The sequence below is a fragment of the Akebia trifoliata genome, chromosome 3 (genome assembly GCF_017979445.1).
Source record: "Akebia trifoliata isolate Shusen 1 chromosome 3, ASM1797944v1, whole genome shotgun sequence".
In the NCBI taxonomy this organism is placed as follows: Eukaryota; Viridiplantae; Streptophyta; class Magnoliopsida; order Ranunculales; family Lardizabalaceae; genus Akebia; species Akebia trifoliata.
Window position 1 is genome coordinate 13,413,851 of NC_141377.1, and position 144,179 is coordinate 13,558,029.

The 144,179-nt window shown below is 35.9% G+C and overlaps 1 protein-coding gene across 1 annotated transcript; it reads left to right on the plus strand.

The window, feature by feature from the left end:
- The first annotated feature begins 84,434 nt into the window (after nucleotides 1-84,434).
- On the plus strand, nucleotides 84,435-86,087 carry LOC147406027 (uncharacterized). The gene is made up of 4 exons (XM_086432469.1): nucleotides 84,435-84,527; nucleotides 84,961-85,089; nucleotides 85,265-85,394; nucleotides 85,753-86,087. Exons 1-4 carry the CDS (start codon nucleotides 84,435-84,437, stop codon nucleotides 86,085-86,087), a joined length of 687 nt encoding a protein of 228 aa, XP_086288595.1.
- Nucleotides 86,088-144,179: the final 58,092 nt, after the last annotated feature.

The following is a 144,179-nucleotide window of genomic DNA, read 5'->3' on the forward strand; positions in this document are numbered from 1 at the left end:
TTCATTACTCTTTCACCTTGGGAAAGTAGAATAGGACTCCTAAAAAAATTAGTTCATTACTCTTTTACTCCGAGTAGGTAGAGTAGAACTTCCCCAAAAAATTAGTTTATTACTCTTTCACCCTAGAAAGGTAGAGTAGGATTCCCAAAAAGCTTAGTTTATTACTCTTTCACTCCGAGTAGGTAGAGCCGAACTTGCCCAAAAATTAAGTTCATTACTCTTTTTCCCTGGACAGGTAGAATAGAACTCCCAAAAAATTAGTTTATTACTCTTTCACTCCGAGTAGGTAGAGTAGAACTTCCCAAAAAAATTAGTTCATTACTCTTTCACCTTGGCCAGGTAGAGTAAGACTCCCAAGAAGCTTAGTTCATTACTTTTTCACTCCGAGTAGGTATAGTAAAACTTCCTAAAAAAAAATTAGTGCATTACTCTTTTACCCCGAGCAGGTAGGTAGGACTCTCAAAAAATTAGTTGATTAGTCTTTCACCCCGGACAGGCAGAGTAGGACTCCTAGAAAAAGAAGTTCATTACTCTTTCACCCTGAACAGGTAGAGTAGGACTCCCAAAAAAATAAGTTCATTACTTTTTCACCCAGGGTAGGTAGAGTACAACATTCAACTATTTCTCAACATTTTCTCAGAATTTTCTCAAACTTCAAATTTTTTTCAAGTTTTGTTTACAGTTAAATTCTTTCTCAGGTTTTCCTAGATTTTAAGTTTTACTCAGATTTTACTCAATTTTACACGAATTTTGCTTAGACTCTTTGAGATTTATCTTAGATTTCAAGTGCACACTTGCACATTCTAGTTAAGAAGAATTTTTTAAAATTCAAGAATCTGACACTGTCAGTGAGAGCTCTCGTTTGATGACCTAATAACCCTTTACTCGGGGAGAGCTTTACCCTCAAGGATCCAAATGTCCTGACAAATTATTAAATCAGGCTGCAAAATAAACTGTCACTAGCTTTTGCATTCAAATATCGCACTATCTACTAAAATACATTTTGATATCTAGTGTGCTTCAACCCTCTGCCAAAGAGGGACATCTGTAGACACCTAATTTTCGCACTTGCCCGATTAATCCACTCGTCAACCCGATCGCGAGGATTCCTAATGATAAATGTTTATTCCAATGCTTTATTTGTTACCAGATATATTTCAGAAATTTAGACGAGGTATCTCAAACTAACAAAACTATAAAAACCATGCTACGCTAGGAATATATAACCTCAAAAATATAGAAATCATTATCTTGCAGACAAAAATAAGCTTCACGGTAAAAATCACTAAAAAATGATCAAATTATCAAAATACTCTTAACCTCAAAACATCCTTAGAGCCTACATTATGCTTAGAAAAACTCTTTCAAATACATAAAATAACAATTTAAATCAAATAAACTATTTCGTCAATTTTCACAAAATTCAACAAAATTATGAAAATGCCCTTCATAAAGTTCACGACCATTTCGCACAAAAACTTTATAAATGACATAAATCAATATTTCCATTGAATTCCTTACGAAAAATCGATTCTAAAATATCCTGGAATATTGAAAAATGACTTCAAACGCAAAAAATCTTCTCCGAAGGCAAAACGATAATTTTACAATTTGAATAATTAAAAATTCTGAAATTAATAATTAAAAAATTAATTAATGTAAAGTGAAATCCTAATTAAAATTAAAGTCAATCAAGTCAGACTTAAGTCAAGCCTAATAGAATTGTTATTAAACTCTAAAACTATCTAATAGAATTTTAATTAAACTCTAAAACTTTCTAAAATAAACATAATTAAACTCTAAAACTTTTAAAAGAAACATAACCTAACTCTATCTAAAAAGCTCTTAAAAAAATCTATAAATAAGAGTCCATACAATCTATTTTCGTATCTAAGAGAAAACCTTAGAAAAAATAAGTCAATGAGCCTCCCCAACTTTTCCAAATCCTTAATTTTGAAGTCCTAACTCCTCACTTAACACCCAAACCCGAACTTTTTCTCAAAAATCACCTAAAAACCCTTCTAAAACACCTAAAAACCCTTCAAAAAATTAAAAAAATCACTTAGATCTAGAAAGAAGATACTTCATCTTAGAAGATCAGAAGCGGATCTAGTGATGGAAACGAAACAAGGAATCACAAGAAAGGAACTTCTCCACCAGTTCTGAGGGAACCATTGTTGTGATCATCAAGGTAAATTTTTTTATTATTTTATTTATTTATTTTAAGTCTTTTAATAATATAATCTTCTTTGGAGAAATGTAGAGACCGGTGTTTGCCGGGCGAGGTTGGTGCCTAACTCCTTCCAACTCCGTAACGTGATCCCCGGACCCATATTTTCTTTCTTAGATTAGTGTTATTTATCTTTTAGAGTCAATGTTTGATTTCTAGACTGTAATAACTAGGTGACTACTCCCAAACCTCAAAAATCAAAAGCGGATCTGCACACCCCACGGATCGAGGGCGCTTTCACATATATAAATCAGATTGCTACATTTTATTCAAATACATGAAGAAATCACGTAAATCCAATTAAAAGAAGATTATCTTCTATTTATTTATTGAAAAAAAAACTTCTGAAATCTAAAATCCTCAGATTTTCAATAAATACATTAAAAAAATAAACATGAATAACATAAAATAAATTGAAGTAAAAAATATCAATGAAAGATGAAATTATTCCTAAACATAAAGAAAACCTCTCTTAGAATGGTTACCTTAACATGAGAGAATAGAGAATTACATTTAAAAACCTAAATCGTCAATCCAAATCTGAAGATATCAGATAAAAAACCTTAATACAAATCTATTTAAAGAAAAAAGGGATTAGAGAGAGTACCAAGCCCGAAGTCGCGATGATTCCTACCTTGTTGCGTGAGGTAATGAGCGAGAGAGATGAGATTGAGAGGTCAATCGAGGGAGAAACTGTTAATGCGACTGAGAGGTCGATCGAGAGAGCGACTGAACAAGAGAGATAAGATCGAGAGGTCAATTGAGAGAGCTTCTGAGATCCTGAGATCGAGAGAGAGACTGAGAGAGTGAGTTCAATTGAGGAAGCCGCTAAGAGAGAGAGAAAGTGAGACAGGTTCATTTTCGTTCCAACAGAGTGAAATGGACCATTGAGTCATTTAAAACACGATAAAATGGTTTTCAAAAGTAAAACGGTTTAATGCTATTTTTTAATAAAAATGGTTTAATGTCGTTTTAAATGTTTGTTCTAATTTTGCAATATTTTTATAGTGACAATGCATCGATATTTGGGATTTTTCAAGTTTGATCTTCAAATTTTCCCAAGCAAAATCACCACTGAAAGCGCTATCGATTTGCGTGAGTGCGGATTCACTTTTTTAGTGTTTTGGGAGTCGTCACCTAGTTTTATGGTCTAGGAACCAAAACATTGATTCTAAATAGATAAAAATATTGATCTACGAAAAGAACGGGTCTGAAAATCATGTTACGGGATTTGAAGGTATTAGGCATTAATCCAACTCGACGAACGTCGGTCTCTACTTTTTTCAAAAATTATATATTGCAAAAATGACCTAAAAATTAAAACAAAGAAAAAAAAATACATTTTTTTTACTTAGGTGATTACAATGGTTGATTCCCTCAGAACTGGTAGAGAGTGTTCCTCGTGTGAGTCTTCCTACATTTATCACCGTCAATAGATCCACTTTCGATCTTTGAGATGAGATATTTTCCTCCTAGATCTGAATATTTTTTTACTTTTTCTGGGTGTATTGAAAGTTTCTAGGTGTTTTTTGAGTAAAAAATGAGGTTTGGGTGTTAAGTAGGGTCTTGAGACTTAAGATTTAGGGAAGACTAGGAAGAGTTTTTGACCTCTCTTTCTTAGGATTTTTCTTGATCTATGAAAATTTAAGATGTAGAGGCTCCTTTTTATAGAGCTTTTGAAAGTTTTTCAATTTGATTAGGTCTCTTTAAGTTGTTTAATTAGATTTTAAATTAAGATTTTAATTCTTACGTAGAATAAGAATATTTTTTTAATTTTTTGGAGAACCCTCCAATTATATTTTTAATTCTTTGGGACCCTACATGGAAGGGTCTTTTATAAATATCATGTGGGCCCCACTTAAATAAATGGGCTACCACTTAAAATTTTACCTATGGGCTTGATTAATTTATTTATTTGTTCAAATTTTTAATTCAATTTATTAAAATTTTACTTTATGTTAATTAATGTTTTCATTATTATTTTTTAAATTTTAAATTTTTAGGATTGAAAAATTACCATTTTGCCCTCAAAGAGGACTTTTGGGTTGAGAGGTTGTTTTATGATGTTTTGGAATGTTTGAAATCAATTTTTTGTAAGAAATTCAATGAGAGTATCGATTTGTGTCACTTACGGATTTTTGGCATGAAATGATTGTGTGCCCTATGAGGGCATTTTTGTAATTTTATCAAATTTTATGAAAATTGACGAAATAATTTATTAGGTTTTAGTTTGTTGTTTTATGTATTTGAAAAGATTTTCCTAAGCGTAATATAAGATTTAGGGATGTTTATATGTCAGGGGTATTTTGGTAATTTGGTCATTTTTTATGATTTTTCTCGTAAAACTTTCTTTTGTCTAAAAATGATGATTTCTATATTTTTAGTCATATTTTCCTAGCGTAGCGTGGTTTCTAAAGTTTTTCTTGTTTGAGATATTTTATCCGAATTTCTGAAACATATCTAGTAACTAATAAAAAATATTGGAATATTCATCCATTATTGGGAACCGTCACAATCAGATTGCCGAGTTGATTAATTAGGTGAATGCGAAAATGGTGTGTCTACATTAATATCGGCACGGAGCCGGCATCAACATGGAGTTGGGTTGCATACTTTTCAAAATAATTACAAAAACACGGAGTTAACATCAACACATAGTTGGATGGCGTATTTTTGAAAAATAAATATATCAGCACGAAGCTGTCATCAGCACGGAGTTGGCATCAGCACGGAGCTGGGTGGTACATTTTTTAAAATAAATACATCAGTACAAAGCTGGCATCAACATGGAGTCGGCATCAGCACGGAACTGGGTTGCATATTTTTAAAAAAAAATATATCAGTACGAAGTCGGCATCAGTACGAAGTCGGTATCAACACAAAATTGGCATAATTTGAAAGTAATGGATTACATCAGTGTGTGGCTAGCATCAACACGGAGTTGGAAAACATTTTGTAAAATAGATCATTGTGAACAGATCGAGTTGGAAAAACACACATTTTTTTGTTAGCCTCAAATTCAGTTATCTGAAATCAAGATCGGCTAGTTAGATTTTCAAGGAAGAGGTGGCGTACAATACTTTTGCAAGAGCACTCTTAAATCACCTCATTTTTTTGTTACTCAATTTCTTTCGTATTGTAGACACCCCATTTTTGCATTCGTCTGATTAATTAACTCGTCAACTCAATTGCAACGATTCCCAATGATGGATGATTATTTCAATGCTATACTTTGTTACTAGATATGTTTCAGAAATTCGGATGAGGTATCTCAAACTAACAAAACTATAGAAACCGCGCTACGTTAGGAAAATATAACCCAAAAGCATAGAAATCATTATTTTGTAGACAAAAAGAAGCTTTACGATAAAAATCACTAAAAAATGATTAAATTATCAAAATACCCCTAACCTCAAAACATCTGTAGAGCCAACATTACTCTTAAGAAAATCCTTTCAAACACATAAAATAACAAATCGAAACCAAATAAATCATTTTATCAATTTTCACAAAATTTGACAAAATTATAAAAATGCCCCTCATAAAGTTCACAATCATTTCGTACAAAAAATTTCATAAATGACACAAACCAATATTCCCATTGAATTCCTTAAGAAAAATCGATTCCAAAATATCTTGAAACATTGAAAAACGACTTAAAATGCAAAAAGTCCTCTCCGAGGGTAAAATGATAATTTTACAATTTTAATAATTAAAATTTTTGAAATTAATAATTAAAGCATTAACTAATGAAAAGTGAAATCCTAATTAAAATCTAGTCAATCAAGTGAGACTTAAGTTCAAATTCTAAAATTAAAGTCAATCAAGTAAGACTTAAGTCAAAATCTTAAAATCTAGTCAACCACTAAGACTTAAGTCAAAACCCTAAATTCTAGTCAATCAAGTGAGACTTAAGTCTAAATCCTAATCAATCTAATAAGATCAAAGTCAAACCCTAACCCTAATAAAATTCTAATTAAACTCTAAAATCCTAATAGAATTCTAATTAAACTCTAAAACTATCTAAAAGAAACATAATTAAACTCTAAAACTATCTAAAAGAAACATAATTTAATTCTAACTCTATCTAAAAAGTTCTTAAAAAAATCTATAAATAAGGGTCTTTACAACCTATTTTCGTATCTAAGAGAAAATCCTGGAAAAAGTAGGTCAAGGAGGCTCCCCAACCTTCCCAAAATCCTAATTTTGAAGTCCTAACCCCTTACCTATCATCCAACCCTCAACTTTTGCTCAAAAAACACCTAGAAACCCTTCAAAAACACCTAGAAATCCATCAAAAATTAAGGAAGCACTTAGATCTAAGGAGAAGATACTTCATCTTGGAGATTCGAAGTGAATCTAGTAACGTAAATGAAATAAGGAATCACAGGTAAGGAATCTCTCCACTAACTTTGAGGGAATTATCGTTGTGATCATCTAAGTATTTTTTATTCTTATTTTTTTTTATTATTTATTTAGGTCTTTTAGCAATATAGTTTTATTCGGGAAAAAGTAGAGATCAGCGTTTGCTAGGCGGGGTTGGTGCCTAACACCTTCCAACCCTGTAACATGATCTCCGGATCCGTATTTTCTTTCGTAGATTAGTGTTATTTACCTTTTAGAATCAGTGTTTGAATTCTAGACCGTAATAACTAGGTGGCGACTCCCAAACCTCAAAGTCAAAAGCGGATTCTCACACCTCGCGGATCGAAGGCGCTTTCACATATCAACAGGACAAGATCATTCTTATGCACTGAAATCGCCTTGACCTGTTTTCCACTAAATAGTGAAGGGGGTCTGATTGGTAAATTGGAGATTTTTAAAGAATAAGAAGTGGCCACCTAGTTTAGGTCTAGGAACCATAGATAGCTCCAAGATGGATCGGGTCGGCCCATGAGTAAGAGAATGGGTAAGGAGTCAGATTACGGGGTTTGAAAGGTGTTAAGCACCGAACCCACCCGATCGAGATGATCGGTCTCTACTACAATCCAAACTATCCTACGGTCAACGGGTAAAGACTAAAGTCAAGCTAAGGTCCATCATCATCAGATTATATCAAATGTGCTAAACGAATCTCAAGGCCAATATTTTCTAAATATCTCATAATTCTTGAATTTCGTAAAAAATGAAAATATTTGAAAAAAAAAGCCTTAATTTTGCTCCATGAACTAAAATCAATTAAGAAATTCATATGTGAATATTTTCCAAATCGTTCAAAGTAGAAAATCATGAAAATCCTCTAAATAGAAAGATTATTAATGGAAAACTACTAAATTGGGACTTATGAAGTTTCTAAATTATGAATTTGAGGTTTCCTAAATTAAAATTCGAAAAAGTATATGACGAGTCCCAAATTAGAAGTTTACAAACTGAATTCTCCCAAAATAGAAAGTTTCAAAAAATATCAAACTTTCGAGTTAAAAATTTCCAAATCTACGAATTTTCTAAATATGAATTTGTGAAATTTTTTAAATCAGGAGTTGCTAAAATGTGAAATTCCTAAAATAGAAATTTATAAATATATTCTTTCCCAAAATAGAAAATTATGCAATTTCCATATTAGAAAGTTTCAAATATGATTTTTAAAGAAAAATTAGGAGTAGGAGTTTCCAAATTAGAAAATTAACAAAATAGCAATGAAAAGTTTCACATCTTCATGCTTACCAAATTGGAGATCAACAAATACTGATGCATACAAAATATTGGGGATCGACAAACACCAATGCATACAAAATTTTCAAACTCAAATGATTCTTAAATCGACTCAAACCGGCAATCATATGCAACCATCAATTTTTCAAAAGCAATTATCACGCAATGACAGGTCTCAATTTTTTAACAACAATTATCATTCAATGACATGCATACTCGTCATGCTAAAAACATATCATCACAAACTCATTGTAAAAAAAAATCGTATAGGACTATTATTCTTAAATACAAGGATTATATCATCACAAGTTTATAAAAAATGCATAAAAAATAAAAATAAAAATAAAATAAAGACAAAAACAACACAAATGCTTTTCTAATCCTATCAATATACCAAAAACAATTACTGAGAGGTAAAAACGATGTATCTCCCCTAAATAAAATAAAATTATTACGTAACACCATGAACATAAAAAATCTCTATTATAATAAATTCCATAGTGACCATAACATCGAAAATTAATGTGGCATGCCAATGTAGGGGTAATTTTAACCATATGAAAACAAAGAAGAGAAAAATAGTGTCGTGAAGAACAAAGAGAAAAAGAAGATAAAAATATAAAAGAAGAAAAAAAAAGAAAAATGGATAATCTAATAATGAACTTACCTATAAACAAGAGTAGTGGACATCGATTCCTTCAGGTACGACTTAAATTCATGCAAATATTCACAACGTGTCACGAATAATGGGATGGCTGAAGACTAGTTCGTTGTGTACGGAAGAAGAGGATGGCTGAGAGGATTGTGTTACTGGTTTGTTAGAGTGATGAGGACAGAGAGAAGGCTGCAATGGGCCGTGTTAAACGGGAGAGATAGGGGGCGTGTGAAGGCTGTTGTGGTAGATTTAATGGAGATGACGGAGGGGGCAACAAGAATGATGCAGTGTTGTGATGGGGCGTGGCAGATTTAATGTGGGAATAAGAGAACGTGGCAATGAGGTTGGGGCTAGAATTTGCTATGTTGGATGTATTAATGGGAGAAGGTAAAGATGCTGCAAAATGTGGCTGCAGCAGGGACGTTTTGTTCCCTTCCCTTCTCCTTCCTTAATGATTGTTGTCCAATGGAACGTGATCAATAGAAGAGGGCAGAAGAAGCTGAGGTTGAGAGAGTAGGGCAGAGAATGAGGAAGAGAGAGAGAGAGAGAGCAGAGATTGCAGAGAGAGTAGACAAAATAGAGAGAGTCGAGAGTGCCCCCCAACCCCCTTGCGTTGGAGAAGGAGAAGTTCCTTTTTTGCTATTTTTTCTTGTTCTTCTTCCTCTTTTTCTCTTCTCTTTTTTTTTTGCAGAGTGCTATCCAAGATAAAAGAGGGAAAGTGGAGACGTGAGAGAGAGTTCGGAAGAAGAGAGCGCGAGATAGAGAAGAGAGTCTCCTCTGTATAGAAACCAAGGGCCTGTTTGGATACCAGGAGTAGAACTACTGTTCCAAATAACAGGAGCAGAACTCCTCTGTGGAGGAGCTGGAAAAGTAATTCTGTGCAGAAAGGGCGTTTGGGAAAAAGGAGGTGAGGATTCCACGCTACTCAAACAACAATAGCCCTCCATCGACAAATTATTATTGGTTAATTTAGTTTTGACTCTAGTTCGGGTTTTGTTGGTGTTTTTGTTTATGTTTTAATTTGATTATGTAATTTTATTTTAATTTTAATTGTGAATGAGTCAATTAATTAAAATTTTGATTTTAGTTTCATTGGTTGATCGATTTTTAAATTTTTTTTTTGATTAGTTGATTAATTTTTATTTTGATTTGTTGATTGACTTTAGTTGGATTTGATAAAATTTTAATTAGGATTGATAATTAGTCTTTAATTTGATTTGAAAATTTATTTTTGATTTAATTTTGAATTTTAATTAGAATTTTAAGTTGATCTTGAATTTCAAATTGTCGATTACATTTTAATGTTAGTTTAATGGTTATTTTCAATTTGAATTATTTTTTATTTGATTGTGAATTTTTATTGATTTTTTTTATTTTAATTTTAATTTAATTTTGATTTGTCGATTTTTTTTTTTGAAAATTTTTAATTCTTTGATTGTGTTTTCCTAAGCGTCAAGGTTTCTAAGAGTCAGACATCGAGGGGTATTTTGGTCATTTTATGATTTTTTTCATAAATTTATTCGATTTCATCGATTTGGGTTCCGTTGGACTCGAAATCATGTTCTGAATACAATGAAGGTACTTTCGAGATTTTCGGAGGTCCAAAACTCATGAGAGGTATTTTCGATATTTTATCAATTTTTGTCCCTTTTTGCGAATTTCTACACGAAGTTTCTTTCAGTCCTAATGTGATTATTTCTAAATCTCGAGGTCATGTTTTCCTAGCGTAGCGAGGTCTTTAAGTTATCCAAATGTGTAGCGAACTTATGCATACGTGCTTGCTAAGTTGGGTGAAAAGTGTAGCGATCCTAAGCGTGCGTAATTCTATGTCGCGTGGCCAAGAGAAAGAAAAGAATAGAATTAGAAGATAGAGGGAATTGGAATGAGGTTTCTCACAAGTTTTCGAGTTCTTCGTACTCATCATTAGGAATCCACAACAATCGGGTAATGGATCATTAAGTCAGGCGGATGCAAAAATGGGGTGTCTACAGGCACCGACTTTGATTAAGAAATGCAATTTATGTCATTAAAGCTCTTTTTTTAAAATATATTTTATTGGAAAAAGATTGAATTTATTTGGGTTAATCGGTCGATTGTCGACCTTGGCGGATCACATATGGATCATGGATTCGGTTCGGATTGAATTGGAGGATGGACCCAGCTTAGGTAATATTTGGATTGTGGATCCGGTTTGGGTTGATTGTGGATAGTAGATCTGATTCAAGATGGATATGGGTTAGGAACCATTTGAGATGGATATGGGTCGTGGACCGGTTCAAGATGGATATGGGTTATAAACCATTCGAGATGGATATGGGTTGTAGACCCGGGTCAAAATGGATATGGGTTGTGGACCCAATCTGGATTGGATAAGGGTCGTAGATACAATTTGGATTGGATACGGGTCGTGAACCCAGTTTGAAATGGATATGGGTCATAGACCCGGTTCAAGATTAACATATCACGAGATCGAATCGATTTGAGAAAATCCACACATCTTTTTTTTTATCTTTTTTTTGTGAAAGTGGTTGATGGGAGTCTCGAGGGTGTTAGATCCTACTTGTCCTCGGGTTTTGGGGTCAATTTGGTTGGTCGGATAACCCCTCATGGTTGTATGAAGCGCAATGGGCTCGCTTAAGGCCCAAAGTCTTAAACTTTTCCAATTTGGCTCATTGACGAATGAATTTTATTTTTGAAGTCATTGGTTAGAAAAATCTATTTTGTTTAATTTTCCAAAGTTTGGGATTTTTCTTGAAGGTGCTATTAATGTTCAAGCAAGGGTACAGAGAACCCACAAAAAAAATATGGCTCATGCTCATTTCATTGTGTCACATTCATACTGGTCCGTGTTTGGAGCATGAATAGAAGTAACATTACCTCATCCGTGATTTAAGCACGAATAGGCATATTTTGTTCTATCCGTGTTTCAAGCACGAATAAGGTACATTCTTGGCTATCCATTTTATGAGCATGGACCAAAAAGAAATCCAGTTTTCTAGAATTGACAGAAACTGGTTCATTGGTCTCCTTTCTGAATGTCCACCCACTAGTTGTTGTTATCTCTTATAATTCTCTATTTTTTTCTTTGAACATAATGCAACACACATTCCTCTCTTTTTACTTAAGGGAAGAGAAAAAGGAAAACAAAAATAAGCACCCTATGATCTATAAAAGTGTGCCTCATTGGGCTTACAACTTGGACTTCAAGGCCCAATAACAACTTAAGCAAATACAACTTTGTTTCGGGGGTAGATATATTATTGAGAAGTTGTGTCCTAAAGTATCTAATCTGGCACATGCATACGGCTAATAGGTGTATTTACAGTTGTCCAATCTTCAAACCTCGATGCATACCGGAATACATACATCGTTAATTGGTGATTGGATTTGATGTGTTCATCCCCTACATTTGAAATAACATTATCAAGTCGTAGAACTACTAGGCATCGGGGCTAGATATATTGAAGGTGGGGTAGTTTGTGCAATGGGCGATGCTCGCAAGTGCTTGCGTATTTTTTTCATTTTTTTCATCATCGACCCCCTTACAAGCATGTATGAAAGAAAAAAAAAATAAATAAGTATTACAACTTGTCGTATATAAATAAAAGAAATAGCACAAACAACAAGCAATGTTAGCAAACAAAATGAAATCCTTTTTTGTTCTTTTTTTTCAAAATGATCAAGTTGACATGAGGGTTGAACCCAATATCCCTCGATTTCCAAAGATCTCTTCTACGAAGGATTGGAGTTACTACCATTCATATTTGTAAAAGGGTGTGAATGGTCACCCGAAGTACATTTTTTAGAAAAATCATCATTTTGGCATTTAGTGACTCTCATACGGATAAAACACCGATTCACCTAAGATTTAGGTAAGTGGTTCGACCAGAAAAAGAGGAAGGTGTTAGGCATTTCATTCTCTCCACCAATTAGTGGTAACCTCAAAAATAAGTCGGTCATTTCGGATGCGAACATAAATAAAATAAAGTGCTACGTGTTAACGACTTGTACCTTAAGTTAGGGTTTGTTATCGGCTTAGAATATAGGGATCATCTTATCGAAGGAGATAACCCTTATAGAAATTTAGCCTTGAAACAACATGTTTTTGAAAAGTGTTGGCTAATGGTTAGGGGTCCATTCTCATGGATTGAGGATGACCCGAATATCGATTTCCTCAAAACTAGTTGAAGGATTAAATAGTTTTATTTTAAAAATGGTTACAACCCTTATATTTTCAACCGAATCGAAATCCGATCTACCAGAGATAGGGGAGAGGGACCATAGAACTTAAGTCTTTCTAAAATAAAAATTAAAGAGGTGAAGGGGATAGTACAAAATAGATATGGAGAGAGGAGAGAGAGGGGGTATGCAATGCTATCTTCAACTATACCTTGAAGCCTTGATGTCTTTTTCCCTTCCTTCTTTCTTCTTCCTCTTTGAGTCCTTAGTAGAATTAGGAGAATATTTTTAAGATTTATGTGAGAGTATGAGAGTGGAGTAGAAGAGAGTTGTGGGAAGATTTTTTTATTAGATTTGGTACCCATTTTTGAAGGTGAGGGGGGTATTTATAGGTGTTGGGGAATGTTTTTGAGGATAAGATGGGGTGAAAAGATAGAGAAGTAGAGAATGGTATGGGGTTTGAGGGTGAAGGGTATGAAATTTTAGGTAGAGATAAGGGTATTTGTGGAAGAGAGGTAAATGGATGGTTGTTTGATCCAAATGATTTGGATCATCCCGGAACAATTTGGATTGAGTGTTTGACGAGGTTAAATGATGGGGTGTTCGGTTGAAAGAATAAGATTGAGTGTTGGGTGGGATGAGAAGCTGTGTTGTTTTATTAAAATAATGGTTGTATAATGAGTTAGGTTTTGAGATTTTGGAAGGGTGAGGGAGATGGTGACAAGTGTCCATTTGGTGTGTAGATGGATGGATTAGGTATAAGAGGTGTGGGGATGGCTTGTACGAATAGGTTTGAGGGAAATGATGAGAAAAGGTGTGCGTTGTGATGTGAGTAGATGATTTTGTTAGAGAAAGGTGATGGGTTAGGTTTATAACATGGAGTGTGGGGAGTGGTATGAGTGATGATTTTGTTTGATAAAGGTGATGGGTTAGGTTTATGACATGGAGTGTGGGGAGTGGTATGAGTGATGGTTTTGTTAGAGAAAGGTGATAGGATAGGTTGGGTAGAATGACTTTTGGGAGGTGGGTTGTAGTGAGGACAAGTGTCCCATTTAATGATCAAAGGTTGATTGGTTGATTGGATAATGAGTTGTGGTTTGGTTTGTGGATTATGGATGTGGGTTTGAATTGTTGGGGACTTTAAGATGTTGGGCTTGGGGTTTTGTGAAGGTTTTAGATTATTTGGAGTTGGTTAGGGTTTCTTTCGGATGGGAGTTTGAGGGTAGGTGAGTTTTAGGGTTTGAGGTGATATAGAATTAGGTTTAGGTTAAGTTAGGTGAGGTGAGGTGATATAGAATTAGGTTTAGGTTAAGTTAGGTGAGGTTAGGTGATATAGAATTAGGTTTAGGTTAAGTTAGGTGAGGTAAGGAGTTATTTTTTGGGAATTGAGGGTTCGTAGGCTTTAAGTGGGCCTAGGGTAATTTCGGATCCAATAGGGGAGTGGTAAAAGATAGGGAAGATAGGGGGTATGCCAAGTCTTATGGTGTGTCCATTGGATCTTTTAGGGGTTTTAGGGTACCTTCGAATTAAGCAAAATGTCACATTTCGATGATTTGAGCTTTTAGGCCTGTTGGTGAATTTTATTGAAAAAATCTATTTTTTGGGTCCTTTTGAGTTGGGGCTTGTTCAAATTGGGGTATCTATACAGCTTTCAATAGATTTAAGGGGAACAAAAAGAAACTTCAAATACGGAAATGCAAAACCAAGACATTCTATATGGTTAGATTGGGTGGAGGAAGGAAAATATTTTTCATTGAAAATTATATAAGGGAGAGATTTCGAAGTTGAAGTAGCTAGGAAACCAAGAAAAATTGCAGTCCATATCAATCTCATTGATGAAAGATTAATAAATATTGCCAAGGAAGAAGTAAATGTTAGAAAACAACAAGGTATTGTAATGGAAGAAGATGAAAATGTAGAAGAAGAGGTGAAAAGGGAGAGAAAAAGAAAAGCACCAACAAAAGTTTCAATGGCAAAGCCAACTGGACTGAAAAGAAAGGAAAATGAGAAAACACCTTCGCTAGAACAATCACCAGAAAAGTTGGACAAAAGAATGCAGAAGAAACAAGATCAACTACAACTTGTGGATGAAGCAACCAATGAAAGTAAGAACACTCAAAAGAAATAGGTAACAAGATTCCTAAATTAGGTTAGGAAAGATTCTCGATTGTAAAATGGGTAAGGCTAATGATGTACTCGTCTTTGTTACCTTGGGAACTAAACTAGATAGGAAGACCACAATTCTAGTTGGTATAGATATAGGAATAGGGTGAACAAAAAAAATATATACAATGTCCCATAGTCACAATTAGTCAAAAAATTGGTAAAATCCTCTTTTTTGAAAGTAAAATAAAATGAGAAGTATAGGAACAAAGGAGGTATTTGTTCAATACTAAGAAAAAATAGAGGATTTTAATGAGGATTCGACTATTGTATCAACACTATGGAATATAAGGGTATTTAGAAAATGGTTGAAACAAGAAAATATTATAAATAAAATACACTAATGCACTCACACATAATAACGAGAAAGTATTGCGAAGAAAGCACATTGATTCACACATGCATAGTGCAATATTGAGAATCTTTTAAAAGAGGATAAATGAAAAAAAAAACGCACAAGATTCTCAATATTTCTAAGTTATGCAAAATAGAATTGCAAAACTCATATTTTACTAACTTTGGAAATAATTAACTATTTGATGATGTTGTAGAAAATGAAGATGATGCATTAGAAGATAATGAAGAAACAATATCTTAAAGTGAAGAAGAAAATGAGGAAGTTAATGCACGAAAAAACAACTCTCGAAATTGAAGGGGAAGAAGAAAAATAAAAACAAAATGGGAAAAAGAAGATCAAAAATGAAGAAGAAGAAGAAGAAGAAACAATATCAGATGAAGAGGGTGACAAGAATATTGAAGAAAGATAAAAGGAGGATGTAGAAAGCTAGGAAATGGAAGAAGTAGGAGTAACATCAAGTGAAGACAAAGAGGAAGAATAAAAAAAATGGTAAGTAGAATAAAAAAATGCAAGTTGTATGAAATAGGCATGCATGAACTTAACCAACTAAAAAAAGGTATTATTTGTGACTAGTGAAATAAAACTAATGGAGACACAAAGCTCACTGGTCACTTTGTTTTAGAAATTAATATGTTCATACACTCAACTTGTGGGCAAGTAAGGGATCGAACACAAGAGAAAGAGGGTTGTTACCAAGTTAAACAAAATGAAGTTAGTCTAAGTTATAATTTTAAAATTTATTTTTATATTTTTTGAAACAAAAGGAAAAGTAAATGTTGCTTGTAAAAATAAATAATAAAGATGGAGATTATAGTAAGAAATAAGATAATAAAGCCATTAGTGATTAGAGTAACCTAAGATTAGCAAGTAAAACTACATCTAAGTTGTATCCTTCTTTGCACTCAACCCCAAGGACTTGGTGTGGGCTTTTTCGGGTGGAAGATATAATATGAAACTTGAATAAGACAATAGTTAGGACTCCTTCACTCACTAATGTGTGAAGTCCCTTCTACCAATTATCTAAAGTAAGCATGTTTTATCTTGATCTTATCTAAGTATAAAACATCTAAGTTAAGTATAAGAGGTGTAGAGATTCATCTAAAGCTTTGATCCATTGGAGTTAGATAAAACTTTGAAGAGAACCATAAAATCATGAAGAACATGGAAGGATAAAGAACATAAACATAAAACATGCTCCTAGGCTTCCTCTTCTCACTAATGAGGGAATCGAGCCTATGGTCATTGTAAGGATACAATAATAAGTCATGAAACTAACACTTGTATTCATATAGTAACCAATGTACACTATCTCCTTCTTTGAGAAATTACAAATAATTACTGAAATAAAACCTATCTAAAAATAAAAAATTACAAAAAAATACCAAGGGCATTAGGAGGAGAGGAGAAAATGGACAAGGGCCAAGGACTCAAAAATAGCCGCAATTACTCTTGCGTATAATATCACGTGTGGAGCAAACTAGACTGATTTTAGGGCATTTTATTCAAGATTCACTGCACTACATTAATTTGGAGACACTTGGATCTTCAATTTTGCATGGTTGCTTGATTAGTCTTCTAGATTATAATGCGCACTTGAATTATTGATTTGGTAGTCCATCTTGATGATTTGATATTTGACCTGTATGATGAACACACGTAATCAGTCTTTCATTAAATGCATTAATTTTGTGCAATTAAGCCTAATTAGCATGGTAAAACATGTAATTTGATAATTTGAGACTTAACACAATTATTTACCTAATTTAATGAAATAGGGATAAAAATCGAGATAAATGCCTGGGAAAAATGCGGATAAATCAGTATTTCGAGACATAGATCTTACCCTCAAACTTATCTTTTTCTAGTCACTTAGAAAATAAATTTTGTTACTTTCACAGGCATTTCAATTGCATTTAGCGAATGAAGTAAGCCTTTAAACATCTAGGTTACCCCTACTGGACGAGTTTGACTTGTGAGGATTTTGCAGAAAATATACTCCCAAAATTCAAAATAACTTTGAAGTAAAAATGGTTAAATCAAAACTTATATATAAAGGCACAAGTTCTTTTAGGATTTGTTAGCTCGACCACTATCTTAAGGATGAATCCCAAAAGGACCCTAGAGTAGATATCCCAGCACAAAGAGGACTACGAGAAGAAATAAGGATAGTACAATCATCGTCTCCAAGCCTATTTGAAGAAGGGCAGTTAGGATCCAACAAGAGCTAGACAATTACAAAACTAGTAGGGTCACGGGGAAAACGACCATACATAAGTAGCGAGACTATAGAAATACACGTGCAAGAAATTGAGGAGTTTTGTAATAAACACCATCATATGATGTTAAATCAATCGAAGGAAAGAATAGTGGCATGTTATGAATGTGGTAAGTTGGGACACAAAGGGGTGCAATGTTCGGGTCGAAGGCAGCCAATTAAGGATGCATGGCTCAAAAAGATGTTAGGTGGGCCAATTCAAGGAACAATGAGGCCATCGAATTTTAACATGAGCGATGACATGCTTATACTATCGCAAACGAATCGAACTAGAGGTCAAAAATGAAAGGGGATGGAATTACAGATGTCCCAAGGACAGACCAGTCAACTCTTGACCTCCTTTCCTTCCAAATCAGACCCAGCCAAGAGGCCGATGTATTGGAGGCCAACTGCCCCTGGATCAGCGTATACGCAGTATAGGGCTACTACACCATCGAGTTGTTGGGTGCCCTCAGCACCGAGTCATAGAATGGTTGGAACTCCAACGAGGTTAGCAGGGCCAAGAGAATCAACGAGGGAGGCCCAGAGAGCACAGGCTCCAGTTTACCGACTGCCTACTCCACAGAAATCTATAAAGACAAAGTCATTAACATGTTATGGGTGTGGTCAAGTGGGACATATCAGGAGAGAGTGCCATCTATCACAGTCGCAGGCAGGGATTGTGACCCAAGAAGAAACAACTGTCTCCGACAATGGTTTAGAAGGTACGGTTTTTTAATGATGATGTTAGAGATTGGAGTCCTATACAATATTGATTTCCTTTAGATCATATATTGTTACTAAGATTTTTCACACTTATTGGAGCTAGAAATTTATTGAGACGGATTGAGTAATAAAACTAGTTACACCACTATCAGAAAAGTTGTTGAGAACTATGGGACAAAGAATGTTGATGAGATAGGCATTGTTAGGTAAGGTAGGATGGAGTATTATGAATAAAAATGTGTGTTGTGATATAAGTGTATTCAAGACGTGATAAGAATATGGTGCTGAGTAGGGGTGAATTAAGGCTAAAAGTAATTGTTAGAAAGTGAGGGTAGAATGATGCCTTGTAAAGGAAGAATGAGATTTTTTGGAAGACTAAGTAGGAATCTACCGAATAGAGGTGAGTAATCAAAAATTGAGATTTGGTGTGTAACAAAAAATGGACGAGTATTTGAAGGTAAACTTAATGGGTGAAAGATACGCTTCATTAGGAGAGGTAAGAAATAAATTTATGAATGAGGAAGCATGTTGAATTTGACGATTATATAAGTGAATAGTATTGTTAAAACGATTGGAATGACGGTAGGGAAAAGTTAGGTAGAAAACGTAGTTTTGAAAGCAAGGTGGATCAAAATAAGATGCGGGAAAGAATAATGTTGTGATAAGGTTACATTAATGGTGACTTAATGGAATTGTGAGAAAATAGATGAAAAAGGTAAGACAACGATACTGCTTATGAATTGGAATTCATGAGAGATAGTTGTGAGATTTGTAAAGGCTAATCATGGTGCTATTAGTATTGGATGATAAATGGAAATAAGGTATGATTTAGGCAAAATAAAAAGTTACATGAATAAGGATTAATTGATATTACAATGATATTTAAACAGTAACTGGTCAATGCTATGATTTTAGGAGTAGGGAAAGAAAGCATGTGACTTGCAGCTTATAAGACCATTGAAGTAGTCGAATAGATCTTGAGTAGGTTCACCGTGTGTTCCAAGTTTCCATATTGAAGAAGTATTTGCTAGACCTTTCACACGTGATTAGCTTATGGGATCATTTAATTTATGTAAGGGTTACCCTCTTGATTAAGGTTTGTAAATCACAAAGATTTTGACAAACGTCTTCAGCAGATATTACGGTAAGTAGAACTTGGAGTATCGTGTCTAATGAAGAGATATCGGTATATTGGGAGTAAAGGTGTTGATGAGGATTGCAAAGTTAGTATTAGTAAATACTTGCACTATAGTAGTAGCATGTTGTAGTAAGACCGCATATTGAGGAGTAATGTGCATTATGAGTACAAGTACGCATAATAGGCGATGTAGCTGGTAAGGAAAATAATGATAAGTGATAGAGGAGGTGTGAAATAATTATTGATAGAAATTGGTGGGGAATTAATATGATGTGAGTTGGTTGTATGTTATGATTATACAAATGATGAATTCAGTTGGGGCATGAGAATGATTTGGAGTGATAAATGGATGGATGTATTGGGTTGATGAAAAATGTGTGACATGCGATTACGAGTTATAAAAGAAATTGGCTTGAAAAGCTGAATGAATGATAATCGCATATAGGTATTGTTGGTTATACATATTGTGTTAGTAGGGTGGAGAAAAAGTTCGATAAGATATGATTCAAATTTCGAGGATGAAATTTTTATTAAGGGGGGGAGAATGTAACACCTCGGATTTTTAACTCATATCTCGAGGAAATTAAGTGGTGAGATTTTGAGGAAAATATCGAAGGAGAGACTTAGAGTAAAATACTCAAATATTGTTATGATTAATTTTCAGGAAAAATTGACTTCGTCATTAGATTCAAAAGGATCGGAATATATACATTAGCCTGTAAGCAAGTTCGAATTCTAGTTCGGATGAAAAAGTTATAAAATCCTCGAATTTCGCGTTAAGTGGGACCCAAAACACTGGAATTTTGTTAGAGCGAGAATCAGAAAGATTTGATGACACCATTAGATCCACAACGAAAAATTATTCGAAATGGTATACTCACTTGTCAATTTCAGAGTCCGAATAGTTAAGTTACGATCGAAACTAGAAATGATGGAAAAATTACAAGTATGCCCTCAGCTTTGTTATAAAAGAAAATTTGATTTTCTTTTATTTCATTCATTTCTCTTCTTCTCTAAGAAGCCCCAAACGACAGTCACTTTTCAACCCAAGGGTTTCGACCCATTTCTATCAAGTTCTAGCGTGAACGAAGCCGAGTTGCACCTCGACGAAGAAGGTAATATTGTCGGCATTGTCGAGCTTTACGTCCTTACCCCATCCAACCTCCATTTCCTTTTCTTTTCCCTTGGTTTCCCACAAAAATCAGCAAGTGGGTTTGTTTATAATTACTTGGAACCTCATCCAAATCGTAGAAGAGTCGTTGTTGGTCATTAGAATAGAGAAGAACACCTTCAAAGAGGGTTTCACAACCAACCATACCGTTGACACCCGAGTTCAACTACATTCAGAACTTCGAGCCGTCAACCATTGATCCATAGTGTTGATTCATCACCATTGACAACCACAAACAAGTAGGGGACTTTCGATTCCTATTGGTAACTTTAGATTTCTAAAATGTGCATTTAGGTTGTTTTAACAAAACTTATTCTTTAATTTAAATTGTAGCAATCTTTGTTCAAATTGAAATTCATGTTAGAAATAAGGATTTGATATATTTTATCTATGTTTTAAATGTTGAATTCATGGGTGGGTTGAGGGGTTTGAAGAACGAAACAAAGATTTGAAGAAGGGATCAAAAAACCCAAAAATAGCGAGGAAGTTCAGTGTTATCGGCAGGACCATCGGTTCCACCGACACCCACCGATGACCATTATGTCGGTTCCACCGACAGAATGAAGCTTCTGCCATTGATAAGTATCTTCTGTCAGAAGAAACTGTTGGTTCCACCGATAGAACAAGCTTCTACCGCAGATAGCATCTTTTTGAGTCAGAAACAGACTCTAACTCTTGGCTTGACTTCCCCATTGCCTATACTTGATTTCCCACCCTTCATTTCATTAAAAATATTTAAGTAAATGTTTCATTTACTTTAAGTTCTTTAATGAAATTAAGGTTTTACCCCCCATTTCGAAACAATGGGAATGGTTTCAAGATCCAAATCTCAAAGGATAAAAATTCAAATTTTGATTTCAAGAACAAAACGTAAATTTCGATGTTTTCGACAAGTTTTCAAAATGTAATAACTTTCGCATTACTTTGAATTAAATTACAAAAAATATATGGTGTCGAATCTTGTGATCGAACTTCTATTTTCACAAATTCATTTTCAATTTCGAGAACTTTGAAAATTTGAATTTCCGACATTTAGCCAAATTTCCATCAGTTTTCCTTGTTTTTAACAGTTTTAGTCCCGTGCATCGTTGGGACCTTGGTTTGAATAAACTTTGATGATTTTTGATGGAAAGACCAAAAAATGACTTTGACATATTGAAAATGAATGGTTTGACTTGAAGAGACGAAAAGTGAGATTGTCGAGAGAATGAAAAAGGGAATGAACGGTAAATGTCAGAATCACACCCGAGGGGTAATGTTTGTATTTTACATTGTATGTTGTATGTAGGTTGGTGAAAGGATATCCAGGTTATTAATGAAAGGGTTGCATGTTATTTATGATTATGTTAGCGCGTGCGCTGAGTACTGTTATTTATTTTTAGGTCGGGTGGCCACAATTACATGGTAGGAACTAGATATCCGTTCTCAACCTTATTTTGTTAATTTCTCTTTTGTTTAAAATGAAAAATAATATATATATGTAGCTATTTTATGAGCTATTAAAGGGTTTGTGAATGCTTGAAGGGAAAGTGCGTCACATCATCTGGAGGGGTGCACTATCCTGAGATGTACGGTAGGGACCACCTAGCTCATACGTGGTATGGGACGTGTATGAGAATGGAGTCACAACTGAAATCCGGGTCCATTCCTTTCTTATCTTTACCAGTGAACGTGTATTGTAAAGGTAGTCGTATACGAGTGGAGTGTCATTTGGGAATCACAGGCATGTTTGATAAGCATAGACGAAGATGATTGGTCAGTGATTATTAATACTCTAGTTGTAGTCGAACGTTTTGACACATCGAAAAGAGACCCATTGCCTACTGTCATCTCAAACGGCCAGCCTGAGCCGGATAAATGGTATCGCAAGCGTCGTAGACACGACCAGCCACAAAATCAGGAACTAAAAGATAGATTTACGTAGTAACATCATGTCTAGACTGGGGACGATCTAGTCGTGAATCCCAACGCTCAAATTCCATTACTCCACCAATTGTATTATGTATCTGTTGTTATATTTTGAAGTATAAATTGTAAAGCATGTCTATTATTTAAATATTCTCAACTATACTTGCATAAAAGGACAAATGTATAATGAGTATAGGTGATTGATGTTATGTGTAACTTTTAAACTATTTAGTTGCTTATCCCTGGCCGTATGTACTAGTTAATCGTAGTTTCAATTGTAAAATTTGCATATTTTGAAACGATGTAGTATGATTATTCGATTACGTTAGGCGAAGTTATTAGTAGGAATTATTTGTGGATCTACTAGGTAACTATTGTTACTCACCCTTTCTTTCCATTTTTTTTAGTTGGAGAGCCGGTGCTTGGGGAGGCGAGTGTTGAGCCATCAGTCGAGGAACATCTGGTTGGTCAGATCGACAGCCAGTATCCATTTTCCCGGTAAACATTGGGGTTTCTCCCCTTAGGAGTTTGTTCGTACTAGGAGTGTATATAGTATTTTGGGCCGAGTGCTAGGACTATGTTAGAGTGAGGATGGACTTTTGTAATCATGTATATCGCTAAACGTCCGCACTCTGATCTATTTGCATGTCAGATGTAATTAGTCTTCCACTGTTATTTCCTGTATCTACATCTTTATATACAGGTTTTGTTATAACTTAAGTTATCAGGTTCGGTGTTCCGTTGAATGTTAACATATACAAAGGAGGCCATGCCGAAATTTCAAGGTGCCATCTAATACCTTGAAATTTCGCAGTGGGTTTTGTGTTAGTGTTCGGCGGGACGTCACATACTTGGTATAGAGTCCCAACTCCTATTTTTCTATAACAAAACTTAGATTTAAATTGACCTTTAAGAAATAGTAATTCTAACTTAGAAATTTTAGAGATTCGATTTTCTAGAGTGAGTTCGAAAAAACCTTCAATCTACAAAGGAATAATTGGATTAACTTAGGGTTTAATTCTAAACTTAGCAATATGTCTTGTGTAGTGAGAAGTGTGGATGTTTACTTTAATACTTCTAGGGGGCTTTATTTGTGATACTCCAATGAATTCACATTTTTACACTTGATGGCTTTTACCTTATTGAAATTCTAAACTTTTCTACTTTGATTCTTTTGAATATTTATTTCCTTCTTTTTCGTTTTGAAGGATCTTTTTCTTTTTCTTGCTGTTTTACTTTTTCGTTTCTACTTCTTTTTCACTATTTTTTCGAGAAAAATAGATAGTCCTTTTCAAGGTACCCAGTCTAATTCAGTGGTTGTTGTTCAGGACATATTCAACCAGTTTTATTTTTCTTCTAATCAACTAAATGAACAAGGAAGTCAAAGTTCATAAAACCCAATTTTTCTTGGTAAAAAGCTCACTCAATTCAATCTAGACTCTTTGTAATCTAATTAGAAGCAACTATAAATGAAAGGTAAATTTGTTATAATTTTTTCCTGAAAGAAACACAAACGGAGACTCCAAATCAAAGCTTCCAACTAAAAATTGATTTAGTATTTTAACTAAGTGCTTAAAAATACAAGCTAAGATCTTGAACAAAATACAATAAAGTTTCCACCGAAGTATTTTTCTAAAATTTTATGATTTTAAAAATAGAAAATAAAAGAAAATAGGTGAACATTCAACCTTATACGCCCAAACTTAAACATAATATTTTCTCAATATTTAAACATGTACATGCACATAAAAAATTGGAATTAACAAACGAAAATGAAGTGGGTTGGATAGCACTTTAAAACTATCCTACAGGACAATGTTTCATAAATGAGACAATACACCATTCACCATTATTGCAGCATTTGTTGTATGAAGTTGAGGGTATTGTGCTCATAACCTAAGCGAATGGTTTCTAGGCTATGTTGGATAAACATGCAGGAAAAATAACTACTAAAAATAAAGTTAGGTTATCTCCTAATAGCGCTAAGTTTTACGTTTTCACTTAGACTTATTAGAGTCAAGGGTCTCAACTTAGATTACATGGGTTGCTTCCCAAGCAACGCGAAGTTTAATGTCTTCAGCCAAATCGATGAAAATGTATTATTAAAAGGAATTTTCGTCTCATCAAATTTAATTGACACCTTAATTGATTTTCCATCCCGTATATAACTTAGAAAAATGTCTATGGCTCAAACGGTATGAAAATTATGTTGCAAAACACCAAACATCCTACTTATGTCTTTTTATGTTAAATAATTCACTTCTTTGAGAAATTGTTCAACTACAGTGTTTCCTATGATGACGAAGATTATAGGATTGATAAGGTCTTTATAATTTTGTGAAATTATACATTGGAAGGAGCACAAGTTGTGATTGATTTCTAAAAAGATTTCCCTATTCGTGGTAATTATATTCTTAGGAGTTAGCATAAATAGAGGATCACAATTGTTCTTCATTTTTTCTAAGATAAGATTGTTTTTTGAAGATGAATTGATAGACAACTCTAAGTGCATTTCTTCTTTCTTGAGAGGTTATTCCAAATATTGGCTTTGTGGGATTGTTTTTTATAAGAACGGATCACTCTCTTCCAAAGAAATAACTTGTTGTTTTAGTTGTAATTCCATCTTCCCTATGATTGGTGTTATAACTTGTTTGACATCTATTTTGTCTTCAAAGGGTAGTGGGTTATCAACTATGGATGGATAATTATAGAGTTCCTCGTGAAATTGAAATTAGATACTATAGGTATCTTGGAAGAGTGAGGGATTTTTTAGGATTGGGATATCATTATTTTCGAATTGAATAAACTTCCCTTCTTCTTTTAAGGATAACTTTAGTTGCCTTAATTGGGTCTCCATATGGACTAAAGCTTGAACATTCTCTTGTTATTATTGAATGAGTTGTTGTTGCTGATATAACAATTCCATCATCATGGATTCTAATGCCATTGGTGATTGAAAAGTTGAAGTAGGACAATTGTACATCAGTTAAGGCTTTATGGATGGTTGAAATATTGAGTAAGAATGTTGAGAAATCTTTGAGTTGTCATGCGTATGATTGTCGAAAAAATTATCATGAGTGAATTCATTCTACTTATATGAGAAATTTGGAGGAGACCAACTTTTCGAATGATATGGTTAATTAAACAGGTTAGGGGTCGGCACCAAATAGCGAGTATACTCACAAAAGATTTGGCATTGCCTATTCCTTATGATGCATAAGTTTGGACAACATTCGGTTATGTGATCATAACTATCACATAAGATACATAAGGATCATGTTCCTTTATCTACTCCTATGACATTCTTGGACCTATGGAGCAAGTTGTGAATTGGTGGCTTTTGGAAAGCATTGATTCTATCACTTAGACTATTTACCTCGCTCAACATGTTCGACATGACATACGCATAACCATTTTCCATCGAAAGATCAAAAGATTGTATTACTGAACTCCTTAAACGTTTATAAGTACTTAAAACACATAGTCGATCAAACAATCAAAAGAAAAAAATTGGACCTAAATAGGTTGTCTAACTCTAAACAGTTCCTAATTGGGTTGAAATGACGCAACTAGCCTTCCGACTCGATTCTATGAGATCAAGTTCGGGTTATTCGGATTTCCAGATTGAAGGTGGCACATAATACATAAGCAAATGCACTCTTAACTCGTCGTTTTTCTAAAATAAACTGAGTCCATCCCATCAAAGGGCAAGATCTTTTTAGATGTCAAAAATGATCAAAAAGAGCAATCAACACAACTTGAAATGGATTTCTCCTATTGAGCTCGTGGGCTCAATAGTCAAGTCTAATTAATTTTAATTAATTTGATTGGGTTGAAATTACGGGCTTTGTACTATAGCACCCTGCCAAATGCTAACACAAATTCCAAGGTCAAATCTCAAGGTACTAGGAGGCACCTCAAAATTTTGACATGATTTCCTCAATTTATGTTAGCGTTTCACGGAACTCAAAAACCTGATAAGTCAATAACTAACAAATCATGTATACAAAATGTGCCAAAAGTTGATAAATGTCTCGAAACACTGTTTATACGCATGTTTCCCATACATTTATCTTGATTTTTGTCCCTATTTCTCCGTATTAAGGTAATAATCATGATAAGCCTTAAAACATCATGTTGCATGTTAATTAGGCTTAATTATACATAAATAAATTTATTTACTAGATAAATCTAATTACGTGTGTTTCTTGTGTAGAAAATCAACATTTTGAAATCAAAATCTCAAAGTAAAAGTATTTGGGCCCACTATAGAATGTCCTAATCCTTTACTCATGTTCTCATCTTTTGTCTTTTTATGCAAAGAAAAATGAAGGCTACTTTTGGACTCTTCTACACACAATTTTCTCTATAAATAGAGCTTAAATCTCTAGAGAAACCCTCATTCCCTCTTGGTTCTCTCATCCAAGACTCCTTTAATCTAAGGCTCTTAGCCTTTTCTATTATATTTTTGTAGTTTGATTTTCTAGTTTAGTTTTTTTTTTGACTAAATAGTCTTGTAAGAAGTAGAAAAAGAAGAATTTGTAAATCTCTCCATGAAATGAAAAAAAATTCTTTTATCTCTTATCTTCCCTCTCTAGTAATGACATTAGGCTAACCTCCCCTCCATTGGAGAGTGGAAAAGCCTAGAGCAAGTTCTTGTGTTATTTATAGTTTAATACCTTTTTTTATATCTAAAATACTCATAAGTTCTCTTTAAGATTTCTTGCACCTAATATTCTTAATTTAGATACTTTATGTTTAGATTAAATCAAGATAAAGTATACTTAAATTAGATAATTGGTAGTAGGAAGTTCAAGGATTCTACTTTGTTTATGTTCCTTCATTTGATTACATTAGCTAAACTTTCCGATTTAAGGAGCTAACACCAAGCCCTTACGATTAAGTTATAAAAAGGCTAAAGACTAGGAATGGCTAATCAACATGTTCTAGGTACATCCACCTCTAATGGTACTTTAATTTCATAAGTTACCTGCTTTTAACTTCATTTACTTTGGTTAATTTTCTAACAATTTAAAATTTTCTTGATAAGCTCAAAAATACAAAGAAAAATAGTTTAAATTCTTTTTGGTTAATTCGAATTTTATCCTCTTAGCTTAACTTTACTCCCCCTTTCTCTTAGGTTCGATCCCCTACTTGCCCCATAAGTAAGGTAAAAGTAAGATTAATATTAACTCTGATGGGAAGAACAACGATAGTCACACCAAAAGTATACAAAATGCGGAAGACGATAACTTGTGAATAGCATATAATTAGATCAGAGTTGCGTAAAAGGTAAAAATATACAGGATTACAAAAATTTATCCTCACTCTAATATAAACTTATCACTCGGCCCAAAAATTATATACACCTCTTGGATAAAATGACTCCTAGTGGAAGTAGGCCCAATGCTCACTAGGTAGTAGAATCTAATCATCAATCTGACCAACCAGATACTCCTCGACTGATGGCTTTATACTCACCTCACCAGTTGCAAGTTCTGTAACTAAAAAAATAGAAGGAAATGATGAGTAATAATGGTTACCCAGTAGGTCCACAAATAATTCCTACTAATAAGCTCACCTAATGTGATCGAGTAATCATACTAAATAATTTCAATACATGCAAAGCTTCACAAATTAAATTATGATTAACTAGTACATATAGTTAGGGATGAGAAACTAAACAGTTTAAAAGTACTCATAGCATCAGTTATCAATACTCACTATACATTTTCATTTTTATGTAAATATAATTGACAATATTGAAAGAGTAAACATGTTATTCAATTTATAATTCAAAATAAAATAACAGATACACATTACACAATGGTAGAGTAGTGAAATTAGGGAGTTGGGATTCACGACTGGTTCGCTCCCAGTCGGGACATAATGTTACAACATTATTCTGGCTTTTAGTTCTTGATTTTGTAGTCGGTCGCTGCGCTTACCACACTAGGTAACCATTTATCCAGCTCAGGTGGGCCATTTGACGTGACTGTAAATAATGGGTCTCTTTTCAATATGTCAGAACATTCGATTACTCTAGATTGTTAGTGATCATTGACTAATCATTTTCTTTTATAACTATTAAGCATGCATGTGATTTCCAAATATACAACCATAATCATTATCATTGGGTATCTATTCACCAACCTACACACAACACATCAATGTAAAATGCAGACATCACCCCTCGGGTGTGATTCTGCATTTTACCGTTTCATCCCTTTATCCATTTTTCGGTGTTTTCACTTCTTAATTTTTCAAAGTCAATCTTTCCTTTTCAAGCTTTCAAATTTATTTGGATCATTCAATAGAAAAACTATCAAATTTGAGTTAAAATGAGGTCCCAATAAGTATGTGAGTCAAACTGTCAAAATTAGGAAAATTGGTGAAAATTTGACTAAGTGTCCGAAACTCAAATTTTCAAAGTTTTTAAAATTGAAAATGGATTTTTGAAAATGAAAATCTTGAACATGAGATTCAATACCATGTAATTTTTAGTACTTAATTCAAAGTAACACAAAAGAGATTCACTTTTGAAAATTTGACGAAAATATTGAAATTTATGTTTTGTTTTTGAAACCAAAATTTGAATTTTGATCCTCTGAGATTTGGATCTTGAAACCATTCCCATTATTCCTAGATGGGGGGGTAAACCTTAATTTCATTAAAGAACATAAAGTAAATGGAAAGTAAGTCTAACGGCGGCGCCGTTAGCAAGCTCCAGCTTGCTTGAAACTTTGGATTTTTTTATCATTTTTTCGGATTTCTCTTTTGTTCTTCAAATCCATCGACCCATCCATGAATTTAGTGTTTAAACTTGATAAAAACACATGAAACCTCTAATTGTAATCATCAATTGAAAATCAAACAAAAGATTTCTACTATTTATAAATACGACATATATTCGATAAATTTCTTAAATGTATGTTTCGAAATCTACATTTACCATTAGGAAATAAAAGTCCCCTAATGAAGTTTGTAGTCTCCAAAAGTAATGAGCTAGCATGAAAATCAAGGTTAGATGGCACAAGTATCGAGGTTGGGCTAACTTGGGTGCAAAATGAATGAGGGTTTGCAAAGCTTTCGACAAAGGCATTTTCTTTTCCTTCTACAATAGACGATGAGCCTTCTACTGACGAGATAAAGCTCTGAGTTGGTAGTATCCAAACTCACGCACTGATTTTGATGAGATATGAAAAAAAAGAAGGGAAAGTAGAGATCTAGGGTGATGAGAATGTGGAGCTCGTAGATGCCGACAACTTTTGTTTCTTCTTCAACGATCAACTCGGACTCGTTTGCGATAGAGCTTGATGAGAATGGGTCGAAACCCTTGGGTTGGTATTTAGGTCTTTGGAAAAGAAGAGAAAGTAATAAAAGAAAGCCACCTTTCTTTTAAATATAAAGGGTTGAGGGTATTTCTATAATTTTCTATATGTTTTTAGTTTTGGCGGTAACTTAACTATTCAGACATGAAAAATGACACATGAGTATTCTATTTTGAATATTTTTCATTACGGACGTAGATAAGTAAATTAAAATTTATGTTTCAAAATCACCCCACGAAGTTAGATTATGTCTCGATTATGCTACGATGATGGAAATGCACAATATTAGTTTAATTTGAGTTACGACAGGACATATTACACATATTCATAAAGTAGACAATTTATCTAATGTTGGATATGCAAGTCATGGCATTCATATAAATTTAGGCTAGACTCAATGGATCGATTTACCAAAATGTTGCTTTGAGTTCTTCACGTTCTTACGAGAGACATCTTCATCTCGATGTACTCATTGCTTCAAATAGGTGCTCCAAGTTTCTTTGGATTCACCAATGTGTGCACAAGCAGGGATGTTGTTCGATGAAGAGGTTCACCATTGAAAAAGTTTGGGTTGAAAGTTATTCAACTAAGTGTAAAGCCTATTCAAGCTAGAGAAGGCATGCGATCTAAAAACTAAGTGAGGTGTGGGCTTTCTCTAGAGGAGGAACCATCAGAAAAATGAGCCAAAAATCCCTTTTTAAAATAGTTTTCTCATTTTCAATGGCTATACCAGTGGAATCGATTTTTAAAAGTCTCCAACCAGTTCTATTTGGCTGTTGCTGCAATGCCATCGGTTTTGGTGAATAGTGCCACCAGGTAAATTAAAAATATCATTGGAGGGTATTTTAGTCATAACTTTCAAATGGTAACTCTGTTTTTCGAATGATGTTCGCGGATCTGATAGATCTTAATATGTAGAACATCCTCAAATTTCCATCAAGGAGTGGATCATGGAATAAATGGGTGAAATGATCAAAATACCCTTTTTACCTTTTCGAGTCAAATCGAGTTATTAAGAAGGTTGGTGTCAAAACGATTTGAAGGTGTGCTAGATATTACCTATATAATACCACCAAAAAGATACCAAGTACAAAAAATTGTTTTAAGATGATCAAATCTTTAATATCCCCTCTGCGACCATTTCTGATTCTCGAAAAGTCGGATGAGAGAATGAGTCAAGGAAAGAGTTTCCCTAATCACTACGGGTTGACCTATCAATCGTCTAAGTGTTGGGGAATGCTCTTAGGTAGTCTCATTACCTTTTGGGCTTCTTGTAGACACATAGAAGGTTTTTTTCAAGGCACGTGTGGTTGAGCAACTTTATCGGAGTTTTCATCAATCTTCAATGGTTAATCGATTTGACACTCAACATATGTCTCAGGATTGAAAAATATATGGAATTAAAAAATTTTCCCTTTGTCAATTACGAGAAAAAATCCTAAACTAAACCAGTTAGACTAAGAAGCATTCCCAGAATGACCAACATGACTTACACCCAAATAGAATCTTACAAAAGTGTTTACAAATAAAAACCTAAGATTCTAACTATTTTGCTCCCCCTTTGGTACTACTCCTCCTGAATGTTTTACCTATAAAAGTCAATTGAGACAATACACAGGGTTGGAAACAATATTCTTCCCCTTTTTGTCAGTATTTGACAAAAGGCATAATCAACCCGATATTGATGTAGGATATATACATATAAGCACAGGGGATATAGATATATGCACGCAATTAATATGACTATCAAAACGAGATGCATAATGGAAGCAAATAGAGACATGCGAAATATAGTACGTCAAGTAAGCATGAACATGGCATGATAAATGACATAAGGAATATATAACTAAATAGAACAGTGTCAGAACATGCATATAAACATGTACAAACTAAACGATATGCAAATAATCGATCCATTGTACACGAAACATAAATCAAATATTTTACTATTAAACATATATATGTATAACTGTCTGAATTACAAAATGTGAGTCAAGGTTACATAAATAAGAATCAAACAGATAGACGAACCTACTACAACTCAAGACACATAAAGCTTAGACTCTAACATTACTAGCGTGACCTAGATGTCACGCAAGTCACCCGAGGTAGCAGGGCTCTTATCGGGAGAAGGAGCCATGAGTCCACACGACTAAATGAGGCGATGAAGATAGCATTGGATCTTCTTCATGTGGAACTCAAAATTATATTCCATTCATTTTCTATTTTGAGGCATACGATGTTGTTGCTCACCAAGTACCTGTTGCTGGCACTCAATACTAAACAAACAAACCTCTATGTTAAATTCATGTCTAAGGTCATCCAGTAGAGCCCACGAAGTATCATGGTAGGGTTGGGACTCCGTATCTGAAGGAGGTGAAGGTGGCAGAGGGTTGTTAGTAGTTGTTCTAAACAATTTGGCCAGGTTGGCATTGCCAAAAGTTTTAGCTAGAATCATATGAGAGAGACCGGCACTAAGTTGACATTTAAGGACGAGGCACAAAATAAGGTGACCAAAACCTAAACCCCGCTTGGAATTGGGTTAGAGTGTATAGACAAGATGCTGAAGGATAAGCATGGGTAAATAGACAGGAATACCTAAAGCAATGCAATACAGGTTGTCATATTGATTAGATGCCAATTAATTCAGTGAAGTTACCGACATAGGGGTAGAGGTTACGGACAAAAATTTGGTATAGGATACGTATTGGATTATGTAGACTTGTTGCGCGAATGGCACCATTAGTAAACCAACGAAGTCGACTGGTAGGACCACCAAGCACTTGTTCAAGTTGATCGTGGTCAATCGAGTAGTCGAGATCCGACGTAAGCATAGGCTCACTAGTACCAGGAATCCCTAAAATGCAACCAATGGTATGAGGAGTCACCACAGTGCGAAGGGGAGGACGAAGATGGAATGCAATGACTACAAAGAATGGAGGATTGGCCGTGGATTTCATTACACTTGCGTAGAAGTTCGTCACTCGCATTAGGTTGCTGTCACCATTGAAGTTGATCAACTCGTCCCACCCCATTCGATGAATCATATCAAGCATGCTATATTTGAGGGTAGTAGATTCTTGAACGTTAAGTTTGCATATGATGGTGTGTTTCTTGAAGGCGGCACAACGGGAGATATAACTAGCATGCTCCACAGGTAAGTCCTATTCAGAAGTCAAATCTTCGTCAAGTGTTGGAAGATGAAGATGGAGAATGACGAAAGGAGGAAGTTGCATGCTTGGCTTTCTTGGCATGTGATGAGCGTCGAGGAAGCAAATTTGGTAGATTGGTATTTTTTTTTGTCATCAAAATGACCACTAGGTGATGGGAAAAAGGCAAGTACAAACTACATGAGGAACATGATATTAGGAGATGAAAGAGACGTAAAAATGGAAGGAGATTAAAGAGAGATCAACCTAATAGGAGATAGAGATCAAAGGGAGAAATAGGAGAGGGAAAAAAAAGGAAACAATGAGAAGAAAACCCCAATTTTTCCCTATTAATGTCACTGTCAGTCCCACCGATTCATCAGATTGGTCCTATTAATTCAAAAATCGATTCCACCGGTTGAGGAAAAAAATTGTAGAATTTTTATTTTTTTTTTGTAATTTTTTTGAGTTCCCCATGGTGTTTACATAGAGAAAAATGTATGAAACTCCCCCAATGCTCTTTTGATAAGGCTCAAAGAATTTTTATAAAATGTGCCTATACGGGAGTTATTTGAAAATTGAAAGGAGAGAAGCTTGTAAAAATTGGGCAATGAAGGCAACAATGGCACGAGAACTAGCATATGATGGGTCTAGGAACCCATATCTACCAGTAGCCATAAGTTGAAGAAAGTTCAAGCAACGGTGAGATTGCTCAGCAACACAACCCAGAAACATATGTTTACATAAAGAGGTCCAAACCTTAGATGTAACTAATAGACCCCAGAATGAGTCAAAAGACTCGAATGTGCCCATAGTAGGTGAAAATCTAGAAAGTAGGATTTTCGGGAATGCTACCGAGCACTCGGCCAAAGTCTCGAACTGGGGGCTCACATGGAGTACACCCACAATGGATTTTTGAAGGTGCTCAAGCTGCATCGAATCCACAGGTTTTGTGAGAATATTGGCAAGTTGACTCTCAGTTGGAAAATATTTAAAAGAGATAACATAAGCTTTAACAAGCTCATGTATGAAGTGATGGAGAATGTCAATATGTTTTGTCCTAGAGTGTTGGATAGGGTTTTGTGAGATATCGATGATGCTAGTGCTGTCAAAAAATAAGCTCATCATGTCTTGAGATAACTCATAGTCCAAAAACATCTATTTCATCTACAAGAGTTATTCACAACAACTTCTGACTGCAATGTACTCGGCCTCAATAGTGGATAGAGAAACAGAGAAATATAATTCTTTTTCTTACTTTGCTAAGTAACGAGACAGTTTCCAATATAAAAACACCTGCCACTGGTGGATTTTCGATCATCAACGTTTTTGAACCAATTGGCGTCGGAGTTCCCAACAATAATAGAAGGTGAATCAAAGGGGTACCAGAGATCATACTAGAAGGTGCCAGCCACATAGCAAATGATCCATTTGATAGTCGTTAAATGCAATTCCTTGTGATCGACTTGAAAACAGGCACAAATTCCAATAGAACAAGAAATATCTGGCCGACTGGCTGTTAAGTAAAGGAGACTTCCAATCATACTTGTATAGAGGTGCTGATCCATACTCTTTCTAGATAGATCTTTAGAATGTTTGAGTGTGGTGTTCATTGGGGTATGGTGAGTTCGTCTAGATTGAAGACTAAATCGATCTACTAATTTCCCGCACACTTGGTCTGGAAGACAAACATACCATCCTTGAGCTGTTTAATCTACAACTCTAGGAAGAAATTGAGCTCACCTTCTATACTCATTTCAAATTTAGATTTCATCAACTGGGCAAACTTGTAAGCCATCTTTTCATTGGTGGAGCCGAACAAGATGTCATCTACATATATCTGGGCAATAAGGGTATGACCCTTGACCTCTTGAACAAATAATATTTGATCAACACTACCCCTAGTATATTTATGGTTGATCAAGAATTGAGTCAACCATTCATACCAAGAACAAGGAGCTTGTTTAAGGTTGTAGAGTGCCCTTTTAAGTCTGAAGACTTTGTGACGATGTTTAGGGTCAATGGAACCCTTGGGTTGTTCAACATATACTTCCTCATCTAAGATGTCATTCAAAAATTCACTCTTGACGTCCATTTGAAATCATTTAAATTTCATGTAGCATATTATGGACATCAAAAATTGAATCGACTTCAGTATGGCAACAGGGGTCAATGTTTCATCAAAATCAATACTCTCAATCTGAGAGTATCCCTAAGCTACAAGACGAGTTTTATTGCCTCTATTTAATTCCGATGACATTCTTATCAAATGGTCTTCGTACTAAGTACCACACCTGATTCCAAGTAAACTGAAGAAGTTCCTCTTCCATGACATGTAGCCAATATTCATCAATAAAAGCTTCATCAATATTTTTGAGTTCCATTTTGGATGTGAAGCAGAGATGACTGTTCAATGTCTCAAGTTGTTGTCGAGTTTTAACACTGGTATTAGGATCTCCAAAGATTTGATTGGTAGAATGATCCTTGATAACAGTTAGTATTTTCAGAACCTGGGACATTGATGGAGGTGTGGATGGAGGGAATATGCCCTCATCTTCAACTTTTAGGGTTAGAAGGGCCATTATCCTTGATAGATTGATCATCGAACACCACATTTATGGACTCTTGGATGGACGAAGTCCTCTAATTAAAGACTAAAAAAACATGGATGTTTGAAGAATATCCCAGAAAGACTGCTTGATCAATCTTCGAATCAAACTTTCCCAAGTGTTCGCAATCTTTTAGGATATAACATTTACTACCAAAGACCCTGAAGTGCTTGACATTGGGAGTTTTGCCGTTCCACAGTTTATAAATTATTTTATTTAAACCTGATCGAAGATATACTCGATTGACAATGTGACAGTCGGTACTTACAGCTTCGACCCACACACTTTTGAAAAGATTTTTACTATGAAGCATAATTGTGGCCATTTCTTGAAAAATGTGATTTTTTCTCTTAGTAATTCCATTCTACTGAGGGGTCTTAGGAGCTGAGAACTCTTGTTGGATTCCATTTTCATCATAGAATTGTGTGAATTGAATATCTTCAAACTCTCTACCATGATCACTTCTAATCTTACCTACGATAGATTCTTTTTCTGTTTGGATACACTCAGATTTTTCTTTAGAAAAATCATCCAGGTGAATCTAGAGTAGTTATCATCGATCATCAAGAAATGTCTCTTACCTCCTAGAGTTCTTACTTTCGTGGGATCCACAAGGTCCATGTGTAAAAGAGCTAGGGGTTTTGAGGTTGTAAGAATGGTTGTCTTTTTGTCGGTACTTCGAATTTATTTACTAATTTGATACTCTCCACAGATGCCTCTTGTTTGTTTACCTAGCTTGGGTAATCCTCTGACTAAGTCTTTTGAATCAAGGCAAAACAAATTCTTATAGTGAACATGACCGAGTCGTTGATGTCACAATTGGACTTCATCAACTTGTGCCACATTGCTCATACAGAAGATAGTGGTTTCTCCTGTGTTTTCGATAACTTAACAGTTATCAGAAGTGCAGAGACTTTTCATAATAATTTTTCCATTGGTGGTAGGGATCTCGCAGACTTCACAATTGAAACTCACCTGGTGGTCTTTGTCGCATATTTGGGATATGCTAAGAAGGTTATGTTTCAAACCATCAACACATAACACATTTTCCATCGTGGGCAATTCAGAACCACTGACAGTTCCTCGCCCAATAATCCTAGTAGTGCTGCCATCACCAAAGTCAACCATGTGACTAAACTGACTTCGATCACCCGTCATGTATTGGGAATAACCACTATCAAGGTTCCATCGTGAAAATTTTTCAGCCTTGAGAGTTGTGTAAATTACAAAGCCTTTGTTGTCCCTATTTTTGACTTTCTATTGTAGAGTTGTTTTGAGAGGTCAAGGATTATGTTTAAGGGGAAGGAATTTTCCTCCTCGACTTAATTTTCTCTTAGACTGGTGAGTCCATCTTAGGGGACCTATTCTTCTTGGGTGATCTGGAAGGTGATTTTTTTTCTTTGGATACCTTCTAGCACCTTGATTCTTCCATTTAACTCAGCAAGTTGTTTCGCTTTTAGGTTCAGGTGAATAATCTGTTCGAAGAGTTTCCCAACATTGTTGTTTTACTTGGAAGGTGATGAATTCTTCATTCCCTTCCACTTTGGAGGCTCCTCTTTCTTAGCATTTTCAACTTTGTTTTGTAGAAGATACTTCCCTTCAACATGCTTTTTCTTTTCAACCGATAAGAATTTACCAATAAGGGATTGTAGGTTATTTGGTAGATGGTCTTGAATTCGATGTACTCAAATTGCATGTGACCCATTCCACCATAGAAGTTGCATGTGAAGATTTTCTTGGAGTTTTTCTTAGTGTACGATGATTATCCATGAACAAACATAGTAAGAAATGGAGGTGATGTAGAAGTATACCTATCATAGCCCAAGCTTCCTTTCTCCCCATATGATTTTTAAACTCCTAGAAGTTTTTGTAATTCTAAATTTCCATGAGCGTAGTTATGCTCAAGTCTAGCATTTTTTTTTGTATATCACGAAGGCTTGCTAATTCTAAGTTTTGATGAGCTATAATGGAGTTTTTCATAGTAAGAAGGTTCTTGAATTGTTGAAGATTTTTGAACATTTCATCCTTCTCATTCGAGGTTGTCTTAGATACAGAGAGCATGCTAGACTGTCTATCTAGGACTATTGCGAGTTGAATTTTAATATTTTCTAAATGAAGTCCTAGGGAGCATTTTTTCTCACTGAGTCAATCATATTCAGCATACTATTGTTCCTTTTGGAGTTTCTATTGATCATATTTCTTGGTTAGTTTTACATGACTAATGAACAGTTGATCCAATGTTGACTAAAGTTCTAGTTCATCGTCATCTACATCTTTTCTTTCCTTATCATAGGAAGAGGCATCTTGAGGGTGATTTTGATTAGATTCCAATCCCTCATCAATTTCATCCTCATCATGGATGGATACTGTGGTAGAGGCTAGACGGATTCAAAGGATTTTATAGTCTTCAAAATCCGATGATGTTTTTTCCTAATATCCTAAGTCATCTGAGTTGTCATCCCACGTGACTTTTGCAGCCATAGTATTTCCCTTAGACTTAGGCCTTTGAGGACTTTTAAATTTTGGCTTGGAGGGACAAATGGAAGAATAATGACCTTTTCCTTCATAGTTAAAACAGTTAGTATCTTCCTTGGATTTGGACAAGTATTTTCCTAATGTTCGTCGTTTATCTATAATATGGTTCTTTCTATTGGTGCCATTGAATCCTTTCCTCTTAAAAAATTTATTGAATTTTGAAGCAAGTAGGGCCAAGTCCTTTTCTTCAAGGTCACTCTCGTTATCTTCCTCATAAGTGATTTTACTATTATCATGGGAGGAGGATTCGATAGAATGATGAGATGACTGTTTAGATGGAGCCTTGGATGAGGAAATTTTACGGATCAATGTCTTCCTTTTAGAGGGAGGACCTTCAAGATGGAGTTCAAAGGTTGTGAGTGAACCCATGAGTTCCTCAATAGTCATTGTCTCCACATCTTTGTATTTCTCGATTGAGGTGACTTTAGAGGTGAATCTCTTGGGTAGAGATCTAAGAATTTTTGCACAAATTCTATCACGTGAGACAGACTCTCCCACATAAAACATGGAATTACATACGTCACTTAACCGTGCATAGAATTCTTGGACAGTTTCACTCTCTTCCATCTTAATGTTTTCAAATTTAGTTCTGAGGAGTTTAAGTTTAAACTTCTTAACAATACTAGTTCCTTCGTGCATAGCCTCTAAGATTTTTCAAGCTTGTTTGACCAACATACCTGTGCATATCCTTTAATATTCATCATAAAAAATAGTACTAGTTATAGGATTAAATGCTTTGAAGTTATTACTATTGTCAATCTTATCTTGTTCGGACCAGTTCTTTGATGGTCTCGAAATAGTAGTTCAGATACCATTAACTTCTATGGTGTCAACAGGAGGTTCCCAACATTTCTTTATCATGTTCTATACATCCCTACTTAGGGAGTTGATATATATGATCATTTTATTTTTCTAAAACTCATATTTAACACCATCAAACATGGGAGGTTGAGTAGAGTTCCATTTTTCAAATTTAAATTAAGTCGATATGATCAGTTCAAGATTACTAGACCTTTATAGAGCAACTCGCTCTGATACCAATTGAAATTACGGGCTTTGTACCAAGTCTAAACCTAATGGGGGGTGAATAAGTTAATTAAAATTTATGTTTTAAAATCATCGCACAAAGTTAGATTATGGCTAGATTATGTTACAATGATGGAGATGTACAATATTAGTTTAATTTGAGTTACGACAATACATATTACACATACTCATAAAGTAGACAATTTATCTAATGTTGGATATGCATGTCATGGTATTCATGTAAATTCAGGCATAGTTTATAATCGTAAAGAAGACATGAGATTTAAAGTGGTTCAACAACTAGCTTATATCCACTACCAAGTACCCTACTCTCAGGTCTTGGTTTCCACTATCAACATAAAGGTTTATGGTTCACCTTGAAACCTTACACAAAATTTTTTAAGCCTAGGATAAATTCTAAATTTTAATATCGAGAGAATGACTTTCTCTCGAAATATAATTTTTCTATTTGTAGAATCCCCAAATCGATTTGTTCAAATGAGGTAGAACCTCATTCAAACTCTAAATTTTGTTATTTGGAAAAACTTAAAACCTTTTTTTCTTGAGTAGAGTCTTCAACTCTTCTTAAGAGCTTGATTTTGAGATGGAACCAAGAACATCCTTTTGTTAAAGAAAAACAAATTTAATAAAAGAAATACTCGCAAGGACTAGGTTCAATGGATCAATCTACCAAAATGTTACTTTGAATTCTTCACGTTTTTGAGTGAGACATCTTTATCTTGATGTACTATTTGCTTCAAATAGATGTTCCAAGCTTTTTTGGATTTACCAATGTGTGCACAAGCAGGAATGTTGTTGGATGAAGAGGTTCACTATTGAAAAGGCTTGGGTTGAAAGTTATTCAACTAAGTGTAGAGCCTTCAAACTAGAGAAGGTATGAGGAAAACGTAAGTGAGGTGTGGGTTTTCTCTAGAGGAGGAACCATCAGAGAAATGAGCCAAAAATCCCTTTTTAACGTCATTTTCTCACTTTCAACGGCTATATCGGTGGAACTAATTTTTAAAAATCTCCAGCAATTTCTATTTGGCTGTTGCTACCGGTGACACCAGTTTTGGTAAACAATGCCATCGGATAAATTACAAAAATACCATTGGATGGTATTTTGGCAATAACTTTAAAACAATAACTTCGTTTCACATGCTCTTCGAGGATCTGATAGATCTTAATATGTAGAACATCACAAACTTCCATCATAGAGTAGATCATGGAATAAATGGGTGAAGTGAACAAAATACCCTTTTTACCTTTTTGGGTCATATCGAGCTATCGGGAAGGTTTGCGTCAAAACGGTTTGAAGGTATGCAAGATATTACCTATATAATGCCACTAAAAAGACAAAGTATAGAAAATTATTTTAGGCTGGCCAAATCTCTAATGTCCCCTCTATTACCATTTTTGATTTCTGAAATATCTGATGAGAGACTAGGTCGAGGAAAGAGTTTCCTTAATCACTACAGGTCAACCTATCAATCATCTAAGTGTTGGGGAATGCTCTTAGGTGGTCTTATTACCTTTTAGTCTTCGTGTACACACATTGAAGACTTTTATCGAGGCACGTGCTGTTTTACAATTTTACTAGAGTCTTCATCAATTTTCAATGGTAAATCGATCTAACACTCAATATATGTCTTAGGATTGACAAAATATTGAATTAATATGATGACTAGTGAATTGATTATCCTAATTAGAGCAAAGAATTGGTAATCACTTTCAATCCTTATCATATTGGGTCATCCCTAGGAGAGGGGTGCTTTTTACTATCTAGTTAACTAATTCAAGTGTGTGCAAATTGAAAAATTACAAGCAAAGACAAGGAGTAACCCACTAGCAATGAGAGGCGTGGGTGAATCAAAATTATCTTCAATGTTAGATGGGGTGAAAACAAGTTGAGTATACTTAGGCTACCAACTGTTATTTTGGTGTGCAAATTTAAGGAACCATGACGGTATCGTCCAATCATCGTCCTTCCCTAGTTTATTACAATCCAAGCCTTATTCGATAATTAACTAATTAGTGAACTTTTTTACAAAGTTCCTAATATAAATGGATCTAAAACAAAAAAATAAACCTAACTAAAAATGTACAAAAACAAAAGAAAAACAACAAGATGGAATGAATCTTGAATTTAATGGATCAAACTTGATACTTCTGTCCAAAAATTCTCCAACCAACAAAAGAGGCAGAGTGTTAGAAATTGAACAAAACAGAAAAATAAAAATAGAAACTAAACCTACTATTACAATCCAAAAGCAAAATTAAGAAATGTGTCAAAAGTAAAAGACTCAAGTATCTGGAATCAATATAGCGTAGTGAATAATGACCGTGTCACATTAAAATCTAGGGATCTGTGTTTGAAATTTCTCCACAAGTCTTAAAATGCCTCATTGGTTATAATGAAAACACTGGTTTTGATTTTTTTGAAATTTTTTTTATCGACTTACAAAAATAACAAAAATAACATTTCCTTGACAACGGTGCCAAAATTCTGGTCGTTTTACTTTAAAAATTAATACTTTTATATTCACCTTAACTTGTGGGCATGTAAGGGATCGAACCCAAGATAAAAGGGGGGTTATTACCAAAGCTAAGAAAAATGAAGTTAATCTATGTTAAGCCTCAATTTATCACATTTCATGTTATACCATGTTAATTAGGCTTAATTACATAAAATAATTGTAAATATCATAAAACTTATCACGTGTGTTCACTATACAAATCAATGATCAACTCATCCAAATGAACACCAAATCATTTAAGTAAGAGTGCACTGCAATCAGGAAGTCAAATCAAGCAATCAATCACAAACTAAGATCTACATATTTCTAGATCAATGTGATGTAGTCAACTATGAATGTGGTGCAATCCACCTCGGTTGGATCGTCCTAGAATTGCTCTAGTTTGCTTCGTATGTGAGATTATAAGCAAGAGTGATGGTAACTATTTTTAGATCCTTCAAGAACACCACAAGTGTATAAATAAATCATTTTCCCAATTAGAAAAAAGTCATTAGGTTCTTACCCATTCTTTCTTCTCCCCCAATGTCCTTGACATTTTCTTTATAATTTTTATTTTGTAGTTAAGTTTTATTTTAGTAACTTTTATAATTTCTCAAGGAGATAGTTTATATTGGTTACCATGGATATAAGTGTTGCTTCTTTTAATTCTTCGTATATCCTTGCAATGATCATAGGCTAGACTCCTTCCATTAGTGAGAGAAGGAAGCCTTGGAGTAAGCTTTAATTTTGTGTTATTTTTTTATCCTTCCATGTTCTTTATGTTGTTTAGAGGATTCACTTCAAGGTTTTATCCAACTCTAATGGACCAATGCTTTAGATGAATCTTTACACCTCATATGATTAACTTAGATATTTTATGCATAGATAAGATCAAATTAGAACATGCTTAAACTAGATATTTGATGGTAGGGACTTCACGTATTAGTAAGTGAAGGAGTCCTAACTATAGTGTTTTTCTAAATTTCATACCATATCTTCCAACCCAAAGAGCTCACACCAAGCCCTTGAGGTTGAGTGCAAAGAAGGATAAACTCAAATGCAGTTTTATTTGTTAATCCTAGGTTACTCTAATCACTAATGGCTTTATCTCTTTTATTTTCTTCGTATAATTTCCTTTCTATTATTTTAATTTCCAGCAATATGTTTTACAAAAATATAAAAACAAGTTTTTAATTGTAACTTAGACAAACTTCATTGATGCTAACTTGGGAACATCTCCCTTTTCTCTTGGTTAGATTTGTTTATTTGCCCACAAACTAAGAAAGGATAAAAATATTTTCATTGGAGTATACAAATATAGTTTTCGATTAGATGTCATATGAATAGATAAAGGAATACGATCCATATATGTCTTGTACGATAGTTATGATTAACTAACCGAGTGTTGTCCAAACTTATCCATCATAAGGAATAGGCAGTCCAAAATCTTTCACGAGTACACTTGCTATTCGATGTTGACCCCTAACCCGTTTAGTCAACCACATCATTTAGAAAGTTGGTCCCCTCCAAAATTCTCATACAGGCAGAACAAGTTCACTGAGAATAGTTTTTTCGGCAACCATACTCATGTGAAAGTGCCCTTGATCCGCGGGGTACGCGGATCCATTTTTGACCTTTGAAGTTTGGGAGTCACCACGTAGTTATTATGGTCTAGGAATTAACATTGAATCGAAACGGATAAACAAACAACTAATCTACTAAAAAATACTGAGTCTGGGGATCACATTACGGGGTTGGAAGGTATTAGGCACCAACCCTGCCCGACAAACGTCGGTCTCTACTAATTTTCAAATAAGATTACATTACTAAAAAGACCTAATAGTTAAAAAAAATAAGAAATATATAATTTCTGAAGCCAACGATCTTGTTCCCTCAGATTTGGTAGAATAGTTCTTTGAAAAATACTCATCGCTTTGTTTTGTCACCGGATTTACTTCAGATCTCCAAGACAAGGAATCTTCTCCTTAGATCTGAATTTTTTGACTTTTTTTTTATAGATTTCTAGGTGTTTTTGAAAGATTTCTAGGTGTTTTTTGAGTTAAAGTTGAGGTATGAGTGTTAGGTATGGAGTTAGGACTTCAAAATTAAGGTTTATGGGAGGCTAGGGAAGTTTTTTGACTTACATTTTCTAGGATTTATTTTTTTATACGAAAACAGGTTGTAGGGACTCCTATTTATAGATTTTTTTAAATACTTGTTTTGATAGAGTTGGTGTTTGTTTAATTAGAATTGTTTAATTAGTGTTTTATTAGAATAGAGTTATAGTTTAATTAAAATTATTTTAAATAAAGTTATTGTTTAATTAAATTTATTTTAAATAGAGTTATTGTTTAATTAGAATTCTATTAGGTTTTTGACCTTTAGTCTCACTTGATTTAATTTAAGATTTTGACTTTAGTCTTACTTGATTGACTTTAAGATTTTGAATTTAGTCTTAGTTGATTGACTTTAAGATTTTGACTTTAGTCTTACTTGATTGACTTTAAGATTTTGACTTTAGTCTTACTTGATTGACTTTAATTTTAATTAGGATTTAACTTTAATATTTTAATTATTAATTTTAAAATTTTTAATTATTAAAATTGTAAAATTATCGATTTGCCCTCGGAGAGGACTTTTTACGTTTTAAGTCATTTTTCAGTGTTCTAGGATGTTTTGGAATTGATTTTTCGTAAGGAATTCAATGAAAATATTGGTTTGTGTAATTTATTAAATTTTGTGTGCGAAATGGTCGTAAACTTTATGAGGGGTATTTTTGTAATTTTATGAAATTTTGTGAAAATTGGCGAAATGATTTATTTTGTTTAGATTTGTTATTTTATATGTTTGAAAGGGTTTTCCTAAGCATACTGTGGACTATAGGGATGTTTTGAGATTAGGGGTATTTTGGTAATTTAATCATTTTTTAGTGATTTTTATCGTGAAGCTTCTTTTTGTCTGAAAAATGATGATTTCTAAGTTTTTGGGGTTATATTTTCCTAGCGCAGTATGGTTTCTATAGTTCTGTTAGTTTGAGATACCTCGTCTGAATTTCTGAAACATATCTGATAACAAAATAAAGTATTTGAATAAAATCCATCATTGGGAACCATTGCAATCGGGTTGACGAGTTGATTAATCAGGCGAATGCAAAAATGCGGTGTCTACATATGCCTCTCTTTGACAAAGGGTTGAAGTAAACTAGATAACAAATCTATGTTGGTAGATAGTGCGATATCCAAATGCCAAAGCTAGTGACAGTTCATTTTGCAGCTTGATTTAGCAATTCATCAGGATGTTCAGATCCTTGAGGGTAAAACTCTCCCCGAACAAAAAGGTTGTCAGGTCCTTGAGTGAGAGCTCTCACTGACAGTGTCAGATCTTTCAATTTTAGAAAATTCTCCTTGACTAAAATGTGCAATATGCACATGTGCACATGTGTGCACTTAAAATCTGAGATAAATTTCAAATAGTTTACGTGAGAACTGAGTAAAATTTGAGCGTAAACTGAGCATAATTCCGAGAAACCCTCGGCGGCATCTGAGCATAATTTCGAGAAACCCTCGGTGGTATCTGACTATAATTTTGAGAAGCCCTCGGTGATATCTAAGCATAATTCTGAGAAACCCTCGACGGTATCTGAACATAATTCTGAGAAACCCTTGGCGGTATTTGAGCGGTGGCATCTGAGCATAATTTCAAGAAACCATCAGCGGTATCTGAGCATAATTCCGAGAAACCTTCGGTGGTATCTGAGCATAATTTTGAGAAACCCTTGGCAATATCTGAGCATAATTCCTAGAAACCTTCAGCGGTATCTGAGTATAATTTCGAGAAATCCTCGACGGTATCCGAGCCTAATTCTGTGAAAACCCTTGGCGGTGTAGACACCCCATTTTTGCATCCGCCTAATTAATCAAGTCGTCAACCCGATCGCAAAGGTTCCAAATGATAGATGTCTATTCCAATGCTTTATTTTGTTACCAGATATATTTCAGAAATCTGGATGAGGTATCTCGAACTAACAAAACTTAAAAACCACGTTATACTAGGAAAATACGACCCCAGAAACATAGAAATCATCATCTTGCAAATCAAAAAGAAGCTTCACGATAAAAATCACTAAAAATGACTAAATTACCAAAATACCCTTAACATCAAAACAACCTTAGAGCCTGCATTACGCTTAGGAAAATCCACTCAAACACATAAAACAACAAATCGAAACCAAGTAAACCGCTTCGCCAATTTTCACAAAATTTGACAAAATTATGAAAATACCCCTCATCAAGTTCACGACCATTTCATACAAAAAACTTCATAAATGACAAAAACCAACATTCCCATTGAATTCCTTATGAAAAACTGATTCCAAAACATCCTGAAACATGGAAAAACGACTTAAAACGTAAAAAATCCTCTCCGAGGGTAAAATGGTAATTTCACAATTTTAATAATTAAAAATTTTAAAATTAATAAATAAATCATTAAATAATGTAAAGTGAAATATTAATAAAATTAATTTTAAAATGTGAACAAAAAAAATCGATCAATCAGGCTTTCAGGCAAAATTGTTGAGGGTTCGCAAGATATTTCTTTAAGGACCCCTCCATTTAGGAGTCCAAAGAATTAAAGATATAATAGAGAGGGGTTCTCCAAAAATTTAAAATCAATTAAGCAAGACTAAAGTCAAGATATTAAAGTCAATCAAATAAGACTAAAGTCAAAATTAAAGTCAATTAAGTAAGACTAAAGTCAAGTATTAAAGTCAATCTCATAAGACTAAAGTCAAAACCCTAATCTAAACTAATCAAGTCAATCTCATAAGAATAAAGTCAAAACCCTAAGTCAAAACCCTAAAGACTAAGTCCATCTCATGAGACCAAAGTCTAAACCCTAATTAAAACTCTAAAAGAAACCTTAATCAAACCCTAATGCTTCTAAAAACTTTATAAATAGGAGCCTCCACACCCTATTTTCCTATCAAAGAAAAAACCCTAGGAAAAGTAGGTGAAGAAGCCTCCACAACCTCTCCAAAACCCTAATTTTGGAGCCTCAACTCCTTACCTAACACCCCTGCTTTGATTTTAGCCTAGAAAACACCCAAAAACCTCTCAAAAACATCCCAAAAATTCATAACAAATTCGAAGCACCCAGATCCAAGAAGGAGATACCTTACCTCGGAGATCAGAAATCAGATCCGGAGATAGAACGAAGTAAAGAATACGGTACACCAGATCTGAGGGAATAGCACTTTTGCAGATCGAAGGTAAGCTTTTTTATTATTTTTTAATCTAGGTTTGTCATTAGCGATGTAGACTTATTTGGGATAAGTAGAAACCGACAATGGCCGGACGGGGTTGGTGCCTAACACCTTCCAACCCCGTAACATGATCCTCGGATTCAGATTTTCTGTAGTAGATTAATTTTTTATCCATTTTAGAGTCAGTTTGGTTCCTAGACCACAATAACTAGGTGGCGACTCCCAAACCTCAAGGGTCAAAAGCGGATCCGCGCACCCCGCGGATCGAGGGCGCTGTCAGGAGGCATCTAGCTGAGTAAAACTGGGAATGAAGGAATGAATCTGGGAAAAAAAGAATGCCCTATCTCCTATTATCGGTGAAAGGATTATGAGTTAATCTCTGAACACAACCAAATATGAGATCCGAAGTACTTTTGTTTGAACCTCAATGTTTTATCCAAAAGTTTTATGAATTTAAAACTTGAGTTTTTATTTCTTTTGAACCTTAAGGGTTTCCGAAAATTATTATCAAGAGGATAACCTAAAGTTTGGGATTCCTTTTATCTTTTAGGATTAACATTGCTCAACCTTAAAAATAAAATGCCCCTAGTTTGACAGGAAACATGGTATTGAAAATAATTGAACACATCATGTAAAAACTAAAAAAAAATGCCCCTAGTATAAGCGGCAAAAGCTACATATTAGAGAAGAAAGAAAATGCCCCTTGTATGAAGGTTTGAAATATTTGATTACCACAAGCACAATAAAGATCCAACTTTTAATTTTGATTAATTTTATTTAAGGTTTTGAGCGAGGCTCAAGAAAATAAAATATTTTCTTTTGAGATTCATCATAAAATTCACCCTTCTCTCTCGTGTTCACTTGGGGAAGTAAAATTTTTTAGATCAATCATAGACAAGATACTTGTGACTTTTGAGTCTATGCCTGGTTTAAGCTAAGTATTGAACTTGACTATTCGGACTTCGAATATCTCAACTTGAACTTCCTGAGATTTTCTACTATTTTTCTTTGTTGCTCTAACTTTTACCTAGATCGCCTTTTCAGGTTTTCGATATAGCGAGCTTGCTCTAATTTTTGCCTAGATCTCCTTTTCAAGTTTTTGATTTAATAAGCTTTTTTTTTTGCTCTGATTGTTGCCAAGACCGTCCTTTTGGATTTTCAACCTTGAGAGCTTGCCTTAATTTTTGTCTAAGTCGCCCTTTCGGGTTTTCAACTTAGCAGGCTTTTTTTTCTTTCTTTTTCTTCCCTTCTGAACTTCTAGAGTCGTTGTCTGATCATGCTTTCCTACCTTCGTTGACTTTTTGATACGGTACTTAGGAGGACTTTTATAGGTAGGCATAGGACTGGGCATAAAAAAAAGAAGTTCGAGGCTCGAAAACCCAAATGCCCCTTGTGTGGTATTTTTTTATTTTTCTTTGAATTTTTTTTTTTCCATTTTAAAGATATTTCCTTTTTTTCTTTTTTTTCTTTCTGGACTTCTTTTTTTTATGAGAAAATCAATTTTTTTATTTTGATGTGGTCGGGCCTGAAGTAACTTCTCAAGTTGCCTACGTACCCTAGAATTTTGGGATCAGACCAAAATGTAGTTCGAATTTTTCCTTCCCTTAAGTTGGGTAATCAGATTGAGAAAAAAAAACTTTTTTTTTTTTGAAAAAAGGCTGCAAAGGACTGAGAAAGGATATATTGAACTGGGTAATAGGAGAATTGATTCGATCAAAGATAGCCTCCTTAGATGTAGTACAGTTTGATTTGGTCAAGATTGGTTAGTTCTGATAATTCAATTCCATCAGGGTCTTGAAGTCTGACAACTTTTCCCGGTAATACTTCCTTGATGATGAATAGACCACACCAATTTGGTTTGAACTTTCCTCTAGGGTGAAAGATAGCTATCCGATTTTCTTTGAGTACCAAATCCCTGATTTGTAAGTAATGGGCCTTGATCTTTTGTCAAATGCACGGACAACTCTTCTTTGCTAAGCCTGCATGTGGTACAAAACTCTTAGTCTTTTTTCTTCAATCAAATTTAATTCTTCGTACCGTTGACGAACCCAATCTGCTTCTGACAACTGACTTTCCAACAAAGCCCTACGAGATGGGATTTCCATTTCTACTGGCAAGACTGCTTCCATGCCATACTATAAGAGAGTAAGGAGTAGCTCCAGTAGAGGATCGAATTGAAGTTCGATATGCCCATAGTGCAAATGGTAATTTTTTTGATCAATCTCAATGTGATTGACACATTTTCCTGATGATTGTCTTTAGATTCTTATTAGTTGCTTCAACTGCTCCATTGGTCTGAGGATGGTAAAGAGATGATTTGTGGTGTGAGATTTTGAACTTTGAACACAGTGTAATAACTTCGGCTTTGAAGTGTGATCTATTATCAGAAATCAGTTCCGAAGGTATTCTGTATTGACTGATGATGTTCGTTTGGATAAACTTTACAACTCTAGATGCAGTAAAGACAGCCTAAGAGGCAGCTTCGACCCACTTAGTAAAATAATCGATAGCAACTAGAATGTATTCATGCCCATTCGATGCTTTAGGCGATATTTTACCAATAATGTCAATTCTCCAAACTGAGAATGGCCATGGTGAAGTCAAACCAACTAATTGAGAAGGTGGCACATGTATGAGGTTTGCATGTATTTGGCATTTGTGACAGGTTTTGACCATGTGGTGACAATCTGTTTCCATCATGGGCCAGTAGTACCCTTGTCTCATAATTTTCTTAGCTAACATTTTTTCAATATAGTTCAACCATTATTTGTTCAGCTTGATCTTCATCAACACATGACAAATGAATTCCATCATAAGACCTTTTGTATAAACTTCCTGCGCACATGATGAATTGAGATGCTAATCTTAACAGGGTTTGTTGTTCCTTCCTCGATGATTCTTCTGGGAATTCTTATTTTTTCAATACTCTTTTAATGTCTGTGTACCATGACTTTCCATCAGTTAGTCGAGTAGTAATGTTGATCTGATGGCAATATGCAGGTTTATCTTTGACTTCGATAATGATCGACCTCAATTCCATGCTAGGGGACAAATGGATCATTGAAGATAGAGTGGCTAAAGAGTCAGCAAATCTATTATCTTCCCTTGACAAGTGTTGGAACATGATAGCTTTAAACTTACTCACTAAGTTTAACAGATACTCATGATAAGGCTTCAACTTTTCATCCATAGTCTTCCATTCTTCCAATGACTAATGTATGACCAAAGGTTGAATCCCCAAAAACCTCAATTTCTGTAATGTCCAGGTTCAAAGTAGCTTCGAGCCCAGCGATACACGCTTCATATTCTGTTGTATTATTGGTGTTAGAAAAAGCTAACTTAATGGCGATCGAAATGTGGCATCCTTCCAGAGAAAACATGACTGCCTCTATTCTATACCCATTCTGATTGGCGGCTCCATCAAAGTACAACTGCCATTTTCGGTTCTGCTGTTCTTCTTCAACATGCAAGATATTTTTATCTGAAAACTGATCAATAGGCCTTATTCCTTCTACTACTGGGTGATCTGTCAAGTAATCTACCATAGCTTTCCCCTTGATAGATTTTTGCATAAGATACGTGATGTCAAACTCTGATAACAACAATAATCATCGCTCGGTTCTCCCTATTAGTGTCGATTTCTCGAAGAGATACTTGAGAGGATTCATCCGAGATAACAAGATAATTGAATGAGATAGCATATAATGCTGGAGTCTCTGAGTAGCCCATACAAGTGCTAAGCAAGTTTTTTTTAGGGCCGAATATTTTTGTTCATACTCTAACATCTTTTTGCTAATGTAGTAGATAGCCCTTTCTTTGCGAGTATCTTTGTCATACTATGCAAGCATGCATCCCATAGCTTCTTCTATGACTGACAGATAAAGAAGAAGTGGTTTCCTCGATATAGGTAGAATCAAATTAGGCAGGTTCAAGAGATACTCCTTGACTTGGTTGAAAGCCTTTTGACATTGCTTATTCCAAACTATTGGCTTATTCTTCTTGAGAAGCTTGAAAATAGGTTCATAGACATTGGTTAGTTGAGCGATGAATTTGCTGACATACTGGATTCTGTCCAAAAAAATTTCGAATCTACTTTTCAGTCTTAGGCGATGGCATCTCTTGGATAACTTTAATCTTCATAGGATCCACTTCGATCCCTCTTTGACTGACCACGAATCCTAATAATTTTTCAAAAATTACTCCAAATACACATTTCTACTGGTTGAGTCGGAGTTGGTACTTTCGAATCCTTGTAAGAAACTTCTCTAATGCAGTAATGTGTCCCAGTCATTCCTTAGATTTGACTATCATATCATCTACATAGACTTTGACTTCCTTATGTATCATGTCGTGTAGCAAAGTCGTAGTTGCTCTTTGATAGGTGGCTCCAGCGTTCTTCAAACAAAAAGGCATAACCTTGTAGCAAAAGCTTCCCCACTGTGTGATGAACGACGTTTTTTGCATATCTCAAAAATCTATTTTATTTGATTGTTCCCCGGAAAACCATCCATGAAGGACAACAAAGGGTGCCCTGTCGTACTGTCTACTAGAACATCTATGTGTGGTAAAGGAAAACTATCTTTGGGCTTTCTTTGTTTAGGTCTCTGAAGTCCACACACATTCTGACTTTTCCATCTTTTTTAGGCACTAGGACGACATTAGCAATCTACTAAGGATATTCTACTACTTCCAAAATTATGGCGTTAATTTGTTTCGTAACTTCTTCTTTAATCTTCAGAGTCCATTTCGACTTCATACGTTGAAGTTTCTGTTTGATTGGTCGAGCATCAGATGTTGAATAATATCTGTGCTTACTCTTGGTATATCCTCGTAAGACCACGCGAACATGTCTTTGAACTTTCTGAGCAAGTCTACTATCCCTTTGTGTTCATTGGGAGATAAGATGACCCCAATCCGAATCTCTTGAGGACTCTTTTTTGTTCCGAGTTTGATAACCTCTACTTTCTATATTAAAGGTTGAGTCCGACGTTCATTTTCTTGTTCAATTAATTTGATTATTTCAGGAGGAAGTTCTTCGTTAGAAGACTCTCCCTCCGAAGCCAGATTATTAGTTAAATTATTATTACGCTCAGGGTAGTAAAAAATTTCTTTCATTTCATTAAAAAGAGATGGGGTGACAGGACTCATTGCAGACTTAACAGACTCACTTGACTCAGTAGAAACAACTAACTTACTTGACTCAACAGAAATAAATGACTTATCAGACACGTCAGACTAAACAGGACTAAAAGGACTGACAGACCTAGTCTTGACGTGTAGCACAAGACTAATTACATGATAATTAGAAAGAAACCCGACCGTGGGTTTGATTACAGACTAAGGATTTGGGATCCCCTTCTCTACTGACAATACTAAGATACTATGATCTTCAATGAATAACTGATCAATATTGAGGAAGTCCAGATTGAGCTACAAGTCTTCAATTTATTTTTCTTCAATTTCTATGCTTGCTTCCTTCTCAGGCCATTGCATACCAAAGAAGATTTCAATCCCCAGCAGACGAGTACCTGTGATGTAATCAATGAACGGCTCTAGGAACCCACAATAACGAAAATCTTATCCTTCTTTCACGAAATAGCCATTGAGGGTCTTATGATAAGGCTTCATTTTAATGAGATCATGGTGCATTTTTCCTTTTTGCAATTGCCTTGTCTCACTTTATTTTCCAGTATTGAGCCCAATTTTCCTTAGTAAGCTTATATCCTAACCCGAATGTGCCAATGACTTCTTTAATTATTGGTGCTTCTTTGATACCTTGTTGCTTGCGACCTAGGCCCATACCCGGAAAAAATCTCATTTTCTTGAACATGTTAGCCATACAAAAATTAGACTTATTCTCAATAAAAAAATGTTCTTTCATGGAGTGATCCCATTAAACTGAGCAGATCTTCTCAAATTCAAACCCGCTAAGCGTTATCCCCTATTGTTCTGGCTGAATCTCAAGTAATGGTTCATTCTTAGCTTCAGTACTATTTACAATTCCTACAATTTTAGTATATCCATGGAGAGTAATCACTAGCCCATCCTTGATAAACTTGACCTTCTGATACAGTGTGGAAGGGATAGCTTTGATCTGGTGTAACCATGGTCTCCCTAATAGTAAATTGAAAGAAGATTGGATATCGATAACTTGAAATTCCACAAGAAATTCAGCTATGCCTGTGGACAACCGAAGGTGTAAAATTCCTAGTACATCCCTCTTGGTGTTATCATAGGGCCTAACATCTTGATTAGTGGGTTTAAGATCTTCAACTTTAAACCCAAGGCAAGTAGCAGTCTTCAAAGGGCAAACATTCAGTGCACTCTCATTATCAATCAATACCAGAGGTACCCTCATCCCATTACAATCAACTGTGATGTGCAACAGCTTAGTGTGGCTTGCTTCTTTTTTTGGGAGATCTGAGTTCGAGAAGGATAGGATATTTTCTACGTAAGTTGCCCCTACTATACTGGCCAGCTGATTTGGAGAAGTATCAAGGGAGACTTGGACTATGTTTAGTGCTTTGAGAAGAGCCTCCCTATGAGCAGTGGAAGCCATGAGTAAACCCCAAACTGAGATATTGACTCCTGATTTTTTCAATTGCTTGATCACAGATTTATCTTTTCGATATTTTCTTTAATGGGATCTTCTCTTTCTTTTCTTGCCAAGGCTGCAAGATTATCAACACAGAGTTCTTGTGGCTTAAACACTCTTCTCCCTCGAGTCATATGTCTTACTTCTTCACAAGAGAGGGAGAAAGGCTCATCTTCTTCAATTAATAAGTATAGATCTTCATCTGTCAAAGATACAGGGTTTTTTGGGTTCATTTGAGTCACTAGGTAACTAGTGAATACGAGACTACTGTAGCGAGGTGGGGATAAACAATATTTATTATTCGATGTTAGATCAAATCATTCATAGTTCATGGTGAAAACCTCATCAGTGAAAGCTATCCCGGCAAGGGAGTAACTAGGCGATTTGACTTAGATTGGATAGATAAGAGAGATGGGATCGAATAGCAATGGGGTATGCAAAATCATGTTCAGGATTGGTGGAGGTTGATAGGTAAGTAGTGGATTAGTAGTGACATTTGGTAGGCTAGGGATTGTGACCTTTTGTTGTCAATAAGGTTTTGAATGGCATGGCGTAAGGTAATACATCAATCCGTGTGATGGCCAGAGTTTTGATGGAACTCGCAGAACAAGTTAGAGTTGTGTCCAACTGGCAAGGGATTTGGTAAGGTCGAGGTTGGATAGGGATAAAAAGTCCTTTTTTCATCAATTTGTGAAGAGCTACAGTGAGACTCATCCCTATATTGGTAAACTAACGTAGAGTTCGAGGTTGACTTTGGTGAACTTGGTTATTAGTCCAGGCTGGGGGTTGAGCTGGGGTAGCTGATGTGTTGGTCATATAAACATAGTTTGTACTAGGTTTGAGAGTATAGGATTTCTTAGATTTGTTATCCGAGGGGTTAGAAAGAACCCCAAAAGCAAATGCATCCTCGAGTTGGCCTCCGGCTTGTAGTAGGGATTCAAAGGTAGGAAGATATTGGGCAACCAAGTGCTGAGCATATCCTTATGTAAGGTTTTGTAGGATGATTGCCACTTGTTCCTTTTCTGAAGGTCTATCCCACATTTGGGCAGCTTTGACTTTCCATCGGCCAATGAAATCAATAAAAGTTTTCCCATTTTTCTACTTAGTTGACTCCAAATCCCTTATTGAAATCTCAGTCTTTGTACTGTACTTATACTGATACCAGAAAGCCCTTGACTTGTTCTCCCAGGTACCCACAGTAACTGGATCTTGAGACATAAGCCAACGTAATACTGATCCAGATAGAGTTCTCTGAAATAATAACGTCATCTGTTCCTCACTGAGTCCCATAGTGCACATGTTAGTAACATTAAGATGTATTTTTGCACACCCTGTCCTACTGAACTTGTCAATTTCAGGCATCACAAACTTCTCTAGCAAATGGATTCTAGGGACACGATTCAAAGCTTCAATACCTACTGTAATTTTATCGATACCCTTTATACTCTTTATAGTTGACTCTAATTGAGACATCCTATCGGCTAATATCGGATTTTCATCGAAATGTTCTTCATCTCTGTCAAGTTCAAAAACTTCATGTGCACATCTTGTTACATTTTTTTCTACCCTTTTGCCTTTCAGATCGTCAAGGAGATTGCCCGTTAATTCTGAAATTTGTTCTAAAACTTCCATTTTGCCTTTTATACTGTTGATATCATTGGCAAAGGTTGCCAAAATCTTACGGATCTCTGTAAGCTCGGAACCTGAGGCCATTTCTTCTTATTGACTTGGTGATATTGTTCCGTTTAACCGATTGGACTTACGACTCTAACTAGGAGGTGGACGCTTGAGTTTGGGTACAATGATAATCCTATATGACCCCATCAAAGATTTAATTAATTTCAATATTACCCTCTCGATAACGTTTTAATGAGTCATGTTATTGAAGTTCGTGTACCAATCCATTAATTAATCCATTCACGTAATGATTATTCAAAAGAGAAATAAATGTTTAAAAAGAAAAATAACTTTATTGAAATTATTGATAGAGAAATGTTCTCATTATAACATCTTTTAACAAATCTGATTTAAACTATTCTTTACATGGACACTTGGCTTTATCTTGGTAGTCATCAGGATTGCTATTAGGCTTGATCCTTTTGGCTCTAACAACTGGCTCCTTGAATTCTGATGGTCCGTCTGAATACCCTAAGGTGCGTTTGTTCCAAGTCTTCTCAATGAGATGCATTAACTTTTCAGTTAATGGCTCGGGAGGGAAAAAACTTTGTGCTGAGGTAAAGATAACTCTATGGGTACGTCGTACTGCTCTGAGATCAATGCAGGTTGGTAGAAAAATGTTTCTCCTAGATCGATCAGACGGACATTATAGGATCCTTCGATTTCTAGAACAGGGGGATCAGTCATCCACTAAGGACATCTTAAACCGATACGACGGACAAGACGAGAGTCTAACCATTTGCTCTAAGCCTTGACTAAGTTCTGACGCACTAACAGGTTTCTTTTGGAAAAATGTTTTGGCCTATATTCTAGGGTTGAAAGAACGTCTACAATTCTAAGACGGTCACAAAGTCATATAAAAAGTAGGTGGGGGATTCCTTTGAAGTTTTCCCTCTTACCATTCTTCATGGCATTTAAACTGAAGAAGGTTTCAGCTAGGATAAGAGGTACAGGGTTAGCTTTCTATGAGAGTTGAGAGGCTATATCTATGAAGGACTCAGGGATAGTTTGGCCATCGCTTTTGGAGGTCAGCATGTATTGGACTAGGATTCCTAGGCACAATCGATAGTCTCTAGTAGCTCGCCAGGCTTCGGGTTTTACATTGACGAGATGACTGTGGGAGTGATACGGTCCCAATAAAGGTATTAAGTCTAATTTCTTGTTATGAACTAGGGCCTTGGCTTCTTGTTTTGAAATGTTCAGTCCTGTGGCGAGGTGACAAGAATATCCGGTGTTCTATAAGGGCCAGACTAGAGGTCCTAAAGTGGATATCCCCATAATGCCACAATAATCGTCATGAGTGGGGAAAAGGTGTAGACACCCCATTTTTGCACTCGCCTGATTAATCAACTCGTCAACCCGATCGCAATGATTCCGAATGATGGATGTGTATTTCATTGCTTTATTTTGTTACCAGAAATGTTTCAGAAATCCGGATGAGGTATCTCGAACTGACAAAACCTTAGAAACCATGCTACGCTAGCAAAATACGATCCCAGAAACATAAAAATCATCATCTTTCAGACAAAAAGAAGTTTCACGATAAAAATCACTAAAAAACTATCAAATTACCAAAATACCCCTAATTTCAAAACGACCTTAGACCTTACGTTACGCTTAGAAAAACTCTCTCAAAAACATAAAACAACAAATCGAAATCAAATAAATCATTTAGCCAATGTTCACAGAATTTGACAAAATTATGAAAATGCCCCTCATAAAGTTCATGATCATTTCACACACAAAATTTCATAAATGATAAAAACTAATATTTCCATTAAATTTCTTACGAAAAATCTATTCTAAAACATCCTAGAATATTAAAAACTGACATAAAACGTGAAAAGTCCTCTCCGGGGGCAAAACGATAATTTCACAATTTTCATAATTAAAATTTTGAAATTAATAAATAATTAAAGCAAAACATTAATGAAATTAATTTAAAATTTTGAACCAAAGAAATCGATCAATCGGGCTCTCATGGAAAATTGTTGAGGGTTCGTGAGATATTTCTTTAAGAACCCCTCCATTTGGGGGTCCAAAGAATTAAAGAAATAATGGAGGAGGCTTCTCCAAAAATTTAAAGCCAATCAAGTAAGACTAAGGTCAAGGTATTAAAGTAAATCAAGTGAGACTAAAGTCAAAATTAAAGTCAATTAAGCAAGACTGAAGTCAAGATATTAAAAGTCAATCAATTAAGACTAAAGTCAAAATATTAAAAGTCAATCAAATAAGACCAAAAGTCAAAATCCTAATAGATTTCTAATTAAATAATAACTCTATCTAATAGAGTTCTAACTAAAACACAACTCCACCTAAAATAATTCTAATTAAAACACAACTCTACCTAAAACAATTCTAACTAAAACACAACTCTAACTAAAATAACTCTAATTAAATACTAACTCTATCCAAATCAACCCTAAAAAAAATCTATAAATAGGGATGCTCACACCCTATTTTCGTATCAAATCATAAACCCTAATAGAAGTAGGTCTAAAAGCCCCCCTAGCCTCCCATAAATCCTAGTTTTGGAGCCCCAACTCCTTACCTAACATCCCTCCTTCGATTTTAGCCTAAAGAACACCTAAAAACCCTCCAAAAATACCCCAAAATCCATAACAAACTCAAAGAATTCAGATCCAAAAAAGAATAGATACCTTGTATCGGAGATCGGAAATCAAATCCGGAGACAGAACGAAGTAAAAAGTACGGTACAAGGAGTAATTTTTATCAGATCTGAGGGAATAAAGTCTTTGCTATCGGAAAGGTATAACTTCTTATTTTTTATTTTATTATTATCTAGGTTTTTTTTAGCAATGTAACCTATTTGGGAAGTTAGTAGAGACCGACTTTGGACGGGCGGGGTTGGTGCCTAACACCTTCCAACCCCGTAACATGATCCTCGAATTCAATTTTTTCTGTTCTAGATTAGTCCTTTATCTATTTAGAGTCATTGATCGGTTCCTAGACCGTAATAACTAGGTGACGACTCCCAAACCTCAAGGGTCAAAAGCGGATCCGTGCATCCCGCGGATCGAGGGCGCTTTCAGTGGTGACTCCACTGGGGACTATTGAGGATCAGATTTGAAAAGCCCCATGTATAGGAAACATTGCCAGTAGGACCTAGTTTTTTAATTATTTTATTTTATTTTTAGTTATTTATTTATTTGATTATTTTATTTTATTTATTTATTTTTTATCATCCTTTTTGGAACAATTATTGAGTACTGGTTTGGATGTTGAATATTTTGTTTTGGCATTCTTTTTATGGATCATAAAGGGTCATTCGGAATGACCTTAAAATCATGCATGATTTCTAGAAGGTAATGGTCTAAAATAATGGGTGTTGATTCATTTTTGTTTGGATTATTTTTTGTTTGTATTATCCTTTATTAGTACCCTTTGGTACAATTTTGGATATTTCGGATTTGGCATACAATTTTCTTTTTGGTTCAATCTAGGGTCATTTTGGGATGACCCTAAATAATGAAAGATTTAAATTGACATAAATTGATGTTGGAATGATGGTGGTTGAAATGTGAGTTATGGATTTTTTTTTCTAAAAAAAATTTTGGATGAATTTTTTTTTAGCACGTTACTAGGCATAGGCGGTGAGTTGTGAAAATAAATTATTTGTGAGTGATGTGGTAAGAAATAAAAAATTTCCCTTTTTTAATGTTGTTCATTATGAGGAGAGGATTTCAAAAAAAAAAAAAAAGCAAAAAAAAAATCAGAAAAAAAATTATGTTTACGTACGGTGTGCCGTTAGCAGAAATCTATTTATGCTGTTTTTATCTTCTTCTCCAATGAGAAGAGGACGAAAAAACAGCAAAGAAAAAAATGCCCTCCCCCTCTGTTTTCATCTCTCTCTCCTCTCTCTCTCTCTCTCTCTCTCTCTCTCTCTCTCTCTCTCTCTCTCATTGTATTGGGTATTTGGGGTTGGATAGATAGATATAGATATATAGAAGAACGGCAGCAAGAAAGAATGGCAGAAGGACGTGTTATGGAGAGTGCCCCCAACCATAAAACCAGTCCCCAAAATTCACTACTCCTCTCCACCATTTTTTCTCCTACTTTTCAAACGTTGTTGGATTCTTGGAAACCATCTCACGTAAGATCGATTTCAACTTTTCACCCTCTTTCGAATCAACTAAATCTGTCTGATCTGTTATGTTTCTTTTGCAACCTGATCTTTGTTTTGGAGCTTAGAGGGGATTCAATAATGTTTCTAATGAACCACTTGTGTTCTTGACTAGAGAGATCGAGTCCTCTTTTTCACTAATCTGAGACACTTCAAGCCAAAAAGGGCTGGTAGCCATGGAACTTGTGCTCGATTCGATGAGTCGTTCTGTTGAGAGGAGGAAGAAAAACGTTTTTGTTTTGATTTTTTAAAATATTTACTGTTGTTATCGTATTCGGCCTTATTAGAAATTTGGGATTATAATGTTCTTCTTGTGGGATTTTGGATGCTTGAGAGATTGGATCTCAGTTTGTGAGATTTCTTTATTTCTTTATTTTTTTATTTTTAAGTAAAAAAAGAGGGGTTGTGGATTGAGGAACATTATTATTTCTCATTGTGATTTTTCTTTACTGGCTTGTTAGTTTATGCTGATACTGTTAGATGGTACTTCACTTACCTTCTTTAATGTCAGTAGTTGGAACTAGTTGAACATAGATGCTGGTTTTTTTGCCTAAGTTTATGAATCACGTAAGAACTTTTTGATTATGAAAAACTTGTATATTTTCATTGGCCTCTTTATGAGCCGTGCTTTCATGACTCGCATAGCAAGATTAAAATCTTACTAAGTGCCATTAGATCCACTTGGATTATCAAATTAAAAATCCCATTGTTTTTTGTATTTAATGGAAAATCTCCATTTTAAAAGACAAATTCAGAAACAAAAAATGCTTTTAATTTTGATCATGGGTGTCAAAAATGGATGGTTATGATCCCCCAAATTTAAAATTGAAATTCAACAATGAAAATTGACTTTTATACTTCTAAAATCTCAGAATTTTGTGCGTTGTAAGCATGTGCCGTTAGATCATGTTTTGAACTTTAGCATGCATCTCCATTCTATACTTTCGACAACATTAATTTTTTGATATCTATAAGAAAAGGATAGTCTTATTTAGTACGATTCCTTTCTTGCTAAGAGTCATTGATCTCACCACGTGGCACTCAAAAAGATGATCAAACGCCACGTGCTTGTAGCGGATGAAATTCTGAAAAATTTTAAAGGAAAATTTTCAAGAATTTTTTTTTTAATTTTCCTTTCAAACTTTGATTTTTAGATTTGAAATTTTGAATTTTCAAAACCTTGGACATAAATTTCTCACTTTTTAAAATTGATTTTTTCTCTTTTGATCCAAGTCATTTCCATCAAATCTATAAGGCCATGACATTGGATTATTAATCACGAGGGCCCAATGATTTTTTGTAGAATTTGGAATCTTGTAGTGGTAATCAAAGTAACCTAACTTCTCATTGAGAAGTTTTGTTGAGTAACATTTAAAAAAAAAAAAGGTCATCGTGCTCTATCTCAACAACTATCGTGCCATCCTCGATTCAATATTAGTTAAAATCTCAATTTATTTTGGGTCACCCAAAGCGATCCTCAATTGGATCATAAAAAAAAATTGCCTATCTTAATGTTGTGTGTGTCATCTTGATTGATCACTTTCGTTATTTTACACCATGATCTTTGTTGATTGATTATTTGAAATGTCATGATCTAAATTGATATACACCTGAGATGTGCATGCTTTGATCTTGAATTGAATGATATGAATAATTTTTGTATCTCATGATCAATATCTGTTCTTGCTTGTATGGTTTGATCAGGCCTACGAGCCCATTTGTTTGAAAAGGCCCCGGGCACACCCCATCCTGCTTTGCACACATCACATGCACGTTTACTGTTTTGCACACTTACACGTCCCACATAGCCAACGTGGCACTAATGCTTGGTCCGGTCTCTTCGGAGATGCGAAGTCATTCATGAAAACCACAACTCCAATCATGTACCTTAGGGTATATCAAACTGGGGGCACCAATACTGTCTGATCAGGTGATTCTGAGAGGTATATTGATGCATCCAGGCTGGAGCGACCTGAGCCTTTGACCTATTGTGAGCCACACAGTCACATGTCCCGATTGCCAACGTAGTACTAGTACGTGGTCGGTCCCCTCGTTGGATGCCAAACCATTTATGAAAGCTACAACTCTTGACTCGTACCCATAGGTATGTAAAAGATAATCTAAGTATATCAATTGCACTTCTTGGTCAAAATCGGTGCCTAAGCGAGATCTTGCCCCACTGTACCCTACTGTACGAGGGGGATAGACTATATCTATTCTAGACGAGAGGTATTTAAGTGGGCCCTTGCTCAGCATTGTGCACCACCTCTCAACTGGAGATCAAACTGGCTATTTTTGACTTCAGAGAAGTGAGTTGAGATTTTAGATTATCACCTATACGGTATATCAAACCAAGTCACCACGTATCGAGAGGTATATAGGTGTATTTAGGCAAGGGTGGCCAGATAAAATGCATTGCACGTAGTAAGCTTAGAGTCTAGAAACCTTCCTTGTAGGTCACGACTCGAACTTATCGTGGGTATTCCCTGGTTGTTTATTGAATGGAACTTTGTGAATGATGAATGTATGTGAATGATAAGATCAGAATGCATGTGAATGATGAGATCAGAGTGTATGATTGTCCTCAAGGATCAAAAATGTTATTTTTGAAAATTAAAATGGGTGCATCGACCCAATAAAGAATCCATTCTTTTACAATAATGACCTAGTCCATCCCGATCTAATAATCATGGCGGGCTGGGCCATTTAATCGAACTAGAAATCAAATTTTCAAAGAAGAAAAATGGTTTACGAAGGGAAAGTATTTTCTAGAAAAAGTATTTTCCAGAAAATGTTTTCTATAAGAACAAGATTTTCCAAGAGAAAATATTTTCCAAATAACAAACTATTTTTCAGAGAAAAAATATTTTCCAGAAGAAAATATTTTTCGAAAGAAAAGAAAATGAAGGAAAAATGTTACAAAAGATCTATTTTTGCATGGAAAATTTTTGAAATATGTTTTTTAACAAAAATCTATTTTTTGCATGGACCTTGTAAAATTATCAAAATATGTTTTCCTAAAAAGAAAATGATTGAAAAAAATAATCAGAATTGTGAAAATTGTTATTCAATAAAAACTTTTTTTTCAAGAGTGCAATAAAATTATTTTCCTTCTGAATAATCATTGAATGGATGAATTGTTTAATGGATTGGTGCACAAAATTCAATAAAATCTCAGGATTCATTTAAAATGTTATCAAGGGGGTGACACTGAAATTGGTTAAATTCACCTTCAAAGAAGTTTTAAGGGTTATCATTGTATCTAAGCTTAATCGTCCATCGTCTAGCTAGGGTTGTAAATTCGGTCAGTTAGAGTAAACGTCAATATCAAGTCGACAGTCAGAAATGACCTCAAAATTTATTAACATCATCCAGTTATTCTTTGAAGATCATAGTGTTTCAATCCTACCGGTTATAAGCAGTATCTCAGTCCTCAATCCTAATCAAACTCGTGTGGGTACTTGTCTTGAGTTTTCATGAGTTATTTGGGTTAGCTCGAGTCCTTTTTTCCAGTAAGGTCATGTCTTCCTTAGATTGAGTCTACTCTTTCCTATTGAGTCAAGTTAGTTCATCGAGTCTATAGAGGTGTCTATCGCCCCTTCTGAATTGGTCGGATAAAGAAAATTTTTGAATACCTCGAGCGCATTAACGAATTAACTAATAATTTGATAGATTTCTTTTCTGAACAAGAAGATAAGAGTTGGGCTCAACCTTTAATCGAGAAAGGAAAAGTCTTTGACCTCGAAACAGAAAATAATTCTTGAAGAGATTCAAATAGAAACCATCTTATCCCTAGAGGAATACGAGGGGATAATGCATTTACTCAGAAATTTCAAAAGACTTGTTCGCGTGGGCCTATGAGGATATATTAGGTGCAAGCTTGGGTGTTGTCTTACACGGATTAGATATTGAATTGATAAAATGATATCAAAGAAGATCTTACAAAATGTATCAGTGCTAGACTTTTCAACATGGTAGAGCTCCCAGAATAGATTATCATTATTAGATTAATGAAACAGCTGAAGCGGTATTGATCTCTAATAACGGGTCACACTTCAAAGCTGAGGTTATCAAATTATTTTCAAAGTTCAAAATCTCACACCATAAGTCATTTCCTTACCATCCTCAGATTAATGGAACGATTGAAGCAACTTGTAAGAGTTTCAAGATAATCATCAAGAAAATGTGTTAATCACACCAGGATTAGTTAGAGAAGTTACCATTCACACTAGGGACACATCATACTTCAATGCAGTCATCTACTAGAGCTATTCCCTACTTTCTAGTGAATGATATGGAAGCAATCTTACCAGTTGAAATGTAAATCCCGTATCTCAAGGCCTTCAAGGAAAGTCAATTGTTAGAAGTAGATTGGGTTTGTCAATGGCATGAAGAATTAAGTTTGATCGAAAAAAAAATGACTAAGAGCTTTGTATCACATGCAAGTTTATCAAAGAAGAGTTGTCCGTGCGTTTGACAAAAAGATCAAGGCCCGTCACTTACAAGTCAGAGATTTAGCACTCAAAGAGAATCGAGTACTTATCTTTGACCTTAGAGGGAAGTTCAAACCAAATTGGGGGGATCTGTTCATCGTCAATGAAATATTATCCGAAAAAAACTGTCAGACTTCAAGATCATGATGAAATCGAATTACCAGAACCAATCAACCTTGACCAGATCAAACGGTACTACATTTAAGGAGGCCATCTTTGGCTGAATTAATCCTTATATTACCCTGCTACCCAGTTCAATATCTCATTTCTCAACCCTTTGCAGTTTTTTCAAAAAAAAAAAATGATGCCTTTTTTCTTTCTCAGCCCATTCACCTAACCTAGGGGAGGGAAAAATTCGAACTACGTTTTGGTCTGATCCTAAAATTCTGGGGTACGTAAGCAACCTGAGAAATTACTTCAGGCCCGACCACATCAAAATAAAATAAAAATAAAAATAGATTCCCTGACAAAGAAAAAATTCAAAAGAAAAAAATTGTCAAAGTGGAAAAGAAAATTCAAGGAAAAAGAAAATAATTTAAAAGAAAATGCCACACAAGGGGCATTTGGGTTTTTGAGCCTCAAGATTCCTTTCTTTTTATACCCAGTCCTAAGCTTACCCATTAAAGTCCTCCTAAGTACCGTGCAAAAAGTCAAGGAAGATAGCAAAGCATGATCAACAGCAACTCCAGAAGAAAAAAAAGAGAGCCTGCTAGGTTGAAAACTCAAAAGGGCAACTTAGGCAAAAATTAAGGCAAGCTCGCGTGGTTAAAAATCTGAAAGGATGACCTTGACAACAATCAAAGTAAAGAAAAAAGAAAAAAATGTAAGCTCGCTAGATCTAAAACCTAAAAAGGCTATCTAGGCAAAAGCTAGAGCATGCTCGCTAGATTGAAAACCTGAATAGGGAATCTAGGCAAAACTTAGAGCTATCAAAAAATAAAAGAAAATCCCCGTTGAGTTGAGAAGCTGAAAAAGTAGCCCGTGCCGAAATATCAGAAGTTCGAATGATCAAGTTTCAAAATCCAGTTTGAACCAAATATAGACTCAGTGGATACAAGTATCTCATCTATGATTGATCTGAAGAGTTTCATGTCCCTAAGCGAACCGACGGGGAGAAAGAACAAATTCTATGATGAATTTCAGAAAGAAATATTTTGTTCCAATGTCTTCGAGCCTGACTCAAAATCTTCAATATAAAAAGTCAAAATTAAAAGTTAAACTTTTATTGCGCTTGCGGTAATCAAGGATTTCAAACTTTCATAACAAGGGCACTTCCTTTTTCTAAAGAGTATAGTTTCCCCCCTTACACTAGGGGCATGTATTTTCAAATTATGTTCAATTATCCCCAGTGCAATGTTCCTTGTCAAACTAGGGGCATTTTTGTTCTGATGCCTGGTCAATTTCAATCCCAAAGGATAAGGTTAACTTTGAATTAAAGGTTACCCTCTTGATAGCAATTTTCAAAACTCCTCAGATTCAAAGAGAGTTAAAATGTTTACCGGACATTCGTAAAATCCAACTTTTTATTAAAAAAAAAAAAATCAAATGCGAGGTTAATCCCCGGTTTGTTCCCTCAAAGCTTAGTTCATTATTCTTGCACCCTGGACAGGTAGAATAGAACTTCCTGAAAAAGAAAAAATTAGTTCATAACTTTTTTACTCCGAGTAGGTAGAATAGAACTTTCCAAAAAAATTAGTTCATTACTCTTTCACTTTGAGTAGGTAGAGTAGAACTTCAAAAAAAAAAATTAGTTCATTACTCTTTCACCCTGGATAGGTAGAGTAGGACTCCCAAAAAAATTAGTTCATTACTCTTTCACTCCGAGTAGGTAGAGCAGAACTTGCAAAAAAAAAATTAGTTCATTACTCTTTCACCCTGGGCAGGTAAAGTAGGACTCCCAAAAAAAATTATTTCATTACTCTTTCACTCTGAGTAGGTAGAGTAGAACTTCCCAAAATAATTAAGTCATTACTCTTTCACCCTGGGCAGGTAGAATAGGACTCCCAAAAAAAATTGGTTCATTACTCTTTCACTCCGAGTAGGTAGAGTAGAACTTCCCAAAATAATTAGTTCATTACTCTTTCACCCTGGGCAGGTAGAGTAGGACTCTAAAAAAGCTTAGTTCATTACTTTTTCACTCCGAGTAGGTAGAGTAGAACTTTCCAAAAAAAAAATAGTTCATTACTCTTTCACCCTGGGCAGGTAGAGTAGGACTCCTAAAAAATTAGTTCATTACTCTTTCACTTTGAGTAGGTAGAGTAGAACTTCCAAAAAAAATTAATTCATTACTCTTTCACCCTGGGCAGGTAGAGTAGGATTTCTAAAGAGCTTAGTTCATTACTCTTTCACTCCGAGTAGGTAGAGTAGAACTTCCAAAAAAAAAAAGTTCATTACTCTTTCACTCCAGGTAGGTAGAGTAGAACTTCCAAAAAAAATTTCGTTCATTACTCTTTCACTCCGAGTAGGTAGAGTAGAACTTCCAAAAAAAAAAAAAACAAAAATAGTTCATTACTGTTTCACTCTGGGTAGGTAGAGTAGAACTTCCCAAAAAAATTAATTCATTACTCTTTCACCCTGGGCAGGTAGAGTAGGATTTCTAAAGAGCTTATTCATTACTCTTTCACTCCGAGTAGGTAGAGTAGAACTTTCCAAAAAAAAAATAGTTCATTACTCTTTCACTCCTCACTCCAGGTAGGTAGAGTAGAACTTCCAAAAAAAATTTCGTTCATTACTCTTTCACTCCGAGTAGGTAGAGTAGAACTTCCAAAAAAAAAAAAAAAAAAATAGTTCATTACTGTTTCACTCTGGGTAGGTAGAGTAGAACTTCCCAAAAAAATTTAGTGCATTACTCTTTCACTCTGAGTAGGTAGAATAAGGCTCTCAAAAAAATATAAATTCATTACTCTTTCACCTAGAGTAGGTAGAGTAAGACATTTAACTTTCTCCCAACTTTTGCTCAGATTTGTCTCAAATATCATTCAAATTTTCTCGAGTTTTGTTTTACTCAGATTTTACTCAATTTCACACAGTGCACACACTTGCACATTTGTTCTTTTAGTCACGGAGAATTCTCTAAAATTCAAGGATTTGACACTGTCAGTAAGAGCTCATGCTCAAGGACCTGACAACCTTTTAATTCGGGGAGAGCTTTACCCTCAAGGATCCGAACACCTCGACGAATTGCTAAATCAGGTTGCAAAATGAACTGTCACTAGCTTTGGCATTCGGATATCACACTATCTACAAAAATAGATTTGCTATCTAGTTTGCTTCAACCCTCTGTCAAAGAGGGACATCTGTAGACACCCCATTTTTACACTCGCCTGATTAATCAACTCGTCAACCCGATCGCAATGATTCCCAATGATGGATGTGTATTCCATTGCTTTATTTTGTTACCAGAAATGTTTCAGAAATCCGGATGAGGTATCTCGAACTGACAAAACCTTAGAAACCATGCTACGCTAGCAAAATACAATCCTAGAAACATAGAAATCATCATCTTTCAGACAAAAAGAAGCTTCACGATAAAAATCACTAAAAAACTATCAAATTACCAAAATACCCCTAATTTCAAAATGACCCTAGAGCGTACGTTACATTTAGAAAAACTCTCTCAAACACACAAAACAACAAATCAAAATCAAATAAATCATTTAGCCAATGTTCACAAAATTTGACAAAATTACGAAAATGCCCCTCATAAAGTTCATTATCATTTCACACACAAAATTTAATAAATGACAAAAACTAATATTTTCATTAAATTCCTTACGAAAAATCTAGTCTAAAAAATCCTAGAATATTAAAAACCGACATAAAACGTGAAAAGTCCTCTCCGGGGGCAAAACGATAATTTCACAATTTTCATAATTAAATTTTTTGAAATTAATAAATAAAACATTAAATAATTAAAGTGATACATTAATGAAATTAATTTAAAATTTTGAACCAAAGAAATCGATCAATCGGGCTCTCATGAAAAATTGTTGAGGGTTCGTGAGATATTTCTTTAAGGACCCTTCCATTTGGGGGTCCAAAGAATTAAAGAAATAATGGAGGAGGCTTCTCCAAAAATTTAAAGTCAATCAAGCAAGACTAAGGTCAAGGTATTAAAGTCAATCAAGTGAAATTAAAGTCAATTAAGCAAGACTGAAGTCAAGATATTAAAAGTCAATCAATTAAGACTAAAGTCAAAATATTAAAAGTCAATCAAATAAGATCAAAAGTCAAAATCCTAATAGATTTCTAATTAAATAATAACTCTATCTAATAGAGTTCTAACTAAAACGCAACTCCACCTAAAACAATTCTAATTAAAACACAACTCTACCTAAAACAATTCTAACTAAAACACAACTCTAACTAAAAGAACACTAATTAAATACTAACTCTATCCAAATCAACCCTAAAAAAATCTATAAATAGGGTGCTCACACCCTATTTTCGTATCAAATCATAAACCCTAAGAGAAGTAGGTCTAAAAGTCCCCCTAGCCTCCCATAAACCCTAGTTTTGGAGCCCCAACTCCTTACCTAACATCCCTCCTTTGATTTTAGCCTAAAGAACACCTAAAAATCCTCCAAAAACACCTCAAAATCCATAACAAACTCGAAGAATTCAGATCCAAAAAAGAATAGATACCTTGTATCGGAGATCGAAAATCAAATCCGGAGACAGAACGAAGTAAAAAGTACGGTACAAGGAGTAATTTTTGTCGGATCTGAGGGAACAAAGTCTTTGCTATCGGAAAGGTATAACTTCTTATTTTTTATTTTATTATTATCTAGGTTTTTTTAGCAATATAACCTATTTGGGAAGTTAGTAGAGACCGGCTTTGGTCGGGCGGGGTTGGTGCCTAACACCTTCCAATCCCGTAACATGATCCCCGAATTCAATTTTTTCTGTTCTAGATTAGTCCTTTATCTATTTAAAGTCAGTGATCGGTTCCTAGACCGTAATAACTAGGTGGCGACTCCCAAACCTTAAGAGTCAAAAGCGGATCCGCGCACCCAGCGGATCGAGGGCACTTTCAACAAGTGCATGTGTCTTATATGGAATATGTGTAGGTAAGGGTTCCAACGCTTAGCCATAGCGCGTAAGAGGTTTCAGTCTATCTCAAACTCGTGGAAGTAGAGAGTACTCCTCAACATGAATCTCTCAAAATTGATCTTCTCTATAGGATGCAACCCTATAATGGTTGTTTTGACTAACTTATCAATCGGGTTATTGCCTATGGCTAGCATCTTGGTTTGACACAAAAGGGTATTTTAGTACACTTCCAAGGTCAATGTAAAATATCAATTACTTTTTCTTTTGGAAAATCTTGTTCTTATAGAAAACATTTTCTGAAAAACACATTTTCTTGGAAAATATTTATTTCTTAGAGAACATTGCCTTTGGAAAATAATTTTTCTAGAAAATACTTTCCTTTCGTAAATCATTTTTTTCTTTAAAAATGGGTCGAAACCTGAATTTAGAAAAGAATTTGATTTTCATTTTGATCTAAATGGCCCGACCCGTCATGATTGTTGGATCTAGATGGACTGGGTCATTACAAAAGATGGATTCTTTATTGGGTCGGTGCACCCATTTTAAATAAAAAACCTTAATCCTTGACGATAACCATACATTTTGATCTCATCATTCACATCATCACATACATTCATAAATCACAAGGTCCGATTTTATAAACAACCCGGGAAAACCCAAGATAAGTTTGAATCGTGACCTATAGGAGAGGTTTCCAGATTCTAAGCTTACTATGTGCAATGTATTTTTATCTGGCCACCCTTGCCCAAGTACACCTATATACTTCTCGAGCGTACTCAATCAGACGGTACGTGGTGACTTGGTTTGACATATCATATAGGCGATAATCTAAAATTCCAATCCACTTCTCTAAAGTCAAAAGCAGTCAGTTTAATCCCCAGATCAAAGGTGGCGCGCGATGCTTGAGCAAAAGTACTCTTAAATCACCTCTTTTCTAGAATAGACGTAGTCTATCCTCTTAGTACCGTAGTACATCGGAGCAGGATCTTGCTTAGGTACTGGTTTTGACCAAGATGTGCAATTGATGTACTTGGATCATCTTTAATATACTATGGGTACGAGTCAAGAGTTGTAGCTTTCATAAATGGTTTGGCATCCCACGAGGGAACGACCATGTACTAGTACTACGTTAGCAATCGGGACATGTGATTGTGTGGTTCACAATAGGTCAAAGGTTCAGGTCGCTCCAGCCTGAGTGCATCGATATACCTTTCAGAGTAACTTGATTAGAAGGTACTGATGTCCCAGTTTGATATAACCTAAAGTACATGACTAGAGTTGTGGTTTTCATGAATGACGTCGCATCTCTGAAGAGACCGGGCCACATACTAGTGCCACGTTGGCTATATGGGACGTGCAAGCGTGCAAAGCAGTAAACGTGCATGTGGTGTGTGCAAAACAGGACGGGATGTGCCCGGAGCCTTTTCCAAATTCAAGGGCCCATAGGTCCAATTAAACCATACAACATTAATATCATAGAGATAATAATCAAGATAATGCACAAACCCATCATATTAGGACCAAAAATAAACCCATCAAACATATGCTCTAATTGAGATCACAGCACGTTAAATAGGAAATTAACATGAAGACTGGTAATCGGATTCGATCGTTGAAGCAAACATGCAATTTAGTCTGAATATATATATATATATATATATATATATATATATATTATATATATATATATATATATTTATTTATTTATTTATTATTATTTTTTATACAGTCCAATCAAGGGTTATTTTGGGTGACCATAAACATGTTGATATTCAAAGAATATTAGATTAAGAATGGAACGACAATCGTTGGAATAAGAGGTTATGATATTCTTTAAAAAAATTAAAAGAGAGAAAAAAAAATAATAAAACATTTTAGAAAACAAATCGACTTTTCTCAAGTAATAAAAAATTCGTTATATATATATATATATATATATATATATATATTTTTTTTTTTTTAAACTCAAAAGAACACATTTTTCTTTTATAAAAAAAACTATTAAAAAAATTTAAAACAAGACCAACAATATATTTTGCCATGCCAAACCATTGGCTATGAAATTTTTTTTTTTGTACTTTTTTTTTATTCTGATTTTTTTCGAACATGCATTCGAATCAGCACCAATAATGGAATAGAGAAACTCATACTTTCAATGACATTCAGAGTTTGCATGTCAAGAACCCAGCGAAATATATTCTTGAATATCTTATTGGAATCGAATTTGAGTAAAAACAAACCAAAACAGAAAATTACCATTTATGGGAGACTGTAGAAGCGTCCCAAAATTTTAATTATGTTATTTACAAATGCATCCTGATCGGATAATTCAAGTTTCGTAAACAGCACTTCTGAAGTTCAAAAACCGCTTAACCAATGAGATACTAATCCTAGAAATCCCAAGAGCAACAACGACCAGTCTGAAACATAGAAGAAATTCCAACAAATTCATATTAGGGAAGACAGATTCCCAAAAAAAAAACACAAATCGATGCATTGATCACTGACTTCAAATCAAACGATCCTATAATTTCCATGACTCAATCGAATAAACAATACAAAGCAGTCGGTAAAACAAAGATTATTAGTGTTCAAACGTCTCTAAGGGACAAATAAAAACTAATCCAAAACCTCTTTCGTTTGATATTTTAATCCCTATTCCTTTTCAACTCTCCAACAAAAGGAAATCGGCCTTACTATTCTTAAAAATTGGGTTTCAAACGAACCCAAAATAAAAAATTTCGATCGAAGATTCAAACAATTTCAAAACAAATTAACAGGGATTTAATTTAAAAAAAAAATTCGACTCCGAACAAGATCTATTATTTCACCTTGAATCAAATGTCTCCTGCTGATCTAAACCAGCAACTCTGAATATCTTTTCGACCGAAGGAAGAGAGATCGATTTATTCTTAATGAAATCACTTAATTGGAGTCGACTTCAAAAGGAACTATTGGTTCTAAACTTAAAATCAAGAAAAAACAGTGATTCCGATCACAAGTTATGAACCGAATGGGCTGAGATTTCAACCGATCGAACAGAGAGACGAATTCGGTCTCTTGTTGAAGACGATGAACCCAAGTTATTTAAAAAGATGGTGTGAGAAAAGAAGATAAATAAATAATTAATTTTACTTACGACACACCACTTATATCAATACGTGGTTGCTGTTAAGGGGGTGTGAAAAAATTAAAAAAAAATTTATTCGTGGCACCCCAATTATACCAGCACATTGTTGTTGTTGGCAATGTTGAAAAAACTTGTATTTGCTTGGTTGTTTGGTTGTTGTCCACGGACAGCACGACTAAAAAAAAACTCTTTAAAGAAAACATATCCATCAACAAATCAAACACTTAAAAGTGTTGTCCAAAGATAGATCGCACCCACCTAAAAATTTTATTTTTTTATTATTAAAAAAAAAAAAACCTATTTGAAGATAGAACGACATACATCCTAACTTTTTTTATTTTTTTTTTAAAAATGGCCAAAGAGAAAATTGACACACCCTTACAAACAAATAAAATAATAATAAAACTAACATTAAAAAAACTATAAAAAAAAAAAACAACCAAAGAGAAAAAAAACTTCTCGATTCAACGATTATCATTCCATCTTTAATTAACTTATTGAAATCTTGCATTATTCACAGTCATTCCAAATGACCCTTGATTGAACCATATAAAATAACATCTCAAAGTAATATTCAAAGTCTAACCCGATGAGCAATAATTGAGCCAACAAAAAAATGAACTGATAAACGAACAATTAAAAATAACAAAACTAGGTTGTTTTAGCAATACTTCCATACTTGGGGTTTTTTAAGTTTGATCATCAAAAGTCCCCAGTGGAGTTGTTACTAAAAGTGCCCTCGATCCGTAGGGTGCGCGGATCCACTTTTGACCTTTGAGGTTTGGGAGTCACCACCTAATTATTACGGTCTAGAAACCAACATTGACTCGAAACGGATAAACAAACAGCTAATCTACTAAAAAATATTGAGTCCAGGGATCACATTATGGGGTTGGAAGGTGTTAGGCACCAATCCCACTCGGCAAACGTCGGTCTCTACTAATTCCCAAACAAGACTACATTGTTAAAAAAGCCCTAACAATTAAAAAAAAAGAAATATATACCTTTCTGAAGACAACGATCTTATTCCCTTAGATCTAGTAGAATAGTTCTTCGAACAATACTCCTCGCTTTGTTCTATCATCGAATTTACTTCAGATCTCCAAGATGAGGTATCTTTTCCATAGATCTGAATTTTCTAATTTTTTTATGAATTTCTAGGTATTTTTAAAAGGTTTCTAGGTGTCTTTTGAGCTAAAGTTGAGGTATGGGTGTTAGGTATGAAGCTAGGACTTCAAAATTAGGGTTTATGGGAGGCTAGGGAAGCTTTTTGACCTATTTTTTCTAGGATTTATTTTTTGATACGAAAATAGGCTGTAGGAACCCCTATTTATAGATTTTTTAAGTGCTTGTTTTGATAGAGTTAGTGTTTAATTAGAATTATTTTAGGTAGAGTTATAGTTTAATTAGAATTATTTTAAATGGAGTTATTATTTAATTAAAATTATTTTAAGTAGAGTTATTATTTAATTAGAATTCTATTAGGATTTTGACTTTTAGTCTCACTTGATTGACTTTAAGATTTTGACTTTAGTCTTACTTGATTGACTTTAAGATTTTGACTTGTCTTGCTTGATTGACTTTAAGATTTTGACTTTAGTCTTACTTGATTGACTTTAATTTTAATTAGGATTTCACTTTAATGTTTTAATTATTAATTTCAGAATTTTTAATTATTAAAATTGTAAAATTACTGTTTTACCCTCGGAGAGGACTTTTTGCATTTTAAGTCGTTTTTCAATATACTAGGATATTTTGGAATCGATTTTTTTTAAGAAATTTAATGGGAATATTGGTTTGTGTCATTTATAAAATTTTTTGTGTGAAATGATCGTGAACTTTATGTAGGGCATTTTCGTAATTTTTTTGAATTTTGTGAAAATTGACGAAATGATTTATTTGGTTTTGATTTGTTGTTTTATGTGTTTGAAAGGATTTTCCTAAGCGTACTGTGGGCTCTAGGGATGTTTTGAGATTAGAGATATTTTGGTAATTTAGTCATTTTTTAGTGATTTTTATCGTGAAAGTTGTTTTTGTCTGAAAAATGATGATTTCTAGACTTCTGGGGTTATATTTTCCTAGCATAATATGGTTTCTATAGTTCTGTTAGTTTGAGATACCTCATCTAAATTTCTAAAACATATCTGGTAACAAAATAAAACATTGGAATAAACATCCATTATTGGGAACCATTGCAATCGGGTTGACGAGTTGATTAATCAGGCGAATGCAAAAATGGGGTGTATATAGCATGACAAATCAATGATTCCTCCACAATCTCACTCAAATTTTCAACCATTCATAGATCTTCAATCGATATACAATTGTCCTACTTTAACTTTTCAACTACTAATCGCATTAGAATCCATGATGATGGAATTGGTAAATCAACAACAACAACTCATTCAACAATAGCTACTTGTCCAATGACAACAAAAGAATGCTCAAGCTTTAGCCCATATAGAGATCCAATTACGGCACCTAAAGCTATCTTTAGAACAAGACGAGAAGTTTGATCAATTTGAAAATGAGGATATCCTAATCCGAGATAATCTCCTACTCTTCTAAGATACCTTTAGTGACCCATTTCAATTTCTTGAGAAACTCCATAATTGTCCATCCATAGTTGACAGCTTACTTCTTTTCGAAAAAAATATAAATTAATTAGGTTACAACATAGACCATAGGGAATATGGAATTACAACTAGAATAACAAGCTATATTTTCAGAAAAGAGTGATTCATTCCTAGGAGAAACAATTTCGCAAAATCAATCTTTGGAATAACCTCTCAAGGAAGAAGAAATTTATTACAGTTGTTTATCAATCCATTATTAAAAGACAATCTTATTTTAGAGGAAATGAGGATCAAGTTTGATCCTCTATTTAAACCAGCTCCTAAGAGTCTATTCACTACCAATATTGAAACCTCTTTAAAAATCAGTCAAAACATGTACTCCTTTCAACCTATAATTTCACAGAATTATCGGTCCTATAATCTTCATCATCATAGGGAACACAGTAGTTGAACAATTTCTCAAAAGGGTAAATTGTTTAAAAGGATATAAGTAGGGTATTGGGTGTTTTGCAACATAATTTATACATCGTTCGAGCCATAGAAAATTTTTTAAGTTACTAAAGGGATGGAAAATCAATTAAAGTGTCAATCAAATTTGATAGGAAAATTCATTTCAATAACACCTTTTCATAGGTTCGACTGAACACGTTAAACTTAGCGGTGCTTGGGAGGCAACCCATGTGATTCGAGTTGGGATTCTCAACTCCAATAAGTTTAGCTAAAGATGTTAAACTTAGCTCTTCTAGGAGACAACCAATTCTTTTTATTTTAATTCCTTTTTTTAGTAATTTAGGATTTTAGATTTTCTTCAGGGTATTTTAGGATTTTTCTCATCATTTTTCTTCAAGGAAATCCTAATCTCTTCTCATAAGGGTAATTTTGGAATTTCTTATCTTTTAGATCCCTAAAACCCAAAAAACCAAAGAATCCCGAATCTCTAAATCACTTCTTCTCCATTTCCCTATTCACCCAAAACCATAGTCGTCAAAGAGACAATATTCAAATCTCCCTCCTCAAGTCTTTCTGTGCAAATCAAGGGTAAGCAGTACATTTAGCACCAAATTGCAATCGACTTATCATCACTGCATCGTAGTCTTTTGATTATAGTACTACCCACGATTTCGTCAAAATGAATAATTTTTTAGGAATCTATTTTCAGCAATCACTTTCAAAGCATCAACGGATCATAGTTTTGCGAGACCATCGTTAAGCTAGGGGTAGAGAAATTTGCTCTACACCAGGTTTGAAACCTATTACAAAGAGATAGTGAGAGAATTTTACGCATTCGTCATTTTAAGCAACCCCATTATTGCTTTCCTCACCATGGAGTTTCGTGGCACCACGTTTAGTGTTGATTTCGAGGATACCACCGTCATCTTAGGTATTGTAGAGATTGCGGATGAGAATTGTTGTACTCATCAATCATTTGAGTTCTTCATCACTCAATTAGGTCTCGATTCTTAACAGATTAGCAAGCGGAATAGAAGATTACTATCCAAGAGTTTTATAGACAATCAGTACCTTTGTTGGCGATGGGTGTGTTGACTATCTTGAGGACGCAGAACAATACCTTGCTCTATGAAAAACACATGCACATCATGCATGCGATCCAGACTAGGGATCCCACCTTTTGCATGTCATTTCTCATTTTAGAGACTATGATCATAGCCTATATCCTACCCAAGAAGGGGTGCCCATTGATTTTCCCATACCTAGTTTGTCAGATTCTTGAGAGGAAGATAGGTATGCCAATGGCAATTCTAGTACCCCATGGAGAGATGATCTAGTAGTCCGACTTCAAGGGAACATTGTTCTTTGCAAAGTGTGTACTGGGTTTGTAGTTGCTGACACCTGAGCATTTTGAGGAGCATAGAATCCCTAAGAGCTATGCATGCCCATGATCGGATTTTTATGAGATAAGAGTGAACGAGATTACGTCTTCTAGCCGAGATTTTGATGACACATCCTTCTTAGATGATGTCAAACCTCATTCCCTCTAAAAAGCCTTTATAAAACTTTTTAAGTGGATAGGTAAGTTATATAAGGGGTAGAAGGCCCTAGAGCGATGACTTGATGTTGTTGAGCAACGTGAGAGGGTGTAAGAGTTTGAGACAACTACTCCTAGAGACAGGGCTCATAGAGATTAGGAAGTTTATTAGGTGTTTTGTTTCATTTTATTAAGTATTGTATTAGGATAGTATTAGGATTTACTTTGTTGTTTTTGTATGTTTCTGAATTCTGTACTACTCTTATTTTTTATAACAACAATTTATTTTGGCATTATTTAGAAATTATTTTTCATAGTTATTCCATGTTGTGCTAATTACATAATGTAGGTTGAAAATACTGGTATGTGTTTTTCTAACATAACTTAGGAACCAATTTCTTAGACTATGATCATAGTATCTTTTGTGGTTCTTCTAGCATCATACAATATGATCTCAATCAATACAATAGATACAATCGACATTGTAACAGTGGTGAGTGGTGTGTTTTCTCATTTTAGGAGACATTATGCTGGTATCATAAGACTGAAAGATTGTTTTTAGGTGCTACCCAACCCACTACATTTCCTTTTGTCAATTTTAGTTTTGCATTTGCATGTGCATGCTAACATATTGAAGAAAATATTATGTTTAAGTTTGGGGGTATAAGGTCAGATTTCTACCTTTTTTTTTGTTTTCTTCTTTATTTTATTCCGAAAATCATAAAAATTTTAAAAAAATAATAATGTTGTTGTATTTTGTTCAAGATCTTAGCTAGTATCTTTAAAGTAGAACCATTTGATCTTGAGATCCAGCATACTATCAATAGAATTCGTAAGAACCTTCATTGAATATGATGGGTGATCGAGAGCGAACTCTTAATGAGTTCTTCACTCTTGGTTCTGTTACCCCACTTACGTTTATTGTGTTACCACTAAATAATGTACCTCAAATTGAAATTAGGGTAGTCACCATAAACATGCTTCCTAAGTTTCATGATTTAGAGTATGAACAGCTGTACACCCACCTCAATCAAATCTTGACCTTATGTCAAACCTTTAGAAACTAGAATTTAGATGAAAAAAGTATTAAACTCATGTTATTTCCATTATCCTTGGAGAATCACGCAGTTGCGTGGTTGAACTTCCTAGCACCCAATTCCATAAATTCATGAGATGCTCTATCCAAGAGATTCATGGTCAAATTTTGCGCAATGGCCAAAACCAAGGGAATGAAGGACGTAATTAGGAATTTTAGAGGGTGTCCGGATGAAGAATTTTCTCAAACTTGGAAACGATAAAATGATTTATTAGTCAAATGCCCACACCATGGCATTGACAAATCACAATTAATGCAATACTTCTATTGAGGATTAACAAAGAATCAACATACCTTAGTTGAATCTATGCATAAAGGCCTATTCATGAACCAAATTCTCAATCAAGTGTACGCTTTTTTAGTTGAGCTAGCCGAGAGTTCTCAAAACTGGAGTACTAATAACAAAGAGTTTAATAGAGAAGATCCATTTAAGAAGATAAGAATGTACGAGATGAAGGTAAACCTTGATCTCAAAAATATTTTATCTAATCTAGTGAATGGTATGCACAATCTGAGAAAGAATCTAGATACTTTCAGTCGAGCAAACTTCTTTATGTTTCTTGTGCGACAATAACAACCATTTGGTTGAATACTGCCCCAACTTTTCAAATATTAAGGCGGAATAGGCCAATGTTGTTAATGGCTATTGTGCTTTTAGGAATCCCACTCAAAATTTTTATAACTAAATGTATTATCTAGATAATAGGTACCATCCGAACTTTTTATCAAACAAAACGAACCTATTCAATCTAGTGGTCCATTAGGTTACAATAGAAGTTATCCTAAACAAGCCGATCATTCCATGAACCAAGCTATTACTCCACAAGTCCCGTAACAATCTTGGCAATCTATTGAATGTAGAGCCAGAATTCTAGATTCCTTGCCTAATTACAGTTTACCTAGTCAACAATAGTCATCTTTAGAATCTATAATGACAAAGTTGATGAGACAGCAACAACAACTCATCCAAACTCAACAGCAGACTAAGCAAAATCAACCTCAAATTAATCAGGTTACTACTCAATCCATAACTAAGATGCAAATTCAATTGGGTCAGTTAACTATTTTTCTTGGAGGGAAAGAGAAAGGACAATTTCCCAATCAAACTATTCCAAATCCTAGAGGTCAACCTAGGGTTTCCAACAGATCAAAAGGTCAATACAAGGTAAGAAGTCATTCAGGAGATCGATAAGATTTTGTCCAAGAGATCTACACCTTAAGGTCAGGAAAGAAAGTGAACAACAATGTCCAACTAATTGACGAGGAAGATGATATCTTAGAAAAGGACAAAGTTCAAATAAAAGAAGTCGTAGAATCTCCTAAAGAAAAGGAGAAAGATTTGGAGAAATTTTTTCATCATTCCACCAATTCCTAAAGCTCAATTTTCGCATTGCCTTAGAGACAATAAGAAGAGTAAGCTGTAATGACCTGAAAATCTTAAAATGTATCTCGAGGAAAGAATTTTAGATCCGTGCATAGATTTAAAAGTATGGATTCTTATTTTTAATATTTGAGAAAAATTAACTTCACCAATTGATTTAAAAGAATCGAGAAACATATTTTAGCCTGTAAGTACGCTTAAATCTGAAGTCGATTGAAAAAGTTATCAAATCCTTGAGTTTTATATTAGATATTTTTTCAAAAGGTAAACGACACTTTAGAGACGTAATTTGAGAAAACAGATCATACCATTAGATTCGTGCCGAAAAATCATCAGAAATAGAGTATAAGTTTGTCCAATTCAGCATTCAAAAAAAATATTTCCTAAAATGACAAGTATATCCCAACTTAAGTTATATAAATATTTGAATTCTATTAGAAAAATCAAAATTTTCTTATCCTCCTCTCCAAACAAATCTCAACCCTTTTTCCTCGATATTTGAGACTCAGATCTATGCTAAACGAGAACGATCTGAGCTTAGCTGCAAGAAGGAAAGGTGTTCCTCTCGCCGAGGGTTATGCGTGGACTCAAAGAAATCTGATTTTCACAGGAAGAAAATTTTAAAGATTGGTCGGAAGTAATTTTAAACTCCGTTCAACCATTGAATATAGTTTGAGGTAGGTTGCATTCCCTTTCACCTTCTAGTTATGTGATAATTTCATAGAAAATCCATGCGATCGTCGATAAATCGATCGTTTCATTAAGTTTATACATATTTGAACGATTTGAATCATGTTTGCATGCTAATTTATGATTGGTTTTAGGTCATTTAATGTAATATAAGCATTTTATAGTTAGTATAATATTTGGATTAATTTTAGTAAAGTTTCGACGAAAAATTAATAATTCGAAAAGTATCCGAATGTTAAGCTTGGTTCTAATTTTTTTTGTGTTGCTTCCATGTAGTATGTATACCTATTTCCTACCTTTATTTCATTAAAAATATTTAAGTAATTTTCAATTACTATAAGTTCTTTAATGAAATTAAGATTTTACCCCCCTTTTTCGAAACCTTGGGAATAGTTTTAAGATCCCAATATCATCGTATCAAAATGTGAATTTTGGTTTCAAAAAATGAAACATAAAATTCAACGTTTTCGATTGATTCTTAAAATACGATATCTTTAGCGTTATTTTGAAAAATCACAGTTTTTCAATTTTTATGCCATATGGTTTCAAAGTGTTTTTCGAGTCTTTCTACTCAATTAAAACCATGAAATGGAATTGATTGATATTCGATGGATCTCGAATCAATTTAAAAGTGAAAAATATTTTGATAGATATGTAAGAAATTAGATGATAGATTGATCGATTTGAATGATGGATGGATAGAGAGAACGTATGTTCTCGACTGATTGATGGGACAGTACCTCTAATTTTACGTAGTGGCCATGTCACGTAAAACGTGATAGATAGATAGATGGATGAGATGATTGATGGATGAAAATGACAGATGATTGTCACTAGAGGGCACTACCAGACTTTGTTTGTATTTTCGATTAAAAAAATATATATAATGTATATAAAATAAACTATTTTGTTTATTAGAAAAGGTTCGTAGAAAACCCATAAAGAGCGACGCGTAACTGTGTATCTGGAAGCGGCGAGTCAATCTAAGATAGCACTAGATATCATATGCACTTCGGTAGTATGGGATACCTTATAGCATATTACAGCTTATGAGATTCGGGAATTTCTCCTACTTAGTTCCTGGGGAACGTTGTGTATAAAGGTGGTCTCTGTATAATGTGCAGGTAGACTGAGTTCACATGCATTGCCTCTTGATAGGCTTCGACGTGAGGGGTCTCCGGGCTAGTTAGTGATCACTTTTAGTCTGTAGTTGTCAAACGATCGACCTCACCATTAGTTAAACTCAGTATTGGGTTTTTGATCAACGGCCAATCTGAACCGATTAATGGTCATCCAACCATGATATGCTAGACCAGCCACAAAATCAGATTATAACGATGGGATTTTACATCATAGGTTAAGTTCGGAATATCATATTACCATAATCGAGACAACTATATCGGCGTGTTCCTCTACTTTCTTATCGATTACACCGTCGTGTTCTTATTATGTATCTTTTCCTTATTTTGTAATGATTGATAGATGTTTTCATTTAAAATATTCATATGTTACTTTAAATGATTGAAAATGATATATTAAGGTTATTATAACTGTTTACTGAGTATGCTTAGATATTTATCGTATGTTACATTATGAAAACTTGCATCATTTACTTGTTCTGATGATAACTCGTGCATGTATGACTTGTTGTTAGAATGACGTTCATCCTACTGAGTAACATTCTCTTGTTACTCATCCTATCCTTCACATTTCAGATTATTCAGCTCTTGAGAAGCCGTTATTTGAGGAATCTTTTGAAGAGGTCCCCGAGGAGGATTAGACTGATGTCTTGCTGCCACCATGTCTTTGAGGACTAGTAGAGGATCCTAGCGATTTTTGATTGTAGATAAGAAACATGGTAGTCTTAGAAATTTTTATAATTCAATATATTATGAGACTGAGGACTTGGATGATATCAGTGTTTGATGATTGTTTCCACTTACTCTAGACTCTCGTATAAATGTTAGTTAAATATTTATTCTGCTATGTATAATTTTTTTCATAAGTATTATTACTTGTGAATGTTCTAACAGGTTGTGTGATTGATTAGCTCACACCTCGAGATTCTAACAAATGAATCATAGGGATTCGTGTTGGGATTTTGGGGCGTGACAGCGTGGTATCAGCTCAATATTAGTTCTAAATGGGACGAGAGCTCTTCTGTGTCTAGAGGTCTGTTAGAATCTAGATTTGGAGATAGGATACGGAATAATAGGAAATTTCTTAAGGGTATTAAGTACGAGAAAATAGTTATTTGAGGAATTAATGGATGGAGTTGTATAAGTGAAATATGTTTGAATGCATATATGTTTGATATGTAATTAGTACCCTGCCTGAAATTTGATGAAATGTATTTTGGATTTGGAGAAATTATAAAGATTGTTTAATTACAGATTTGATTAGATGGCAGGCAGAGTTAAGCCAGGCAAGAGGCCTCAACCCATAGAAGCAGGGGCAACTGAGGCTAGACAACCAATAGAGATGGAATTGGTGATGTAAGCCATAACTTCGATATCCTAGAACTAGGAAAGAATACAAGAAAGGCCAGATGAACTCATTCATGAGTAGAGTATTGGGATGAGGACGGTACCCCCACCGACTAAGAGGCAGGTGATTTACAGGCCTAGTAGTTCACGGCAGTAATGGGTCAGTCAACCATAGGATCAGAGTAGTTTTTGACCCCTAGTATATACAGGCGAGTACTCACAGAGGATAGCAGTACCAGTGCAGGGTAAGGGTTAGGCTACTCGTTCGTAAAGTCAGATGACTAGAGGCCAGGGACAGACTTCAAAGCCTCAGGCTCAGACTGCTAGACCTCCACTACTACCACAGAGGGCACGTACAGGTCAGGCTCGTAGGGAGCCGGTTAGATATTATGAGTGTGAAGAGTTGGGACATCTGAGGAGATAGTTATCTAAGATTCCCTAGTAGACCCGTGATTCGATGACCCATACAAGGGCCTATGCTATGACGCAGGCCGGTGCTACAGCTTCTGAAAGATGTCGTGGAAGGTATAATTATGTTATAGAACTGTTTAGCACATGTATTGATGGATTCGGGTTCCACACATTCATTTGTATCGTCTGGCATGGTAGATAAGTTAGAACTCTCTACAATAGACACCAATATGACACTTTCACTGATGACTCCCTTGGGAAACAAAACAATACCACATCAGATGTGTAACTCGTGCATTCTCAATATAGGAGATAGTTCATTTGAACTGAACTTGATAGTCTTAGAACTTCGAGATTTCGACATCATCCTAGGCATGGACTGGCTAGCTGCATACCATGTAGTTATAGATTGTTATACGAAGACAGTTAAGTTTGATGTGCTGGGACAGCCAGAGTTCAAGTTCAAGTTTATGGGAATTCAGAATCATGTAATCCAAGTGATAGAACAATTTAAGAATGGGACTGATTGGGATAGATTGTATAATATGAATGCTACCGTTAGTAAGTGGAACGAAGAGTCACTAAAGGTCGAGGCAATCTGAATAGTATACGACTATCCCGATGTCTTTCCTACAGAGTTACTTGGGTTACCCCCAATCAGGAATATTGACTTCTCAATCCAACTGATTCCAGGAACTAGACCCATATCGATTCCACCTTATCGAATCGCCCCAACAAAAATAAAGGAGCTAAAGAGTCAATTGAAAGAGTTGACAGGTTTTGATTTTATTCATCCGAGTAGCTCACCTTGGGGTGCTCCAGTTTTATTCGTAAAGAAGAAGGATGGGTCAATGAGATTATGCATTGACTATCGAAAACTGAACCAAGTGACGATAAAGAACAAGTATCCGCTCCCTAGGATTGATGATCTGTTTGATCAACTAAGAGGTGTCAAGTACTTTTCAAAAATTGATTTAAGATCGGGATACCACTAGTTGAGGATCAATGAGGTGGATATTTTGAAGATAGCATTCCGAACTCAGTTAGGACACTTTGAGTACCTAGTAATACTGTTCGGTTTGACTAATGCACCTACGGTGTTTATGGAACTTATGTAGCGAGTGTTTTGGGATTTCTTGAATGTCTTCATTATCGTCTTCATTGACGATATCTTGATCTATTCGAAGATGAAATTTGAGCATAAAGATCAATTGAATATCACACTACACAGGTTGCCCCAGGAGAAATTGTATGCTAAATTCTTCAAGTACGAATTCTGGTTAAATGAAGTGAAGTTCTTGGGCCATGTGATTTCTAAGAATGGGATATTGGTGGACCCATTGAAGATTGAAGCGGTTATGAACTGGCAGAGACCTACTACACTTACTAAGATTAAGAGTTTTCTTGGACTTGCGGGATACTACTGTAGGTTTGTAGAAGGCTTTTCGAAGATAGCTTCATCATTAACGAAGTTAACTCAGAAATGAGTCAAGTTTGAATGGATCGATAGCTACGAAACAACATTCTAGGAGTTGAAGACTCGATTAATCACGGCACCCATTTTGATAGTCCCTAAGTCAGGAGAGAAATATGTCATTTATACTGATGCTTCTCATATGGGACTTGGGTGTTTATTAATGTAGGATGGTCAAGTAATTGCTTAAACATCGAGACAGTTGAAGATCCATGAGAAGAACTATCCGACCCATGATTTAAAGTTGACGGCTATAGTGCACGCACTCAAGGTTTGGAGACACTATTTGTATGAGGAGACCTTCGAAGTATATTCAGATCACAAGAGTCTCAAGTATTTATTCTCACAGAAGGAATTGAATATGAGGCAGAGACGATAGATGGAGTACCTGAAACACTATGACTTTACATTGTATTACCATCCTGGTAAGACTAATGTAGTAGCAGATGCATTGAGTCGTAAGAAAGATGGGGTATTTGCTCATATAAGGATTGAGGAATGAAAAATGTTAGAAACTACAACTGCTTACGCAATTCAACATTCCCTTAGAAATAGATGAGCAAAAATCCTATGAAGCTCACATGAGAGTATAACCCCAGATCGTTGAGAGAGCTATTGAAATGCAGAACATGGATATAGAATTAGAAGGATACCAGGAGAAAGTAGAGGACTTTAGTGAGCAGAGTTGGAGAATTCATGATGATGGTAGTATACGATTCAATAGTAAACTTTGGGTTCCTCACGACGCCTTGTTGAGGAAGGACATAATGGATGAAGCCCATAAGTCGTATTTTTCTATTCATCCACGGAGTACCAAGATGTATTAGGACATGAAAAGAAATTTTTAGTATCTAGGAATGAAAAAACACATTGCCTAGTATGTGAGTTGTTGTATGATATGTCAGCAAGTAAAGGCTAAGCATAGGAGACCTGCAGGGTTATTGCAACCACTTCCTATTCTGGAATGGAAATGGGAGCATGTGACTATGGATTTTATCAGTGGGTTATTAAAGGGCAGTGATGGGATTGATGTTGTATGGGTGGTTATAAATAGGCTTACTAAATTCGCTTATTTTTGTACCTATCAAGATGACCTACACTGTGGATAAGCTGAGCAGGATTTATGTCTCAAAGATTGTGAAGTTACATGGAGTCCCAGTTTCAATTGTATCTAATAGGTATCCACGTTTTACATATCAATTCTAACAGAGTTTTCAAGTTGCTTTTGGTATGAAGTTGAAGATGAGTACAACATCCCACTCACAGACTGATGGACAGTCAGAACATGTTATTCAGATATTAGAAGACATGTTGAGGGCTTGTATACTAGATTTTGGAGGTAATTGGAAGAATCACTTGGCAATAGCTAAATTTTCCTATAACAATAGTTACCAATCCAGTATAGGTATGGCATCATTTGAGGCATTGTATGGCAAGCCCTGTAGATCACCGAATTGTTGGGCAGAAGTCGGGGACAGTATTCTATTGGGACCTAATATTGTCTTAGAGACTACTAAGAAGATTAAAACTATTCGAGAGAAGTTGCGAGTCACACAGAGTCAACAGAAAAGTTATGCACATCATCGTCGACGACCATTAAAGTTTGTGGTGGGCTACTTCTTATTTTTGAAAGTTTCTCCTAGGAGAGGAACTTGCATGTTTGGGATTTAAAGGTAAACTAAAGTCGATATATGTAGGACCGTTTGAGATTATAGACAAAGTCGGCACGGTTGCATACAAGTTGGCTTTACCCACTCAATTAGAAAAGGTTCATAATGTATTTCATATATCAATGTTGAAAAAGTATGATTCGGACCCATCCCACGTTATTGATTGGCAGTCCTTGAATCTAGAGGAAGACATATCATATGAGGAAGGGCCAGTACAGATTCTTTACCATAAGGAGAAAATGTTGACGTCACGAGCTATTCCGTTAGTTAAGGCACTTTGGAGACATCATAATGTCGAAGAAGCGACTTGGGAGAAAGAAACAGAGATACGTGGTCAATTTCCAGAATTATTCTTCGATTGAGGTATGTTTAATTTCGAGGACGAAATTCTTATTAAGGAGAGAAAGATGTAATGACCTGAAAATCCTAAAATGTATCTCGAGGAATGAATTTTAAACCCGTGCATTGATTTAAAAGTATGAATTCTTAACTTTTAATATTTGAGAAAAATTAACTTCACCAATAGATTTAGAAGGATCAAGAAACATATTTTAGCCTGTAAGTACGCCTAAATCTGAAGTCGATTGAAAAAATTATCAAATCCTCAGGTTTTGCATTAGATATTTTTCAACAGGTAAACGACACTTTAGAGACATAATTTGAGGAAACCGATTATACCATTAGATTCGTGTCGAAAAGTCACCCAAAATAGAGTATAAGTTTGTGTAATTCGGTATTCAGGAAAAATAATTCTTAAAATAACAAGTATGTCCCAACTTAAATTATATAAATATCTGAATTCTATTAGAAAAATCAGATTTTTCTTATTCTCCTCTCCAAACAAATCTCAACCCTTTTCCCTCGATATTTAAAATTCAGATCTACGCCAAACAAGAATTGTCCGAGCTTAACCACAGAAAGGAAAGTTGTTCCTCTCATCGAGGGTTATGCCTAAACGCAAAGAAATTCGATTTTCGTCGGAGTAAAAATTTGGAAATTGGTAGGAGGCGATTTTAAACTCCATTCAACCGTTGAATATAGCATGAGGTAGGTTGCCTTCCTTTTCACCTTCTAGTTATGTGATAATTTCATAGAAAATCCATGCGATCATCGAAAAATCGATCATTTCATTAAGTTTATACATATTTGAACGATTTGAATTATGTTTGCATGCTTATTTATGATTGGTTTTGGTTCATTTGATGTAATATAAGTATTTAATAGTTGGTACAATATTTAGATCAATTTTGATCAAGTTTCGACGAAAAATCAACAATTCCAAAAGTATCCGAATGTTGAGTTTGATTCTAATTTTTTTTGTGTTCCTTCCATATAGTATGCATATCTATTTCCTACCTTTATTTCATTAAAAATATTTAAGTAATTTTCAATTACTATAAGTTCTTTAATGAAATTAAGATTTTACCCCCCATTTCGAAACGTTGGGAATTGTTTTAAGATCCCAATCTCATCGTATCAAAATGTGAATTTTGATTTCAAAAAATAAAATGTAAAATTCGACGTTTTCGCCCAATTTTGAAAATGTGATATCTTTAGCGTTATTTTGAAAAATCACAGTTTTTCAATTTTTATGCCTTATGGTTTTAAAGTGTTTTTTGAATCTTTCTACTCAATCAAAACCATGGAAGGAAATTGGTTGATGTTCGATGGATCTTAAATCAATTTAAAAGTAAAAATACTTTGATAGATATGTAGGAAATTAGATAATAGATTGATCGATTGGATTGGTGGATAGATAGAGAGAACGTATGTTTTCGACTGATTGATAGGACAGTGCCTCTAGTTCTACATAGTGGCCATGCAACGTAAAATGTAATAGATAGATAGATGGATGAGATGGTTGATGGATGAAAATGACAGATGATTGTCACTAGAGGGCACTACCAGACTTTGTTTGTAATTTTTATTAAAAGAAAAGATATAATATATGCAAAATAAACTATTTTGTTTACCAGAAAAGGTTCATTGAAAACCCATAAAGAGTGACGCGTTGCCGTGTATCTGAAAGTGGAGAGTCAATCTAGGATTGCGTTCAATGTCATATGCTCTTCGGTAGTATGGGATACCTTAGAGCATATTACAGCTTATGAGATTCGAGAATTTATCCTACTTATTTTCTAGGGAATTTTGTGTGTAAAGGCGGTCTTTGTATAGTGTAGAGGTAGGCAGGATTTACATGCATTGCCTCTTGATAGGCTTCGACGCAAGGGATCTCCTGGTTAGTTAGTATCACTTTTAGTCTGTAGTGGTCAAACGATCGACTTCACCGTTAGTTGAACTCAGTATTGGGTTCTTGGTCAACGGTCAGTCTGTGCTGGATAAATGGTCATCCAACTGTGGTATGCTAGATCGACCACAAAATCAAATTATAACGATGAGATTCCACATCGGAGGTTAAGTTTGGAATATCATATTACCATAATTGAGACAGTTATATCGGTATATTCCGCTGCTCTCTTATCGATTACATCGTTGTGTTCTTATTATGTATCTTTTCCTTATTTTGTAATGATTGATAGATGCTTTCATTTAAAAGATGCATATGTTACTTTAAATGATTGAAAATGATATATTAAAGTTATTATAACTATTTACTGAGTATGCTTAGGCATTTATCATATGTTACATTATGAAAACTTGCATCATTTAATTGTTCTGATGATTACTCGTGCATGTATGACTCGCTGTTATAATGGCATTTATTCTGCTGAGTAACATTCCCTTGTTACTCACCCTATCCTTCACATTTCAGATTATTCAGCTCTTGAGGAACCGTTATTTGAGGAGTCTTTTGAGGTGGGCCCCGAGAATGATCAGATTGATGTCTTGCTGCCGCCATGCCTTTGAGTACTAGTAGAGGATCCTAGCGGTTTTTTATTGTAGATAAGAAACATGTTAGTCTTAAAAATTTTTGTAATTCCATATATTATAATACTGAGGACTTGGATGATATCAGTATTTGATGATTGTTTTCACTTATTCTAGACTCTCATATAGATGTTAATTAAATATTTATTCTGCTGCATATAATTTTTTTTCATAAGTATTATTACTTGTGAATGTTCTAGCAGGTTGTGTGATTGATTACCTCATACCTCAAGATTCTAACTGATGAATTATAGGAATTCGTGTTGGGATTTTGAGGCATGACAAAACAATTCGAGGGTGTCCTCAAAGTTTTCTAAAATGTACACAATAATATTTCATTCTTAGATGCCATTAAGAAAATACCTTCTTATGCAAAAATTTTGAAAGATTTGACCATAGCTAAAGGAAACCAGCATTTCCTTAGGAAGCCATCATGGCAGCCCAAGTTTCGTCTCTCATTTAGCAAATGGTTACACTAAAATTTAAAGATCCTGAATATCCAACTATTTCCATTCACATTGGAGATTAAGTAGTTGAAAAATGTTTCTTAAATTAAAGTGCGAGTGTGAATCTTTTACCTTACTTTGTTTATAAACAAATCTTTTACTAAGTTTGGGGATTTTGAAACCCACCGATATCACATTGAGCTTAACCGATAGGTCTATCAAGGTTTTCAAAGGTATAATTGAAGATGTGATAGTAAAAGTCAAAGATTTTTATTTTCAGGTTGACTTTATTGTTATCAATTTGCATAATCATGTTCGTATAATTTTAGGACATCCATTTTTAGCAACCACAGTCATTTATTGTAGAAATGAAATAATGACATTAATATTTGAGGATATGAAAGTCAAATTAAACATCTGTGATAATTTCCAAGGAATTGATGTAGATGATGATGTGGAGGAAATAAACATGTTAGATATGCTAGTCAATCAAATATGTCAAGATTTAGGGTATTTTGATCCCTTAAAAAGATGTTTGACCCATTTTGGTCAAGATTTTGATATAGAAGAGTCCATAAGTGAAGTCAATGCTTTAAGTGAATTTGTTCCTTACATAGACTCTACGAGTTGGCATGGCAAAGTAAAAAAGCTTTCTATTTGTACTTTCACTCTCATTCTTTCCCAAATTGAGTTTCCTACATTAGAACTCAAAATGCTTCGAGTGACTTTGAGATACGCATTTTTTGGTAAAAATCAAAATTTTCTTGAAAAAAAGTTCTTTCACCTTAGTATAGTTCAGGAAGAAAAGTTATTAAATATTTTTAGAAAACATCATGAAAGTATTGGTTGGACCATAGCTAATATTAAGGGAATTAGTCCATATATGGTAATGCACCACATTCATTTAGAAGATTTTGCTATGCCTTCTTTCGAACATCAGAGATGGCTAAATCCTATCATGAAGAATGTAGTCTGGAAATAAACATGATAGTCATTGGGTGAATCCCATTCAGGTTGTTCATAAGAAGTTTGGTATCACTATGGTAGAAAACCAAGATAGCGAGTTAATCCCTACTCGAGTCTAAATCGGAGGGAGAATGTATATTGATTATATGAAACTCAACTCAATGACTCCCAAATATCACTTTTCAATACCTTTCATTAATCAAATGTTAGAGCGTTTAACATAACATTCTCACTATTGCTTCTTGGATGGTTACTTCGGACACAACCAAATACCTATTGTTCTTACTAATCAAGAGAAAATAACTTTTACTTGTTCCTTCAAAATTTTCGCGTATCATCATATACCCTTTGGATTGTGTAATGTACCAACTACTTTTCAGTGGTGTATGATGAGTATATTTTCAAACATGATAGAAAGATATCTCGAAGTGTTCACAGATGATTTTTCAGTATTTAGATCAAGTTTTGAGGAATGTCTCAATTATTTGACTTTGGTCCTTGTATGCTATAAAGAAGTCAACGTAATACTTAATTGGGAAAAAATCCATTTTATGATAACATCCGAAATTGTGCTAGGGCACATTGTGTTTGCAAAAGGGATTGAAGTAGATAAAGCAAAGATTGGTTTAATTAAAAAGTTACCACCTCTTAAGATTGTCAAAAAAATGGTCATTCCTAGGTCATGCAGATTTCTATCATAGATTCATTAAAGATTTTGAAAAGATTTTTAAGCCGTTATGTGAACTCTTAGGCAAATATATTCTTTTCAACTTCTCGATGTCACATCTTTTTGCGTTTAACAAGATTAAATCCGAGTTAACCTTAGCACCCATCATTCAACCTCCAAATTATAATATTTCATTTGAGGTAATGTGCGATACTTCAAATTATGTGAGGGACGCTATTTTGGATCAACGAATCGATAAACATCTTCATATTATCTAGTATGCAAGTAAAATCCTTAGTGATGCTCAACTTAACTATTCTACAACAGAGAAGGAAATGTTAGCAGTAGTCTATTCGGTTGATAAATTGTAGTCTACATAGAACATGATGTTTTGAAGGTCCTTCTGTCTAAAAAGAATGCTAAAGTAAGATTAATCCGTTGGATTCTATTCTTGTAAGAGTTTGATATCAAAATTTGAGAGAAAAATGTTGCAGAAAATGTTGTAGCTGATCACTTATCTAGGATTTTTACTAAGTAGTTTGAAGAATCTTTACTTATTTCTAAATCCTTTCCTGATGAGCAACTTATGAAAATCTTCATTTTCAACATTTTGTGGTATGCTGATATTTTCAACTACTTAGTTACAGGTCAATTGCTAGTCTCAATGACTAAGTAAGAGAAACTTTATCTCCTTTCTAAAGTCAAATGATATTTTTGGGTTGAACCAAACTTATTCAAGTACGGTCCTGACAAGATTATTAGACGTTGTGTTCCAACCTGTGAGCAAGCCAATAACTTAGAGTTTTGTCATAATCATGCCTGTAGAGGACACTTCAGTGATAAGAAGACCGTTGGAAAATTCTTACAGTGTGGTTTACTCTGGCCAACCATTTTTAAAGATGCCCACGAGTTTAGCAAATGTTGTACTCGATGTTAGAAAGTAGGAAAATTTTCCAAGAGAAATGAAATACCTCAAAATCATATTCTAATTATCTAGATTTTTTACATTTGGGGCATAGATTTTATGGGACCCTTTCTTATCTCCCAGGATTTCTAATATATACTCATTTCAGTTGATTACGTATCCAAATGGGTTGAAGCTATGGCATGTAAAACAAATGATCACAAGGTGGTGATCAACTTTGTCAAGGAGACCATCTTAGCAAGATTCAGTACTTTGTGAGCTGTCATAAGTGATGGTGGCTCGCATTTCTTCAATAAAATCTTTCCATCATTGATGAGGATATACTTTGTAGTTCATAAAATTTTAAAACCTTACCATCCACAAACATGTGAGCAGGTAGAGATTTATAACAAGAAAATCATGACCATTCTAGATAAACAATCAATCCTTCATAGAAATATTGGTCTTTGAGATTAAATGACGCATTATAGGCTTATTGAACTACTTTCAAAACACTAATAAGGATGTCTCCCTACCGGTTACTTTTTGGCAAGGCTTGTCATCTCCCTGTAGAACTTGAGTATTAAGAATATTGGGTGATCAAGCACCTCAACTTTGATCTCGATAAAGTCGATGAACATCGCAAGTTACAATTTGATGCATTAGAAGAGATTATAAAAGCCTCTTATGATTGTTCTAAATGCTACAAAGAGCATACAAAATTGTATCATAACAAACACATTCTTCGGCGAAATTTCAAATTTTGTCAAAGAGTTTTATTGTCAACAACAGACTCCACCTTTTTTTAGGAAATCTCAAATCTCGTTGGACTAATTCTATTTTCTATTATCATCCAATTAGTTTATCACCATGGTGATGTTGACGTCCTTAATCCAAAAGATAGATCTACTTTCAAAGTGAATGGCCAGTGTCTAAAATCGTATCTCTAGTGTTTACCCCTAGAAAAAGTTCTTCTCCTCGATGAATCGATTTTTCAGGATTAATAGAGTTTTTGTCTGGCTAAAGACATTAAACTTAGTGCTTCTAAGAGGCAACCCATTCTTTTTATTTTTTTCTTTAGTAAATTTAAAAGTTTTTGATGAGTATTATCATTTTTTGCTTTGGTTAGGCCTAGAACTTGGCCATTTTCCTCATCGAGAATAATTATCAGCTTGGAACCAAAATAGTAGGTTCTGAAAGAAAAAATATAATTAGTCTCATATGTTTAAGGTTGTACAAAACTTAGTAGAAAGGAATAGTCTACTTGTTGATTGGTTTTCCCCTTGTTAGCCTTTTTCAAATAGTTACCGATGAATCGGGACGACATATCCGATGGACCCAAGTTCTACGTGCTAAAAAGTGATGAGCTAATCCCTTATCATGCTAAGCGATATTTTCTTCAGTAGTTTTTTTTCTTAGATTTTCTTTGTAGCTAATTAGTGGTTATTTCATTTTAGGATTTTCCTTTGACTCAAGGGTATTTTGGGAGTTTCCCATCAAACCTAACATCAAAAACAAGTTGTAATCTCTAACTCATCTTCTCTATTTTTCATTTTCAAATTGGTCCAAATTAATATCCATCAAAGATCCAATTTACAGATCTTCATTCTCAACTTTGTTTGTGCAAATCTAAAGTGACCAACGCAGTCAGCATCAAATTTTGATCAGATTGCAGCCACTACATTTGCAGATTTGTAACCTTTATTGTGTTGCAATCATCCTATCACCAATCATCTTTATGTTTTAGACAGTCGATTGTGTTTTTCCTCCTGATTATAGTAGTACCTATGGCTTCATCAAAACAAACTATTTTTGAGGAGTCTATTTTTAGTCCCTACTTTCAAGGCATCAACAGATTGTGGTTTCACGAGATCATTACCAAGAAAGATTGAAACAATTTGCTTTACACTGGTTTCGAAGTTTATTACAAGAAATTGGTAAGAGAATTTTATGCTTCCAAAGGCGAGATCCATTTTAGTGCTAAATTACTCCTGACAGAGTAAGGCCCCGGCTAGCTCCATACACTAGCAATTAAGGCAGGGCAGAAGTACGTAGGCCTAGACCTAGTGTAGACACCCCATTTTTGTACTCGCTTGATTAATCAACTCGTCAACCCGATCGCAACGGTTCCCAATGATGGATGTTTATTCCAATACTTTATTTTGCCAATTTTCACAGAATTCGACAAAATTATGAAAATGCCCCTCATAAAATTCATGACCATTTCATACGAAAAACTTCATAAATGACAAAAACAATCATTCCCATTGAATTCCTTATGAAAAACTGATTCCAAAACATCTTAGAACATTGAAAAACGACTTAAAACGTAAAAAATCCTCTCCGAGGGCAAAACGATAATTTCACAAATTTAATAATTAAAATTTTGAAATTAATAAATAAAACATTAAATAATGTAAAGTCAAGCATTAATAAAATTAATTTAAAATTTTAAACTAAAAAATCGATCAATCAGGTTTTCAAGCAAAATTGTTGAGGGTTGCAAGGATATTTATTCAAGGACCCCTCCATCTGAGGGCCCAAAGAATTAAAGATATAATAAAAGGGGGTTCTCCAAAAATCAAAGTCAATCAAGTAAGACTAAAGTCAAGATATTAAAAGTCAACCAAGAAAGACTAAAGTCAAAGTATTAAAGTCAATCTCATAAGACTAAAGTCAAAACCCTAAATCAAAACCCTAATCTAAACTAATCAAGTCAATCTCATAAGACTAAAGTCAAAATCGTAAATCAAAACCCTAATTTAAACTAATCAAGTCAATCTCATAAGATTAAAGTCAAAACCCTAAATTAAAACCTTAAAGACTAAGTCAATCTCATAAGACCAAAGTCAAAAATCCTAATTAAAACTCTAAAAGAAATCCTAATCAAACCCTAATGCTTCTAAAAAACTTTATAAATAGGAGCCTCCACACCCTATTTTCATATCAAAGAAAAAATCATAAAAAAAGTAGGTGAAAAAGCCTCCACAACCTCTCCAAAACCCTAATTTCGGAGCCCCAACTCCTTACCTAACACCCATACTTCGATTTTAGCCTGAAAAACACCTAGAAATCTTTCAAAAATACCCCCAAAATCCATAACAAATCCAAAGCATCCAGATCCAAGAAGGAGATACCTTACCTCAGAGATCAGAAATTAAATTTGGAGACAGAACGAAGTAAGGAGTACGGTACAAGGAGCAGTGTCACCATATCTAAGGGAATAGAACCTTTGTGTATCGAAGATAACATTTCAGTTATTTTTTATCTAGGTTTTTCCATTAGCAATGTAGTCTTATTTGGAATAAGTAGAGACCGGCATTGGCCGGGCGGGGTTGGGGCCTAACACCTTCCAACCCCGTAATGTGATCTCCGAATTTAGTTTTTTTTCTAGTAGATTAGTTTTTTATCTGTTTTAGAGTCAGTTTGGTTCCTAGACCATAATAACTAGGTGGCGACTCCCAAACCTCAAGGGTCAAAAGCTGATCCGCACACCCCGCGGATCGAGGGCGCTTTCAGTGGTGACTTCGCTGGGGATCTTCGAAGATCATACTTGAAAAGCCCCAAGTATGGGATACATCGCTAATAGGACCTTTTTATTTGATTTTTAGTTAGTTGATTATTTGTTTATTGTGTTTTATTTATTTATGCTTTTTTTTTTATTCTTTTGGCTTAATCATAGATCATGTGATTCAATCTTGAATATCCTAATCTGGTATATCATCTGTATGGTTCAATCTGGGATCATTCGGAATGGCCCCAAATAATGCGAGATTTCAAAGGAATGATTTTATTAGCGATGGTATGATGATTATGGATCATGTGTCTTTTTTTTAGATTTAAAAAAAAAATTAATTAAATATGTTCTCGGATCTTTGTTCAATCGATTATTTAACAATGTTTTTTTTTAATATGTGATTGTGCTGTCCATTGGCAGCAAGCAAGAGAAGTTAAAAAAAAATGATGAATAAAAAAATCGATGTGCTGTGTGTAACAACGATGGGTAAAACGATAAGATGGGGTGTATTGAAAAAAAATTTCTTTTATTTTAAACCCCATTGTTTTAAATAATTTTTTTTTCTTTTCTTTCTCTCTTGTTAATGTCATCGTTTTCAACCAAACCAGATCAGATATCGATCGGCTTTGGTCTCTCAATCCGGTCGATATTGACCAATTCGATCGATTTACGATCTATGGAAACGACCATTTTCCTCCAATGGAGAGGCATGGAGCTGCAAATCATCACCCATATCGAAAACTAAGCGGTTTTGAAGGATTTCCCATGAAAATCGACGTTGTTCTCGGCTGATGCGTGTAGAGTCTGTTCTAATTCAGATTGCCATGAAATCTTAAGGGCTTGAACGGATTTTGCAAGATCGAGACATAAATCATTCCGTTCTGATCGAATCAAACCCGATATGGATCGGTTTTCTCTTTAAAAGGGGTTTCTTGACAGATTTTTTTTTTAGTTTTTTTTCTTCTCTTCTCTGATCAAGTCATTAGAGGTTGTTCATGAGAATCCCGATCACTTTTGGTTACATCATCTTTAAAATCTTTCGATTTTTTTCTTCTTCGTGAGAATCTCGATTTTTTCTTTCAATTTGGAAATGGGTAGAAACCAGGATCTTGGTCCATCGATTTTACTAGGATCATAATTTTGGAGTTCATAGATTTTTCTCTTGGCTCTTTTCTTGATTAGTTTTGTTAACATTATTGGTTCTAGTTTTATTTGCTGCTCTTTGTTTTGGATAGTTAAGAATGTTAAAAGTTGAAAACAAATTGGATTGAGATGACAGAACGGAATAGATGATCATGGGGAGCACGAAGTGGGGTTTTTCGTTGTAACCCATGTCAATTGGATCGACTGTGAATCATCACTGGTTCTAAGGACCAATTACTCAATGTGGTTTCAATATTTCATCCCAATCCTATAGTGCAAATTTATATTGGTTGGAAAGCATTGATCAACAGTTTCGAATTAAAAATCGGATTTCGCAAGTGTTCTACAATTTTCAGATAATTTTTCGATAATTAAAAGAGATTAATTTACATCGAACTAATAAAGGAATTTTTTTATAAAAAAAAAAAAAATAAATAATAACAATAATAAATCCAGATTTATGTGTTGCCAACAACAACATATATTTTCTTTCATAAAACACTTTTGATTTTTAAATCAATTTGATTTCTAAAAAAAAAAGAAAATCAAAACATCGCTCTTGATCTCATCAATCACCGTTCCATTTTTAATTCAATATTCCTTGAAGTTTCATATTATTTTGGGTCGCCCCAAAATAACCTTGATTGGACCATATAATTTTTTTTTTGAGACTTGGAACTAGGGGCTTATTTCAATGATTCGATCCAATTATTAATTTTTGTGTTAATCGCCTTTGCAATATGCTACACTCTTGTTTAAAATACATGCTTGATATTGATCATAATGTTGATGTGATGGAATGTGATCGGATTGGTATTTACTATTCATGTGATATCAATGTTGTAGTGATATGATCTAGCCCATGGGCCCATTTGTTTGAAAAAGGCTCGGGGCACACCCCACCCTATTTTGCACAAACCACATGCACATTTACTATTTTGCACACTTACACGTCCTATATAGCCAACATGGCACTAGTATGTGGCCCGGTCTCTTCGAAGATGCGACGTCATTCATGAAAATCACAACTCCAGTCACGTACCTTAGGGTATATCAAATTGGGGCATCAATACCGTCTGATCAGGTAATTCTGAGAGGTACATTGATACACCCAGGCTGGAGCGACCTGAGCCTTTGACCTATTGTGAGCCACACAGTCTCATGTCCCGATTGCCAACGTAGTACTAGTACATGGTCGGTCCCCTCGTGGGATGCTAAACCATTTATCAAAGCTATAATTCTTGACTCGTACCCGTAGGTATAAAATATAATCTAAGTATATCAATTGCACTTCTTGGTCAAAATCAGTGCCTAAGCGAGATCTTGCCCCGCTGTACCCTATTGTACGAGGGGGATAGACTATGTCTATACTAGACGAGAGGTATTTCAGTGGGCCCTTGCTCAGCATTATGTGCCACCTCTCAATTGGAGATCAAACTGGCTATTTTTGACTTCAAAGAAGTGAGTTGAGGTTTTAGATTATCACCTGTACAGTATATCAAACCAAGTCACCACGTATCGAGAGGTATATAGGTGTGCTTGGGCAAGGGTGTCTAGATAAAAATGCATTGCACGTAGTAAACTTAGAGTCTAGAAACCTTACCTGTAGGTCACGACTCGAACTTATCGTGGGTGTTCCCGGGTTGTTCATTGAATGAAATCTTTTGAAACTTTGTGATTGATGTGAATGATGTGGATGATGAGATCAAAATGTATGACTGCCCTCAAGGGTTAAAGTTTTTCTTTTAACTGATTAAAATGGGTGCACCGACCCCATAAACAATCCATTCTTTTATAATAATGACCCAGACCATCACGATCCAACAATCATGATGGACCAGGCCATTCAAATCCAAATGGAAATCAAATTTTCCAAGAAAAAATAGTTTATAGAAAGAAAATATTTTTCAGAGAAGAATGTTTCCCAACAGAAGCGTTCTTTAGAAAAAAATGTTTTCCAAGAAAAAAATATTTTCTGAAAAAATATTTTCCATAAGAACAAGGTTTTTCGAAAGGAAAATGTTTTCTAAAAGAAAATAAAGAGAAAATTGATATTTTACATGGACCTTGGAAGAGTACTAAAATACTCTTTTGTGTCAAACTAGGATGCTAGTCGCACGCGATAACTCAATCGATCAGTTAGTCAAAACAACCGTCATAGGGATGCACCCTGTAGAGAAGATCAATTTTGGGAGATTCATGTTGAGGAGTGCTCTCTACTTCCATGAATTTGAGATAGACTGGAAACTCTTACGCGCTATGGCTAAGCGATGGAACCCCCATCTTCATATATTCCATATGGGATATATGCATTTGTGCCCCACTCATGAGGATTATTGTGGCATCATGGGGATATCCACTTCCAGACCTCTAGTCAGGCCCTCATTGAAGATCGAATATTCTGGTGACCTCGCCACAGGACTAAACATTTCCAAAGAAGAAGCCAAAGCCTTAGTCCATAACGGAAGATTGGACTTAGTACCTTTACTGGGCCCGTATCGCTTCCGTAGTCACCCCATCAATGTAAAACCCGAAGCCTGGCGAGCTACTAGAGATTATTGATTGTGCCTTGGAATCCTAGCCCAATACATACTCACTTCTAATAGTGATAGCCAAACTATCCCTGAGTCCTTCACAGATATAGCCTCTCAACTCTCAAGGAAAGCCAACCCAGTGCCTCTCATCCTAGTTGAAACTTTCTCAGGTTTAGTTGCCATAAAAATGGTGAGCGGGAAAGCTTCAAAGGAAGCCCCTACTTACTCTATATGTGATTTTGTGATTGTCTCAAAATCGTAGATATTCCCTCAAACCTCGAATATGGGCCAGAACACTTTTCCAAGAGAAACCTGTTAGTGCGTCACAACCCAGTCAAATCTTGGAGCAAATGGTTAGACTCTCGCCTTGCCTGTCATAACGGTTTTAGGTGCCCTTGATAGATGACTGATCCCTCTGTTCTAGGAACCAAAGGATTCTACTATGTCCGTCTGATTGGTTTAGAACAAACATTTTTTTACCATCCTAATCTGATCCCAGAACAGTACGACGTACCTATAGAGTTATCTTTACCTCAGCACAAAGCTTTCTTTGACAGAAAAGTTAGTACACCTCATTGAGAAAGCTTGGAACAAGCGCACCTTAGGGTATCCAGACGGACCAGCAGAATTCAAAGAGCCAGTTGTTAGAGGCAAGAGGGTCAAGCTTGACAACAATCCTGATGACCATCAAGACAAAGCCAAGCGTCCATGTAAAAATAGTTCAAGTCAAATTTGTTGAAAAATATTTTAATGAGAACATTTCTTTGGTAATCATTTTCAATAAAGCTTTTTCTTTCAAATAAATATTTATTTCTTCTTTTAATGTTTGTTATGTGAATGGATTAATTAATGGATTGGTGCACAAACCTCAATAAAGTGATTCTTTAAAATGCTATCAAGAGGGTAATACTGAAATTGACTAAATTTACCTTTGATGGGGTCATATAGGATTATCATTGCACCCAAACTCAAGCGTCCACCTCCTAGTTGGAGTTGTAGGTCCAGTCGGTTAGAATGAGTTACAGTACCAAATCAACAAGTAGAGATGGCTTCAGAATCTAAATTCACAGAGATCCGTAAGATCTTGGCAGCCTTTGCCAATGATATCAAAAGTATAAAAGGCAAAGTGGAAGTGTTAGAACAGACCTCAGAATCAATGGGCAATCCCCTAGATGACCCAAAAGGAAAGAAGGCAGAAGAGAGACGTCCACGGGAAGTCTTCAAACTCGACGGAGACGAAGAGTATGTTGATGAAAATCCAATGTTAGCTAACAGAATGTCTCAATTAGAGTCGGCTATAAAGAGTATAAAGGGTATCGATGAAATTACAGCAAGCATCGAAGCTCTGAACAGCATCCCTAGAATCCATTTGCCCGAGAAGTTTGTGATGCCGAAAATGGACAAGTTTAGTGGTATAGGGTGTGCAAAAACACATCTTAAGGTGTATGTTACTAACATGCGCACTATGGGGCTCAGTGACTAACATATGACATTATTGTTTCAGAGAACTTTGTCAGGATCAGCACTACGTTGGCTGATGTCTCAAGATCCAGTTACTGTGGGTACATGGGAGAACATATCAAAGGCTTTCTGGCATCAGTATAAATACAGTATCGAGATTTAGACTTCAAGAAGAGATTTGGAGGCAACTAAGCAGAAAATGGTGAGATATTCACTGATTTCATTGGTCTCTAGATGGCTAAGGCTGCCCAAATGTGGGATAGACCTTTGAAGAAGGAACAAGTAGCAATTATCCTAAAGAACCTCTCACAAGGATATGCTTAACACCTAGTGGCCCAATATCTCCCTACTTTATAGTCTTTGTTACAAGCCGGAAGCCAACTTGAGGATGCTTTTACCTCTGGGATTCTCTCTAAACCCTCAGATAACAAGCTTAAGAAATCCTATATTTTTAAACCTAGCACCAACCATGTCTACATAGCCAACACGTCAGCTACCCCAGCTCAACCCCCAGTCCGAACTAATAACCAGGCTCACCCAAGTCAACCTCGAACTCCACATCAATTTACAAATCTAGGGATGAGTCTCATTGTAGTTTTTCACAAATTGGTGAAAAAAAGGCTTCTTACCCCTATCCAACCCCGACCTTTACCTAATCCCTTGCCAACTGTACACAATTCTAACTTGTTCTACGAATTCCACTAAAATCCTAGCCATCACACGGATCGATATATCACTTTGCGTCATGCCATTCAAAATCTTATTGACAACAAAAAGGTCACAATCCCTAACCCACCAAATGTCACCACTAATCCATTACCTACCTATCAACCTCCACCAACCCTGAACATGGTATCTCACACACCATTGCCATTCGATCCTATCTCTCTTATCCATCCCATCCAAGTCAAACCGCCTAGTTACCCCCTTGCCGGGATAACCTTCACTAATGAGGTTTTCACCACAAACTATGAATCATTTGATTGAATCTCAGATGATACGTATTATTTATCCCCACCTCGTTACAGTATCCCCGCATTCACTAGTTACTTATTGGCTCAGATGAACCCAAAAAGTCCAGTATGTTTGACAAATGAAGACCCATACTTATTAACTGAAGATAATGAGCCTTTCTTCCTCTCCTGTGATGAAGTTAGACATATGACTCGAGGGGGAAAAGTCTTTAAGTCACAAGAACTCTATGTTGATAATCCGGCAATCCTGGCAAGAAAAGAAAGAGAAGATCCTATCAAAGAAGATAACTCCGTAATTAAGCAATTGAAGAAATCAGGAGCTAATATCTCGGTTTGGGGTTTACTTATGGCTTCTAGTGCCCACAGGGAGGCTGTTCTCAAAGCATTAAGTACAGCCCAAGTCTCCCTTGATACTTCTCCAGATCAGTTGGCCAACATAGTAGGGGCGACTTATGTGGAGAATATCTTATCCTTCTCAGACTCAGATCTCCCAAAAGAAGGAGAAAGCCACACCAAATCATTGCACATCACAGTTGACTGAAATGGGATGAGGGTACCTCTAATACTGATCGATAATGGGAGTACATTGAATGTTTGCCCTTTGAAGACCGCCACTTGCCTTGGATTTAAAACTTAAGATCTCAAGCTTACTAATCAAGGGGTTAGGGCCTACGATAACACCAAAAGGGATGTACTGGGAATTCTGCATCTTCGTTTGTCCACAGGCATAGCCGAATTTCTAGCAGAATTTCAGGTCATAGACATCCAGTCCTCTTTTAATTTGTTATTAGGAAGACCGTGACTATACCAAATCAAAGCCATATCTTCTACGCTGCACCAGAAGGTCAAGTTTATTAAAAATGGGCTAGTGATTACTCTTCATGGAGATGCTGAAATTGTAGGGATTATAAACAGTACTAAAGCTAAGGATGAGCCGTTACTTGAGATTCAACCAGAACAATAGGGAGTAGAGCTCAGTGGGTTCGAGTTTGAAAAGATATGCTCAGTCCAATGGGATCAAGCCATGAAAGAATATTTTCCAATGGAAAATACTGTTAATTGCTACATGGCCAATATATTCAAGAAAATGAGATTTTTCCCTAGTATGGGCTTAGGTCGCAAGCAGCAAGGTATTAAAGAGGCACCAGTGATTAAAGAGGTCATCGACACATTCGGACTAGGATATAAGCTTACTAATGAAGATTGGGCCTAATACTAGAAGACAAAATGGGACAAGGCAATTACGAAAAGGCAAAGACGCACCACGGATCTCATCAAAATGAAATCCTATCGTAAGACCCTTAATGGCTATTTTATGAAGGAAGGAGAAGATTTTCGTTATTGTGGGTTCCCAGAGCCATTCATTGACCACACCACAGGTACTCGTCTGTCGGGATTTGAGATTTTCTTTGGTATAGATTGGCCTGAAAAGAAAACAAGCACAGAAGCTGAAAAGAAGAAAATTGAAGATTGGCAGCTCAATCTAGACTTCCTTAACATTGACCAGTTATTCATTGAAGATCACAGTGTCCTGGTGTTGTCAACTGAGAAGGGGATCCCAAATCCTCAGTCTGCAATCAAACCCATTGTAGGGTGTCTCTCTAGCTATCATGTAATTAGTCCTGTGTTGCATGTCAAGACTGGGTCTATCAGACCCCTTAGTCCTATTCAATCTGACATGCCAGATGAGTCATTTATTTCTACTGAGTTAAGTAAGTCCATTATTTTTGCTAAGTTAAGTGAGTCTGTCAAATCGACAATGAGTCATGTTACCCCATCTCCTTTTAATGAAATGAAAGAAATTTTTGATTACCCCGAGCGCAATAATAATTTAACTAATAATCTGACTTCAGAGGGAGAATCGTTTGATGAAGAACTTCCCCCTGAAATAATCAAATTACTTGAACAAGAAAATGAACGTCGGGCTCAACCTCCAATGGAGGAAGTAGAGGTTATCAATCTCGAAAAAAAAAAGTCATCAAGAGATTCGGATTGGGATCACATTATCCCCCGATGAAAGCAAAGGGATAATAGACTTGCTTAGAAAGTTCAAAGACGTGTTCGCGTGGTCTTACGAGGATATGTCGGGAATAAGCACAGACATTGTTCAATATCGGATTTCGTTATATCCGGATGCTCGACCCATTAAACAGAAACTTCAACGTATGAAGCCGGAATGGACTCTGAAAATTAAAGAAGAAGTTACGAAGCAGATTAACGCTGGATTTTTGGAAGTAGTAGAATACCCTGAGTGGATTGCGAATGTCGTCCCGATGCCTAAAAAGGATGGAAAAGTCAGAATGTGTGTAGACTTTAGAGACCTAAACAAAGCAAGCCCAAAAGATAGTTTTCCTTTACCACACATAGATGTTCTAGTAGATCGTACAGCAGGGCATGCTTTATTATCCTTCATGGACGGCTTTTCGGGGTACAATCAGATAAAAATGGATCATCGGGATATGCAAAAAACGTCGTTCATCACACAATGGGAAACCTTTTACTACAAGGTTATGCCTTTTTGTTTGAAGAATACCAGAGCCACCATCAAAGAGCAGCTACGACCCTACTACATGACATGATACACAAGGAAGTCGAAGTTTATGTAGATGATATGAAAGTCAAATCCAAAGAACGACTGGGGCAAGTTGATGCGTTAGAAAAATTTCTCACAAGGATTCAAAAGTACAAACTTCGCCTCAACCCGCAGAAATGTGTATTTGAAGTAATTTCTGGAAAATTATTGGGATTTGTGGTCAGTCAAAGAGGGGTCGAAGTAGACCCTGTGAAGATTAAAGATATCCAAGAGATGCCACTACCAGAAATTGAAAAAGCAAATTCGAGGTTTTTTAGGCAGAATCCAGTATGTTAGCAGATTCATCGCTCAACTCACCAACGCCTGCGAACCTATTTTCAAGCTTCTCAAGAAGAGTGAACCAACGGCTTGGAATAAGCAATGTCAAAAGGCTTTCGACCAAGTCAAGGAGTATCTCTTGAACCCACCTATTTTGGTTCTACCCACACCGGGTGAACCACTTCTTCTTCATCTGTCAGTCACGGAAGAAGCTATGGGATGCATGCTTGCATAATATGACACAGATACTCGCAAAGAAATGATTATCTACTACATCAGTAAGAAGATGTTAAAGTATGAACGAAAGTATTCAGCCTTAGAAAAAACTTGCTTGGCACTAGTATGGGCTACTCAGAGATTTTGACACTATATGCTATCTCATTCAATCATCTTGTTATCTCGGATGGATCCTCTCAAGTATCTTTTCGAGAAATTGGCACTGACAGGGAGAATCGCACGAAAGTTATTGTTGTTATCAGAGTTTGACATCAAGCACATTACACAGAAATCCATCAAGGGGAGAGCTATAGCAGAACACTTGACAGATCACCCGATAGCAAAAGGAATAAGCCTTGTTAATCAGTTCCTAGATGAGAACATCTTGCATGTTGAAGAAGAGCGTCGGAACCAAACATGGTAGTTGTATTTTGATCGATCCGCCAATCAGAATGGGTATGGGATAGAGGCAGTCCTGTTTTCTCTAGAAGGATGCCACATTCCGATCGCTATTAAGTTAGCCTTCTCTAACACCAATAACACAGCCGAATATAAGGCATGCATCGCTGGACTTGAAGCTGTTTTGAATCTGGACATTACAGAAATCAAAGTTTTTGGGGATTCAGCCTTGGTCATACACCAGTCATTGGAAGAATGGAAGACTAGGAACAAAAATTTGAAGCCTTATCATGAGTAGTTAAACTTAGTGAGTAAGTTTAAAGCTATTCTATTCCAACACGTGTCAAGGGAAGATAATAGATTTGCTGACTCGTTAGCCACTCTATCTTTAATGATCCATTTGCCCCCTGGTATGGAATTGAGGTCGATCACTGTTGAAGTCAAAGACAAACATGCATATTACTGTTAGATCAATATTGCTACTCGACTACCTGATGGAAAGTCGTGGTACACAGACATTAAAAAGGTGTTGGAAAAATAAGAATTTCCAGAAGAAGCGTCAAAGAAGGAACGACAAACCCTATTAAGATTAGCATCTCAATTCATCCTGTGCACATGAAGTTTATACAAAAGTTCTTATGATGGAACTCATTTGTCGTGCGTCGATGAAGATCAAGCTGAACAGATAATGGTTGAACTACATTCAGGAGAATACGACCCTCACATGAGTGGGAAAATGTTAGTCAAGAAAATTATGAGACAAGGGTATTACTGGCCTACGATGGAAACAGATTGTCATCACATGGTCAAGACCTGCCACAAATGCCAAATACATGCAAATCTCATACATGTGCCACCTTCTTGATTAGTTGGTCTGACGTCACCATGGCCATTCTCAGTTTGGGGAATCGACATTATTGGTAAAATATCGTCTAAAGCATCAAACGGGTATGAATACATTTTAGTTGCTATCGATTATTTTACTAAGTGGGTCGAAGCTGCCTCTTATACTGTCCTCACTGCGTCTCGAGTTGTAAAATTAATCCAAACGAACATCATAAGCTGGTACGGGGTACCTTCAGAACTGATTTCTAATAATAGGTCACATTTTGAAGCTGAGGATATTATTTTGTGTTCAAAATTCAAAATCTCACACCACAAATCATCTTCTTACCGCCCTCAGACTAACGGAGCTGTCGAAGCAGCTAATAAGAATCTTAAGACTATCATTAGGAAAATGTGTCAATCACATCGAGATTGGTCTGAAAAACTACCATTTACACTATGGGCATATCGAACTTCAATTCGATCCTCTATTGGAGCTACTCCCTACTCCTTAGTGTATGGCATGGAAGCGGTCTTGCCAGTTGAAATGAAAATTCCATCTCTTAGGGCCTTGTTGGAAAGTCAGTTATCAGAAACAGAATAGGTTCGTCAGCGGTATGAAGAATTGAATTTGATCGAAGAAAAATGACTGAGAGCTTTGTATCACGTACAAGCTTATCAAAGAAGAGTCGCCCGTGCATTTGACAAAAAGATCAAGGCCCGTCACTTACAAGTCGGGGATTTAGTACTCAAAGAGAATCAGGCACCTATCTTTGACCCTAGAAGGAAGTTCAAACCAAATTGGGGAGGTCCGTACATCATCAAGAAAATATTACCAGGAAAAGTTGTCAGGCTTTAAGATCATGATGGAATCGAGTTATCAGAACCAACCAATCTTGACCAAATCAAACGGTACTACATTTAAGGATGCTATTTTTTACCGAATCAATTTTCCTACTACCTAGTTTATTATCTCCTTTCTCAACTCCTTTGCAGCCTCTTCAAAAAGAGAAAAATTATGTCTTTTACTTCTTAGCCTGATTACCTAACCTAGGGAAGGAAAATTCGAACTACGTTTTTGTCTGATCCCAAAATTCTGGGGTACGTAGGCAACTTGAGAAGTTACTTCAGGCCCGACCACATCAAAATAAAATAATAGATTCCCCAACAAAGAAAAAATTCAAAACAAAAAGAAATATCATCCAAAATGGGAAAGAAAATTCACGAAAAAATTTTAAATGAAATGCCACACAAGGGGCATTTGGATTTTTGAGCCTCAAAATTCCTTTCTTTTTATACCCAGTCCTAAGCCCACCTATAAAAATTCTCCTAAGTACCGTTCCAAAAGTCAAGGAAGATAGCAAGGCATGATCAGACAGTAACTCTAGAAGATCAGAAGAGAAGATAAAAAAAAATGATGAAACCTGCTAAGTTGAAAATCCGAAAAGAGCGACTTAGGCAAAAATTAAGGCAAGCTTGCAAGGTTGAAAATCTGAAAGGACAACTTTGGCAACAATCAGAGCCGAGAAAAAAGAAGAAAAAGCTCGCTAGATTGAAAACCTGAAAAGGCGATCTAGGCAAAAGCTAGAGCAAACTTGATAGATTGAAAACTGAAAAGGCGATCTAGGCAAAAATTAGAGCAATAAAGAAAAATAGAAGAAAATCCCAAACTGAGAGCAGTCCGAGCTGAAACATCAGAAGTCCGAATAATCAAGGTCAATACTTAACTTAAACCAGGCATAGACTCGAAAGCTACAAGTATCTTGTCTACGATTGATCTGAAAATTCTTACTTCCCCAAGTGAACCAAGGGAGAGAAGAATGAATTCTATGATGATTCTCAAAAGGAAAATAATTTTGGTCTCTTGAGCCTGACTCAAAACCTTCAATAAAATTAATCAAAATTAAAAGTTGGATCTTTATTGCGCTTGTGGTAATCAAATATTTTAAACCTTCATACAAGGGGCATTTTTATTTTTCCTCTAATATGTAGTTTCCCCTCATAGTAGGGGTATTTTTTTTATTTTTGCATGATGTATTCAATTATTTTCAATGCCATGTTTATTGTCAAACTAGGGGCATTTTATTTTTGAGCAATTCTAATCCTAAAAGATAATGAGAACCCCAAACTTAAGGTTACCCTCTTGATAACAGTTTTTTGAAAAACTCGTGAGATTCAAACTCAGGTTTTAAATTCATAAAACTTTTGGATAAAACCTTGAGGTTCAAACAAATACATTTTGGATCTCACATAGGAGATAGGGCATTCATTCTTTCTCAGATCTATTCCTTCATTCTCAGTTTTACTCAACCAAATGCCGCCAAGGGTTTTCTTGGAATTATGTTCAGCTGCCGCCGAGGGTTTTCTTGGAACTATGCTCAGATGCCGTCAAGGGTTTTCTTGGAATTATGCTTAGATGCCGCCGAGGGTTTTCTCGGAACTATGCTCAGATGCCGCCAAGGGTTTTCTTGGATTTATGCTCAGATGCCGCCGAGGATTTTCTTGGAATTATGCTCAGATGCCACCGAGGGTTTTCTCTGAACTATGCTCAGATGCCGCCAAGGGTTTTCTTGGAATTATGGTCAGATGTCGTCGAGGGTTTTCTCGGAACTATGCTCAGATGCCACCATGGGTTTTCTTGGAATTATGCTCAGATGCCGTCGAGGGTTTTCTCGAAACTATGCTCAAATGCCACCAAGGGTTTTCTTAGAATTATTCTCAGATGTTGTCGAGGGTTTTCTCGGAACTGTGCTCAGATGCCGCCAAGGGTTTTTTTGGAATTATGCTCAGATGCCGCCAAGGATTTTCTTGGAATTATGCTCAGATGCCGTCGAGGGTTTTCTCGAAACTATGCTCAAATGCCACCAAGGGTTTTCTTAGAATTATTCTCAGATGTTGTCGAGGGTTTTCTCGGAACTATGCTCAGTTACCGCTGAGGGTTTTCTCGCAATTATGCTCAGATGCCGCCAAGGGTTTGCTTGGACTTATGCTCAGTTACCGTCGAGGGTTTTCTCGGAACTGTGCTCAGATGCCGCCGAGGGTTTTCTCGGAATTATGCTCAGATGCCGACAAGGGTTTTCTTGGAATTATGCTCAGTTTATGCTCAGTTTATATTCATTCATACTTAGATTTGACTCATTTCCAACTCAAACTCTTTGAAATCTATCTCAGATTTTGAGTCCACACACTTACACAGTTGTTACATCAGTCAAGGAGAATTTTTTAAAATTCAAGGATCTGACACTGCCAGTGGGAGCTCTTGCTCAAGGACCTGACATTTTTCTAGTTCAGGGAGAGTTTTACCCTCAAGGATCCGAACACCCCAACGAATTGCTAAATCAGGCTGCAAAATAAACTGTCACTAGCTTTGGCATTCGAATATCGTACTATCTACCAAAATAGATTTACTATCTAGTTTGCTTCAACCCTCTGTCAAAGAGGGGCATCTGTAGCACCTCATTTTTGCACTCGCTTGATTAATCAACTCGTCAACCCGATCAGAACGGTTCCCAATGATGGATGTTTATTCCAATACTTTATTTTGTAACCAGATATGATTCAGAAATCCGGATGAGGTATCTCGAACTTACAAAATTTTAGAAACCACGCTAAGCTAGGAAAATACGATCCTAGAAATATAGAAATCATCATCTTGCAGAGCAAAAAGAAGCTTCACGATAAAAATCACTAAAAATGATAAAATTACCAAAATACCCCTAATATCAAAACAACCCTAGAGCCTACATTACAATTAGGAAAACTCATTCAAACACATAAAATAACAAATCAAAACCAAATAATTCATTTTGCCAATTTTCACAGAATTCGACAAAATTATGAAAATGCCCCTCATAAAATTCAGGATCATTTCATAAAAAAAACTTTATAAATGACAAAAACCAACATTCCCATTGAATTCCTTATGAAAAACTGATTCCAAAACATCCTGGAACATTGAGAAATGATTTAAAACGTAAAATTCCGAGGGTAAAACGGTAATTTCACAAATTTAATAATTAAAAATTTTAAAATTAATAAATAAAACATTAAATAATGTAAAGTGAAACATTAATAAAATTAAATTAAAATTTTAAACTAAAAAATCGATCAATCAGGCTTTCAGGCAAAATTGTTAAGGGTTGCCATGATATTTATTCAAGTACCCTTCCATTTAGGGGCCCAAAGAATTAAAGATATAATAAAAGGGGGTTCTCCAAAAATCAAAGTCAATCAAGTAAGACCAAAGTCAACCTTAAAGTCAATCAAGTAAGACTAAAGTCAACCTTAAAGTCCAACCAAGAAAGACTAAAGTCAAAGTATTAAAGTCAATCTCATAAGACTTAAGTCAAAACCTTAAATCAAAACCCTAATCTAAACTAATCAAGTCAATCTCATAAGACTAAAGTCAAAATCCTAAATCAAAATCCTAATCTAAACTAATCAAGTCAATCTCATAAGACTAAAGTCAAAATCCTAAATCAAAATCCTAATCTAAATTAATCAAGTCAAAGTCAAAATCCTAAATTAAAACCCTAAAGACTAAGTCAATCTCATAAGACCAAAGTCAAAATCCTAATTAAAACTCTAAAAGAAACCCTAATCAAATCCTAATGCTTTTAAAAAAGTTTATAAATAGAAACTTCCACACCTTATTTTCGTATCAAAGAAAAAACCCTAGAAAAAGTAGGTGAAGAAGCCTCCACAACCTCTTCAAAACCCTAATTTTGGAGCCCCAACTCCTTACCTAACACACGTACTTCGATTCTAACCTGAAAAACACCTAGAAACCTTTCAAAAACACCCTCAAAATCCATAACAAATCCGAAGCATCCAGATCCAAGAAGGAGATACCTTACCTCGGAGATCAGAAACCAGATCCGAAGATAGAACGAAGTAAGGAGTACGGTACTAGGAGCAGTGTCACCAGATCTGACGGAATAGAACATTTGCGTATCGAAGGTAACATTTCTATTATTTTTTATCTAGGTTTTGCCATTAACGATGTAGTCTTATTTGGAATAAGTAAAGACCGGCATTGGCCGGGCGGGGTTGGTGCCTAACACCTTCCAACCCCGTAATGTGATCCCCGGATTCAATCTTTTTGTAGTCGATTAGTTTTTTATCCGTTTTAGAGTTAGTTTGGTTCCTAGACAATAATAACTAGGTGACGACTCCCAAATCTCAAGGGTCAAAAGCGAATCCGTGCACCCCATGGATCGAGGGCGCTTTAACCTAGGTGGGGCCCAATTTAGTTATTTCCTCACGTAGGCTATCGACATTCAAATGAGCTTTCTTTTATTGATAATATCTTTTAAGGTTATAAGTATTCCACGGTCTGGTTAGCTCTTGACCGACCATTGTCATTAAATAATATACTCCCTCTTGGCCTACTTTTGTTATACTATAAGGCCCTTCCCAGTTGGGACTTAATTTTTTGCTATTCTACTTTTCTGTATTCTATAATATTCTACGTAGCATTAGGTCTCCTTCTTTCACTACGTGAAAATCCCAAATTTGTATCAAAAAATTTGTTTGGCCTGACCTGACGAATTTTAAAACCCAAAACTTCGCGGCCTTTCGACCACATTTTTATCTCTTTATCGATCTTTCTTACTGTTTCTTTGTCAATCCCATCTCTCTGTTTCTCCTTTTCTCTTTCTTACTGTCTCTCTCATTACATGATAAATGTCAGGTCTTGTACTTGTCATTGCATACATAAGACTTCCCACATCTTTAGCATACAAAATATTCTTTATTTCTTGTATCTCACTTTCTATTTTTGGACACATAAATATTTTCCATTTCCATTATTTTGCAATGCATTAACATAATGACTTATATTTGCAAGATGTTTTTTGTCATTAACACATAAATATTTTCTATTTTTTGCCTTTTTCATTATTTAATACTCAGGTTTTTATTTAGTTCTTGTTATGTTGAAACTTCAATCTTCATTGTTCACACGGTTATGATGTTATGCGAGTAAATTGGGATTGAACAGTAAAATATCAATGAAAAATATTATTGGTGACATTGCAAGAACACTTGACTAATAATTTTATATTTTCTACTTAGAGATTTCTTTTGATATAAGGACATGTTGAAAATATTAGAGATATTGAGCTTGAGACTAAACCAAAGAGGCACATAGATGAGTTGAAGAGTTTTAGGGGTTAGTCAATAGACATGGATTTTTAGATTTGATGAGACTATCGTTGTTCTTCTCACCGGAGTTAATAATAATCTTACTTTTACCTTACTTGTGGGGCAAGTAGGGGATCGAACCTAAGAGAAAGGAGGAATAGAGCTAAGCTAAGAAGATAAAATCCAAATTAACTAAAAGGAATTAAAACTATTTTTCTTTGTATTTTTGAACTTATAAGAAGATGTAAAATTTCTAGAAAATAAACTAAAGTAAATGAAATTAAAAGCAAGTAAACTTATGAATTAAAACACCATTGGAGGTGGATCTACCTAAAACATGTTAATGAGCAATTCCTAGTCTCTAGCCTTTTTATAACTCAATCATAAGGGCTCGGTGTTAGCTCCTTAGATCGGAAAATTTTGCAAATAAAATGAACTAAGGGAACAAAAATAAAGTAGAATTCTTTGAAAATTTCTTACTACAAATTATCTAATTTAAGCATATTTTATCTTGATCTAATCTAAGCATAAAGTATTTATATTAAGAATAAAAGGTGTAAGAAACTTAAATAGAATTCATAAGCATTTTAAATAAAAGAAAGGCATAAAATTAGAAATAACACAAGAACTTGCTCTAGGCTTTTCCACTCTCCAATGGAGGGGAACTTAGCCTAATGTCATTGCAAGAGAGGGAAGATAAGAGATGAAAGAACTTTTCTTCATTTCATGGAGAAAATTACAACTTCTTCTTCTTCTACTTCTTACAAGACTATTTAACCAAAAGAAAATAACTAGAAAATGAAAATATAAAAAATAAGAGAATAGGCTAAGAGCCTTAGATTAAAGGAGTCTTGGATAAGAGAACTAAGATGGGACCTTTTCTCTAGAAATGAAGACTCTATTTATAGAGAAAATATGTGTAGAAGAGTCTAAAAGTAGCCTCCACTTTTCTTTGCACAAAAAGACAAAAGAGAAGAATATGAGTTAAGGATTAGGACATTCCAAAGTGGGCCCAAATACTTTTGTCTTGAGATTTTGATTCCAATTTATTGATTTTCTGCACAAGAAACACACGTAATTAGATTTATCTAGTAAATGAATTTATTTATATATAATTAAGCCTAATTAACATGCAACGTGGTGATTTGAGGCTTATCATGATTATTATCTTAATATGGATAAATAGGTACAAAAATCAAGATAAATATCTGAAAAATATGTGTATAATTGAGTGTTTGGAAACACTCATCAAGATTGAGCTTGTATAAAGTCAATGTAATAAGGGCACGAGCACATTTTTTGGTAATGGCAGATAATTGGCATTTAGATGTAAAATATTGACTGAATCTTGTTAGTTCGAGCTTTTGATTATGTGTTGTAGAACGTGAATATAGTAAGAGGCCTGGATACCTTGGGTTTCAACCCCCCCTCACGTCACACACATATGCATCATTGCCCTTTTATATTACTCCAAATTGTAAGGCCTCAAAGGTCACTAAGGGGCAAATAGTGCTTTAGAGTTGTAGATGTGCTTAAGATCACACTTAGACTAGCCATAATCGTGTCCATCTCCATATTCCTTACGAAGGTTCCATTTTTTGTTCTTCGTCGATACAACAGTTGATAAAATGCCTATCTATTCAGTTTAGGTGGAAATGGAGCCATGTAACCCAACTCCTCTATTTCATCATGTGTATACTCACATCCTCATATCCTTAACTTCACCTACTTAAAAAAATATTTCATACACACCAAAGAATAAAAAAATAGATAACTAAATTTCTAGATAGTTGCATTGATGCTCTTCCGACATGCTTCATCCTGGTTCTACACAAAATAATCGAAGGGCACTAGTTTAAGCTATTTTTTTCTTAATTATAGTTGTTTATGAAGTTTTCTACGGTTATTAAAGTTTGTTAGGTACTTTTTCTAGGCAAAGAGTTGTTTCTTGATCTTTGTATACATGATGGTGAAACCTGGACTAATACGTATTATGTTTCAGCTTTGTACTCGTCCATGTTGGTGAAGTATATGGATTGATGCAGGCAAAGGAACTGAACTAGAATGGAACGAGAATTTCATATTCATAGTCTACGATGGCGTTTCAAAACTTACTATTAAAATAATGGAGAATGATAGTGGAACTTTAGATATTTTTGTGGGAGAAGCAACTTGAGTATTGCCTTAATATATAGAATATTTACTATTAAATCCTTTTCAATTGTGGTATGCATCACGCATACAAGGAAGAAATTTTTTTGGCTGACATTATGGGAAAAAAAATATTATCTGGTGTGGTTGGCACTGCTACTATTAATTTTCCTTAAATTGACTCCTAGACATAGCCTCCCCCCCTTCTTTAGTTCCTTTGTTTACGATGACAGTCTCTCTTAATTTATAAAGGAACATCTTTCAACTTTTATTTTTCATATTCTTAAAATCTCATTAAATTATAGCTTGAAAAGTGCTCATCGGTCATTGGCTGTCACAAAATCTACGAGGCTGACATTGCTCTGTTTAGCTCTACTAATTTTTATGTATTATTATCATACTTGAAGTGAAGTTATTCAAATTTTTATTTTATGATTCTTGCAACATTTTTCTTGATCCACTATTTATGGAGGGAAACTTGCCACCAACTCTTTACAATATGGTCAAGGACCAAGAGTATTGTGGAGAGATTAGAGTTGGCCTCACATTCACTCCTAAGGTATTTGTCTTGATGCCCTTTAATCTATTTATATGCATTTTCATAACTGCTATACAGTAAACAACCTTCTCCATTACTCACAAAACCCATATGGGAAGAGAAATAAGTTTTAAAAAAAAAAACACAACTTAAGTTCAAGCCCTATCTATCCCCCTATGTGACTCAAGCACTATAGGATGGGCATAATACATGACCCAAGCACTATGGTTCTATGTACATTCCATACTAGTTGAGTGCGTTTGAGTTTAGTATTATTTTTTAATTAGCAACACAACATGCTATGTCTATATTCCATCTTCTGTATGATCGTTGATTTCTTCTTTTGCTTATTATTTTGTAGCTCCGACATTGGAATCAGAAAGACGTCACATTTTTGTTGATAAACCTTTGATATTGAAGGTATGGAGTAATATATTGGTAATCATGTTTTGTGTTCATGAGGCATGGGAGAATGTGGGACTCTCTTTGGCTATTTGATGGTATTAGTGGTTTATATATGGTGATTGATTCCACGTGGCATGATCTTTGAACTTGAAATTTTGAGCATACATCAGATAAGAAACTTTTGACAAGGCAATGAAGTCTTCAACCATCTCAAAATTGAACCGATAAGAGTACACGATAGAGCGGAGAGAGCCAGAAAAAATGAAAGACATAACGACCATGTGCTTTTGATTGTGTTTTATTTTTAAGCAATTATGTGACTCAATTTCATTTGTTAGTGCCCAATTGCTTCTATTAGAGCTTGTTTAGTAATTGAATTTCAATATATAATATGAGTTGTTTAGCTTAATTTGGAGCTTGTTTTATGATTTTTCTTTTGTTTTATATTTTTCTAATTTTTTTTATTATTTCGTTTATTGTGATTAGTGAATTAAAGGACCATACTATTGCTTGTTAAACCTCCAAATTCAACGGTCATACTTTATGAATTTTTTTAAAAATATTTTTTAAAGCTCATTCTCCAATAATTTGATAGTCTAGGGCCATCAAAAAATAAATTCTACAAGAAAATATATGACGGGAAAGTTTTCAAAATTTGATGGGCTAAGACTGTCAAATATGGTTTTTTTCGCATAGTGTTTAAATTGTTTGTGGTGGACTTTCTTATTGAAGTAATTTTGTAGCTTTTGATAATAATTCTCTATCCTTATCAACTTCTCATTTTTCTTCGAGCAGACCCAATTCAGTGATTATCTACTTGTTGTTATGGTCAGTCTGCACTACTCTTAACCTTATTACGGGGAACTGTTCTCTGTTGGAATCACTGCCTCCATTCCATAGACCATAGAGAATGGAGACATCCTTATGGAGTTTCTAACAATTATTTTGTAGGCCCATAGTACTCCATACAAGACCATTGTCCATCTTCCATTCGCGTCTCCCAGCCTTTTTTTTAGCATGTTTAGTAGCACTTTGTTTGTGGCTTCAACCTGTTCGTTGCCCTGCGGATTCTATGGTGTGGAGAATAACTATGTTATTCCATGATCTTTGCAAAAATAGTTGATATATTTTACTGCAAATTGTTTCCCATTGTCTAAGATTATAGTGTGTGGTAGACCAAATTAACAGATTATATTTTCCCACATAAACTTCTAAACCTCCTACTGATGAATTCTGGCAAAAAGGAGTGCTTATGCTCACTTGGTAAAGTAGTTTGTCGTTACTTGGTGCCTTGGGTAACAGGCCTACTAGATCAATCCCCCATTGTGCAAATGGCCAAGGGCTGATGAGGAAATTGAGTTGTACTGCTGGCTGATGGATTATTCTTCCATGTTTTTGGCTATTATCATAATGCTTGACGTACATAGTCGTGTCCTTCTACAAGTATGACTTGATATACCCTTACGAGAGTATTTTATGAGTCAAAGAACTTGCCCCTAAATGAATCTCCTAATCTCCTTCGTGGATCTTATTTAGCATGTCCATTACTTCTTCCAGCGTTAGGCTGCATAGGAGTGGCTCTCTTGCTAACTTCCTGTACATTTCCCAATCTAGGACAATGTATCTCTCTGCCCTGCTCTTCATGCATCTTGCTTCCTTTGGATCATTAGGCAGCGTTCCTAACTGTAAGAAGGCTAATATTTTGCTCATCCACCCTTGATCCCCAATTACAACTACCATACTGAACAGTTCTGACTCATCAATTACAGGTCTTTCTTGGTAGCCTAGTAGCAGTTTTCGCTTGTCTTGTCCTACCAACATTGAAGCGAAAGCTAGAGTATCAGCATGTCTATTGCCTATCCATGGTATGTGCTCTATTCTCACTTCTCCATCTCGAAGCATAACAGACCTAAGTTTTTTCGAATAGAACAGCATCTTGGGATCTCTTGCCTCAAATGTTCTATTGACATGATTAACTATTAGCTGTGAATCATTGTAGACTATAGCCTCTATTATCCCAGCCCTACCAACAATTGAGGCCTAGTAGCATTGCCTCATATTTTACTTCATTGTTTGATACTCTGAATCCTAGTCTGACTGTCATTTCTATCATGAAGCCATCATGAGTAATCAGTACCACTCCTATACGTGACCTTTTCAGGTTTGAAGACTCATCCACGTAGACTCTCCATCTTGGATGGTTGTTTACTTCTTGCCCTTCTTCTGTATTTTCTAGCTCTTCTATTAGCAGATCCTTCTCTTTTTTCTACCAAAAAGTCTGCCAAGAAATCTACCACTGCTTGGCCTTTTAGCAAAATATTCGGCTTGTATTCAAGCCTAAATTTTGTTAGCTGTATATCCCACCTTGTCATTCTACCTGATCCCTCCATTTTTCCTAGGATAGACTTCAAAGGGTACTCTGTGATGACCTATACTTGGTGTGCCTCGAAGTATGGTCTCAAGTATAAAGTTGTGTAAACTAAAGCTAGTCCCATCTTCTCAATTATGGAATATTGTGTTTCTACATTGGTGAAGGTCTTGTTAGGGAAGTAGATGGGTTGCTCTATAGATGTTACAACCCTCATCGAGATTGAATTGAGCACGTACTTAGAAATTGCTAAGTATAGTCCAAATTCCTCTCCAACTTCTAGTTTGGAGAGTAGAGGTGGTCGGTTAAAGTATTTTTTCAACTCTATGAAAGTTCGCTCACATTCCTCTATCTACTCAAATTTGTTATTTTTCCACAATAACTAGTATAGAGGCCAACATTTATCTGAAGACTTGGATATGAATCTGTTAAGGGCTACAATCCTTTCTACCAACTTTTGGATTTGTTTATGCATTTTTGGTGATAGCCTCTTTAGCAGTACTCAGATTTGGTTTGGGTTAGCTTCTATACCTCTCTTTGCAACCAGGTAGCCTTAAGAACTTCCCACAAGTTAACGCAAAAGTTCATTTCTCTGGGTTAAGCTTCATCCCAATTTCCTTACTCGTGAAAAGATCTCCTCTAGATCAGCAACATGATTTTATTTCTTCTTGTTTTTCACCTACAAGTCGTCAATATAGACCTCCATGATCTTCTCCAACAAGTCTCTAAAGAGCTTTGTTGCCATCCTCTAATAAGTTGCTCCTGCATTATTCAATTCGAAGGACATAATTTTGAAGCAGTAAAGGCCTTGCTTGGTGATGTATATTCTTTTCTTTTGGTCTAGTGGGTTAAGTTGTATCTGATTGTAGCCTGAATAGCCATCCATGAAGGATAGTCTTTTATGACCTGAAGTAGCATCTACTAGCTGGTCTATCCTCAGCATAGGAAAGCTATACTTAGGGCATGCCTTATTTAAGTTTGTAAAATCAATACAAATCCTAACTTTCCCATACTTCATTGGCACTACCACTGTATTTTCTATCTAATCAAGGAAATGTACTTCCTTGATAAACCCCGTTTTGATAAACTTACTCACCTCTTCATTTACTACTTCTCTGAAACGAGGTTCCAATCTCTTTGGCTTTTGTTTTACTAGCTTGACAACTGGCTCTATGTTCAAATGGTAGTAGATCACTTAAGGGCTGATCCCAAACATTTCTTCTATGAACTAGGCAAAAACATCCTGGTTCCTCATCAAGTAGTCTCTTAGCTGTTTCAACTCTTCTGATGTTAATTCTGCCCCTACCCCAATTTGCCTACCTTCCCCTAGATCCACTATCTAGATGTTCTCCAAGCATGGGGATTCTCCTGGTTTAGTTTCCCCCCATTGTAACTGCTATTGCCAAATGTTATTTTTGGGGAGCTCATCCTTGTTTAGCATACACACCTAGTCTGCTACCTGATCCCCTCCTATATCCCACATCCCTTGCGACGTTGGGAATCTCAAGACATGGTAATACGTTGAAGGTACAACTCTCATCTCATGGGTCCACTACCTACCCAGTACGGCATTGTATGGGGAATTTATTTCAATGACCATAAACCTAGTCATCAAGGTTATTAGTCATGCTTGCATAGGCAAGACCATTTCTTTCCATGGTTGGCTTGTCCTCCCATCGAACCCAATAAAGGGGACTCCTGCTTGTATGAGTACGCTTCTGCTAAGCCCCATATTCGGAAAGGCCGAAGCATACAAGATGTCAACTGAATTGCTACTATCAATCTACACTTTCTTAAGAGTAAAAATGCCCACCTAGAGGTTACCACTAGTGCATCATAGTGGGGCCTCACTACCACCTCTAAATATTTTTCAATGAAAGCCACGGTTTACTCTCCGTAAGGCTCTGTCTGCTCTATGGGCTCACTTTTTGTTGTAAAAACGTAAACAAGGTGTTTTGCTTGCCACCTCTTGGTTATCTCGTCAGCCCTATTCAGGCATGGCCTTTTAGTCTCCTACATAAGGACAACGTGTATAACTGATTTCCTTCCATCATGCCCTTCAACAGGTGGCTGATCAGGTCTCTGATTCCTATCTCGAGGTGGATTCTCTCTTTGTCTTCTGAATAGGTCCTTCATTCTTCCCTACTCTACCAATCTTTGTGGAAACCTTCTCAAGACTTGGCACTTGTTGGTAAAATGTACCTGTATATTGTGATACTCACAATACCGCTCATCTCAATTTATCTTATATCGAGGAAGTAGAGCAGGCCACTCAAAGTAAGGCTCATTCACGATGAGTGGTAAGATTTTGCTTAGAGGCATAGAAAAATATGTCCCTTCCGCTTTATATCATGCTCGAGCAGTCTTTTCCTGTTCTGTTGTTGTGGTTGATGTTGCTTGTTGGACTTCACCACAACGTGTATTACCTTATTTTTCCAAACTAAGTTCCAGGGATCATCTTCTAATCTGATATATTTTCTATTCTTTCTAATAGTTCACTTCGTGTATCGGGTTTCCACTTCACAAGAGACCTATATAACCCTGAGCCAGATGGAAAATTTTTTCTAAATGCCACTACTGTCTATCTCACATCGCAACTTTTTAGGGACATCGCCTCTTCCTTGAACCTCCTGTTGAACTATCTTAGGTTTTCCCAAACTACATTCCCATGCTAAGCAGAGAAGCTACGTCTCCTCCACTCTTCTTGTTGCCAATGTATCATGTCCCAAAAGTAGTACAAAACACTTCAAAAGAAACTACTAATCCACACGGTAACTTGTGAAACAAGGTTAGTGCGTTTCCCTGTAAACTAGAAGGGAATTGCTTACACATTAAACCCTTGTTCCCTTCCCATAGTGCAAGCATCTGTTGAAAGTGGAATAAATGCTCTACTGGGTCTTTCATTATAATACCCCAGATTTTTAACTCATATCTCGAGAAAATTAAATGGTGAGATTTGGAGGAAAATACCGAAGGAGGGACTTAGAGTAAAATACTCGAATATTGTTATGATTAATTTGAAGAAAAACTTACTTCACCATTAGATTCAAAAGTATCGAAATATATACATTAGCCTGTAAGCAAGTTCAAATTTGTGACGTCCCGCCAAAAGCTAATACAAATCCCAAGGCCACCTCTAGGCACTAAGTGGTGCCTCGAAATTTCAGCATGATCTCCTCTGTTTATGTTAGTGTTTCACGGAACTCAAACCTGATAAACCAATTTTTAAAATAATCCTGTATAAAGCAATATACCAACAATGAGTAAGAAGCGGAAGATGAAAAATTTTATGAACATCATAAGCGAGATCAGAGTTGCGCAAAAAGGAGTAAAGATATACATGCTTATAAAAGTCCATCCTCACTCTAACATATTCCTAGCACTCGGCCCAAAACACTATGTACACTTCCTAGGACGAACAAACTCCTAAGGGGAGAAACCCCAATGCTCACCGGGAAAATGGACACTGGTCGTCGATCTGACCAACCAAATGTTCCTCGACTAATGGCTCAACACTCGTTTCCCCAAGCACCGACTCTACAATTAAAAAAAATGGAAGGAAATGGTGAGTAACAATGGTTACCCAGTAGGTTCACAAATAATTCTTACTAATAACCTCACCTAACATGATCGAATAATCATACTGAATCATTTCAAAACATGCAAATTTTAAAATTGAAACTACGATTAACTGGTACATACGGCTAGGGATAAGTAACTAAATAATTTAAAAGTTATACATAACATCAATTGTTCATACTCATTATACATTTATCCTTTTATGCAAAATCAATTGACAACATTGAAATAATAGACATGCTTTGCAATTTATAATTCGAAATATAACAACAGATACATAATACAAGTGGTGGAGTAATGGAATTTAAGCGTTGGGATTCACGACTGGATCGCTTCCAGTCGGGACATGATGTTACTATGTAAATCTGTCTTTTAGTTCCTGATTTTGTGGCTGGTCGTGTCTACCACGCTTGCTAGACCATTTATCCGGCTCAGGCTGGTCGTTTGATGTGACCGTAAGCAATGGGTATCTTTTCGATGTGTCAGAACGTTCGACTACTACTAGAGTGTTAGTGATCACTAATCAATCATCTTCATCTATGCCTATCAAGCGTGCATGTTTCCCAAAATAGCACTCCACTCGTATACGGTCACCTTTACAATACATATTCACTGGTAAAGATAAGAAAGGAATGGACCCGGATTCCAGTTGTGACTCCATTCTCATACGCGTCCCATACCGCGTATGAGCTTGGTGGTCCCTATCGTACATCCCAGGATACTATACCCCTCCGGATGATGTGACGCCCTATCCCTTCAGGTATTCAAAAACCCTTTAACAACTCACAAAATAGTTACATATATATATATATATATATATATATATATATAATATATATATATATATATATATATTGTTTTTCATTTAAAACAAAAGAGAAATTAACAAAATAGGGTTGAGAACAGATATCCAGTTCCTACCATGCAACTGTAGCCACCCAGCCTAAAAATAAATAACAGTACTCAGCGCACGCGCTAATATAATCATAAATAAACATGCAACCCTTTTATTAATAATCTGAATATCCTTTCACCAACCTACATACAACATATAATGTAAAATGCAGACATCACCCCTTGGTGTAATTCTGACATTTTACCGTTCATTCCCTTTTCCATCATCTTGACAATCTCACTTTTCGTCTCTTCAAGTCAAACAATTCATTTCCATTATTTCAAAGTCATTTTTGGTCTTTCCATAAAAAACCATCAAAGTTTATTCAAACCGAGATCCCAACCATGCACGAGACCAAAGTTGTTAAAAATAATGAAAGCTGGTAAAAATTTGGCTAAGTGTCGAAAACTCAATTTTTCAAAGTTCTCGAAATTGAAAACAAATTTTTCAAAATGAAAGTCTTGATCATGAGTTTTGACACCATATAGTTTTTGTAATCCAATTCAAAGTAGTACGGAAGTTATTACATTTCAAAAACGTTTTGTTCTTGAAATCAAAATTCGGATTTTGATACTTTGAGATTTGGAACTTGAAACCATTCCCATTGTTTCGAAATGGGGGGTAAGTAAAAATTAAAGAGGACATTTACTTAAATATTTTTAATGAAATGAAGGGTGGGAAATCAAGTATAGGTAATGAGGAGGTCAAGGCAAAAGTCAGAACTCAATTTTAAAGAGAACTGTTTCTATCAATGGCTGGTCGGTGGCAGAATCAGGATACTGTCGGTAGAACCGATGGATTGGTCTTCGACAGATGTCGGTGGGACCGACTCCTCCTGCCGACAACATAAAATTTTTTCTTGATTTCGTCGGTGGCAGAAGTTCCATTTTGTCGGTGCGATGGACAGAATGCCTTCGATAGGTGCAGGTGGCACCGACCCTTCCCGTCGACAGCCTGAACCTCACTCGAACTTTCAAGTTTTCGATCCCCTTTTTCAGATTCTTCTTCCGTTCTTCGAATCATTCAACCCACCCATGAGTTTATGGTTAAAACTTGATAAAACACAATCAAAACATATACTTCTACCATGAATTTGAAATCAAACAACAACTTTCCATGATTTAAATGCAAACAATAAGTTTTGTTTCAAAACCTAAATACACATTTCGAAATTTAAAGTTACCAATAGGAATTGAAAGTTCCCTACTTGTTTGTGGTTGTCAATAGTGGTGAATCAACACTAAGGATCGATGTTTAACGGCTCGAAGTTTTGAAAGTGGTTGAACTCGGGTGCTGTAGACACCCCATTTTTGCATCCGCCTGATTAATCAACTCGTCAACCCGATTGCAATGATTCCCAATGATGGATGTGTATTCCAATGCTTTATTTTGTTACCAGATATGTTTCAGAAATCCGGATGAGGTATCTCGAACTGACAAAACCTTAGAAATTACGCTATGCTAGGAAAATACGACCCCAGAAACATAGAAATCATCATCTTGCAGACCAGAAAGAAACTTCACGATAAAAATCACTAAAAATTACCAAATTACCAAAATATCCCTAACCTCAAAACAACACTAGAGCCTACGTTACGCTTAGGAAAACTCTCTCGAACACATAAAATAACAAATCGGAACCAAATAAATCATTGCACCAATTTTAACAGAATTTGACAAAATTACGAAAATGCCCCTCGTAAAGTTCACAACCATTTCACACAAAAAAAAAACTTCATAAATAACAAAAACTAATATTTCCATTGAATTCCTTACGAAAAATCGATGCTAAAACATCCTGGAACATTAAAAACCGACTTGAAACGTGAAAAGTCCTCTCCGGGGGCAAAACGGTAATTTCACAATTTTCATAATTAAAATTTTCGAAATTAATAAATAAATATTAAATAATTAAAGTGAAACATTAATGAAATTAATTTAAAATTTTGAACCTAAAAAATCGATCAATCGGGTTCTCAGGCAAAATTGTTGAGGGTTCGTGAGATATTTCTTTAAGAACCCCTCAATTTGGGGGTCCAAAGAATTAAAGAAATAATGAAAGGGGCCTTCTCCAAAAATTAAAAGTAAATCAAGCAAGACTAAAGTCAAGGTATTAAAGTCAATCAAGTGAGACTGAAGTCAAAATTAAAGTCAATTAAGCAAGACTGAAGTCAAGTCAATCAATTAAGACTAAAGTCAAAACATTAAAAGTCAATCAAATAAGACCAAAAGTCATAATAGAATTCTAATTAAATAATAACTCTATCTAATAGAGTTCTAACTTAAAAATAATTCTACCTAAAACAATTTGAATTAAAACACAATTCTACCTAAAACAATTCTAATTAAAATACAATTCTACCTAAAACAAGTCAAATTAAAACACAACTCTAATTAAAAGATCTCTAATTAAACACTAACTCTATCCAAATCAACCCCTAAAAACATCTATAAATAGAGGTGCTCACACCCTATTTTCGTATCAAATGATAAACCCTAAGAGAAGTAGGTCTAGAAGCTCCCCTAGCCCCCCATAAACCCTAGTTTTGGAGCCCCAACTCCTTAGCTAACATCCCTCCTTCAATTTTAGTCTAGAAAACACCCAAAAGCCTTCTAAAAACATTCCCAAATTCGCAACGAACTTGAAGAGTTCAGATTCAAAAATAAGGAGATACCTTGCCTCGGAGATCCGAAGTCAAATCCGGAAGTAGAACGAAGCAAGGGAGCACGGTACAAGGAGTTCTTTTTGTCAGATCTGAGGGAATCAAGTCCTTGCCATCGGAAAGGTAAACCTTTTATTTTTATTTATTTTCTTATCTAGGTTTTAGCAATGTAATTTACTTGGGAATTTAGTAGAGACCGGCTGTGGCCGGGCGGGGTTGGTGCCTTACACCTTCCAACCCCGTAACTTGATCCCCGAATTCAGTTTTTTTTTTGTTTTAGATTAGTTTTTATCCGTTTAGAGTCATTGATCGGTTCCTAGACCGTAATAACTAGGTGGCGACTCCCAAACCTCAAGGGTCAAAAGCGGATCCGCGCACCCCGCGGATCGAGGGCGCTTTCAGTGGCGACTCCGCTGGGGACTATTGAGGATCAAACTTGAAAAACCCCAAGTATGGGAGCATTGCCAAGATGACCTAGTTTTTTTTTATTATTAGTTGGATTTATTTTATTTATTTTTTCTGTTTATTTATTTTTTTGTCTTGATTGTAAATGATTTTGGGCATTGCATTTTTTTTTTTTTTTTTTCAATTAAGGATCACTTTTTGATGACCCCTAAATAATGAAAGATTCAAATTCATGGAATGATGAAGGTTGGACAGAAATATTAAAAACGTTTTTAGAGAATATTCTAGTGAGAATTAAGTCTGGGAGCCTCTTAATAAAACATAGATCTCGTCGAGTAGATTAATTTAGAATCTGAGTTCACTCAATTTCGTTATCGGAAGCCTTAGATATCATCGATGCAAGTTCAATCTGTAAATCTGGAATTATTTCTGAATGAAAGTTGGGACAGCAACGTTAAAACTTTTTTACAGAATATTCTAGTGAGAACTAAGTCTGGGAACCTCTTAATAAAACGTAGATCTCGTTGAGTAGATTAATTTAGAATCTGAGTTCACTCAATTTCGTTATCGGAAGCCTTAGATATCATCGATGCAAGTTCAATCTGTAAATCTGGAATTATTTCTGAATGAAAGTTGGGACAGCAACGTTAAAACTTTTTTACAGAATATTCTAGTGAGAATTAAGTCTGGGAACCTTTAATAAATGTAGATCTCGTCGAGTAGATTAATTTAGAATCTGAGTTCACTCAATTTCGTTATCGGAAGCCTTAGATATCATCGATGCAAGTTCAATCTATAAATCGGGAATTATTTCTGAATGAAAGTTGGGACAGCAACGTTAAAAATTTTTTACAGAACATTCTGGTGAGAATTAAGTCTAGGCACCTATTAATAAAATGTGGATCTCATCGAGTAGATTAATTTAGAACTTGAGTTCACTCGATTTAGTTATCGGGGGCCTTAGATATCATCGATGCAAGTTCAGATTGTATTTTCCTAATTCACAGAAAATCTGAATTTATCTAATGTTGGCACAATTAATGTTCTTGAGAGTGAGCTCATCTCAACCATTGTCATTCTATCATCAATGTAACACCTATTGGAATCTCGATTTATTTTGGATCACCCAAAAGTGATCATTGATTGGACCTTAAAAATTATAAAAATTATGCCTATTGCAATGTTTGTTTGATCAATTATTATATGCGATGCTCATTAATTGATTTGCCATGATCTTGACAGATATATTTGTGATGTGTTTGATTTCATCTTATTTCGATGTGATGGGTTTTGGATTAATTTCTTGATCAATATTCATTTGATATCCATATGTGATGACATAATCTGGCCCATGGGCTCACGTGTTTGAAAAAGGCCCCGGGCACACCCCACCCTGTTTTGCACACACCACATGCACGTTTACTGTTTTACTCACTTACACGTCCCATTTAGCCAACGTGGCACTAGTGCGTGGCCCGATCTCTTCGGAGATGCGACGTCATTCATGAAATCCACAACTCCAGTCACGTACCTTAGGGTATATCAAACTGGGGGCATCAATACCATCTGATCAGGTGATTCTGAGAAGTATGTTGATGCACCCAGGCTGGGGCAACCTGAGCCTTTGTCCTATTGTAAGCCACACAGTCACATGTCCCGATTGCCAACGTAGTACTAATACGTGGTCGGTCCCCTCGTGGGATGCCAAACCATTTATGAAAGCTACAACTCTTGACTCGTACCCGTAGGTATAAAGGTAATCTAAGTATATCAATTGCACTTCTTGGTCAAAACCGATGCCTAAGCAAGATCTTGCCCCGCTGTACCCTACTGTACGAGGGGGATAGACTACGTCTATTCTAGACGAGAGGTATTTAAGTGGGCCCTTGCTCAGCATTGTGCGCCACCTCTCAACTGGAGATCAAACTGGCTGTTTTTGGCTTCAGAGAAGTGAGTTGAGGTTTTAGATTATCACCTATACGGTATATCAAACCAAGTCACCACGTATCGAGAGGTATATAGGTGTGCTTGGGCAAGGGTGGCTAGATAAAAATGCATTGCACGTAGTAAACCTAGAGTCTAGAAGCCTTCCTATAGGTCACGACCCGAATTGACTATGGGTGTTCCTGGGTTGCTTTATTCAATCCAACCAACAGGTAGGTGGGCGGACCGATCCAGAATAATCAAACAAAATCCGCAATATCGGTCCTACCCAATCGGTGAAATGTACTGATTAATTTGAACCACTTAAACCAGTTGACCCAATGGACAAATTGATCAAACTGATCAATACCAAATCAGTTGGACTAATTGGTTTCACTTTTAAAGATCCAGACCACTTTATCTAGAAAGATTTTATCTTAAGATCAAATTAATTTATCTGATCAAAGGTTCAATCCCAATCAGGGGTAGACCCGCATCTAACCTTTCTCACTTTCTTGGTCACAATAGACTTATGGTGCATTTGGATTCGATTTTCCGTCAGACTGGACTATTTTATGTTAAAACTTTAATCATGTGGTTAGGAGTCTAACCTTTAGAGTCAATGGTTAACCTTGGTTTACTTCCAATCAGGTGATAATTGGTCCTAAACGTTCTAAACCTCCATCTGTACCACTTTGGGTCCGTGAAAATAGTCGTCTTTCTAGAGTACCATTGCCAAGTAGTCAGTCTTTGCCACAAGAAGAAACGAGTACCATGGATGAAGCTGCGCTCCGTCAGATTTTAGAATCTTTTCAAGCCCAGATTATTGCCTCTGTCCAAACACAAATCGAATCCCTGAAAATTGAAAAGGGAAAAGATAAAGCTATAGAACCTCAGGATGTGTTTGACCTCGTTGAAAACCAAGAAGATGATCAGTTACACGTTGACCCTATCCTAGCTCATCGAATAACTCAAGTTGAAACTGCTTTGAAGAACATCAAAGACCCTGATGATCTTACTCTTGGATTAGGGTCAATGACCTTGTTTCCCACGGTCCGTCTACCAGAAAAGTTCACAATGCCAGATATGGAGAAGTTTGACGGTATTGGATGCCCTAGGACTCACTTAAAAGTATATGTCGGCATAATGCAATCTCAGGGTCTAAGTGAAGAACAGATGGCTCAACTTTTTCAAAGAACCCTGACAGGTCCTGCACTACGCTGGTTAATGTCATTGGACTCATCTCGGGTAAGAACATGGCATGAATTGATGAAAGAGTTTATTGGTCGATATTCATTCAACACGGATATTGAACTCACAAGAAGAGATTTAGAAACTACTAAACAAAAACCTGGGGAAACTTTCACTGAGTTCATTGCTCGATGGAGAGCTAAAGCCGCTCAACTGTGGGACCGACCTCAAGAGAAGGAACAAGTTAAGATTATCCTTAGGAATCTCACTCCAAATTATGCCAAGTACTTGATGCCTCAGTACCTTCCCACTTTTCAATCCCTCCTTGAGGCTGGAAATCAAGTTGAGGATGCCTACTCTTCGGGACTTTTTGGTAACTCGTCTGAGTCAAAACCCAAACATTTCAAGCCTAATGTCAATTCCTTACAAGTGGCCAACACCTCCTTCGCACTATCTCCTCAAGCTACTCAACCTTCACAAACTAAGCCTAGGAGACAGTTTGCCAATCTTGGAATGTCCCTTAGTGTTGCTTATCAAAAATTGATGAAAAGGGGATTGTTGACGCCTTTACAACCTAAGCATTTGCCTAATCCTCTTCCTCCAAACATGGATAATGGGCAATTCTGTGAATTCCATCAGATGCCTGGTCATGTTCTTGACAGGTGTATTACTCTCAGACATGCTATCCAAGACCTTATTGAGCAAGGAAAAGTCACCATACCCCTCTACTACTCCCAATGTTAAGACTAACCCTTTGCCTACTTTTCAAAATCAACCCCCTCCTACTCTGAACCTAATATCCATATCCAAACCCGAATCAATTGATCCAGTTTCCTTCATTCACCAAATGGGTCTTAACAGTGCATTCGCTCCATGCCAGAATGAGCACAACTACCCTAAGGCAGCGACAGAACTGAAGAACAGGGAAATTATTGAAGCAACGGATTGTCGCGTATATGACAGAGGCTTGAATCAAAATATGAAGAGATAGTAAAAGCAGGCAAGTTCAAGTCATCCATCGAAGATAACCGAAGTGGCATAGACTCTAGATTTGTGTCCCTCTATTCATAATGATGTCATCTTTTAAGTTTTCTTAGTTTTTTTTTAGCTTCAATTGCGTCAGTCTTTGAATTCAGTTAGCCATCTTTATTTTTGGGTTTTAGTAAGGTTTGTCAGTTTGTGTTCTTTTTATTCTAATAAAGAAGCTTTTGATTATCATGTGTGCAATAATGATGTGAACATAAAATCTAACATGAGAAATGACTTAAAACTCACTAATCAAATTTGATAAATATTGGAATTAAAGAGTACACTCAAGAAGTGCAAATTGGTGATACATTATCCTCAGGAGAACATGAGAGCATAGTAAACTTACTTGAGAAATTCAACAATATTTCTTGCATGGTCTCATAGATAGATCGCATAAAAATATAGATCAAGACATATAGTCAAGGGTGAACTTCAAAGTCGAAGATTATTGGTCAAAAATGATATAGCTGAAGGCATCGACAAAGACACTAAGACTTACAAGTGGATCTACCAGGTTTCTCACTCAAAAGAGGAGAATTTTCATTCATAAGAAATAAAAGAGTTTCTCAAAATTTTAGAGTTAGAAAACTCAATCATACTCGATTTCACAAAAGAAGACTGAAGAATATTCATTCTCAAAAGAAGACCTTGCTCGACAGAGCAATTCAGATATCGAATTCCTGAAACGTTGACCAAGTCAAGCAGTATTCACCAAAGGAGGCCTCCTTTGGTCGAATCATTTTCCTATCTTACCCCAAAAAAGAAAAAAAAAACCTTTCTTTAGGATATTATAAAAAAAAAAAATAAAAGCAGTAGCCTCTTCTTTTTAAACCATACCGACCAACCTTGGGAGGGAATCTTAGTATGAACTACGTTTTGACCTGATCCCAAAAGGAAAAGAAGAAATATTTGGGGTACGTAGGCAACCTGAGAAGTTACTTCAGGCCCGGTCATTAAAAGAAAAATGTATTCTCTTAAGGAAAGTGTCATCCAAAAGAGAAATCTACTATTGAAATGTTCAAAAGAAAAGAATGCCAAACTAAGGGCATTAGAAAAAAAGAATCAAAAGGATTGACAAAAAGAAAAGAATGCCAAACTAGGGGCATTTAGAAAAAAAATCAAAATAATTGATAGAAAAGAGAGAATATCAAACTAGGGGCATTTTGGGAAGTTGAGCCTTATATCTTTTCTTTCTAAACCATATCCTAAGCCCACCTATTAAGTCCTCCTGAAGGCTAATTGACTCGGTTAAGGTGCAGGAAACTGAGAAATTGTCGATTTGGTTACACAAGATCATCAAGAGAGAAGCCCGCTAAGTCGAAAACCTGAAAAGGCGGCTTAGGCAAAATTTAGGGCATAAGCATAAAAAAGAAAGCCTGCTAGGTTGAAAACCTGAAAATGCGACCTAGGCAAAAATCAAGGTATCATCAGAAAAAGAAAGAGCAAAGCCCGCTAGATTGAAAACCTAAAGAGGCGATCTAGGCAAAAATTAGGGCATCATCAAATGGGAGGAAAGGTCCCGTCAAGAAGAAAAATTCAGAAGGAAGCTTGTGCAGAAACTGCAGAACCATTCAAGTCACGATATTTGTCTTTTAGCCAAGAGCTCACATCCGACAAAGACAATATTGAAGTCGAAAAAATTAGAAGTCATCTTGAACATTGTAGGATCTTCAAAAGTATGTTTACTTGTTCAAGTGTTCGCTAATGGAAGATGTAGAATCATCAACCACTTTGAAGAGGAAGATCTTTTATTCTAATATTTATCAAGATTTTTTAAGTCCAGCTCAAGCATTTTTCAAAAGAAATTCGAAAGAAAATGATCAATTCTTTATTGCACATATGATAATCTTAAGAGTCTTAAATTTAAGAGAATGTCAGTTCTTCTATCTATCATACATCAGAGTCCATATTTTTCAAGCGTAATCCATTCCATCAGTCTCGTAGTCAAGTCTCAATTAAAGCCAACCTTGAAACTAGGGGCATTTTTGAAGGTCATTTAATTCCAAAATTTTTGTTCTTAATCACATGATAAAAAGAAAATCATACAAAAGCTTAAAAGTCCGGCGAAACCCAATGATAATTACGAATCCAGATGCATGATAAGCCAATAAAGGCCTGATCTTTCAAACTTTGAGCTCGATTTTGAATCATATAATCAATTAATAGGATTGTTTAAGTTCCTATAAATCTAAGCCCGAGAAACGTGGCTTAGTAAGTTCGAGTCCGAGAAACGAGACTCCAACTTTTTGAATCATAGAATGAATGGGCTTGTTGAAGTGCCTATAAACCTAAGTTCGAGTCCGAGAAACGAGACTCCAACTTATTGAATCATAGAATGAATAGGCTTTTTTGAAGGGCCTACAAACCCAAGTTCGAGTCCGAGAAACGAGACTCCAACTTTTTGAATCATAGAATGAATAGGCTTTTTGAAGTGCCTACAAACCTAAGTTCGAGTCCGAGAAACGAGACTCCAACTTGTTGAATCATAGAATGAATAGGCTTTTTGAAGTGCCTACAAACCTAAGTTCGAGTCCGAGAAACGAGACTCCAACTTGTTGAATCATAGAATGAATAGGCTTTTTGAAGTGCCTACAAACCCAAGTTCGAGTCCGAGAAACGAGACTCCAACTTTTTGAATCATAGAATGAATAGGCTTTTTGAAGTGCCTACAAACCAAGTTCGAGTCCGAGAAACGAGACTCCAACTTTTTGAATCATAGAATGAATAGGCTTTTTGAAGTGCCTACAAACCTAAGTTCGAGTCCGAGAAACGAGACTCCAATTTTTGAATCATAGAATGAATAGGCTTTTTGAAGTGCCTACAAACCAAGTTCGAGTCCGAGAAACGAGACTCCAACTTTTTGAATCATAGAATGAATAGACTTTTTGAAGTGCCTACAAACCTAAGTTCGAGTCCGAGAAACGAGACTCCAATTTTTGAATCATAGAATGAATAGGCTTTTTGAAGTGCCTATAAACCTAAGTTCGAGTCCGAGAAACGAGACTCCAATTTTTGAATCATAGAATGAATAGGCTTTTTTGAAGTGCCTACAAACCTAAGTTCGAGTCCGAGAAACGAGACTCTAATTTTTGAATCATAGAATGAATAGGCTTTTTGAAGTGCCTACAAACCTAAGTTCGAGTCCGAGAAACGAGACTCCAACGTTTTGAATCATAGGCTTTTTGAAGTGCCTATTAACCTTAGTTCGAGTCCGAGAAACGAGACTCCAATTTTAATAGGATTGTTTAAGTTCCTGTAAACCTTAGCTAGAGTCCGAGAAACGAGACTCCAGCTTTGTTTGAAATCATATTGAATTAATGGGATTGTTTAAGTTATTTAGCCTGAGAAGCTTGGCTACAATAGGCTCCAATCCGATAAATGAAACTCATTTTTTTTTAACTCTAAAAAGAATTTCAAATAGGATTTAACGAAGTTCCTACAATGTTAAACCTTACTATGATTGTTTTCGTTGCATAAGTGCATCTCAATTTTGAATCATTATTGTTAGTGAGAGAAGATCTCTGGGACCTGGCACATTTTTACTCAGTTTCACACAGTACACACCATTGCACACACGTGCACTTTTGCATCAGTCAGGGAGAATCTTCTAAAATTCGAGGATCTGACATCGTCAGTGAGAGTTCAAGCTCGAGGACCTGACAACCTTTTAGTTCGGGAAGAGTTTTACGCTCAAGGATCCGAACACCCTGACGAATTGCTAAATCAGACTGCAAAATGAACTGTCACTAGCTTTGGCATTCAGATATCGCACTATCTACCAAAATAGATTTGCTATCTAGTTTGCTTCAACCCTCTGCCAAAGAGGGGCATCTGTAGACACCCCATTTTTGCATCCGCCTGATTAATCAACTCGTCAACCCGATTGCAATGATTCCCAATGATGGATGTGTATTCCAATGCTTTATTTTGTTACCAGATATGTTTCAGAAATCCGGATGAGGTATCTCGAACTGACAAATCTTAGAAATTACGCTATGCTAGGAAAATACGACCCCAAAACATAGAAATCATCATCTTGCAGACCAGAAAGAAACTTCACGATAAAAATCACTAAAAATTACCAAATTACCAAAATATCCCTAACCTCAAAACAACCCTAGAGCCTACGTTACGCTTAGGAAAACTCTCTCGAACACATAAAATAACAAATCGGAACCAAATAAATCATTGCACCAATTTTAACAGAATTTGACAAAATTACGAAAATGCCCCTCGTAAAGTTCACAACCATTTCACAAAAAAAAAAAAACTTCATAAATAACAAAAACTAATATTTCCATTGAATTCCTTACGAAAAATCGATTCTAAAATATCCTGGAACATTAAAAACCGACTTGAAACGTGAAAAGTCCTCTCCGGGGGCAAAACGGTAATTTCACAATTTTCATAATTAAATTTTCGAAATTAATAAATAAATATTAAATAATTAAAGTGAAACATTAATGAAATTAATTTAAAATTTTGAACCTAAAAAATCGATCAATCGGGTTCTCAGGCAAAATTGTTGAGGGTTCGTGAGATATTTCTTTAAGAACCCCTCAATTGGGGGTCCAAAGAATTAAAGAAATAATGAAAGGGGCCTTCTCCAAAAATTAAAAGTAAATCAAGCAAGACTAAAGTCAAGGTATTAAAGTCAATCAAGTGAGACTGAAGTCAAAATTAAAGTCAATTAAGCAAGACTGAAGTCAAGTCAATCAATTAAGACTAAAGTCAAAACATTAAAAGTCAATCAAATAAGACCAAAAGTCATAATAGAATTCTAATTAAATAATAACTCTATCTAATAGAGTTCTAACTTAAAAATAATTCTACCTAAAACAATTTGAATTAAAACACAATTCTACCTAAAACAATTCTAATTAAAATACAATTCTACCTAAAACAAGTCAAATTAAAACCAACTCTAATTAAAAGATCTCTAATTAAACACTAACTCTATCCAAATCAACCCCTAAAAACATCTATAAATAGAGGTGCTCACACCCTATTTTCGTATCAAATGATAAACCCTAAGAGAAGTAGGTCTAGAAGCTCCCCTAGCCCCCCATAAACCCTAGTTTTGGAGCCCCAACTCCTTAGCTAACATCCCTCCTTCAATTTTAGTCTAGAAAACACCCAAAAGCCTTCTAAAAAACATTCCAAATTCGCAACGAACTTGAAGAGTTCAGATTCAAAAATAAGGAGATACCTTGCCTCGGAGATCCGAAGTCAAATCCGGAAGTAGAACGAAGCAAGGGAGCACGGTACAAGGAGTTCTTTTTGTCAGATCTGAGGGAACCAAGTCCTTGCCATCGGAAAGGTAAACCTTTTTTTTATTTATTTTTCTATCTAGGTTTTAGCAATGTAATTTACTTGGGAATTTAGTAGAGACCGGCTGTGGCCGGGCGGGGTTGGTGCCTTACACACCTTCCAACCCCGTAACTTGATCCCCGAATTCAGTTTTTTTTTTGTTTTAGATTAGTTTTTATCCGTTTAGAGTCATTGATCGGTTCCTAGACCGTAATAACTAACTAGGTGGCGACTCCCAAACCTCAAGGGTCAAAAGCGGATCCGCGCACCCCGCGGATCGAGGGCGCTTTCAGGTGCCAATGGTGTAGTTGGTCGTGAAACCCTCTTTGAAGGTGTTCTTCCCCTTTCTAATGATCAACAACGACTCTCCTATGATTTGGATTGTTAGTACCATGTTTTGTCAATTCCAAGGGTAGTCGTGTGATGTCATGATGTAACTACTACAAACATTATTGTGTATGCATTACTCAACGACAAATCCATAATACATCAAAATCAATCAAGGTCAAGGGACATCTTCACCCATGGAGCATCAGAACAGGTATTTCTCAAGGGGATAAGAAGCTGTTGGTAGGAGTAAAGGACCCACCGCCAGCCACCGAATGAACATTTTGGGATATCTTCTATCGGTGGCAAAAGCTCTAACCTGTTGATCCCACCGATAGAATATTCATCGGTCCCACCGATGATCATCTTGACGGTTCCACCGTTATCAACTTACCAATTAACATGGGATACCTTCTATTGGTGGTAGAAGAACAATCCTGTCGGTCCCACCGATATACTAGGCATCGATTCCATCGAAGAACATTCTATCAGTCCCACCACCATCCACCGTCAGAACTAACTAAGGAATTTTCGTTCGGTGGCAGAAGTATACTTCTGGCGGTTCCACCGTAAAAGTTCTCATCGGTCCCATCGATGAATCTTGGAGGTTCCACCTTTAGTACTGCCGAAAATGCTAAATGGTAAGATTTTCGACCGTTATGTTTGGTCGGTGCCACAGTTGGAATTCAGGTACCACCGACAGAAAGCCGTTAAGAGCTCTTCCTATAAAAAAAAGCTCTAGGCTTCTTCTTTGCTTGATCAACAACTTCAAAATTCAGCCCAAGCCAATAAGTATACTTCAAAAGGCTTAACGAAGTAAGAAGAGTCGTGAAGGTTAGTCGAAATCATGCATATCTAGCTACTTCATCTGAGTTGATCAAGCTCCACTTACTCCATCCTTCAAGAGTTACATTCTAACATCGAGCGAGGCAAGAATCCATTGTTGAAGGGAGTAATGATGAACTGAAGAACAACAAACTCACTTCAATAGTCATAAATGTGAGTTTGATTGTTTGTATTTTAAATTTAAAAATACTTTTGTAACAGTTTACTTGATTTCCTCTTCAAAATCAAGCACTTGATTGAGTTGCAGACTCAAGTTGAGTGACAAAGGTTACTGAGTTTCCGAAGTATAAAACTCAAGCATTTTGAGTGGATGTGGTCCACTCAATCTTAGGGTTGCAGAATTAACCCGAAAAATTCTATGTGCGGTTTAAGGTGAACCAAAAACCTCAGTTTTAGTAGACACCAAAGAACCATCAATTTTGGTTCTCTTGGGAGTGGATGTAGGCACAGGTGCTGAACCACTATAAATCGTGTGTCTAATATTTTGCCTCAGATTTCCTTATCTTTATGCCAATCTGGATGCACATCATGATTGATCATAACTTGCATAAATATCTTGTTTCATGAATGTTTTGGTGAATGCACCCTGATCAACACACTCATTAAAAATTCATTCACGCCCTAATGTTCACATTCAGAAGAATTTTTAAATAGTCCTATTCACCCCCCTCTAGGTCTTTACCTTGTCTAAGCTGGTAATTTCAATTGGTATCAGAGCAGATTACTCTAGTAAGGTCTAACCACCCTGAGTGATCTGTGACCTTGCGTCATGTCTAGAGCCGATAAATGGTCCTCGGCTCGTCCACCCATGTTCGAAGGCATTAAGTATGCTTTCTGGAAGAATAAAATGATGATATACATCAACTCACTAAGTAGGGATGTGTGGGACATGATTGAGGAAGGTTGGGAACCTCCCGTTGACATCATCGAGGTAGATGGTGTCACTACCTCTATTCCGAGACCATCAAGAAAATGGACAGAACATGACAAAATAGACAGTAGTAACAATTACAAGGCTCTAAATGCCATTACGAGTGCCATTTCCAATGATGAATATCAATGGATATGCACGTGTCAGTCGGCTAAGCAAGCATGAAAAATTCTAGAAGCCGCTCACGAAGGCACGAGTATAGTGAAAAAATCTAAACTTCAACTCCTCCACACCCAATTTGAAAATATCAAAATGGAGGAAAGCGAAACTGTCCAAGAGTTCTACGCACCTCTAAGTGACATTTGCAACTCTATGTTTTATGTAGGTGAAACTGTCCCTCAAGGTAGGATTTGTGCAAAAATCCTAAGATCCCTGCCTAAGAGGTTTGCCTCTAAGGTCACCTCAATTGAGGAATACCGAGATGTGGAAACAATGACCGTTGAAGAACTTATGGGATCTCTCACTACCTTCGAACTCCATCTCGAAGGGCATCCCTCAAAAGGGAAGACTCAGGTCCTGAAGACATCCTCTTCAAAGTCTACATCCAAGCGAACATCGCGTATCGGATCTCAATCCTCCTCCCATGATCATAAGAAGATATTAATTGAAGAGGATAAAGAGATTGAATCGGATGAAGAAGACTTAGCCTTGTTAGCCTCAAAGTTTCAAAAGTTCATCAAAAGAAGAGGACCGGGTAACACTAGTAAACGTAATCATCCGATAGTTAGACATGCGCCTATAGGTAGAACCGTGTCTAAACCAAGGGAAGATACTGAGTATTACACATGTGGCGGCCGTGGTCACTACTCAAATGTGTGCCCCTCTAAACCCAAATCCAAAGGCCTACCTAGACCTAAGAATAAGGGCACAACAATGGCTGCTAAGGCCACATGGGATGACTCCGAAGAGTCAAAAGATGAAGAAGAGCTAGGGTCTCTATCAGATAATGAAGACCAAGACACTCTTCGAATCCTTATGGCTACTACCACTGTCAACATTCCAGATGGGGATGAACTTGAAGGAGATATGGACTGTGAAAGTTAGAATCACTCTTTGGTCACTTCTTCCTCTGATGAAGAAGGACAAGATGAGGACAGTGATGAACTTGAGCTTCAATCTACATTTGATCAACTGTTCGTTAGTCATGTAAAACTAACCAAGAAACATAGTCGAGAAAACTCCAAAAAGAACAGTGGCATGCCCAATATGAGGAAATTTGCAAGGAAAAACTCTCCATAGGTCTCGAATTAGAAGATATTAAGACTCAACTCTCTACATCCTTAGAAAGACAGTCTAGCTTGCTCTCACATCTGAGACAGTCCTGATTGAGAAAGATGAGATGGTAAAAAACCTTCAACAACTCAAGAATCTTCTCTCGATGGCCAACTCCACAATAGCTCGTCTAAACTTAGAATTAGTTAATCTCCGTGATGAAAACAAAGTTCTTAAGTTTGACATCGATAGACTACAAAAACAAAAGACTAGACTTGAGTATAACTACACTCATGGTAGCTTGGAGTTACAAAAACTTCTAGGAGTACAAAAATCCTATGGAGATAAAGGAGGAATAGGCTATGACAGTTATACTTCTGCATCACCTCTATCTCCTCCTACGCTTGTACATGGAGAGTCATCAAACACTCAGAAAGACTCCAAGAAGATTATCACATGCAACTTCTGTGGTAGAACGGCCCACATGAAATTTGAATGTATCAAATACAAAACTGTCTATCGCACAACCTCACAGACCTCTATTGGTAAATCTTTATCGGTTGAACAGAAGAAGCATGATAAGGGAAAGAATATGTTGGTAAATAAAGTTGAAAAAGCAAAGAAAGAAAAATCTCCAAAATGGAAGGGAACAAAGAATTCATCTTCTCCCAAACAAAACAATAATATTGGGGAACTCTTCAAACATATTGCCTATCTAAATCTAAAAGCTAAAGCTCTTACTGAATCAAGTTTGGGTAATCAAGGTGGAAGAAGGTACCAAATGAAAAACTCTTCCTCAAAATCACCCAAGAAGGGTAGGTCCCCTAAGAAAAGTTCACCCAGTAAGGAGAACTCTCCTACTAAATGCAATCCCCCCAAAATGACTTTCCAATGGAAAGTCAAAAATGGGGACAACAGGTGCCTTGTAATTTACACAACCCTCAAAGCTGGGAATCATTCACGTTGGTATCTTGATAGTGGTTGCTCCCGACACATGACGGGTGACCGAAGTCAATTTAGTCACTTGGTTGATTTTGATGGAGGATCAGTCACTTTTGGTGACGGCAACACCGTTAGGATTATTGGGCGAGGAACTGTCAGTGGCCATGGATTGCCCACGGTGGAAAACGTATTGTGCATAGATGGTTTGAAATATAACCTTCTTAGCATATCCCAAATTTGTGACAAGGATCACCGAGTAAGTTTCAATCGTGAAGTTTGCGAGATCTCCACGCCGAATGGAAAAATTATCATGATAGGCCTTCGCACTTCTGATAACTGTTATGTTATCGAAAACTCAGGAGAGACCACTGTTAGCAACATGGCTCAAATTGATGAAGTCCAGTTATGGCATCAACGTCTGGGTCACGTTTACTACAAGAATCTGTTTCGACTTGCCCCAAAAGGCTTAATCAGAGGATTACCCAAATTGGGTAAACAAGCAAGAGATGTCTGTGGGGAATGTTAAATTGGTAAACAAATTTGAAGTACCCACAATAAGACAACCACTCTTGCAACCTCGATACCCTTTGCACTTTTACACATGGACCTTGTGGGTTCCACTAAAGTACAAAGTCTAGGAGGAAAGAGACATTTCTTGGTGATCGTTGATGATTACTCTAGATTCACCTGAGTTACATATCTAAAAGAGAAATCAGATATTTTCGATGAATTCAAAAAGATCATAACGCGTATCCAAACAGAAAAGGAATCTGTTGTTGGTAGAATAAGAAGTGATCATGGTGGAGAGTTTGAGGATAGTCGATTCACACAATTCTGCGATGATCATAGAATTCGACATGAATTTTCAGCTCCGAAAACCCCTCAGCAAAATGGAGTTGCTGAGAGAAAGAATCGCGTTCTTCAAGAAATGGCCACAGTCATGCTACACAGTAAAAATCTTCTTAAAAGTCTGTGGGCCGAAGCTGTAAACACTGCCTGTCACACCATCAATAGAGTATATCTACGAGCAAGCTTGAATAAAATAGTATATGAACTATGGAACAACAAAACTCTGAGTGTTAAGCACTTTAAGGTCTTCGGGAGCAAGTGTTATATCCTTAGAGATAGGGAACATTTGGGGAAGTTTGATTCGAAAAGCGACCCAGCAATTTTTCTGGGATACTCTTCGAACAGTCGAGCCTTTCGAGTATTCAATCAAAGGACCTCCGCAATTCAAGAATCCATAAATGTGGTGATCGATGATCAACCCATTAAGGAGAATGGTTCCTCTGACACTGAAGGTGAGGACAAGGGAGTGTTCCCTCTTACATCCTCGCCAGCCCCAACATCTCTAGTTCCAGACACACTACCTGTTGTCAAGGGTCATCTCGCCAGTCAAATCCTTAGAGATCCTCACATCGGAGTAAAAACCGGATGGCAACTTGAGACGTTAAGTAGTCATCTTTGCTTCACATCCAAGTTGGAACCCAAAAATATTGATGAAGCCCTCCATGATGAATATTGGGTCCAAGCCATGCAAGATGAACTTCTTCAATTTCGTAGAAATCAGGTGTGGCAGCTTGTACCAAGGCCATCTGACGAGAATGTCATTGGGACTAAGTGGATTTATAAGAATAAATTTGATGAACTTGGCAATGTTGTCCGAAATAAAGCTCGTCTGGTTGCTCAGGACTACTCTCAGATTGAGGGGATTGACTTTGATGAAACCTTCGCCCCGGTGGCAAAACTTGAGTCAATTCGGATTTTGTGTGTTAAAATTCAAACTATTCCAAATGGACGTTAAGAGTGTTTTTCTCAATGGCTTCTTCGATGAGGAAGTATATGTTGAACAACCCAAAGGATTTGTGGATCCCAAACATCCTCACCAAGTATTCAGATTAAAAAAGGCTCTCTACGGTCTCAAACAGGCCCCCCGTGTCTGGTATGAAAGACTGACTCAGTTTCTGCTCAATCATAAATTTGTTAGGGAGAGCGTTGATAAAACGTTGTTTGTTCAAAGAATTCGTGGCGACACTCTCATTGCTCAAATCTATGTGGACGACATTGTGTTCAGATCCACTACCGAAGGATTGGCCAAAAAATTTGCTCACCTTATGCAATTCGAATTCGAAATGAGCATGGTTGGTGAACTCAGCTTCTTTCTGGGATTGCAAATTAAACAAATTGAGAATGGCCTGTTCATTTCCCAGACTAAATATGCGCGAGATTTGGTAGATCGATTTGGTTTAAAGTCTAGGAGAACACACCATACTCCTATGAGCACCACTCTTAAACTTTTTAAAGATCCTTCAGGAAAAAGTGCAGATGAGCATCTTTACAGGAGTATGATTGGCAGCCTTCTCTATCTTACAGCCAGTAGGCCCGATATCTCTTATAGTGTAGGCACTTGTGCCCGTTTTCAAGCCGATCCTAAGGAATCTCATCTCCTAACTGTTAAGAGGATTATCAGGTACGTCGCCGGTACCATTGAAAATGGACTCTGGTATCCATTTGATTCCTCGTCCATCATTGTCGGGTACTCCGATACCATTGGGCCGGCAACATAGATGATAGAAAATCCACCAGTGGTGGTTATTTCTACATCGGGAACTGTTTACTTGCCTGGCATAGTAAGAAGCAAAGTTCCATATCCCTTTCAACTGTTGAGGCTGAGTATATTACCGCTGGGAGTTGCTGTGCTCAACTTCTTTGGATGAAGCAGATGCTCGTGGACTATGGGATATCTCAAGATACGATGAGCCTCTTATGCGATAACACCAGTGCCATCAATATCTCGAAGAATCCGGTCCAACACTCTCGCACTAAACATATTGATATTCGGCATCACTTCATTCGTGAACTTGTTGAAGAACACACCATCCGATTGGAATATATCCCAACTGAAAATCAAGTTGTTGATATTTTCACTAAGCCCCTCGATTCCTTACGGTTTGATCACCTTCGAAAATCCATTGGGGTCTGCTCATTGTGAGCAGGGCCGTTCCGACATCATTCAAGAGTGCCTGTGTGCACCCGGGATGCAAAAAAATAAATATAAAAAAAAATATATATATATATATATATAAATAAATAAATAAAAATTTGGAACAGACATCTATCGGTGGCAGAATGAGTATTTTCGTTTTCCACCACCAAATTGGTCATCGGCAGATATCGGTGGCACCGATAAATTCTGGAGGTTCGACTGACAGAACGCGACTCTTTGTTTTTCAAAAAAAAATTTCTTCTTTCTTTCTTCTTTTCTCTTTTATTTTCCCTTCACGGCCTTTCACTTCTCTCACTGTTCCATCGCTTCACCCTCCCTCTTGCTTCGTCTTCTTTTTCCTTCCCTCTCTCTCTCTTGTTGCTTGCTACCATGATGCTTCTCCTAGCTCTCCTGACCCTGCTCTCCATTGGGATCCTCAGTAACCTCATGGTGCGTCGTCGCCAAGCGCGACCTCCACCGACCCAACGAAATGTTCGAAGCAAGAGTGCTTCAGCATCCACTGCTCCGCCGTCCTCCTCTGCTGAGGCCGCAGACTCAGATGACGAGGACAATTTTCCTGCCTCCTCCATAGGGCTTACGTCATCCTCCCTTGTCCGATGTCGGTATTGACGATGATCAACACCAATATATAGAGCACTTGCAGTCCCTTCGCGACAGCCCAATCGTCTGTGAACGCCGCGTGGACTCACAGTGGTGCACTCCTTTGGCATTCCGGATCTACTACATCAGATGGGGTGGGAGGCACTTCTGGACCTTGGAGGTGATGTGTTTCCCTCGCGGGTACGTCACTTCTATGCCAGTATTGTGGATTCTTGTGACTTTCCTCCATCTTTGGATGTGGTGGCATTCGGCACGCCCAATTAGCTCAACACTCATGTTACGGCTGCCACCATTGCCTCCATATTGGGTATCACTTGCACCTATGTCAGCCATCCTGATCCCATTTCCGACCTAGGGTCTCGCCGGAACGCATATATGGATGTACTCTGTGGGCGCCGGGACATTCAGTGGGTCAAGGACAGTGCGATTCATGGCAAGGATCTCCTACCACGGTATAGGCTTCTTCACAAACTGTTTACCTCGAATCTCTATCCGCGTGTTGGGAACAAGACCGACGTGGCAATGCACATGGCTGATACTCTGTACTGTGTTGCTACTAGTGAACCCATGTGTCTTGCCACATATCTCCTTCATACGATTGTCGGTTTTGCACGATCCGAACGTTCCTCCGGTAACCTCCCCTATGGCCACCTCATTTCCCAATTGGCTGTTTACTGTGGTCTTCCGGCGGACACCAGTCCAGTGCTTCATGAAGACCGTTTCACCGCTGCCACTCTCTCCAAGATGCGGCTTGTCCTTCCAGATGCACCTCCTCCACCTCGCTCTGCTCATCAGACTGCCACTCCACCTCCTCCGGACACACCCACTCCACCTCCGGCTCCCCCCTCCGATCTTGCGTCTCTGTTAGCTGCTTTGGAAGTCGGCCAGCTCCATTTGGTCTAAGGGCAAACTTGTCTGGAGTCGCGCCTCAAGAAGATGAACCACTATCTCAAGACTCTTATTCGGGCTTGTGTACCCGGGCACGCCACCTCCGATGATAGCTCTAGCAGTGCTTAGTTATTCTTGTTACATTTTCCTGCTATTTTGTTGTTTGGTTGGATTGGGTCAGGCTGTCTATAACATATCATGTATTTATCTCTCTTTTGTACCTACTCATGTTGATAATGAATATGTGGTTATGATTTTGCATTCTCCCTTTCTGGCATTTCACTATTGTGTTTTCTCTACCACTGTTGTTGGTTCCCTTGACTGTTGGCCTTGGGGTGTTACACCCTTTGTCAACCACTGACAAAAAGGGGGAGAAGGAATCCCACCTGTGAACACTTGTTTTAATGCAGGAATGTATGAATACTGCAAGGAGTAAGGGGGAGATATCTGCGTGTCTTGTATCTGAAAATGTTTGTGCAATCTCTTAAAGAGCCCTTCTGCTTTGTAGTAATATATAATGTGTAAAATCCTACTGGGCTCTTCATGTAAGGGATTACCTTTTCAAAAGGGTCTCAGTTGGCATTCTAGGATTGGTTTTGTCTTGTAATTGACAAAGGGGGAGATTGTTAGTACCATGTTTTGTCAATTCCAAGGGTAGTCGTGTGATGTCATGATGTAACTACTAGAAACATTATTGTGTATGCATTACTCAACGACAAATCCATAATACATCAAAACCAATCAAGATCAAGGGACATCTTCACCCATGGAGCATCAGAACAGGTATATCTCAAGGGGATAAGAAGCTGTCGGCAGGAGTAAAGGACCCACCGCCAGCCACCAATGAACATTTTGGGATATCTTCTATCGGTGGTAGAAGCTTTAACCTGTCGGTCCTACCGATAAAATATTCATCGGTCCCACCGATGATCATCTTGACGGTTCCACCGTTATCCACTGACCAATTAACATGGGATACCTTCTATCGGTGGCAGAAGAACAATCCTGTCGGTCCCATCGATATACTAGGCATCGATTCCACCGAAGAACATTCTGTCGGTCTCACCCCCATCCACCATCAGAACTAACTAAGGAATTTTCGTTCGGTGGCAGAAGTATACTTCTGGCAGTTCCACTGTAAAAGTTCTCATCGGTCCCACCGATAAATCTTGAAGGTTCCACCGTCAATGCTGTCGAAAATGCTAAACAGTAAGATTTTCGACCGTTATGTTTGGTCGGTGCCACCGTTGGAATTCAGGTGCCACCGACAAAAAGCCGTTAAAAGCTCTTCCTATAAAAGAAAAGCTC

Bases quoted from the DNA above. Each gene is read 5' to 3' on its own strand.
- LOC147406027 (XM_086432469.1), top strand. From the start codon at position 84,435: ATGGAGTACCTGAAACACTATGACTTTACATTGTATTACCATCCTGGT. The intron at 85,090-85,264 runs GTATGGGTGGTT...CAATTCTAACAG, and splicing joins GCAGTGATGGGATTGATGTT to AGTTTTCAAGTTGCTTTTGG. The intron at 85,395-85,752 runs GTAATTGGAAGA...CGATATATGTAG, and splicing joins TTGTATACTAGATTTTGGAG to GACCGTTTGAGATTATAGAC.